The sequence below is a fragment of the Carassius carassius genome, chromosome 25 (assembly GCF_963082965.1).
Source record: "Carassius carassius chromosome 25, fCarCar2.1, whole genome shotgun sequence".
In the NCBI taxonomy this organism is placed as follows: domain Eukaryota; kingdom Metazoa; phylum Chordata; class Actinopteri; order Cypriniformes; family Cyprinidae; genus Carassius; species Carassius carassius.
Window position 1 is genome coordinate 26,373,925 of NC_081779.1, and position 112,952 is coordinate 26,486,876.

The 112,952-nt window shown below is 38.4% G+C and overlaps 6 protein-coding genes and 3 long non-coding RNA genes across 11 annotated transcripts; 4 read left to right on the plus strand and 5 right to left on the minus strand.

Moving 5' to 3' along the window:
• Window positions 1–9,700: 9,700 nt before the first annotated feature.
• Window positions 9,701–11,207, minus strand: LOC132104780 (uncharacterized). Its single transcript, XR_009423599.1, has 4 exons — window positions 11,115–11,207; window positions 10,887–10,971; window positions 10,188–10,315; window positions 9,701–10,069 (listed from the first exon to the last, which is right to left on the minus strand). It is a non-coding gene; the product is annotated as an uncharacterized LOC132104780 (long non-coding RNA).
• A 6,857-nt stretch (window positions 11,208–18,064) lies between these two features.
• LOC132104781 (uncharacterized) lies at window positions 18,065–18,738 on the minus strand. The gene is made up of 3 exons (XR_009423600.1): window positions 18,554–18,738; window positions 18,414–18,482; window positions 18,065–18,110 (listed from the first exon to the last, which is right to left on the minus strand). It is a non-coding gene; the product is annotated as an uncharacterized LOC132104781 (long non-coding RNA).
• A 13,303-nt stretch (window positions 18,739–32,041) lies between these two features.
• stx12 (syntaxin 12) lies at window positions 32,042–42,641 on the minus strand. 2 transcript variants are annotated; one of them, XM_059510048.1, is made up of 10 exons: window positions 42,533–42,641; window positions 41,199–41,385; window positions 39,637–39,706; window positions 39,445–39,544; window positions 39,153–39,290; window positions 37,855–37,898; window positions 37,669–37,774; window positions 36,694–36,766; window positions 33,187–33,269; window positions 32,042–33,066 (listed from the first exon to the last, which is right to left on the minus strand). In XM_059510048.1, the coding sequence occupies exons 2-10, from the start codon at window positions 41,293–41,295 to the stop codon at window positions 32,974–32,976; spliced, it is 804 nt and encodes a 267-aa protein (XP_059366031.1). In that variant the 5' UTR covers window positions 41,296–41,385; window positions 42,533–42,641; the 3' UTR covers window positions 32,042–32,973. The 2 variants fall into 2 exon arrangements, with proteins under 2 accessions (XP_059366031.1, XP_059366032.1); XM_059510049.1 differs by lacking the exon at window positions 42,533–42,641 and adding an exon at window positions 42,419–42,527.
• A 3,429-nt stretch (window positions 42,642–46,070) lies between these two features.
• LOC132104508 (SH3 domain-binding glutamic acid-rich-like protein 3) lies at window positions 46,071–49,923 on the minus strand. Its single transcript, XM_059510032.1, has 3 exons — window positions 49,765–49,923; window positions 48,218–48,385; window positions 46,071–46,954 (listed from the first exon to the last, which is right to left on the minus strand). The coding sequence occupies exons 1-3, from the start codon at window positions 49,807–49,809 to the stop codon at window positions 46,889–46,891; spliced, it is 279 nt and encodes a 92-aa protein (XP_059366015.1). The 5' UTR covers window positions 49,810–49,923; the 3' UTR covers window positions 46,071–46,888.
• A 1,662-nt stretch (window positions 49,924–51,585) lies between these two features.
• paqr7a (progestin and adipoQ receptor family member VII, a) lies at window positions 51,586–55,381 on the minus strand. Its single transcript, XM_059510036.1, has 2 exons — window positions 55,243–55,381; window positions 51,586–54,042 (listed from the first exon to the last, which is right to left on the minus strand). Exon 2 carries the CDS (start codon window positions 53,979–53,981, stop codon window positions 52,908–52,910), a length of 1,074 nt encoding a protein of 357 aa, XP_059366019.1. The 5' UTR covers window positions 53,982–54,042; window positions 55,243–55,381; the 3' UTR covers window positions 51,586–52,907.
• LOC132104509 (protein NLRC3-like) lies at window positions 55,354–76,307 on the plus strand. 2 transcript variants are annotated; one of them, XM_059510033.1, is made up of 11 exons: window positions 55,354–55,448; window positions 55,805–55,894; window positions 55,982–57,739; window positions 57,941–58,108; window positions 64,343–64,516; window positions 65,050–65,226; window positions 68,115–68,303; window positions 74,409–74,564; window positions 75,104–75,277; window positions 75,374–75,420; window positions 75,495–76,307. In XM_059510033.1, the coding sequence occupies exons 2-11, from the start codon at window positions 55,824–55,826 to the stop codon at window positions 76,115–76,117; spliced, it is 3,537 nt and encodes a 1,178-aa protein (XP_059366016.1). In that variant the 5' UTR covers window positions 55,354–55,448; window positions 55,805–55,823; the 3' UTR covers window positions 76,118–76,307. The 2 variants fall into 2 exon arrangements, with proteins under 2 accessions (XP_059366016.1, XP_059366018.1); XM_059510035.1 differs by having other exon boundaries at window positions 55,399–55,470; window positions 55,818–55,894.
• A 7,857-nt stretch (window positions 76,308–84,164) lies between these two features.
• On the plus strand, window positions 84,165–87,066 carry LOC132104783 (uncharacterized). The gene is made up of 3 exons (XR_009423601.1): window positions 84,165–84,249; window positions 86,264–86,348; window positions 87,035–87,066. It is a non-coding gene; the product is annotated as an uncharacterized LOC132104783 (long non-coding RNA).
• Window positions 87,067–89,420: 2,354 nt separating this feature from the next.
• LOC132104782 (transmembrane protein 222-like) lies at window positions 89,421–93,860 on the plus strand. The gene is made up of 3 exons (XM_059510323.1): window positions 89,421–89,520; window positions 90,494–90,615; window positions 93,572–93,860. Exons 1-3 carry the CDS (start codon window positions 89,422–89,424, stop codon window positions 93,588–93,590), a joined length of 240 nt encoding a protein of 79 aa, XP_059366306.1. The 5' UTR covers window position 89,421; the 3' UTR covers window positions 93,591–93,860.
• Window positions 93,861–99,594: 5,734 nt separating this feature from the next.
• LOC132104511 (trophoblast glycoprotein-like) lies at window positions 99,595–102,035 on the plus strand. The gene is made up of 2 exons (XM_059510037.1): window positions 99,595–100,193; window positions 100,936–102,035. Exons 1-2 carry the CDS (start codon window positions 99,928–99,930, stop codon window positions 101,783–101,785), a joined length of 1,116 nt encoding a protein of 371 aa, XP_059366020.1. The 5' UTR covers window positions 99,595–99,927; the 3' UTR covers window positions 101,786–102,035.
• The last annotated feature ends 10,917 nt before the right edge of the window (window positions 102,036–112,952 follow it).

Here is a 112,952-nt window from a genome sequence, read left to right on the forward strand (position 1 = left end):
CTCGATGCAGGGTTGGAGGGTAACGCCTGAAGACAATTGCGGCTTCCTCCAATCAGGGTGTATATGGAGGACATGACGACCATGACAACGACTAACGTATGCACCAAATGCCAGGAAAACATCAGATGGGCACGAATGGAGATTAAGCCCAGCAGATCCCGCAGTATCTCCATTGTCAAGGGCCAGATCGTAAATGAGAGGTTCCACATCAATGATGAGCCGATACCAACTATCCTGGAGAAGCCAATTAAAAGCCTTGGTCCGTGGTACAACAGTCGGTTGGAGCGACTGTTGAATGTACAGGTGAGAAAATGGCTTGGACTACCCAGATTCCTCAGCAGTATAGGCCTGAATGGCAAAGGAGCCCTTTCTCTGCCAATCTCAAGCCTGGTGGAGGAATACAAATGCGCTAAAGTAAGGCTCGAAATGACCCTCAAAGAATCCTGGGATCCCTTTGTCAGAGGGGCTGCTCCTGCCTTAGCCACAGGGAGGAAGTGGAGACCAGGGGTAGCAGTGGCACAGGCAAAATCTGCTCTGAGTCACCGGGACATAGTGGGCTAAGTCCAACAAGGCAGAGGGGGCCGAGGGTTGGGAGCAACAACACCCACATGGCAGATGGCTATTCCAACTGAACAGCGTTGCCTGGTGGTTGAGGAGGTGCTTCACCAAGTGGAATCAGATCGGTATGTCAGAGCGGTGTCCCAAGCCAAGCAAGGCCGCTGGATGAGGTGGGAAGGTGTGGAGAGGAGGAAGATCACTTGGAGCGAGCTGTGGAACATGGAGCCCAATATGCTGAGTTTTACCATCAGAGCCACATATGATGTCCTGCCCTCACCAACCAACCTACACCTCTGGTTTGGAGAGGATTCAACCTGCCTCCAGTGTCCTTCCCCAGCAACCCTGAAACACATCCTGGTGGGCTGCAAAACCAGCCTTACATGCAGACACATGGCACTACAACCAAGTGCTGAAGTGCCTGGCAGATTCACTGGAGAATCAGAGGATAACTGTCAATGCTTTGCCCCTGGAAGCATTATATAAAATCCTTCGTCAGGGAAGGGGAGAAACGGTTGACCAAAAACTGGAAACTGGAATTAGAAGACAGACTCAGCGGAAGACCATCAAAGACCTTGCAACAGCTGACGAAAGAAGTAGTCACTGGCTGTGGCTGAAGCAAAAGGAGACTCTATGGGCTGCCAAATGACCTTACAGAGCCTCCGGTGCGACACACACCCAGGTCTGATCAGCCTGTGGTGGGCCAGCCTCGGGTGAGGGTGTATTGTGGTAAAAGGCCAAAACACCCAATGAGGCCGGGGTGCACAACTGATTATGTGTCGTAGTGGAGGCACCAGGCGATTATCCCCCCAATTCAACCCCACCCAAGAGGACATCTCCAACAACAGTGCCTGCTGATTACCAAGGGATTTTAACATCTAGTCCTAGGAAGCAGACTTTAGCTTAGGTTAATCAAATAAATTTTACTTGGTTGGAAAAGCAGCTACACTAATTATGTCTCTTTTTACTAGAAAATGTTGCTATAAGTTTGATTGCATCATAATAATTGCTGCTAATAGTGTTAGTCGTATGTTTGATTACATCTTTAATTGATTTTTCCATACATTTCTGCCATATGTACATTAACTGAGTCACCACCGATAAGTTACTACTAAATAATATAGAAACATAAATTTTCTGTAAAGTTGCTTGCGATTATCATAAAAAGCACTCTACAAATAAAAAAGCTCCTTCAGGGCTTTCAAGTCCAAATACATACACATATGCCACAAAAGAAAAAAAAATATTTAGAAAGAATGAGTATTTATATGTATGTATGCATGTATGTAATGTAAGGATGTTTGAGCGCTGTCTCCCATCTCACTTTACTAGGGGTGGCCAATCCTGCTCCTGGAGGGCCACTGTCCTGTAGAGTTTAGCGCCAACCCCAACTAAACACACCTGAACCAGCTAATCAAGGTCTTACTAGCATACTAGTAACCTCCAGGCAGGTGTGCTGAGCATACTAACATAATCTATAGTCATTAGATGAGGAGCCTGAGATCAAAATTATGAAGTTATTGTTTAAGACAGGATACTTTGTGTACTGTTCAATTTTGAGATGTTGCTTCCATGTCTTATTTTGCTCTTATTGAAAGGAAATTTCCAAAATACACATCAATGTGCTTTTTTAAGCCTACTAACCTCATCTGCTTGCTTCTGTAGATTTCTTCTAAATTAACCAAAACAAGCTATATGCATTTTTAAACTTGATAACTGGGTACGTTCATTTTAAAATAAAAGGGCAGGTGCTCAAGCCCCCTTTTATGTCTGTGTGCACGTCTGGTGTCCATTCACTCCCTATTATGTCATGGCCTCTCGTTAGATATAGTCTTACCTTAATTAAGTGTGTCCAGATCTATGAGGACTAAATAATGTATTCTTGAATAAATAAGCAGAGTATGACCATCTAGAATATTAGTCAATCACCTCTGTTTTATAATGAGCAAGTGTGTGATCTGTATATAAGATCTGTGTATGAGACTTGAAGTGTTATAGGAATCAGTATGAAAGAGTACAATAATATTAATGAGTTAAATAGAATAATCAGGTGTCTAGATAGATTATTCTATGAATGATTAATAATAATTGGCATTCTAATCTAAATTCTTGGTCATAATAAAATTTAAATTAAATTACTTTGCTCACCAAAAAGATCAATCACGCAGGAAACATTCAGCAACCTGGTTGGACCTTACATGGTAAATTATATGACTCCCAATAAACAGTTCCTGAATTATTCTTGTGTTCAGTTTACTGACTCGATCGAGAGTCACTGGATGAGAAGGTTCTGAGTAAAGAATGATTTAGGTTTTGGTCTGTGTACTTTACATAAAGGACCCAAAGGCATCTTGAGTTTTCATTAGCTTGGCCCTTAGAGGGCCTAATTCATTGAAAATGTTGTTGAAAGTTACCTTGCATTGTAGAAAGCGTAATCTTGACACTCGCTGATTTCAAATGGTCTATTCTGTATGGCCTGCTGGCTGTACTGTTACGTATACCTCTAAATTTATAGGGTGTTGGTGTGCAACCTGGTCTCACAGAATTCCGTGAAATGTCTACGGGCCCTTAACACAAAATCCGTGAAACCATCACGGAATTGCCCCAAATTCCGTGATGCGGCCACGGATATATCTCCAACACAAGTCAATGACACTGACCTTCCGTGGTCCACACACGGATACCCGTTTCAATGACGGAGTACAGAACTCGCTCAACGGACGTGCTTTCTCATTTGGAAACGCAACATTTGAAGTATTTGTTTCTTTTCCAATGCCATAATGACGTTAACCAGACAGTTATTGTAGTTATTGCATTGTCCTGCCATCATAAAAATTCACTTTGATTCTGTTAGCCTAACTAAAATCTGTGATACGAGCACGGAGTGAGTCTGTGCTGAGATCACGGATAACTCTAACGCAAGTCAATGGCACTCATCTTCCGTGGTCCACACACGGATACCCAGTCTCACGGCAGTTCGTGATTTGGTCACGTAATTTAATCTATTTATTTGTGGCATGGACACGTTTATTTCGTTATTTTCGTGATTGCAGCACGTTTTTTTTTAAATAAAGTTTAAATAAAAAGAATCAATCAATAAATAAATAAACTAGCAGAGATCTTTTTTTTTTTTTTTTTAGTTTGGACTCTAAAGTTAAAAGTTTTTATTAAGGTTATTGTAAAGGCTGCTTAAAAATGCTGTCGCTGATGAGCCGCTGATCGCTGTCAGATTCTGTGATATGAATGTCCGCATTGGATTGTGGCTAATGGGCTTAGAATGAGCCCCGCTCGGCCCGTGTTCTGGCTTACTGTAATATTTCACCGGTAATAAGACCGAAATAATATAATTAAAATAAAGAAATGAATGAATACAATGATAACATCTAAATAAATGTTGATAAGGCGCCTTATAGTTTTAAAAATATTAATAAACAGCAAATCAACACGGCTTCGAAATAATAACCGAAAAAGACCTAAATAATAATAATACATAATTAATATACAGCGCCGCCACTCCCACCACGCGCATCACGCGCTGTGCGTCAACCCATTCTCACTCCCAAAAAATGAAGCGTGGTCAAGCGCCTCTAGCGTCACTGACATGAAATGTTTATCGCTTTGAAATCACGTTCAAGAAGTCTCATTCAGCACACATCGCGATACTTGCCACCAGTTTACAAGAGCCGCAGGTGGGGTGAGTAGTAGTAAATATGCTCTTTTAATGCCTGTTATAAAATGTATTCTGTCTTCTTTATTAATCAGCTGAGCGCCTTATGTTAACTCTCTGTATTATATCGGTCATCCGAGGCTGTCTTTGAGTTTCATTGTGTTTAACTAAATGAACAGAGCTGCTAAATGGGGTGATTAAACTCTGTCACGTGACGTGCCATAGACCTGGGATCCGTTTTATATTCATTTCAGGTTCAAAGATGGAAGTTGTATTTGTAGTAAAATCATGGTAACCATGACACCTACAATAGTAGGTAAAACCCAGTAAACAAGACATTTACCATGTTTTTACCACAGTAACTGTACAGTCGTGGCCAAAAGTTTTGAGAATTACATAAATAATAGTTTTCAAAAAGTTTGCTGCTAAACTGCTTTTAGATCTTTGTTTCAGTCGTTTCTGTGATGTGCTGAAATATAATTACAAACACTTCATACGTTTCAAAGGCTTTTATCGACAATTACATGACATTTATGCAAAGAGTCAGTATTTGCAGTGTTGGCCCTTCTTTTTCAGGACCTCTGCAATTCGACTGGGCATGCTCTCAATCAACCTCTGGGCCAAATCCTGACTGATAGCAACCCATTCTTTCATAATCACTTCTTGGAGTTTGTCAGAATTAGTGGGTTTTTGTTTGTCCACCCGCCTCTTGAGGATTGACCACAAGTTCTCAATGGGATTAAGATCTGGGGAGTTTCCAGGCCATGGACCCAAAATTTCAACATTCTGGTCCCCGAGCCACTTAGTTATCACTTTTGCCTTATGGCACGGTGCTCCATCGTGCTGGAAAATGCATTGTTCTTCACCAAACTGTTGTTGGATTGTTGGAAGAAGTTGCTGTTGGAGGGGTGTTTTGGTACCATTCTTTATTCATGGCTGTGTTTTTGAGCAGAATTGTGAGTAAGCCCACTCCCTTGGATGAGAAGCAACCCCACACATGAATGGTGTCAGGATGCTTTACTGTTGGCATGACACAGGACTGATGGTAGCGCTCACCTTTTCTTCTCCGGACAAGCCTTTTTCCAGATGCCCCAAACAATCGGAAAGGGGCTTCATCGAGGAATATGACTTTGCCCCAGTCCTCAGCAGTCCATTCACTATACTTTCTGCAGAAGATCAATCTGTCCCTGATGTTTTTTTTGGAGAGAAGTGGCTTCTTTGCTGCCCTTCTTGACACCAGGCCATCTTCCAAAAGTCTTGACCTCACTGTGCGTGCAGATGCGCTCACACCTGCCTGCTGCCATTCCTGAGCAAGCTCTGCCCTGGTGGCACTCCGACCCTGCAGCTGAATCCTCTTTAGGAGACGATCCTGGCACTTGCTGGACTTTCTTGGATACCCTGAAGCCTTCTTTACAAGAATTGAACCTCTTTCCTTGAAGTTCTTGATAATCCTATAAATTGTTGATTTAGGTGCAATCTTAGTAGCCACAATATCCTTGCCTGTGAAGCCATTTTTATGCAACGCAATGATGGCTGCACGCGTTTCTTTGCAGGTCACAATGGAAGAACAATGATTTAAAGCATCACCCCCCTTTTAACATGTCAAGTCTGCCATTCTAACCCAATCAGCCTGACATAATGATCTCCAGCCTTGTGCTCGTCAACATTCTCACCTGAGTTAACAAGACGATTACTGAAATGATCTCAGCAGGTCCTTTAATAACAGCTATGAAATGCAGTGGAAAGGTTTTTTGGGGATTAAGTTAATTTTCATGGCAAAGAAGGACTATGCAATTCATCTGATCACTCTTCATAACATTCTGGAGTATATGCAAATTGCTATTATAAAAACTTAAGCAGCAACTTTTCCAATTTCCAATATTTATGTAATTCTCAAAACTTTTGGCCACGACTGTAGTTTTACTATGGTTTCGTGATAGCACAATAATCACCAGAATAACTATAGTTGTACCACTGTAATGATAGTGTTTTAATGTGCTTTTATATGACATATTTCACAGTAATCACATTTACTGTACCATGCTTGTAATACCTTTTTAATGTAAATAAAAAAAAAACAAAAAAAAAAACATTTTTCCCATCTTGCAGTTCATTCAAATTAGTTTATATCTTAAATATTTTGCTCACAGATCACTATTAACATTCTGTATATAATTCTGTTTTATTTTCTCTCCCCTTGTATTTATTTTTTAGCTGAAAAGACGTAAAGGAAGCAGTCGTCCCAGTCGTGTTTGTGGAGAGGTATTCCTTCAGAAATGGAGAAGACAGAAAGCTGCAGAGGGAGGTTGGTCTGTGACTGTGATAGTTTGTCCCTTTTATCAAACATTCCTGCTGTTATCATTTGCACAGCATTTGTTGTTTCTTAAACTGTTGTACGGTCCAAATACCCACACTTGCCATCTTTGCACATTTCCTTTATTTGGCCCAAGTGAGCATGAAGATCACAAGTGTGTGTCGATCTTAACATGACAAAGTTCGTTTCAACTTTGCATTTTAAAATAAACTTCTAAAAGTTCTCTTCAATAGTCCCTATTAAAGATGACAATTTAATTTGTGGTGCTTCTAATTAAGTGATAAAAAGAAGTTACAAATGATGTACAAAATAAATATACTTTTCTGTGCACCAAGAAAACGTGCAACACTTTGTTTTACTTCTAAATTATTCTCAATATCTAATTATTATTATTAATATTTCACATACATTGGAAAGGTTTGCGTGACCTCCTGTGAGATCTCTGCAAAAAGTCTCACGAATAATTCCAAAACATGATGCATGATGGGATACACTAAGCGTTGTAAAGCGCTCCGGAGCAGTATTGGAGAGGTTTAGTGTGTGTTAAGGACGCTGCGCTTTGGCATTATTAAGACCGGGGACAGTCTTGTGCATGCACTGTCACGTACACACACTCTCAAGTGACTAAGACCAAAAAATAGTATTTATCATATTGATAAAGCATTGTTTTCTCTTTTTCAAGCTTCATACAGTGAACTTTACTTCTGGTGCTTTTATCATAAAAAAAAGCATCAGTTCTCATCAGGAGTTTTAGTAAAGGACATATTCATGCACAGCCATCCCCAGTTCCAGTCATAAAGTGAATGATGTTATTGTTAAAGTTATATTTCTGCATTTTTATGTAGCAGGTGTTTGTTTTCCTGAACACTTTATCTTTCTTCCATTGTTCGGACAATCAGTGTTTATTTGATGCTGTGCTGATTGAGTTTTATAGATGATATTGCACACTTGACATGCATGACTTCATGATGTTATTTTGTGAGTTTGAAACATTTACATTGTGTTGTATCACTTTTTGGTCAATAGAATTTTTAAAGAGAATTTATCTTTTTCCGGTGTTCTCTGAAAGACATATACCGTATTTATACTGTTTTGTTTTTTAATAAAAGTATTTGCATACTGAAAATTGTTAACGTTTACAACATAACTGCCTTTTTATTCTTCATAATTTTATTCTTCAAAAACGAGCTTGGTGACAGTGCAGTAATATGCGCAATTTGTCTTTAAATGAGTTTGACATATCAATAAATACTGGAAAATTCTTACAAAATTATGTATGTTCATTATGCTTTATTTCAGTTTTTATTCCTAGAGATCAATTGGTAAAGCAAGGCAAATCACAGAAACAAATGTGAATAATTTAATAACTTAATAATTTCACTCTTTACTTTTATTAGTAAATGCACTTGTCTTTGGTCAGGAAAAAAAATGTATCTTTTAAATTGAATGAAATGAATCTATTGGTTAGATAAGATACAACTGTGACTGTGCAGTTCACATCACATGTGTAGTTGTACATACGCATGTGCACATCAATATTGCCTAATTTTTGTCAAGCTGAATAACAATAATTTCTGTATTTGCATTATTGTTGGAAGAAGGTGTAGACGTTACTAAAACACTATCTAATAGGTGGCAAATTTAATTTATTGTTAACCAATCTATCCCTTTAGCCGAAAAACGGAAGACAGCGCTCATGAATGACCATAAATGGTTAAGGAAGTGTGATGACGCTACTCAGCTTTGATGTCATTGGCTGTGAATGTCCCTTTTCACAGCAGGACTGTCTGTGGTTAGACTATCTTTTAACCCATATTAAACAGCGCATCATGTTACAAAAGTATGTTTTGCTGCTATTATCACATTAGTAATATATTAAGTCAACAATGAAGTGTTTCTATGTTGAGAAAAATCAACTTTTTAGTAAGATCCTAACCCTAACCATAAGAATAACTTCAATGAATTACAAAAAACAGCGGCTAGTTTTCCCTTTCCATAGATAGAACGACGGAGGCTTATGGGTAATGTAGTTTAAAACGTTTTATTAACGAAATGAAAAAATAATATATTTAATGGTAAACTGGACATATAAATATGTTCACTGTGTAAACATCTATGATATATTTGAGAGGCATGATGAAATGTTGTATTTTAGAGTGAGCAATATTTAAAATGCCTTTATGCCACCTTTCCATTTATTTCTGAAAACTGTGCCCAACATTATTTTATCAGCATAGCATAAGTAGTAATCCTGCTGATTTTCAATTTGATACGTTAATTGGACTCTGATTAACAGCCATTTGAAATTTACAGTTTTGGGCCCCTGGGGGTAGAAGGGCAGTAAAACCTACATATATGTATTCTCCTCATCATGGACAACAAACTGAGCTGAGTCACATTTATATCTGACAGTTTTCACAGACTAACATTTTCTATTTTTATAACATGACAAGGAAAGCTTTTGAAAGGGCATGGTGAGGCCATCTGATGAAACATGGAAAAATTATAAAGAAATGATTTAATAATAAAAATAATAGATTATTTATTTGATTTTTGAAGTAAACAGCAATAAATATAATGGATGAACCTGCAACAACATGTCGTTATCTATTCCCCACTGTTAAGCAGTAATCAAGGACAATGCATACACATTGTGATACTTCACTTTTACACAAGGACAAATTCATTCATATATATATATATATATATATAACTAATTAGCAAAAATCAGTGTAAAAATGTCCTCCTCACCCCCGTATCTTGCTCCTCACGTGCTGGACATCAGTAATGTGCGTGCTATAGGTTTGAATACAGTACAAAGATCCACGTTGATCATTCCTGCTACATTCTCAGTTATCCCTCAAGTGTTTGTAACAATAAAGCCCATGGCACCATCTTGTAATGCAAAATAATTAATCTCGTAACTCCCTTTCTCTCACAAAACAATTGGCATTTGTTACTAAATATAAACAATAATAACATTCTGGTGTATTGATGTCCCAGATGTCATTAATCTGATCAAATATTTTTATGTCTTAAGTAAAAAATAATCCCGATAATTAGTAATATGTCATTTTTCCAAGTCTAAATTAAACACATATAAGCCTACCTAGTAAAATGATGTGTTTACCAAGAATCTTCAGAACACAAGATTCACCATTTTCATTTTATTGAAGCATAGACTATAAAGATGATAAAGTAGCATCAAGACAAATAAGATTCAAGGAAAATATTTATCATCAAAAATACATTAACCTCATACATTAATCAGTTCACACAGATGAGTGATGAAATGTCCTTAAAAGTCACACAGTCCCATCCAGTCAACTGTGATACAGATCATGTGATACATATAAGACATGTGATACTGTTCCAGAAAATAATGATTCCTTATCATCACATCTAAACTGGTTTCATCTCCCCATCGTGATCTTCTTCTCTTGTGTCTGGAAACAGTTTGTGGTTGATATCCAGCACCGATGTGGTGTAGCATGTTCTCAGCCAGAGGATCTCTCAGTCCTAAGATCCCAGACCTGGTCAAAGTGAAAAACAATCCAGATGAAGTTGTTTAATGGACAGAGAGCTCAGCTTATGTTCTGTGTGATTTTAGCAGGGTGAGCAACTATGACCCTTGTAGTATTGTACACTTACCAATCTTCAAGCTGCTTTAAGACCTTTTGAGAAGCTTTTTCTCTGAAGACGATTTACCACATCCTCTTCTTTCACTCCTTTCAAGAGCATCACTTGGTCAAAACCCCTCATTTGGCTGATGAGATCATCTGTGCAAAGTGAAATTGTTAAAATACTGCAATAAACAATTTCATTCTGCAAGAATTAAGAAAAAATTACAGAGGCAAAGGACTTGCTCATGAGACTGACTTAGCATGTGTAGTTCTCAGAGACTCTAGAATTGATCTAATGTTGCAGTAAATGTGTTTTCTTCCTCTAGAATCTTTCTCCAAAGTTCCTGACTTCTCTCACAAATGTGTTTTAGTCTGTGCAGTGTAAGGCCTGGCTTCAAACCAATCAAATATCAATCCACAATTTATTACACAACATTTACAAAACAATGAGATAATGTCAATTGGTGTTTATATCAACTAAACCACTTTTAATGACACTTGTATGCTTTTAATAAAAACAGGTGGTGTTTTTAAAAAACTTAAGATTAAAAATGTTATAGTCACACTTTGCTAACATGCTATAATTATAATAGCTGTATCAAATAAAATAAATAAATAAATATAAAAACATTGGAAAGAATAATCACGGCTGACATGACCAGTCCTGTGAGAGATCATCATAAAGTGCTGTAACACATAACACAGCATTGCTTCAACACACACATACCAGAGGACTTGTGTTTGTTTGAGCACAAGATGGCCTTCTTCATTCCTCATCCTGAGCAAATCATTTCCTTGGTCTTCCTTCTCTTCTGTGAAACAAGATAATCTCTACTTACTCTGTGTGTAATTAATATTGCTCATTAAACATATAATTAAGTTAATTTAAAGTAAGATTCAGACCAGAGCATTTGATGAGTAAATGTTCATTCAAAAATATTTTAAACAGATGTACCTGGGAAGAGCTGATCATGGCAAGATTCGCTGAGACTCAGTAATAGCTCTTTTAGTTTTTAGGAAGTTTTGTGAGGGTTGGCTCACCAAAAACATTGCATTATCTGCAAACAATCCTGTAAGACAGAAATATTATTTCATTACATGCAACTTATACATTACTATATACTTTAACTTATACATTACTTTTTAGACCATGAAAGCATCCTCTGCAAAGATGCTGTATAATTAATTGCTGTATAAGTCATTAATAGCAAGCTATATTCATATGAGTTGGTTTAAAAATTAATACATGCTAATAGGGCTGTTATCAGTAGTGTAATTGATCTGGTTCTGACAAATTAATCAAAGATTTAATATATATCACGTGACACATTAAACTAGCATTTCTAGTCATGGAGATCACGTATAGTGGGAACATGAACTGATGGGGCTTATTTGAAGTAATTTAATGAGAAGCCAATGAACAATATAAACTTTCTGACTGTGTGATTTTCCAATATTGTGACAGTGTCAGATGAGATTGTCCAGGGGCTTGTACAATATCATACAAGTGTTAAATTGAATTAGTGAATTATTAAGACTTTGATGTGCGACTGTATTTAGGGATCATTTTAAAGACTTTTCCCCTTTCCAAATACCCACACTTGAGGTCTTAGTCACTTGAGAGTGTGTGTACGTGACAGTGCATGCACAAGACTGTCCCCGGTCTTAATAATGCCAAAGCGCAGCGTCCTTAACACACACTAAACCTCTCCAATACTGCTCCGGAGCGCTTTACAACGCTTAGTGTATCCCATCATGCATCATGTTTTGGAATTATTCGTGAGACTTTTTGCAGAGATCTCACAGGAGGTCACGCAAACCTTTCCAATGTATGTGAAATATTAATAATAATAATTAGATATTGAGAATAATTTAGTAGTAAAACAAAGTGTTGCAAAGATGGCAAGTGTGGGTATTTGGACCGTACAACAGTTTAAGAAACAACAAATGCTGTGCAAATGATAACAGCAGGAATGTTTGATAAAAGGGACAAACTATCAGAGTCACAGACCAACCTCCCTCTGCAGCTTTCTGTCTTCTCCATTTCTGAAGGAATACCTCTCCACAAACACGACTGGGACGACTGCTTCCTTTACGTCTTTTCAGCTAAAAAATAAATACAAGGGGAGAGAAAATAAAACAGAATTATATACAGAATGTTAATAGTGATCTGTGAGCAAAATATTTAAGATATAAACTAATATGAATGAACTGCAAGATGGGAAAAATGTTTTTTTTTTTGTTTTTTTTTTATTTACATTAAAAAGGTATTACAAGCATGGTACAGTAAATGTGATTACTGTGAAATATGTCATATAAAAGCACATTAAAACACTATCATTACAGTTGTACAACTATAGTTATTCTGGTGATTATTGTGCTATCACGAAACCATAGTAAAACTACAGTTACTGTGGTAAAAAACATGGTAAATGTCTTGTTTACTGGGTTTTACCTACTATTGTAGGTGTCATGGTTACCATGATTTTACTACAAATACAACTTCCATCTTTGAACCTGAAATGAATATAAAACGGATCCCAGGTCTATGGCACGTCACGTGACAGAGTTTAATCACCCCATTTAGCAGCTCTGTTCATTTAGTTAAACACAATGAAACTCAAAGACAGCCTCGGATGACCGATATAATACAGAGAGTTAACATAAGGCGCTCAGCTGATTAATAAAGAAGACAGAATACATTTTATAACAGGCATTAAAAGAGCATATTTACTACTACTCACCCCACCTGCGGCTCTTGTAAACTGGTGGCAAGTATCGCGATGTGTGCTGAATGAGACTTCTTGAACGTGATTTCAAAGCGATAAACATTTCATGTCAGTGACGCTAGAGGCGCTTGACCACGCTTCATTTTTTGGGAGTGAGAATGGGTTGACGCACAGCGCGTGATGCGCGTGGTGGGAGTGGCGGCGCTGTATATTAATTATGTATTATTATTATTTAGGTCTTTTTCGGTTATTATTTCGAAGCCGTGTTGATTTGCTGTTTATTAATATTTTTAAAACTATAACGCTACATCTATCAACATTTATTTAGATGTTATCATTGTATTCATTCATTTATTTTAATTATATTATTTCGGTCTTACTACCGGTGAAATATTACAGTAAGCCAGAACACGGGCCGAGCGGGGCTCATTCTAAGCCCATTAGCCACAATCCAATGCGGACATTCATATCACAGAATCTGACAGCGATCAGCGGCTCATCAGCGACAGCATTTTTAAGCAGCCTTTACAATAACCTTAATAAAAACTTTTAACTTTAGAGTCCAACCAAAAAAAAAAAAAAAAGATCACTGCTAGTTTATTTATTTATTTTTGGTTCTTTTTATTCAAACTATATTGTTTCGAAATGTGAAAATGTGTTACAGTTATGTGTCAAGGACTTGATATTGAATTCTGTAATTTAAAAAAAAATCTAGGCCTATCAAAAAAATAAAAATCAATAAAAAAAAAGTAAAAAAAGAACCATTGCGCATTTTACAGCAAAAAAAGTTTTAATATGTGTTTTTGTCACCAGCAATACAGTACAGATTTAAAAAAAAAAAAGTTTCAGTGAGTTTCTTGTCTTATGGGGAAAAAAATAATAATAATAAATCAAAAAGTATCGTGCTGATGCACAAAGATTGAAATGCATTAGTTTAAAAAAACGTGCTGCAATCACAAAAATAACGAAATAAACGTGTCCATGCCACGAATAAATAGATTAAATTACGTGACCAAATCAGAACTGCCGTGAGACTGGCAATCCGTGTGTGGACCACGGAAGATGAGTGCCATTGACTTGCGTTAGAGTTATCCGTGATCTCAGCACAGACTCACTCCGTGCTCGTATCACAGATTTTAGTTAGGCTAACAGAATCAAAGTGAATTTTTATGATGGCAGGACAATGCAATAACTACAATAACTGTCTGGTTAACGTCATTATGGCATTGGAAAAGAAACAAATACTTCAAATGTTGCGTTTCCAAATGAGAAAGCACGTCCGTTGAGCGAGTTCTGTACTCCGTCATTGAAACGGGTATCCGTGTGTGGACCACGGAAGGTCAGTGTCATTGACTTGTGTTGGAGATATATCCGTGGCCGCGTCACGGAATTTGGGGCAATTCCGTGATGGTTTCACGGATTTTGAGTTAAGGGCCCATGGACATTTCACGGAATTCTGTGAGACCAGGTTGTGGTGTGTGACTCTGGTTGTAGCCTAATGATCAAGTGAATGCTGGATAACTCTGCTGAAGTAAATGCTCTTAACCTTTCCTGATAAGTTTCTCCCAAGACGTCCTTTGCATCAACGGCCAAAATATCAGACACCCATTCCACCTGGCCCTCGATCAATCAAAATGACTGCCAGATCACATTTAATGCTTTTCAGAAACATCCTGAAGATTAATGGGCTTGTGCTCCATGTCAGTAGCCCAGCTCTCTGAGAGCTTTCCGAAGGAACTGGGTTGCTGTGGTATTTTCTGGGTGAGGTCTACAGAGGAGTTGACATAAACAGTGAGGAGCTGGGGTGGTGCTGTACAACTGCCAGAATACTGACACAGACCTTAAACTGAAAGTTAACACTGATGTAGGAGCCATTTATGTTTATTGTTTGCATAATATTTTATTTTGTTTGGATATATTTACAGTAGTATTTTGGACACTGAGTGACAGTGATTAGATGCACATGGTTGTATATAAGGGTGCATAGGTGACAGGAAGTGGTAGCCACAGGTAGGGGTAGCACAAACCGTTCTCACCAGACCACAGAGCCACACACAAAGCTACAGAGCATGGATTACAGATCAAACAGCGTAGGACTACACGCAAACAACTGAAAACAAGATAAGAAATCAACAGGTATGTTCATCTGTTTGTACAATTTATTACAATAAACCACAAACCTCAACTGCAATAATCTCTGGAAAATCTTTGTGTGTCTGCGTATCAAACTTCACCCTTACCTGTGTGCATGATGGCAAAGCTATGGTAAAACAGGATAAGGATTGCCAAAACAACTAACGTTTTTTTGAAAAACGTGAGGGCTGGGCGTTGGTGCCTAGAAACGAGGTCATGAAGGCACACCATGTTCAATTCTGAAACCGAGATACCTTGACCAAACAACAGAGAGGAGGTTGGCTGGTCTTAGTAGATTTAAACAGCCCAGTCAAGCAGGTAGTCAGCTAGTCTCCGACCAAGATAAGTACATCAACCCAAACAAGTCTGACCAGTAAGAACAAGCTTGGTGGTCAACTACGTCTAACAAACCACCAGCACGAATGACTTGCATTGAGTCTCACACAGTGTGCATGATGCAAATAATTTCATTATGCAGGAATTATGCCTGGAATTACCTGAACTAAATGTTTGGTCCACCAGGTGGTCACAGTTAAGCAGTAGCATTTAACAATATCTTAAAGAAGGTGATTCAAACAAGGGGGGTGAATATGTGAACAACTAAACTGGACATGCAAGGAGGTCAGGACGGACCAGCATTGACACAATTCTGTATATCAAGTGATGTATCACAAAGCCGTCATGGTGGCTACAGGGCTGGACCATGAGTAAGATGTAAAGGCTGATGAAAAACAGCTGTTCACTACATTTGTAAGCAGCAGACAGGAAGGCAGCACACTAAGTTTTGGAAATGAGCAAGTGTGATATAAGGTAAGAACTTAAAAGTAGAAATTATCATGAGATAGATCTTCTATCAGTAGCTACTGTATAAGTAACCTTGTGTATCCTTCAACCCCAATCAAACACACCTTTACTTGTCAATCATGGTGTTCTGGATGTCTTGAAAACATCAAGCAGGTGTGTTGGAGTGAGAAGAAACTGAAGTCTGCGGGGAGGAGCAGGGTTGGCTACCCCTGTTCTACAGCCATATCTAAAATCCTCAATAATTTGATTTCCAAATGACTGTGAGGTACTGGCTACCAGTGTTCATGCATTAGCTCTGACCTGTATATGCTCTGTTGTGCACCATTATTCACAGTAATATGAACAAAGGGAGCTTTTAAGAAGATGAAGGGCTCCAACATATTTCACCTTTGAGGAAAGCCCCCTGTCATCATTTTAAAGTTTGCCTGTGCCCTTTGACCCCTTTATTTTCAAAGGGTAAGGTTTTTTTTTTAGGGGTTCTTGGCTGGTTTAAGATGATTTTTTGCAAAGGTAAAGTGGCCTTTGGCTGCACTTTCAAGATGCATTAATGACATTTAGATAAAGAACTTCATTGCTGGAGGGAAACCTTGAAGAGACAAAAAGAATCAAGGGAATTTAAGATGAGAAGAGGGAATGTTAAACACATCCACTTGTGATCAGATCAGAATTGTGCAACATACCAAGATGTAAATAAGGGCCTTTTGATTATTTTTATTTGAGCAGTACTTATGATTAATTATCTTTCCATTAAACATAAAAATATTCTTGGAACATTAAATACAGAACACTGAAAGTGATCAGGGCAACGGACGATTTGTGCTGGCAGTCTGAATGTAATGGCCTTTTGAATAACATGACTACGTACTAAGTGTTGAACATAGCACCAGCATTTTACATAAAGCACTTATGCCCCCCTCAAGAGACTATACTGCATGAAGATTCGTGATCACTGATATGTGATGTTTTCAGAAGAACACAAGGCTTAAAGGTCAAATAAGGATTGCAAAAAGGATTTAAATTCTCTTCGTTTACTTCCTTGAATATGCATTCACAATTATTCATGTGTTTGTACTAGAACTCATATCGTACTGTGTTTTATTGCATTCATATCTATCCATAATAGATTAAAGGCTAACGCAGAGTATAGTATAGTTATAGTTCCTGAACTGATGACTTATGGCAAACATTAGCTATTATATTTGTATAATGGTTCGATTTCAAACTAGCTTTAAAAATATGAAAGCACATACAGTAAAAGCAAAGGGAATGTGTTGCTAGATAAGAACACAGGCGTTTTCACACAATGTCCACCAAACCTTGATTAGACATGGTTGACTTAAACTATCAGGTTTTGTAACCTTAAATTTCTAAATTATTAAAACTTCACATCTCTTTTTTTCTTACCTAAAAGTTTGTTCAACTTAACATATTATGCCGATTAAACATGCCCACAAGTTTGTTCAACTAATTAACCTTTAAGTTGAGAAAACTCAAAAATGTCCTGAAGCTGGCTGCCTTAAAATTGTAAGTTTTCTCAACTTCTGATTTTTGTACAGTGTAACAAGTAAACTAGTGCATGTACAAGGCTAACTGTCACCTGCTGATGGAAACATTAGACCAGAGATGGGAAGTAACGAAGTACAATTATTTTGTTAGATTAGAAGTAGATTTTTGACTTTATTTTTCTGACAACTTTTTATTTTCACTCCTTACATTTTTACACAAATATCTGTACTTTCTACTTCTTACATTTTCAAACCAGATTCATTAATTTAGTTTTAATCTGTAGTTTCGCCATTATAAATCTCTAATACATCGCGATTTCTATAGTCATTCAGTGGTTTCGAAATATATAGAAATTAAATTTCTACAAGCACAAATTAATGTAGACCTTGAACAGTGTTCGTGAATCGTGCCTCACATCTCTCCTTCAAGCGCTCCCCTATTTACCGCCTGTGACTGTCACAGGATTGCGCTCGCGCTCGTCTCTGACGCAGCCGATGTGTGATCTCTCCTTAGGACTCGTGGCCAGTTTTACTAAAGTGAAGTATCTGCAGTGCATCTTACTGACGGCGTTACCTGAGCAGTCCAAAGCTGCGTATTTATTGCTTGGATGGAGCAGAAATATGTGGCAGAGAGGGGGACACTTAGGACCTGGGGAAGAATTGTGTGAGGCATGACTGGTAAGGGTGCTAGAACTAATGGTCACACAAACAAGACCAGGTGAAACAACTTATTTAAAGTAAACACCACACGTGCGCCCACTGTCCCTCGAGTGCAACCGCCTGGGAAAACCTAAAACCAACAAAAACACCTTTAACAAACAACTCAGCAATTCCTCACTCTCATGAGCACCATGCTAGGTCATTACTCCCCGCAAATATTAACAATGAGGGACTCACTCGTCATTCGTTTGTCACACTTCAAACACTTTCACTTGAGTTCAAGAACTCATTAAAACCTCATATAAAATAAGTAGTAAGAAACAAACTCTAAATTAAACCGATAACAATCGGTGCCAGTCCTACAATAAAAATGCACACGTTAGTACGCTTCTAAAACAGAAACAATTGAATAACTATTAATACCTCGTTTTAGTAGCTTGTGCATTCCAATAATACATTAGTAATCAGCCCCTCTCATGATGAATCAAAATGCTGCAAACAAACAAGGATCATAACATTATACTTAAAAAAATACTAACCAAAACCATAAAAGCAGTTACTACCTTGTTTTAGCAGTTTGCATTATGCACTGAATCAGCTCGCCCCCTGAACAAACAAAGAGCCCAGCTTCCCGTTCACCTTCTCATCTTCTGATCGTTTGGCTTACTTTAAATAAGTTGTTTCACCTGGTCTTGTTTGTGTGACAATTAGTTCTAGCACCCTTACCAGTCATGCCTCACACAGTTCTTCCCCAGGTCCTAAGTGTCCCCCTCTCTGCCACAAATATAAGCATCTATGGTTGCCAACCACGTTCCTGGAGGCCCTCCAACACTGCATGTTTTCTATGTCAGCTTAATCAAACACACCTGATTCAGATCATCAGCTCAGTAGTAGATACTCCAAGACCTGAATTGGGCGTGTCAGACAAAGGAGAGATGCAAAATGTGCAGTGTCGGGGGGCCTCCAGGAACGAGGTTGGGAACCACTGGTCTAAAGCATACGCACAGTTCCATTGAATGATAAGTTAATGTGTTTTATCAGTGTTCTTGAACTGAACGAAGGAAACCACAGCATTAACTACAAATGAAATAAGAGGTTCATCTGCTAACCAGATGCATGAAAGTAGCGTTTATTGCTATAAAAACATACATCAGCGCATTTTCTTTCAAGATCATCATTCGCAGATGGAGAGGAAAAGTTAAATTCTATAGATTTTATTCCATGAAAATGTGATGAAGACATTTTTGCACTGAAAAAGAAGTGATCTCGTGCTCAACATGCCAGTCTATATCTGCAGCTAATGAACTAAAATAATAACCACAATAAATACATTTATTAATGATGCAGTTATTGACATATAATTGATTACAGAAACGATAAAGTTTATTTTCTACCTTATTCTGTGCAGAAAATTGAAATAGTATATAAAACAATCATAAAATTGCCATTATGGATTACAAATGATTGATTATTTTCCAGCAGTGTATTTAATTTTCAAGCTGTTTGGTGCCATTCAGTGGGTGTTACACTCCATTGGTAAAAAGCTCATCCATTAAAAAATGTGTTTTTGTAAGAAAAAAATCCATATTCAAAATGTAATAATCACTAGAATCTAAATTGCGCTCACAGTTGTAAACAAAACAGTTCTGGGGGAATGATGTATGAGGTCAGCTTTGCGCATGCGCCACTCAGAAGTGACGCATGCAGAAATGCAGCAGAGAGACCAAAACAGAACAACAGACTCTAATTAAAAGTACAAAACGAGGATTTGTAAAGAAGAATGTCAGAAGAATTCCATATAAGCCAAGAGGAGACTGTTTTCTTCTATGCTAAAGAAATTGAACTTAGCGCAAGCTAGATTAAAGTGATTATTTTGTTTTTAATATGGATATTTTTCTTACAAAAATGCATCGATTCACTACAGAAGGCTTTTGTTCACCCTCTGGAACTGTGTGAGACACTTTTTTTTATGGACCGATGGAGTGCAACACCCGCTGAGTGGCACCAAACAGCTTGAAAAATCAAAGACAATTTTTAAATTAACTGACGGGATTTGTATGAAAGAAGAAAGTCATATACACCTAGGATGACTTCAAGGTGAGTAATTTATGCACCGTAAAAAACGTCGGGTTGTTTTTTTAACCTAACTGTTGGGTTACACATATTGTGTTGGGTTATCTTAAAATTTGTTGGGTCATTTTTTTTTCCTCGTTGGGTTATTTTTAGTTATAACCCAACTGTTGGGTTAAATATGTTTCCCGCTTCACTCCGTTCAAATTTTAACAGCCAGCGACTCAGCGCGGACATCAGTGGCAGCCTGCATGATTATGAAAGGTAAGTAACTGTTAATATAATCGTATTATGTATATAACTGTTTGTTATTATTTTTTTATACGTTAAAAAAGTTTTCATTCCCTTTAGTCCATTTGTTTCCCCCAGAGAATCAGATCGATTGTAAATGAATGCTATTCCTGTTTGTTCGCGAGCATTAACCCATTAAAAGATTAGCTGCAAAACTTTTCAGACAAGTATTACTTAAAGTTAATAAAAATGTCTGGTGAAATGTGAAAGTTTGACGAAATCATTAGAATTAAGCTAGAAAAGCCGCACAGACCATTTATTGGATCGGACCAGTGAAAGAAGCTGCTCGAGCGACTCGCGATCTGAGCTCACACACATCAGTCATGCAACAGACAACAGACTCCGTGAGAATCGTTTGAATGAACCTGCAATTTTCTGTTATAAAAGTTAAAAGCCCAGACGAAAGAAAAGCGCGCAGTCGTGAGGCAATCCGCTCCTTCAGCGAAAATGTATACCAGTGCCCCAAATTTACATAACAATACTCCTACAACCAACCTTTAAGAGGGGAGCGTAAAACAGAAGCCATATTCGTCTTAGCACTAATTAATTGTACAGTAAAAGTGTTTTTATGGTTTATTCATATTGAATATTGTTATGCATCTATTAGAATACCCTATAATTACAGCAATTTCTCTTATGAAGCTAGATTGATTGACATGTTTTTTAAATGTGTTGTACTAATCTTGTTTATACTTATGTTTTAGACAATGGACTTTTTCGTGAAGGAAAAATTGCCACAATAGAATTTCTGCCTGTTAACTGAAACATTTCAAGGTAAGTAACCTATTTAAATTAATGATACATAAGTTTTCAATTTTACTTAGACCTACGACTTCAAAAAATTATGAAAAAAGACAAATGAGGTGAAATAAGTGTATTGCCACATTCCGTCCAACAAAGCTTCCTTTCATTTACAGTGTACTTTTGTTCCTCCCTACAAGTCCAAATCAGTTAAAGGGTAAAGGGTGGTAAAATTTTAAACGAGGAGGCGATGGCCTCCTCGTCGATCTGTGTTTCAAACTTTTCTTTGTATATGACATCCAGTGTTGGGAGTAACAGCGTTTAAGTATAACGGCGTTACTAACGGAGTTAAATTTTCAGTAACGGAGAAATCGAATTAATTACTTTTCCCATCATTGCAACGTCGTTATCTTTACTGAGAATGTAAAGTGACGCGTTACTACAATTTGGTTGAATAAAGCGCGAGGTGTCATGCTTTGGCTAGTGGCTACACATCAGCGGCCTGACACCGTTGCAAATCCGATGATGATTGGCTGGGTGGGCGGTGCCCTGCTCACACTGTCTCACTGCACGCTCTGATAACCACTAAACACAAGACGGCGTCAGCGATAATGGCGTTCTCGAACTGGAAGTTGTTTTAAACTGAAGTATGCAGTTTATTTATAAAGAGAGCGTCTATTTAAGAATGAGTTTCGCTGATTTTCGGAGGTTGTCTATTCGCGTCTTTGAATTGACTTAAAAAATCACTCGCGCCAGACACTCTATTCGGATCTGGTGTGAACGCACCATAAGAGTTGGATAGTGTTCTGTTTATTGTGCAGTAACTTTAGGCCTAATATACAGTTACAGAGATTTGCACTAATGGCCAGGTTTCCCTTTGTTTCCTTTTACCCAAGTTTAAATTTGTTTGTCTTAATTTTGCACTTGAATTTTATTTTCAATATTTATTTTTTATATGTTTTATTTCTATGCATATCATATGGCAGGCTGCAATCTATTGAGTTCAAATAAATGCAACATTTTCTAAAATACTTATAGTGTTTTTATTCTTCAATCAGTTAATATAAACATCTTATATATTAAAGATGTTATAGGACTTAATTGCATTATAGAACATAAAAAATAACGTCACAGTTGCTGAGTAACTAATTACTTTTACAATGTGGTAACTGAGTTACTAACTCAGTTACATTTTAGGAGAAGTAATTTGTAACTGTAACTAATTACTTTTTTAAAGTTAAGTAAGAAGTCGTAACATTTGCCAAGTATGGTAACCCATATTCAGAATTGGTGCTCTGCATTTGACCCATCCAAGTGCACACACACAGCAGTGAGAGGTGAACACACACCCGGAGCAGTGGGCAGCCATATCCAGCACCCAGGGATCAACTGGGGGTTCAGTGCCTTGCTCAAGGGCACTTCAGCCATGAGTATTGAGAGTGGAAGAGAGTGCTGTTCATTCTCTTCCTCCCACCTTCAACTCCTGCCAGCACCGAGACTCAAATCTGCGACTTTCGGGTTACAGGTCCAACTCTCTAACCATTAGGCCACAGCTGTGAACTGTATTTGCACATTTGTGTGTTTTGATATGAATATGAATTGACACATTTGTACATCTTGAAAATGTCAGTTGTATTTTTACACATTCTTGTACATTTAAATAAAATATTTAAAAATATATTTGTAAATGTGTTATTTACAAATAAGAGTAATCATTTCGAGAGACTCAAGAATAAAGGATGAGAGATGCGAAATCAGTGATCTGTTCGGGACTTTAAGTGCAGGTCAGTTTCATCTGTAAAAAGGTTTAATAAAATCTTGACACATGATAATGCAATAACATGTTCAATATTGGGATTCCTTTGTGTGTGTGTGTGTGTGTGTTTATTGTTGTACTTATGTTAACATTTAGGCAATTTAGAAAATATGGTTATTTTGCACAGCCTAATTATTTTAGCCTTTTTATTATGTAATGGCCACACAAAAAAATAGTGTTGTTCATGGTTTCAGAATTTGTTGTGGGTGTATGGGACAACCTGGATGAGTGAAATTTTGTCCCAGTCCGGCCCTGTTCTGCATGTTCTACATACATTCATTAACTAACAAAATTTGAAATGTAAATTCTTTTGGATTAAGGTATTTATAAGACCTATAGGTCCCGTTACCAGAAAAACACTAAAACAGGTAGTAGTAATGGCTACTGTTTACTAAAGTACATGTCAGAGCCCATACTTCTTTACTTTAACTTGAGTAAAAAAAAAAGTGTAGTATTTTTAAACATGCGTATCTGTGTACTTTTGTCATCTCTGCATTAGACATGTGTTGTCATATATCCCATTTCCCTATATGATGCACTAAGATAATTTTTTTTTTACACAAATAAAGAGATATATGATTCAGCTGCCTGTGTATGCATATGAGCATGATAGTTCGGTTTCCATCTTCTCTGCCACAACGAGATTAAAAATATTCCATGACAGCTCAAATCTCAGCTTCCATGGGGGAATCCACATTGAAGTGGCATGGAATGGGAGACAGAAAGGAGCTACTGGGATAGACAGAATGGGGTCATAGCAAAAAATACCCAATGTAAAAAGGGCATCACCCTGTGAAGATCAGCCTTCAGTACAGCTGATTTCCCCTTACTAAAGATTGGAAACAGTGATGATGATTTCTAACTTCACTTACTCTCTTGGAGACAGCAAAGGGTGCGCTAATAACAGATCAGAGCTAAAGGCCTTATTGTCTCTGTACCTTGATTTATTTTTAATGGAGGGATCAGAGACATGGCATTTTTCCTAAGGGCAGCATGCCCAAGCGCATTCCAGTAGCTCACTATTATTACATTCTTCGGAAAAACACTTTATCAATGTAATTTAATTGCCAGTATATGCTGTTATGCCTATCTTTGCACTACTTTTTGGACATTTGAAGTATCTTGGAATATATACCATACAAGAATATGGCAATGCTCCTGTACCATGACATGTATGAAAGTAACATAAGGTCACCATCTGATACCATAACTGTGGTGCACAACACAGCACGAGTAATTCCAACAGTTCCTGCAACAGTGGGCTAAACTCGACACAAAGCACTAAACACTGTGACAGCTGATGAGGCAATGGATTCAGAGATTTTAACTGAATTAACTCACACTGTCAATCTTCTTACCGCCCAGCAATCAATCAAGTTGCTCTTTGGCATTTGTTCACGAAAGACACACAGGAGTGGCTGATGACCATTTCACAACTAACTTTGTCCTGAAAAATCTGTTGATTTAAGTAAGCTCTTGGAACGGGTATCATTTTGTGGTTCTAGTACTTCTTAAATAGTCAGCAAAATTTGAACTACAACAGTCCTAAATAGGAAAACAGACCCAGGATATAGCTTTACTGCTTTCTTAAACTTTATTAAAGATAGTTTACATCTAAAAAAACCATTATAATTAATATCTTTATGCCTGTGAGTTATGCTCAGGGCATTTACTGCTATAAGAGGGCTTTTTACTATTTATAACTAGCAACGTTGTCACATGAACACCCAATTTAAAACTGTTTTTTATAAAATGGATACTTCCGGCTCTGAAATCTGTTCTGATGAGCCACATTCAAAGAAGAATGCCTTAACTTGTAAGGTTTGTTGAGACTTATAAAGACCCAAAGGTTCAAACATGCCAAGACAGACACAAATATCCTTCGGCCAAAATGAAGATCAAATCCACAGGCTACCCTATATATATTGGGTGTGAAGAGGCTTATTGAAAAAACACTGGAGAAATTATTCCATATGGTATTTTGAGGTAATGAGCAGCTCTCTGTGTTTGGGTGGTTGAGTTGTGTGTAACATATTAGTGTTATATTAAACCATGTTATATGTTGTCATATTGGGGTATGGTGTATGGAGTGGACGGGAGGAGTTGAAGGACATGTCAGAAGTGTAGAGCTTGGTGGAGCTGAGTGACAAAACCAGAAGGGCACCCAGGGGCCCATAGGATAAAGGTGTAACCAACATCTGCAACCCATTGCGCCCCCAATTATCCTCGGGTGAACCTAATGGAAAATACGACACAGCCAGCTGGAATGTAAACACAACCCAACGGCGACTCCCATTTATTTTCTCTCTCTTTCTTGCAGCAAACTCTATTTTTCCTTTCTTCATTTTGCTGTTGGCTGTTCTTGTTTTATTGTAGAAAGACGGCACAGGTCCCTTTCATTAGGATGTATCCCATTGCAGTTATCCATGTTTAGAATCATTCCATTGTTCGGCAGGTGGTACCTGATTCACTCTGTTTTCCCAGGAAGTGCCAGTTACTGCAACAGTTGAAATGATGCAGTCTTTTCATGAGTCGTTGGTGTTTTAATTCAGGGTACATTGACTCTAAATTATAGAAACTCGCCACAACAGTGAACACATGTTTTTGTACACACTCAAGTCACACCACAGGTCTGCGGCCCAGCTGTCTCCGACGAGGGTCTAGGCTTTAAAAACCTACCAATCTCACAGGCACTAGCAGATTTATCCCAGAAATCCAAATAAACCCCAAATACCATCTTGTGCAAATCCCAACGATTCCAAATGCTGAAACAATTATGGTATATTGACAGGGTGTGAGAAACCTTTGCAACCAGTGCAGTTTGACTAGACTTTGTTGTGTAACTGATAAACAAACCAATTAACATTCCAAAAAAAGAGAGAAAAAATGTGTGTTGTGTTATCCGTATTGTTTGATTAACAGTGTGTTAAGATTAACAGAGTTTTTGAAGGTAAAATAGTGGAATATTCTGCAATGGCCAAGTCAGTGTCCTGATCTCAACCCTACTGAGCATGCATTTCACTTGGTAAAGACAAAACTAAAGGCAGAAAGACCCACATACAAAACAACAACTGATGTCAGCTGCAGTAAAAACCTGGCAAAGCCACAAAGTAGGAAACCCAGTCTTTGATAAAGTCCATGAGTTCCAGACTTAACGCAGTTATTGCCTGCAGAGGATTCTCTGTTTTTCTTTCATTGTAAGTCACTTCTTTATAAGCTGTGCAAACTAAGTGTATCTATTCATATTTCATATATGTGCATGTAAGACTTTAGTTCCAGATTTTTCAGTGATGAAGTAGTTAGGGAGTGTGCAGCTGGGATTCAAGTCAAGATTTCTCAGAGCTGTGGTACAAGACACATCCCATGTGCTACACCTTCAAGGAGTCCTGATGGTCCTTCTCTGCTCACAACCATCAACTACAAAAAAGCTTTAAGGACAACAGAGAGTTTTGAAAGAAGAAATATGGAGTCCCATTGCAGTCTTTAATCTTTCCTCTCACACAGCCCTCCAGTGGGAACCATGATTATAAACTGTCAGAGCTGCAAAAATGCATGCAGTTAGCCAGTGTGTATGTCAGCAAAAAGCAAAGAAATAAATGAGACACAAGTGTTATAAGGAAAAGGTCGGAACAACAAACCAAACATCTCACAGTCACTTGTGGCTTGATTATGTAACAAGGAAGTATGTGCAGCTGGAGTGTTAGTCTCTGCACTAGCTTCAATTAAAGAGAGACAGAACACCAAGTCTAAAACCAAGAACGCACTGCTGGCCAAGATACAGACGGCAGAAAATGTGCAATGTCAGAATATTGCAGCAGACTTTGAGGAACAGGCAAAAAAGTGTGGAGTCATCAAGTTTAATGAGATTTACAAAATTATAAATTTAATTAAATTTAATACAGAAATCCAATGATGATTTTCAAGTTTCAAACACTGATATTGGTCAAAAGATTGAGTTTCATTTTGGAAAGCTAATCATAGTTAGTCAATTGTGACTAGTGCAATTAATGTGGAGATTTTTTCAAAGGTGGCATATATCATGTATCATTACTTAACACTGCAAAAGAAGCCTCCAAAATATTAAAGTGTACCTATTATGCACAATTCACTTTCACATGTTGCTTGGACATAAATGTGTGTTGGCAGTGTGTGTACACAACCACCCTATAATGATAAAAATCCACCCACTACTTTTTTTTTGAAATCCCTATATGTTAAAAGCAGTCTCCCAACTACCTGTTTTTTAGCATTGCTTCTAATGTGACATCACATTAGCCACAGGCCCCGCACACGAAAGTTGACAGACACTGCCGTTTATACATAGAACTGCCCTGAGCAAGTTCACAGCGAGTTCAACACAGTCCACCATTGCTGTACTGACCGAGAATGTCTCCCAAGTGCTTTAGGTGTTCTGTAGCTGGATGTATGAATCCACATACAACTCTCCATTTACTCCTGAAATCTGAGCCACTGAAGATGAGGTGGATTTATTTTGTTTTTTAAGAAGATGCTCCCACAACTCTGTATAAAGCAGTTTTTGCACAAAAGTTGCTCCTGAATGATGGAGCACTGCCAGCTGTTTGTGATCCAGCTACACCTCCAGAAGAAGTATTACGCGTTGGTTTTCCAAATTGCCTTTCTGAAAGAACTTCTTGGCACACTGTAAGGCGAATGTTGCTAAAACTACTATCGTGAATAGGAAAGTGGGAGTTAAAATTGCATATGAAAGCAATGTGAAGTTGACCGCTGGAATTAGTCAAGCTCATAATCACAAGTGAGACTTAAAAAGTTTGTAATAGCATGTGATGGCACCATGAGTTCTTTTTTTTTTTATTGCGCAGTACTCCCATCTGTACGTAAAGTGCATTTTTTATGCACAGTACAATCAGATGACTGACTTTTAAACAGAGTGTGTTTTCTGTAACATACTGATAACAGGCTTGTACTAATAGTGGAGGGTTTATTTGCAAAGGCTAGCATGCCAGAGCTTGAGCTCTTGAAGCTCCACCCTCTTCCCTGGAGCACCAGCTCATTTGCATTTAAAGGGGAAGACACAAAAATTATGCTTTTGGCTCATACCCTAAAAGTGGCAATTGTAACAAGCTATAAAAAAAAAAGATCTGTAAAGTATTTTAAGTTGAAAATACACACTCTGAGGACATCAGATACTTATTTTACATCTTGTGAAAGGGGGCATAATAGGTCCCCTTTAAAGGGGTCATATGATGCGATTAAAATTTTTCCTTTCTCTTTGGAGTGTTACAAGCTCTTGGAGTATAGGGAAGATCTGTAAAGTTGCAGACTAAAGTCTCAAATCCAAAGAGATATTCTTTATAAAAAATAAGACTCTGCCACGCCCCCCTAAAATGGCTCATTCAAACACACCCACACATGTCTACGTCACTGTGTGGAAATATTTGCATAATGGCGCTCAAATGTTCACACAAAGAAAGAAGGCGTGGTTTCAGTAACTGCATTTAGTGTTGAAGCAGCCATGTCAGGGAGATGCTGTGTGTATCTAGGCTAAAGCAAAAGCACTTTATTTGGCCTTTAGAAGTAGATGCATTCAGGAATCTTTAAGATTACTTACAACAGAGCAGCAACACATTTTATGGACGACCGTTTCATGAACCTAGGAGAGGAGGTCATTCTTGCAGTGAATGGCCAATCACAATGAACTGGGTCAGCTGGCCAATCAGAGCAGACTGTGCTTGTCGGAAGGAAGGACTTTATAGAAAACAATGCATTTGAAAGAGGCGGGGCATAGAGCACATACAATAATGTTCTGTATTAAACAAATATATATATATATATATATATTTTTTTTTTTACATTAAAGCATGTCAACATATTTTGTTACACCAAATACACAAAATAATGATCTTTAAAAACACATCATATTACCCCTTCAAGAATAGTAAGCGATGTCATGCTGCAGTGCTAAAGGCCTGTGAAATGTACTCCCTTGTTCAACAAAATATAATTTTCTTTTTGGTAGTAACTAATTGAATATTTAATAATTAGAATACGGATTCCTCACTAGAACTAACATCAAAAGTGCAAAAACGTTGAAAAATACATATACACACAAACTGCTAAACAACTAAACACAACTTTCAGACGCCATCTTTATTTTTTTCACTCAACCATCACGGAATGGAACGCACAGGATTGTGGGATATGAAAGGCATCGAAGGATTCATCTATGCTGTCTTCAAAGATCGATCAGATGAAGGTATCTCATGAGACAGAAAGTGAAGCTAGCTTTGGATTCGGACGTGCCTTGACTCCTTTCTACCTTGGAACTCCCTCGAAGGTAACATTTTATAGCTTTCGGACACAGCCTATGTCTCCCTTATATAACACAATGAGTTTAGTTCATGGAGTTCTTTTCTAACGAGCTGATGATCTGAACCAGGTGTGTTAAATACGGGAGACATGCAAAATTTGCAGAGCAGGGGTCCCCTGTCCCCAGCACCAGGATTAAGAACCACTGCATTAGGATGAACATAAGAGTTAACACTCCAGGGTCCAGTCCTAAATGCTGCCCTCAGCCTACCATGACCACAAGAACACATTTTGGTCACGTAATACTGCATAGACCAAGGGTGTTGGAGAGTTGGAGCTAAGCTCTGCAGGGATGTGGCCCTATGGAGTCTGCAGCAATGAGGACGCATATCAACCAGACACAAGGCTCTTGTTAACACCTTCAGAGTCACCCTGCAAATGAGACACTCTTCAGCAGGGTTCTTTGAATCTGACCCTGGAGGGCCTCTCCCCTTAAAGTTTTAGATCAAACCCTGGTTACACTCATCTATCTGTAATATTCTAGTAACTAGGATGTAAATTAGCTTATTCATGCATCTTTGATTAGGTTTGGAACTTAACTCTGCAGGGTAGTGGCCCTCTTTAGAGATTGCACTTTTCTCCCCCTCTGTAGATATATATTTCTAGGGGCACCTCGATAGGACCGAAAAGCCACTTTAGCATTGGCAGTTAAAGAGGCAAGGGCTCAAGCCCCTCCAGCCTTCGCCTGTGCACACCACAGTCCTACAGTCTGGCTGATTTCATGAATGTGCATGAAGGCAACGAGACTTATCAGATTCAACATTTCAGAGAGAATCCAGAGCCCGAGATGACCTTGGCCTTTTTTTATATAAACATATAGATGGTAATCAGGCAAACAACAGGAATGCTGAAGTACCTTTTTTGTTTTGTCACTTTTTGGAAAGAAGTATACCTCTTTTCTACTGGAACGGGTGCTTGAGCTGATGAGCTCATGACTTGGTCTTTTGTGAGAGCTCTGTCCATCAATTTCATGGGTTGTCTTGATCAAGACCAGCAAGGTTTTGAGGTTGGTTTGATATCAGGATTTGGGCACCGGTCCAAACCAAGTCCAGAGCTAAAGAGAATGTCTTTAGAGTACATAGGATTTGGATAAGTTTGGTACCAGAATTGGACTGGCCTAAATCGAGGAAGAGAAAACAGCCTTTGTCCGTTTACTACCTTACAGTAGATAAACAAGTCCCGAAAACTCTGTTCTGAATTTCCAGAAAAGACAAGCCTGATGTTCTTAGTGCACTCACTGAAGTGGATCCAACAAGTGATCACACTGGGTTCACGGTGACAGATCAGCTGGAGGTTTGGAGCCAGATTAAGCAATAGATGCACATGAGGAGAGCCGAACATCAAAGTCTTGAATGGTACCCATACCCATTAACCAGCCAAATGAATCCCACGCCATTTCCAGGATTCGTTTGAGGATGCAAGCCCAGCTATGGGGAGCATGGAATGTGGGACATAAGCTTTGAGCAGCACTGATCGGAAATCCCAGACATGGTTGATTAAGTTCTTCCCTGCAGCAAAGCACTATGTAACCAATCCAGGAATTCCCCTGGCTGTGTCATCATTTCACGGACATGTGTTCTGCTTCAGTTGAATTGTACCATGTTCATACCTGCTAACCTGACCAATACTAAAAACAGGGCCAATCATTTAGACAAGTGAAGATGCTCTTTAATCTGTAATCACATCCATCCAATTTGATCACATTGGACATATATAGACTAATAGTTTGCAGAGTAATGACTTTTTTTTTGTGAATATCATTATTCACTGAAAACAAACTAAAGGCAAAATAACACAGAGAATTTACATAAAACTGTGAGTGTTTTCATAACCATCAGATCAGTCATTTGATTGCAAAGGGCAAGCTGCTCCATGGCATTAACCACTGACTGCTTCACCACAGCAATGTGAGCAACACATCCATCATGATCTCTGGAATCATGCAGAGGCTCAATCAGACTAACATCGAGTCAGATCATGAGAAGAATTAAAGGTTAGTTATTTTGTTAAGTGGCAGCAAGTCATTTGGGTTAAAGCATATGTTTTTAATTCTAAGAGTTAAGCTGGCATTAATATGTCAGATCCAAAGGAAAGCTGAACTTTGGTAAAAGGAACTCTAAAAGGATCAAACTGGTAGCAGTTTGCTTTGTAATATACTACATAACTTTAGTATGAAAGTAACAGTTTTAAATATAAGAAATCACAAGACAAATTAAAACATACATGATAGCAATACTTGGCCAGTACTGAGGGTTATATCCTCAGTAGAGGCAACTTGTTTTACACTGACATCTGCTGTTGAATCTATACTATTTCTATTATGAGCATGCATACCTGAATGTATATAGCAACTACATTTGCCGTGAAATCAGGGCATTGCTATGAGTTTGGCTGAATGGTTTTAAGGACTCTTTATGCAGCTGCTAAAAAGTGTCACTTGTTTCTGGGTAACTTATTATTATTGTCCATTAGATCCCATTTCTCGATTAAGTCTTATCCATGTATTGAACAAGCCACAGAATTTGTGGTTGCATTCATGTCCAAAGCAAAAACAGTTGCACTAGTTGCCTGGCTATTTTTAATGGTAAGCCTAGAGGGTAATAAAAGGCCTGAACTTTAATTAGCACACACTAAAGCCAATCAACAGATTGCAGATAATACTGGGCTGATATAGTGTACTTTCTGAAATATATAGCATATCCTGACTGCTTACATTAACAGTGCTCATTTCAGCACTGCTAAATGTGGCTTCAACATTTCTAAAAGAGAATCAGAAAGGCAGACATGATTAAGACATTTTTCTTTACTCGTGTACTCATAGAATTCATAAAAATCATTTTTTAAAAAGAAAAAGACAATCATTTTTGCATGTTCTAAAAGTATGGGTGCATTTCTTCTTTTTTTTTTTTTTTTACATCATTTTAATGTTCTGTGCAGACTTTTAATGTAATATACAAATGAGTTTCAGCCATAATATCGATTACGAGTTCTTATACAACACATTTACAGCTATTTGACCACCATATAATAGACCTGTATAATAAAAGTTTTAGTTAACACCAGTAACGGTATTGAATCTGAAGTCCAGAGATTTTTGAGCTTTAGGTATCACTGCTGCTTCATACCTGCAGTTCTACTAGTCTACTGATTTATGATTACAACATGGTGTCAAATATACAATTAATTTTTTGCAGCTCATTTAAGCAGTTTGTTGTTAAACTTTGGAGCGACTTGACAAGTTTAAAAGAGTTGAAATGTACATTGTACAAGACATCTAAAGCCAAAATTATTTTACAGTAAGATGTAAAAAACAAATTCAGTCATCAAAATGTCTCATCTCATTCCAATGAACTTCTCAAAATGAAATAACCTGGATTTATTAAGAAATGTAAAGTAGTGTTAGTGCTAGGAATATATCAAGAATCAAAATGAAATTTTATACCACTTGTATTATTTTTTCCCCACCCCATCCATGAGCTCTTCTTCCTTCATTATGACTAAAGGTCTGGAGGGGAGAAGCTAGGGAATGTTACATTCGCTTATGCCACTTCATACTGTATCTAACCCTGCAAAACTACAGAGATGGACCTGCAGGTGCTGCTCAGAGCCTTTCACCTCCCTCCCTCCCTCCCTCCCATGTGGATGGCACTGGGTTTGCGAGTAAGAAAATAAATTAAATGAAATGAGAGAAAAAGGGGAAGGGTAGAGGATGGATCTTCACTTTGTCGATGCCCAGATGATAACAGCGATAATACCGACCGCTAAGGCAAGGACCACTGCCAGGATACACATCTTCTTACGAGACTTTTGCTACAGTGAAAAAGAGAAAATATTTTCATTATCATTAAACAGCATGCACACTACATGCATGGTTTTGGATTCAAACAGCTGTGTGTGTGTGTGTGTGTGCTGCTGAAGCTCTTGCTGTACCTGATATTGAGCAGCTCTCTGGAGTTGCTCAGCTCCTCTCTCCACATGCACTTCAGCACTCTCCACATTAGCTTCTATGCTATCTGTAATCACACATATTTACTTGCATTTAGATTAGAGATTTAAAGCTGTTTTAGGCAATATCACAACCTTATGTTGAATATACTCCGTTTATACTCTTTACATATTTAATTAAAAGGGTTAGTTTTGCCAAAAATGAAAATTATGTCATTAATGACTCACCCTCCTGTTGTTCCAAACCCGTGAGACCTCCGTTTATCTTCAGAACACAGTTTAAGATATTTTAGATTTAGTCCGAGAGCTCTCAGTCCCTCCATTGAAGCTGTGTGTACGGTCTACTGTCCATGTCCAGAAAGGTAAGAAAAACATCATCAAAGTAGTCCATGTGACATCAGAGGATCATTTAGAATATTATGAAGCATCGAAAATACATTTTGGTCCAAAAATAGCAAAAACTACGACTTTATTCAGCATTGTCTTCTCTTCCGGGTCTGTTGTGAGAGAGAGTTCACGATGCTGCTGACGTGTTTTCTGGTGCGCCCAATAACAAAGAAAACACGTCAACAGGACTACTTTGAAGATGTTTTTCTTACCTTTCTGGACATGGACAGTAGACCGTACACACAGCTTCAATGGAGGGACTGAGAGCTCTCGGACTAAATCTAAAATATCTTAAACTGTGTTACAAAGTAGAGCTGTAATCTGGCCATAAAAGTTAGGCCTGACAGGACCCGAGCCCGACAAGTACATTTTGATTGACAGCTTTGTAAAAGCCCTAACCCGTGTACAGCCCGACATTATTCAAATGTGCGCACACACACAGCTCTTTTGCCTTGTGTCAAGAATGAGTCATTTATACATGTTTTAAAATTATTTATTCATAACTAACGGAGACTAGTCCACTTGGAAGTTGGAATAAAGAAATAAAATAAGTCCTCTGTGACATCTCAGCACTCTAAATATACATAGGCTCATTTAGCCTATAAATAGACCAATACACCAATAAAGTATTTTTAGAGTCTTTAGATAGAGTCTTTTTTAACAAATTAAATTAAGATACATTTTAAATTAAGATGGGTATTTGGCAATAACGAAATGAAGATAAAGGCTTCGCCTGATTTGCCTCGCAGCTGACATTTAATAAAAGAATAATGCCAACATTAGCGTATGTACTCTGTCCACATTATGCATTTAAGAATCAATGAATATTTAGTTATTATTTGAAAAACCTTTACTCACAGAGATTAGGCTAAGCCTACATGTTTCTGTGGAGGAAAATGATTGAATCCACTGTAGATGTCTTCAGCGTGTTCCTGCGCTCACTGATGGTGCGTCATTATTCACTTATTATTCTCATTATAAACATGGTCAAAACCTTTCACACCTCAAACTTTGCTTTAGTTGCTGGTGCAACCAAAACGTAATCACCAGAGGCAAGCCTCCGTTACACCTACTCAGCATCCATTTTCGCATCTTTCTCACGCAAATCAAAACACATCACATGACCGCTTGTTTACCTCACAAACTGGAGCGCAAGCCTGAGCCCGCGTAAGATGATATAAATTAAACCCGAACCCGTCAAGTTCCATCGGGTCCCGTCGGGTTGGGGCAAAGATGAACGGAGGTCTCACGGGTTTGGAACAACATGAGAGTGAGTTATAAATGACATAATTTTAAAAGCCATTTAAACCTGTAATGCCTAAAATATGAAATAGTCAGAATGTAATGGAACGGTTTATTATTCCATTTAGACAAAATATATATTTTTTATACGTTTATGGATGAGAATATGGAGCTCATACTCAAGGAAGGGAAAAAATACCAATTTGAGAGGCCGAATTTATTTCAGTCCAACTGTTCATCTTGAAATATAACAAAATAAAAGTTATTTTTACTTCATAAAACAACAGTAAAGTTTTCACAGCACAGAGACATGTGTACCATGACCTGAAGGTAGGGCTGGGATAAACTATTATTTTTTAAACGATTAATCTAGCGATTATTTTTTCGATGCATCGATTAATCTAACGATTAATTTTTTCCAGACCGATTTGATTTTGATTATCTCCCCATTAATTGACTACTAACAATTTATACATGTTGATTTACATATCTGAATGAAAAAAACATGAATTCCTTAACATTGCAATATATGGTTATTGCTCTTAAAATTACAAAATAAAAGACTGACTAAGAATGCATTACTTTGCACTTGTATAGAGATAGCATTCAATAAAACCTTGAAACCTTGAAAACACATAGCTTACTGAAACAAGCTTACTGAACACATAGGACCTAGCTTACTGAAAAAAGAAGTTCTTTCAGATGAAAATAACAACAACTTGATGTCTAGCATTCAATAAAAAAAAGTTCACCCAAAATACTTGTTTAGAGCAATTGAAAGAATATAGTAACCAATGTAAACTTGAGGGCTTTAAGCTAATACAGAGAGTGCTTTTCCAAAAAATAAAAATTAACAGTGGGAGCCAGCAGCCTGTCATGGAGAAAAAAAAATCTCCGAATGCTCCACATGAAACTTTGGCGTTCCGCCCTTTTTCTATCGTGTCTAATGATTTTGGTTAATATGCACGAGGGAGAGGGAGAGAGAGAGAGAGCAAGACAGCGCTCGTGTAGTTTGAAGACTGTGAATGCGCGAGCGCGCGTGAAACTTGGGTGTTTCGCCCTTTTTCTATCGTGTTTAATGATTTTGATTAATATGCACGAGGGAGAGAGAGAGCAAGAAGCGCTCGTGTTGTTTGAAGACAGCCGGGGCTCTCTCTCGTACGCGTCCTGTCAGGCGCAGCAGTCATTCTATTCTACATCACTCACCGATCAAATAAGGCTTTGACAGCCGCCAAAAAAAAAGATCAATGCAGAAAAACCCCTGGATTGGTTATATTACGTTGGACAGAATGTTGATCCGGCCATCGCGTATATTCAGCGCACATAAGGTAAACGTTTTGTAAACGTTTTTTAGAGAAATAAAAACAGGTCGACGAATCGATGCGCATATTTTGCGTCGACGTATTTTTTGCGCCGACGTCATCGATGACCTCGACGCATTGTCCCAGCCCTACCTGAAGGTTTTTTTTTTTTTTCTCCATGTAGACAATTTACAGGTCTTAGAAATGTCCATATTTAATTGTGTGGGGGAAAACATCCATTATATTCTTTTTTAAAAATTGCCTTTTGTGCTCCAGAGAAGAAAGTCATACAGGTTGTGTGAATAATGCACAAATAAATGACAGAATTTTCATTTTCAGCAGAGTTATCCTCATATAAACAGCAGCGATGTGGATCAGAGATTTCCAGCCCTGCTCCTGGAGAGTTACCCTCCTGCAGACTTTGGTTTCAAACCTGCCAGTCATCATCAAGTATCTCTGAACACCTTGATTAACTGTGTTAGACTGGGGTTTGGAGCTGAAATCTCCAGGAACAGGGCTTGACACCCCTGGTATAGATTAGAGACGGACTGGACTCACTCACCGATCATTTCACCCTGATCATGGATCATCACTGCAAGATCCTTGAAAATCTGATTCACATCCAAAATATCCGACTGCAATCACAGCAAAGGTACAGAATTACAGAATTACAGACAACAGCACAAATGTGTAATTCATAAATACAGAAATGCACTATATGTTAACAGTAGATGTAAACAGGGTCAGTTTGGGGTAAGAAGGTTTTTTTTGTTATTTTGTTTTTTTTATCAAAGCTTTGTCTTCCATGTCAGTCATTTCAAATAAATGCTGTTCTTTTAAACTTTGTTCATCACATAATACTATAAAATCCTAGACTGTCACTGTTTTTACAAAAATATTAAGCAACAAAAACAAGTTTTCCACATTAATAAGAAGAGACATTATTAATAATTGAGCATTAATAATAATTGATTATAATTAAGCAGCAAATCAGCATTTCATGATTTCTGAAGGATCTTGTGACAGTGAAGACTGGAGTAATGATGCTGAAAATTCAGCTTTACAATTAATGGATTACATTTATTTTATGTATATATATACACAATAAATAATAAATAATCACACTTTAAATAACAAAATAACAAACTTTATTCAATTCTATGCAAAAGAATCAGATAGAACAGTTTTTGGTTTGTTTGTTTAATTATCCAAACAATATATAGTTCTACAAAGCTTCTGACTAAATGTATTATTAAATATTATTATTATTGTAGCTTTTCACAATCTTATTGTTTTTACAGTATTTTACATAGGATAAACCTTGCCTTGGTGAGCACTGAAAGAGACTTGTTTCAAAACATTTTTAAAAAATATTAATTTATTTCAAACTTTTGACTGGTAGTTTAAGTTCTGTAGCACTTTCTGTTTCAAACACAGATACTCTGAGAAATTGATGATGCAGCAAAAAAAAAGGGAAGAATGGGATTAGTGTGAATGTGTGTGGCAGGCAGTTTGGACCGGAAAAGAGGAAGCTAACCTCAAGCTGTTGAATGGCAGTTTCTCTTTCTTTAATGAGCTCCAGGTCCTCCTCTGTTATGGCCACGTCTTCTGTCTGAGTGGTGGTCATACCCCAATCATCATTACTGCGCACACACACAGAATATCTTCATCTTTAATGCTTCTACTCAGTGCTGGGAGCTCATAAACAGGGACTGAGACTTACTTTTCAAAGGAGACCAGCTGATCTTCATGACCTCCATCTTCAGCCTGCAGTAAATCACAAAACAAAACAAATCCCCACTTCTCTCAACAAACCATACTGAAGAGTGCTGTATGAATATCTGAAACATTAAAAACATAAAACAGAATCAGCATCCTATTTTACTAAGTGACGCTTCGAGGGAATCAAAATAGTCAGGTAAAATGTAGTAAAAATAGGGCAGAATTAAGTTTATCTACTGGGTTTCACTTGAATGGTGTGAAGTAGACGTTCCAGAATGGACAGAAGTTTAATTTCAGGTATTATATTATATTAAGTAAAAAACTAAAACTTTATGATAAAGGTCTTTTTGATTCAGTGGAAATAAGGGTGTGCAATATGACATTAGATTGTGAATGATGGTTACACATTCAATTGACAATGAAGTTCTTCATCAACAAAAACATTTATCATTTGCATGTGTTTTAAAGCCTTGCCAGTCAACACGCAAAATTGTCAAAAACACAGTGTTCACATAAACACAGTCCGTTGTGTTTTAGGTGAACAAACAGTTGGGAAAGACACATTTATATCAGTATGTTGGATTTCTGTGCATTAGGTCTTAAAGTGACAGCAGCCTGATATTCATTCTGCTTGACTCACTGCTCGACTGAATAACATTTATAGTTTCAATTCAGAATCAGTGTCTCTTTAAGACTGAAACTATGAAGCGTTTTATTTTTACATTTGATTATTCAATTTCTTATATGAATGTTAATAAGCAGTTAATTTCATTTTTATCTTAATTATATTGTACTTGTCCTATTGCTTGTAATTTGTCTATTTCTTTGTATTTTAGTAACAACGATAAAATAATTAAATAACACGAAATAAAAAGTGAAATAAGATTTTGGTCGTACCGCACACTTCTTCCTTGACCTAATTGTTCTGTGATTATTTTATTCTTTTATGCTTTTTTTAACCGTACATGGCTATATATTTTTCAAATACTGAAATTTCGTTTTCCTGTACCGCTCGGTAACTTGAATGAACATGAAAAAGAATTGATAAAGATTGTGGATCGTCATCCTCTGAATTATTTTTTTAAAGGATATATTGTATTATGATTTTGTTTTGTCATATCACCTACCCCTAGATGGAAATGATCCATTTTATCAGATATTTGTGTGTAAGGTATTTTGGGGTTTTTGAGTTGTAAGCTCATCATCATTTCACTTTTAAGGATGCTGCCTATGTAGACGGTTCCCTACGGTCTGGATCAGAGCTAACGTGGAAAACATTATTTCTGGAGTGTATCATACTGAGAGTCCAGACCCTGCTCGGGCTCGGGCCACGGACTCCTTCTCCTTCTCTGCGGCTCGACGCTGCACTGCCTGGAAGTTGTTGAGAGCTGCGGAGAAATCATTCATCAGCCGGTCCTTCTGGATTTTCTGCTGTCTCTGTTTAAAGAAGAAATTCAATAAGTTAGACTTGATATTCAGAGAAAACATTATAAGAACTTCACCTGCAGCTTTAAATGACCCTCCCATTTTTATTTGCATGTCCTTATGCTTCATGTAAACACATTTCTGTGGAGGTTAAACGCGAGTGCACCTGTTCTGACAGAGAGACGGGTAGAGAGAGTGAGCCGAGGTCTTTCAGGTGTTTGTTGGTCTCCTTGGCCAGCTGGTTCGTGTAGTGCTGCACCTGCTGACTGCAAACAAATCACACATACTGAGAATACAAGAGCACAAGAGGAACAGGAAATGCGCGGCCATGAATAAATCAAGAACTAAACACACTCACAGTTTCTCCCGCAGGTCACTGGTGTCTTGTTTTGTTCCCAGCTGGTTTACCAAGCTCTTGATTTGTGCCGCTGATGTGGAAAACACAAATTTACACTAAAATCAGACTCTGTAAAGGCAGTCCAGTTCTTTTCACAGCAGATATATGAGGACAATACTGTGAAGAAATCATAAGTGACATCAAAACAGAAATACAAAACAAATAATATTTTGTTTAAAAGAAAATAAATCAGTAATGAGAATAGAGAGCAACAGTCTGAAAAAAAAAAAATTGTATTGCTACAAATATACCACAGAGACTTAAGACTATATATATATATATATATATATATATATATATATATATATATATATATATATATATATATATATACACAATTAATCAGAAACAAAATCCCATTAATCACATTAATACTATTTAAGAGTTTTAATTTTTCATCCATGACTTGTGCTGGTGTTCAAAAAGATTTTTTTAATTTCCTTTTGAAAAAATGTAATACTTCTATTCAGCGAGGTTGTATTAAATTGATCAAAAGCGACAGTTAAGATATTAATAAGGCTAAAAAAGATTTTTAAGACTAGAGTAATGATCCCTTTGCATCACAGGAATAAATTACATTTAATAAATTACAAGTCTGAATTAAGTTTTTTCAATGTTTTTTGAAAGAAGTCAGTTTCTTATTATCATCAAGGTTGCAATTTCACTTATAAAAATACTATAAAAACAGTAATATTGCGAAATATTATTGCAATTTAGAAGAATGTTTTTCTATGTGAATATATTGTAAAATATAATTTATTTCTTTGATCTAAGCTGAATTTTCAGCATCATTACTCCAGTCTTCAGTGTCACATGATCCTTCAGAAATCAGTATAATATGATGATTAGGTGTTAACTTAATATTAATTATTATTGGTGCTCAATTATGAATAACAGCTTATATTATTATCGATGCTGTGTAATATTTTGTGTGGAGTCCACAACATTTGTTTTCAGAATTCTTTGATGGATAGAAAGATAATTTCACTTTAAAAGTCTTTACTGTCACTTTAACTCAACTGAATGCATCCTTGCTGAAATGAAAGTATTAATTTCTCTTTTTTCTATCATACTTAGCCAAAACTTTTAAATGGTAGCGTATCATGGTTGAATAATATTTCACAATATTACTATTTTACTGTATTTTGGATCAAACAAATGCAGCACTGGTGAACATAAGAGACTTTCAAACATCTTTACCATCTTGCCAACACTAAACCTCTGAACAGCGGTGCATGTCTCGACAAGTCAGAGATTATTATGAGCCACACACGATAATCTCAGAGCTGGCGGACTTGTTTTATGGATCAGAATTCCTTGACTGGGAAAATGGGAACGAATGCTACTGAAAAAAGTTACTGTCGATGCCAAAAACCCTTATGGTCCTACACACAGCCAAATATGCAGAGCTAAATCACCATGACTTGTCAAGCTGATCCGATGTACTCTCCTGGTAGTATAGTATCTTTACTGCTACTAACTCACAGTTTTACAGTGATGAAGAGCTCAGATCAGACACTCACTGTTCTGTGTGATCTTCTGGATGTTGGAGCTGCATGTCTGGATGAGGCTGCTGAAGTCCTTCGGCGGGGCGCGCTGCTCTGTCCGTCCGTACGACATGACTGCGGGAGATTCAGCTGGATCTGATGGACCTCTCGGGACAAAGGCTGGAGGAAACTACAGCAGGAAGCCAATCAGTGCCTAAAAATGCTGAGGACAGAGAAAGGTTTTGTCAGAACATACACAATAATATTACACAAGCCTTAAGCATTGCACTACACATTATAAAGCCTTTTTCATGACAGCTGCCAGACTCGATGGATGAGGCACATCCACTCATATGCCTGGCAATGATTAGATAACCAGACTAACACATCATGATGGTAAACAGTGCCGATCAGAGCACTAATCGAGGCATGAGTGTGCACTTTAAAGCCCGTGCACTGACTTTCACTTACTGTGATGGTGAGCTAGAGGGTGATGATTTATACAGGAAAGTACTAAACAACATAAACATGACTCTGACATGACACAGACACAATATAGTGTCAGACTGATCTCTCGTATTACAGTCAATACACAGACCTCACCAGCATCAGTTTACTTCAACCTGCAGTAACTGTGAGCACTAGTATGGTTATTTATGTAAGATTAAGCCATTAAATAAGATCATGGTATATGTCAATAGTAAAACATTATTATATGTTTACATTTAGTAATTTAGCAGACGCTTTTATCCAAATAAGGACAAATAAAAGCAATCAACCCAGCAAAAAAGTGCTATGACAAGTCTAATACAGTACACATAACACGGGTTTATATATATATATATATGTATATACATATACATATATATATATATATATATATATATATATATATATATATATATAAAAGAAAACCAAGTAGATAAAATATTAAAAGAATAGGAAAGGCTGGTGTTAGAGGCTCTATCTCCAGTGAACAGAGGACAATAATAAAGACAAACGGTGTCATGTCAGTCATAACTGACCTCAGATCAGTGAATGCTAGGCTAGCGAGCTCACCGACTAAACACTCGGACTACAGATAAACACGGCTGGCAACTGTTGTTACATCATTAAATAATCACGTTTTGATTATTTACACTCAACAAACTGGTTAACTCTTAAATATCACAGAAAAATACCACACAGACACAACCCCGTGACAGCACAAAACATCCCTCATAAACTAAACCGACAGAAAACATCATCCACCAGACCGTTTAGCCTCGTCTGACATCTAGAGACGCGTTCAGAGTCGTTAGCGATATATATCAAGGCAGACTCGTTACATAGTTTTTCCTAATTCTGATGCGGAAACATAACGATCTTACTCAAGCTAAGGGCCGCTCCTCACTCGGGACTTCCGGTCTGATACACTTTGTACTTCCGCTAAGGGGCAGAGCCTACAAGAGCACGTGACGGCACACAAAAAACCCTAAAATCCCACAGTTCTCCACCTTACTGAATTTATATAAATAACTGTCTGATTGTAATATTATTTACCAATATTATTAACCCGTGTATTTATTACAAAAGCTCTATCGAACAAACAAATAGTGAGCAAGTGATCTGCACAAAACGTGCAAATGGTCTATATTACAATTATATTACAATAAGAGATTTGAGATATTAAAATAGATTTTATTAAATGATACCAGTGTTTTATGTAAGAAATTAGTCACACACACACACACGCACGCACGCACGCACGCACACACACAGACACACACACACACACACACACACACACACATATATATATATATATATATATATATATATATATATATATATATATATATATATATATATATATATATATGATATCTGTTTCAATCCTGTTATCATGTATTTTTATTTATTTTTTCTTAGTTTTATTGACTATTCATGTTCATTTTTATATTTTAAAAAAATATGAATAAATCTATGTGGCTAAAAATATACACTTTGTTTTATTTTGATGTTTATTTTATTCAGATTTGTTGGATGTATAAAGCTGCATGATTACAAATATTTATTACTTTAAATATGTATTTATTTTTATGGAAAGTGTTTTTATTTTATAACTTATATTTTATTTTGTGGCTTATCATACTTGGATTTGTTACGTTCATAAAGCTGCATGGATAATGTGTAATGCTTGAAAATGTTTTATTGGGGGAATAAGACATTGCTGTTTAAACCAGAACTGTTGAGCATACACTTATCTCAGTTATATATTTTACTAAACTTGTGGTGTACTGTAAACTTCCCATCAAACAAACCTGAATTCATTTAATTTACAGATAAAAAGAAAAAATCAATTGTTCGGGCTGTGCCAGATAATTCAGATGTGATGTTTCCAACAGATTTCATGACTGTGTAACCAGAATTCAGGCTTGGATTTCCCTATTACTTGTTCTCTGTTTTTTGACTAATTTAAACTTTTCTCACTTGCCATTATATGATTATTTCATTCAAGTGGATGGTGGAAAGTGTTGATGTTTCTCTCACAGCCACGTGAGGGCGCAAGACAACGTTTCAGAAAAAACAAAACAAACCAAAAAAAAAACACGAAGGTTTAAGCTGGTTATTTGGACCTAAACACCCTGGAAATCTTCTTGGATTTAATTTTTCTCATGTTAAAAATAAAAATAAATAATCTGTAAAATTGGACTTTTACTCAATTTTAGGCGGTAAAGCACAGGAATGCATTTTTTTCTTCTTCAGTAAGCAACACAGCAGTGAAAAGCGACTCAGTTTTGGCTACAATAAACTGAAAGTACATGTGCTGTTTAACTAGACACTTGCATTTTTATACTGATAGATAAAGGAACTGTAAATAAGGAATGACTAATAATGAAAAAATTACATGGAAGACAAACTTCTGTTGAACATATACAGAAAACCAAGCAATAGCTTGCTTAATTTGAGACATATTTTCATTTTTTCTTACAAATTTTACATCAAACTTATGTTTCATCGGCACAAGCACATTTATGTGTAATTAACAGGCGAGTGAATCTAATCTAATTCTTATGGCCTGTTTCAGGCTACTTAATGTTGTTCAGTGAGAGTGCAGAGTGGATAGTGTGGATGAATAATTAACTACAGCTCCCTGATCGGGTGTCACAATCCACCCTTCAGGTTTAGGTCCAAGGACTACATGCAGATTAAGAGCAAATCATGCAGCTATAACACCAGTTAAACCCCTGAGCACTGCTGGTGTCTTCAATTCAGTCTCCAGCATTAGTTTACAACGATTCAAAGAGCATCCTGAGCTTCAGTGGATGTCAGTTTCCCTGATCAATGCTCAAAAATGTTCTCGTTTTATTAGTGGCCTTGAATTGTTGGTAATATATGCCCCACAGTGCACCTTAATCATGCAGTCATCTGCATCTGCAGAATGGCTGTAACCACATTTATAATACTTATGTATTCATTTTTACACACATCAAAATAAATGACAACCAGTGTCAGATGTGGCAAGAAATCTGGAAATAATAAAAAGCATTTTAACTTTAGTTACATTTTTTTTTCTGAAAAGATATAATGCATTAAAAGATATTATAATAAACAAAGGCTTCAAGTAGTGATGAGATTGTTTTTTTTTTTTTGTTTTTTTTTTTGTTTTTTTACAAATGTTTCAAACTGTAAAACTCTTAAAATTTCTTGTTTTTTAAGTTTGGTTGCTGTTTCATACTTAAGGTCTCCTATTTGTTCCCACTTTAATCATGAAAACCTGTGTTGGGCTGGTTAAAAATTAAACAAATTTGATTACCATAAATATATTGCTAATTATGAAAAATGCTTGGTTTTCCTGATTTTTGGATAAAAGGTATCTACCAAACAAACAAATGTAAACATGCCAGAAATATATATTGAAATTATATTAAAAAAGTGCTCTTTTTATTTGACCCATACACCACAATTGCACCATCTTCTTGGAAGACAACAGCATTTATTTACCTAATTATCATTATTTTATTTTGGCCAAAAAGGGCGTTGGTCCAAAAGCAAAGCAGTACAGCACAAAGAGACCACAAGAAATCATTACAAACAATAACGACAGAGGAAGATTCACAATCATTTCATGAGCCAGCTGTCTGTGCGTGCTCTTGAGCGTAGAGAACAACAGTGGACTACACTGCAAACAAGACCAACTGAGAGCAGCAGACATTACCGATGGCAATTAGATGTAGGACCACAACTCACAACAAGTCTGCAAGACTGTGCCAAGTATACAGTATAAATTAAGTACCAATATGATCAACATGCTAGAGGAGAACCTGCTGGAAATGTCAATGCTACAACCTCCAGTGAGCTCAGTTTGACACTTGATGGAACAGCATGCACATGTGAACTATGCCTTATGGAGTGATACGGCTACTAGATGATGAATTTCGTGGTTGCAGCTGAAGTTCTGAGCTAATTACGAGCTCAGGGAAGGTTTGCACTGCTGATCACAGAAACACTAACACTTAGTGCATTACCAGAACGAAATGAGATGAAGTTCTGCGGTAGAACAGGAATGTGTTGGAGTATATTGCCTAGTCACTGGGTTAAGCGGCTGAGCTGATCGCTCTCATTATTCTGCTATTAAATGAGTGGTTGAACCCATCAAGAATGTGTCCGGATCATACTTCATTCGAAAATTCAAAGGAAACAAATTGTATTTTGCAAAATGATGCCTTTGTCGCATTTTGAAATGACCTTCATGACAATTTTGCAGAATTATATAATATAGCAAAAATGTTAAGCATTTATATGTAATAGTTGTATATATATATATATATATATATATATATAAAAGGTTGTTTAAATGACATGAAACAAATATCAGATATACTAAAATATGATTCTTATTTTAGTAAAACATGACCAAATCACTGTGGGATTCATTCTTATACTGGATTTTCAGACTTTGGATTAAGGTTTGTACCCAGATGACAGAGGAAAATGCTTGTATGGAAAACCCATTCGTACAGACATTTATTGGCACAGTTTAATGCAGTGGAACGTTTTTCAATCCCTGAATTTGGGAATGTTAAATGGAAACCGGTCTCGGAGAGCAAACCTGTGGCTTCAGCTCTGCCAAAGCATCCAATACAAAGAAGTGTGTTTAATAGAGAATCCAGTGCAGCTGGTTCACATCATGCTGGAAATCAGGGCCTGTGTGTTTAAGGTACCAACACATAGATTTCAGACCATTTCTAAATGATTTAAAGGCGGGAATATATGAAGGCCATCTACACAAATTGGCAATGTGATTCAACTACAGGACACAAACTGATTCTCCTATTTCTTGGACTGTGGATTAGTTCGGTCTGGAATAAACACAGCGTTGCTTCCCAGATTGACCTGGTGACCTAATTACTACACATCCAAGCGCTCTGATCCAAACAAGATTAAGACAATTTAGTGGTGTTTAAGCGTCGGAACCAAAGAGGACACAAGAGAGGAAATAAACATGATCATCGAAACAAAGGAATGAATGAGTGACCGGGTCTCCGTTTGAGGGTAAATATAGTGGTACAAGAGCAAGTGTGTGCTTTTCTGTTGATTGTTTTTGGCATGTGGCATGGCATTGAGACACCGAAGGCAGGCCTCGCCGGCGGAGCAGAGGAGGACAGGCAGGCCTTCCTTTGGGAACGTGGACATGGAGCAGGGAAGGGAAGAGGATGATGGTTGCTACCAGGTTTGGCTCCTCATGCAATCTTCAGAAACTGTTCCACTGTGTCTGCCTCCACCGCCTCAGAAAACATCTCGTAGTTCTGAAAGAAAGGAAAACACACACATTATGAGTTTCAGATCATCTATGCAGACCTAAAAACTAAATTCATCTGATAAAAAAAGGTAAAAAAAAAATTAAAGTTAATTATTTATCAAGAATGTTGCTAACCAAACAGTATTTTTTCACCATACTTTGGAAATCAATTGGAACCAGAACTGTCTGGTTTACCAACATTCTTCAAAATATCTTCATTAAAGTGCCACAGAAGAAAGAAACACATACAGGTTTGGAACGACACAAGGGTGAGCAAATGATTACAGAATGTCCATTTTTAGCCGAACTTTCCTGTTAACAAAAGCACGAAATTCTAAATGCTCATGAAGTTCCAAACCTGTTTGAGTTTTTCTTCTGTGGAACAAAAAATAAAAATTGCAATTTTTATTCCAAGTCAATGGGAACGGAACTATTCGGACATCAACATTCTTCAAAATATCTTCTTTTGTGCTCAGCATAATGGTGAAGAAACAATACACAGAACATGAGTACTTAAGTCTGTCTGAATACTCGATTCTGATTGGCTGGGAGGTGTTGATTAAACTCGTTTAACTGCACAGGTAGTTCCAGGTCAGTTTAATCACGTTCTATATTAATGCACTTCCTATAAACACTGGTAACCATCGTAACATCTAACAAATTGTAACTGATGTAAATAACCACCATTTTTATCACTCCGGTCAAATATTGCAGCGCAAATATTATTAACATCTTTAATATGTGAATGCTGGCAAATGACCATGGCATGAGCGGGATAATCAACGGCTAGCTGTGCATTAAACGATTTGAATGCACAACATTGATTATCCCTTACTTAACTGGTGACGGAAATTTGAAAATGACATTTTTGCATGGACTACCCCTAACATTAAAGAAAGTTTATCTAAAAATTAAAATTCAATATTCTGACATTATTCACTGGAAACGTAATGCTCCATTGTTGTTGCGAAGTTCAATTCATGTTTGTGTTCACCTTAAGAAAAGAATTCCAGTCAATAATGAATTACATTTTAGTCTGTTAGTCCCACAAACCATCATATGTTTCAGAAGTTACTATGACCTAATTTTGTGGTATTTTCATGTTGTTTGTTTTGGGACAGTTCCCATTTACTTTTATAACATGGGACAAAACTGAAAAGGATATTGTTCTAAAAATGCACTTCAGTTCCACAGAAGGAAGGAAGTCATGAGGGAGAATTTTCACTTTTTAGGGATCTATTGCTTAAAAACTGCTGTCAGTCCTCCTTACCCCACAGTACTGGTCCTCGTTGAATATCTGCGGTGGGATTGCTGCGGGGTTGCCAGATTTACTCCTCATCTCATCCCGAACATCACTGCCCACCGAGATGTCAATCAGCTCATACTTGATGCTCTTACTTTCCAGAATACGTATGACCTCGGCCTGCTGAGACTTGACCTGGGAAACATGGAAAACTAAGTAACTGTGCTCTTCTTTCCTGGCACACGTCTCTTTTGTTAAATAACTGAGCTGAGCTGTTGTCTCATTTGCATTTTTCAACTCAGCTGGAACATTATTCAGATTTAGAGAGAGAGAGAGAACTAGAAACTTGGAAAAAGATACACAAGATACGGTCTAATTAAATGAAGTGTTTTTCAATCAAATGATTTACAGGTCAAGCACAATCAAAACATGAATGCATCTTTACACTACTTCCTGAAAGTCACGTGATTGTGTGAGAACATTAGGGAGGAAGTTTATTTAATTGTAATCCATGCATTAGAGACAGTAGTCAAAGCAATCTTTCCATCTTTCTTTTTACCAACCAAATCAAACCATGCACTGCACGAAAATTACAGAAAAGTGTACTTTGCTTTTAACAGGCAGTGTTTTCAACAACAACATTTTGAGTTGATGATTAATAATGAAACTCTATGACAAAGCTATGTTCAGGAAGTTGGAAACCACACCCTGAGCAAAGCACCAGTTAAAAATTAATCAATAACCTACATTAAAATGGTAAAAGATGATAAGGGCTTTATAGTGGATTTCAATGCAAAAAATCAAACACATTAAACATGTTTCCATCAATCCTTTCAGCACATGCACTGCGTGACCCATGATTTTTTTTTACTATTATAAGTAGTAATTTGAATGTAAATTTTAACATGCAAGTAAAACTCCATGACTTGGCTGGTCATGTGATCTCAACATGGTGGCACACATCATCTAGAATCATTTATTTTATTTTCATTAGGCTACGTCTAAAAATTTTAAAACAAATCACCAGTGCACACTTTGGATATTTTCTGCTCTTCACATTATTTATATGCCCGCGATTATAGAACAAAATCAGTCGTAAATCAACAGATGTGCCCAAACTGTTTTTATACAGTCTATGGCACAAACTCAAAGCTGCAATGCAACTGTCTCGCGCAACATCGATTTGCCACGGTGACGTGTACAGGATTTACAGAGGACGCTTTTATTTACGCGCAAAACAGATAGTTTATAAAGGTCACACTCATTCAACAGTAGTGCGAGAATTAAGTACATTAAACACAGACAACATTACTTCCGCCCTCGATCCAATGCACATCATCCTTTCAGCACAGCTAATCTACAAACCACTGCGCTTTGCAATCGCTTAAAACGGTCGAGTGTCACAATAATGTCTGATGCATGTCTACGCGCCCTGTCGCAATCGCGTTTAATGTGAATAGATGTGTGTTGACGGAGCAGTTGGGTGTGTCTGCAAGCATAATCCTCCATTTCAAATGTGTTTAACTCTGCATTCTTCACTTTCTGAGTCCACAGGGCCACAGGTTTATTCTCACCTCTCTCGACGCAGTGACGGTGGTGTAATACAGTTTGATGCCCATAGCGATGGATCTTAATGTCCCTTTGTGTTTCTGGAGGCGATCAGTTCCCGTTCTGTTGCTCTACAGTCGCTGTTTCAACACCAACACCTCCCAGCCACTCATTTAAAGAGACAGCGCCTTATTGCTGCATAAGGAAATACCGTAAATGAATAAATGAAGATGAAAACGGCGGCCCTTTCTTACACTCATGAACTTTAACAGTTACTATCAATAACAATAGACGATCATTTTTTATTTATTTGGCAAATTTATTTTTATTTTTGTCTTTGTTCACTATGTGGAATGGATGAATAATAATAATAATAAAATGAAATGTCCAACATTCCACACCGTGTTTTTTTCCGGTTAAGTGCATCACCCGGGTGTTTAAAGTGCACTTTTTATTTTTGGAATTTTCAGAGTGAACGCACTATTTACACAAAATGTCATAGAATAGTGCATTAGTGCGCGATTTGGAACACACCTTATTGTGTATACAGTACTCGGTTATATTTGAATGTACATACAGTTTTATGTAAATACTTTAAAGGGATAGTTCACCCAAAAAACAAAATGTTGTACCCACAGGTTTGTAACAACTTGAAGGTGAATAAACAATGACAGAATTTAAATTTTCGGGTTAACTATCCCTTTAAAAAAATGCATCCACCCAGTTACCATAGTGCCCCTTCCCTATCATGATGAACAAGTCCATAATCAAAACCACTCTGCCGTCATGACATCATCATCCTTTGGGATGAATATCATCATTTAGGATGTGAACTCTTCAACTCCTCTTTTATTTTTATTTTTTATGGGCCAATTTGAAATAGTCTACCCATTTTCCCCATGATCTCATACATTAAACAACAGACTATGAAAACTATTGAACCACTGCATATTCTCCTTTCCTAACAAAACCTAATTTAGAACAGTCATAATGGGATATTATGTGAATATGCTTTCTTTTTTTATTCCCCTCTACATTCATTGGCAGACGTTCCCCTGAGATGACTTCTCGGGTTTGGTGTCAGGAGTTACTCAACTGATATTCTTACACACAATTCTTTCACATATTTAAACAAGGAAACCGGAAAATAAGTGAAAAGACATGCACATGTGTACACAGACTCAAATGCCCATAGTAACAGTTCTGAAAGAGGAAGTACCTCCCTCAAATAAAGTTTATCAGTGTGTTGGCAGTGGAGAGTTTGCTCTATGCATCAAACAGTTTCCAGGAAGCTGTCAATGGTTTCCTGTCGCTCAGTCCACATGGGACGTTTCAGATCTGCCTGTTTTCTGACCTTTTCATTTCTGTGCTAACAAAATTGTCTCCAAATATAAAACTGACCACAGAAAACACAAGAGGGCAGTACAGCTTCACTTTGAGTGTTTACTCTAACCACATGACCATCTCCAAACAAGGTGGCCTTTCTTTCACAGAATGTTCTAGTCAGGCCCAGATTGGCAAGACACAGGGATGGAAGCACCTACAAAACAATTAAGTGACAGAAATGTGTCAGGAATATGCAGCATGTAGTATAAAGCATACTACTATTTTAATTAAAATGTGTATTAACTGTAATTAAGTTGCTGGTAGGTTTTTGCCAGGACATTTTCTAAGTTTACAGATGTTTTCATTTAACCCTAAACCACAACATGATAGACTAAAATATGTAAAACACCCATAAAAATAAATATTCAATATGGAGTATTCCTTCGTCTTTGTTTTTTTTTTTTTTTTTTTTGCCATTACACATAATTTGGATGCATGCAATTATGGCAAGAATGTAGCAGTTGGTTTTACATATTTATTTTTAATCATTGCATTGTTATTCATATACTGATAAAACAGTAGAAGGCATTATACACTGTGGAACATGATTTAGTGATTTAATTAAGGATCCTTATCAGAACAGGCAATTGCTGTGTGCCTTTCACATAAACAGTAAGAATAGAGTAACACTAGAAAGAAGGATACTTGGAAAAAGACAACGACAGTTACAAATGTTGACCTGGTGAAAGCATAAATGTATTTCTGCATTGCGTTTTCCTCTAACATCCACACAAATGAGCCCGGTTTGTACTGTAAGTAGGCACTGCTTTGTTTGGTTAAGTGCAATAACACTAGAAAGAAAATCAGTACACTGGTCATTCAAAGCAAATACACTGATCTCAGTAACTTAGTACTACTGTTTGTTATCAGTTACACAAGATGTGTGTGATATGAAATACTGAGGTTCATCTAAAATACTCATTAAGGCACAGCAGTGATCATGACTGCATTGGTAATGCTGTCCATCTTTAGCAGACAGACAGAACAAACATCTCAGAATCATTGATATAGAAATTAAGACTGATTGTCATTTTTTACTTCTTCAAAGCTAATCTGATGACTGACAGTATAACAGTGCGTCCTTTAGTTTATATAAAAAAGACAGTATTCTTAACACAATCTACAATTTAGAATTTACACACTCTAAGTCAAATCAGACATCTAAACACCTAAATATTTCTATCTTTTTCCATATTCTCAATACTGCACGCTGGTTTCTTTAGTGTTTACTTGCTGGCTGGTGTGTAACTGAAGTATGACACATTGAAGGGATAGTTCGCCCAAAACGATGGAATGGAAATCTTGTCATCATTTACTCTCTTGTGCAAAATGTATTTTGTGGAAACAAAAGTCAATGGCCAGAACTGTTTGGTTACCAACATTCTTCAAAGTACCTGCTTTTTGTTCTTCTCTAGAAGAAAGAGAGTGAATGAGGACAGAATTAGATTTTTTTTGTGTACTATCACTTTAACAGAAGCTTTTTCATTAAAAACACATTCAAAAATACTAACACAGATGATGATCTGTTTGAACATTAAGCATTTGCTCAAAGTTCAGACCTTGAACAGCACACACAAATACAGACCCCAAACCTAACACTGTAAAATCTAAGTTTGATGATAGGAATGTTGTTAGAGGACCAACAAGAATATTGATCAGGAAACATCGTTAGCTAAAGCCTATGTGGACTTGAATAAACCTTTTCATCAGCCCATAACTCTAATACTCATTGAGAGCATGCTGACATCCACTATTATAGTGCACGAGAAACTATTCCTATTCTTTACTTAGTTTTTCCCTGTAATCTTTTTACTTTTGTGAGCATATACAAGGCTATCAGAGCAGAGGTGATGAGTGTTAAAATGAAGAGCGCGACGAAGAACAACGCCTCGCCATCAGAATGGAGTTTCACATAGAGGTCTCTGCGGTTGAAGTAGTCCAGATATGAAGCGTGGATCTGGCAGACTGTACACAGAACCATCAGCACGTGGAACAATTGATGACCCTGACCTAAGAAGTCACAGTGCCCTGGGAACCAGCGCTCGGGAACAGGCTGGGTGAAAAAAAAAGCACTGGAAAGAAAAAACGCCACTTGGCCGAAGTGAAAAAGCAGAGCAGGAATGTCCATGAAGTCGTCCCTCATCCAAGACAGAAACCAGACGATAAAGCGATGAAACACAGGACTGGTGTCCCAACCGTAAGCAGCGGCTGAAGGCACCACCTGGCCAACTTTGCGAACCCAGGGAGGAAGGCTGTAGTTGCGATATTTCCCGTAGCAGCAGCCGAAGCAAGACAGGCAGCACAGGAAGCTAGCAATAGGCATGAAGAAACCTCGTACATATGCATGCCAGCTTTCCTCTATGGCGTAGTAGTAGTGCACCACTGCACTGCCATACTGATACAGCGCCACTCCCACGTAATCCAGGTAGAAGAAGCCGTAATGACACAGCTCAGATTTGGCCGCCAGCAGGTGGGCCACGGTGCTGAAGGTCAAGTAGCTCGCTGAGGACAAGAGCAGGATTAAAAGAGGCCAAGAATGAGGGTCGTTCATGAAATCGATGGTTTCGGTAAATCGCGCAGTTCTCGCAAGGACCACTAGCGTGCCGATCAGGTGCGTCCAAACGTTTATGGTCTCGTTGTGCCGCTGTAAGAGTGAAAGGAAGTAGTAGCGCCAATTCTGGTGCAGCGGCCGGTAGCCTGAGTGAATGTAGCGTTCACGGAAAAACCAGGGCACCTCCGTGTCTCGCAGGGTGTCGGCGGTGGAGGGCAAGGCCTCGGTGAGCATCTGGGGGACTCGCCCCACCTGCTGCAGGTTAATGAAGAGCCGGCCGATCCGCTCCATGACGATTGTAGCCATGATGATCTCTGGAGCACAGACAGTAGTAGTCCAGGCCAGAGCTGAGCACACACCGGAGTATCTGGGAAATCAAAGGAAGAATACACGTGAAGGCAATATTTTGCCCATTCTCACATATAATAAGTATAACATGTAGCTGACAAATAACACCATGATTCTAGATTAAAAAGTATACATATATATATATATATTTTTTTTTTAACAGTTAATTTTAATACTCTTTAAAGGATTTTTTTTTTTATATTTTTAAAAGTACAAATATTCATCTATAGCAGTCTCAATTAAAATCATCTTATAAAAAATGGATTTTGATCATTTCCAGAAGAATTAGAAATTTAATTCAATAAAAACCAATGTCACACCTGTAGATAAATATAACTCTATAAGGATAAAGTTTTATAAATCGTTCTAATTCTAGAGAATAGTGAAGCACACACAGCACTGATGATACAGAGGAACAATATAATATAGCCTAGTTGGAATTACTTTCAGACCTTTATTTTTTCCAGCGCATGAATGATAAAAACATTGACAGCAAACACGAATCCATCCAACTTTAAAGAGTTGGGATCATTCTTGGTGTGAACGGCTCTTAAGACTGTTTCTGCTTGATGTTTCATGAGCACTACGCAGGCTTTAGACTTTCTTCATATGAGGATGTTTTGATAAAGAAACAGGAAGTATCATCTATGAAATATGTAGATTTCAAACTATCATTAAAAGTCCTCTTTCATGTTCCATTTAAGAAATAAATACACACAGGCACTTAGCTCTTGCTGCTGAAAAACCTCATAAGAGGAGATCCAACTTTGAGTTTGCAATAACTATATGTACCTATATGCTATCTTACTATAAAAAAAATAATAAAAAAAATATGAGCGTAAGTAAATGATGACACAATTTTCATTAACTAAACAATTAGATAACATATTTTCCATTTTCTATACATATAGCAACAGGTGGTCAACAAAGTAACACTGTTCCTTCTTATTGATGGGATTCATATTCCGTTCTACATGAAATCATGGGTTCTTGTGGTGAGAGACATGTGGATGCCAGAACGAAATAATCCAGGATTTCATTCACGCGTGAACAAGAGCCTAATTTACAATCAGAGGCAAACGGCCTTTCTGTGTCCTAACTCACAATCGGATGAAATGCAATGCAACATTACAACAGAAGCACGCGATATGCGCCACAAAGTCCAAAATCAAAACGAGCACAGAATGGAAAAACACTACAAGAGACGAGGCTTGTTTACCGTGTTTGGTGTCTTCCGCAATCTGAAACCGCAATTAATCTCGCAGTGAAAACTGTCTGGATTTTATCCACCCGCCCGAGCTGTTTTTCTTCCTCATACTGCGTGTTTCTCGGTAGTCACGCCTCTTGTGCAGCGAGACATCGAAGCGGTGAGAGACTGAGACTGGGCTTGCTGTCAAAAACATCAATTTATCATCGCATTTCTGCGTTAATCCAGGTTTACACGGTTGTTTTGATATCACGGGTAAAGTTTACAGAGAATGTGTAAAAAGTAAAAAGCGAAAGTAAGAGAGCGTAATCACGGCTAAATTTTAGACTGCTATTTATTAGCTATACAGCATTTATACTTTTTTTGTGCTCTTGTTGTTTTAATGCAAAATTTCACTTGTCTGTCTCAGAATAATGGCCTAACACATCTAGTCTAGATTCATGTTGTTTTGTGGCACAGGTGTGTTTTCTCTGGAGCTGATATCGGCGATACCTGTCAGATAAGGACATTTTATGTATAGTATTTTAGCCACTTTAAAGAGCCAGTGTATAGAGTGTGTATTTTGTATTTTCAGTAGCCAATGTCAGTAGACAATGGCATCAACCCTAAAAGAAAATGTCCTTCAAGACCAAACAAAAATGATTAATCAGTCCACAGAGTCATGGTAAATCTTCTCGTGCTCACTTCTATCTTGTCTTTTCATATGGTACTCTATTCAATCACACTGAACACATTTCTGAAACACTTCCAGCTCTTCACTCAGTGTTGAAGAAACCAAGGAGATCCAAACTTTGAAGGCTTTACTGCAAGAAAGCTTAAGAAAGCGATATGAAGACACTCTAAAGGCTCCAGATGGCATTCCTCTGAAGATGTATGAGTCAAACCGGACACATTTGGATGGCCAGATTGTCCATGAGATGCGTGAGCTGGAAAGACCCTACAATGAAGACGTTAAAGATGAAAATGTCATTAATTATGATGATCTCCTGAAGCCTCGTTCTCCTACAGACGGTCGTATCCGCAGCATTATGATGAGAGGAATATCTGGATCTGGCAAGTCAACAGCTGTGACGAAGTTTGTTTTAGACTGGGCACATGGCAGAACACACCAGCACATTGATTTTGTGTTTCCTCTTCACCTGTGTGAGCTGAACATACTACATGACAAAAAACTCAGCCTGATAGAGCTCTTAGATCTGATTTTTTCAAAGTTACCGAAGCCAGAGACCATCGAACGGTCTCAGATCCTCTTTATATGGGATGGACTTGGTGAATTTAGATTTCTTCTTAATTTTAAGCGCACCAAGACATGCACTGACCCAGTGTCACCAGTCTCTGTAATTTGCCTGCTGGTGAATCTTCTCAAAGGGAACCTTCTTCCCTCTGCCCAGATCCTGGTCACTTCAAGGCTAAAAGATGCAGGTCTAATTCCTCCAGAATATATTCAGAGGGTGGTTGAACTTCATGGGCTTGATGACTTGCAGTGGGAAGAACAGCTCAGAAGTGAAGTGCATGACCAAAACGTTGCTGCAAGAGCGACTGTTCACGTGAAATCATCCAGATCCCTGTACATCATGCGCTCCTTGCCATTCTTCTGTCAGATGGCTTCCACTGTTTTAGAAGAGATTTTTAGTAACTGTTGCAACATAGATCCTCCTCTCACCCTAACAGAGATGGTCACACATTTCCTCCTGATTCAAATGAAGAAACATGTGGAAAAGTCCTCTAAATCAGGCACTGAGGAGATCCTGAAGTTGGGTAAGCTGGCTTGGCACATGCTGGAAAGGGACACGTTGACCTTTATAGAGAAGGACCAGAGAGAAACCAATATTGATCCTCTTCTTCCTGTCAAACTCTCTGAAGATTGGCCCATGTTTTTCAGAAAACAGAACATGATGGGTTTAGGGAAGATGTACCGCTTCACGCATCCCAGTGTCCAAGAGTTCCTGGCAGCATTGTATGTTGCTGTGCATTATGAACCCAGCAAGGGAAATGTAATGTCTTTTACACTTGCAGAAAAAGCTAAAAAGTTGCTCAGTCCTACAGACGTACCACCTGATATGCACAGAAGAGCATTAGACAGAGCTTTAAGGAGCAAAACTGGCCAACTAGACATCTTTCTCCTCTTTCTCTTGGGCATCTCTGCAGGTCCAAGCCACAGGCTCCTGTCCCGCTTTTTCCAAAATACATCAATTCATATAAGCACAGAGGATGTAGTCAAAAATATTTTACAGAAAATCAAGGCAAAGCCATTATTTGAGATCTCAGTTAATCTCTCTCGCTGTTTGGAGGAGCTTGACTTAGCCCTGCCTGTGGTTCAGAATCGAGGCCAGGTTGAATTTCAGACAAATGGCGATGTCCACGTCACTCCTTCAGAGTGGTCACATATAGCCACTACTCTGCTGACCTCTGAGGATCCCTCACTGACATGTGATGTCAGCGAATACACTAATGCAGATGAAGCCATTATGAGACTGCTGCCTGTCATCAAGATCTCCAGAGTCCTCAGGTGAGCACAGCGAGAATATGTGTGTGTGTTTGTGTGTGTGTGGCCCCATTAAATGCAAAGAAATTAATTGTATGTTCTTGCTTTAACATAAATTAAAATTCAGGATGTTCGGCGTGTAAAAACAGATGCTTAAACAACATGAAACATCATTTATTTCAGCATTTTTACATCATTTAACCTATAATTCTTTTTCTACCTAAGACTGGATGAGGCCACAGATCTGAGCTGGGCATTGATCGCCTCAACTCTGAGATCGCCAGCCAATCGTATCAGAGAGATCTACATCGAGAAGAATGCCTTCTGTTATTTAAACTTGAGCCTATTATCTGATGGTATGAGAAGCCCTAATTGCAAAGTGGAGACACTCTGGTGAGTCCATACAATGGCAAAAAGTGTGGAGTAACACTTTAGATTAGGAAACACATACATGTACAATTAACCAAGAGTTTTCCCTCACTACACTCCTGATTTGCTGCTTATTGATAGTAAGGTAGTTGTTAGGTTTAGGGGTTTGTTTAAGGGATCTAGAACCAATAATGGCCAATATGTTAGTAATATGCATGTTAATGAGCAACTAGTTAACAGTGAATCTAATCTAACATGTAACTGAATGCTCTCTGTTGTGCCCTTTGCAATCCTGAGAATGAATCATTATGAATTGTAGTCAGAATGCATTTTGTACTGAGTTGTACTGACTTTAACTGAGTTGGCATTAGTTGCTAAGCTAATCATTGGTTTAATATGTAATTTGAGCTCTAAATAAATAATGTACACTGAAACATGGGGTAAAATTACACATTTTAATTACCTCCGTTGAATACCAACTTTTTGTAACAGCCTTAAAATATTGTCTAGGTTGTGTGTTTATCTCTTACTAAAAACTGAAAATCAGATCTTCACGCCAAGGCAGTCTTAAAGGGTTAGTTCGCCCAATTTGCAAAATTATGTAATTAATAACTCACCCTCATGTCGTTCCAAACCCGTAAGACCTCAGTTCATCTTCGGAACACAGTTTAAGATATTTTAGATTTAGTCCGAGAGCTCTCAGTCCCTCCATTGAAGCTGTGTGAACGGTCTACTGTCCATGTCCAGAAAGATAAGAAAAACATCATCAAAGTAGTCCATGTGACATCAGAGGGTCAGTTAGAATATTTTGAAGCATCGAAAATACATTTTGGTCCAAAAATAGCAAAAACTAGAAATTAGCAACAGCAAAGGAGACAGCCTCCCGGTAGATGTGGTTTCTGACAGGGGGTCTCAATTTAGTGTCAGCTACGGGCCTTTCTCCGTTTCATTGCAGTTTATGTTACCAGCCACCAGTCTTTCCCAGTCTGGAATCGGAAGTCGCGGTCCCCTCCGCTCACGCATTTGTCCAGAGGTGCCACCGCACCTGGACCAAAGCCCGCGAGACTCTGCTCCGGATGAGGGAGCGCACTAGGGCCAAGGCCGATCGCCACCGGTCAAAGCCTCCCATTTACGTCGTGGGTCAAAAAGTGTGGCTTTCTACCAGTAACATTCCTCTGCGTTCCGTATCTAATAAATTAGCTCCCAAATTTATCGTCCCATTTACTATCACCAAGATCATTAGTCCGGTGACAGTCCGCCTCAAACTACCTCCAGCGTACAGGAGGATACACCCCGCCTTTCATGTGTCCAAAATTAAACCCGTGTTTTATGCACGTATTAATCCGCCTACTCCGGTTCCCCCGCCGCCGCGTCTCGTAGATGGGGAACCGACTTCGGATAATCGTATTCTGGACTCGAGACGGAGGGGACGAGGATTCCAGTACCTGGTGGACTGGGAAGGTTACGGTCCAGAGGAGAGGAGTTGGGTACCTGCTAGGGACATATTGGATCACTACCTTATTGATGATTACAATCAGCAGGTAGGCCCTTCTGGAAACTCCAAGAGGAGTTCTTAGAGGGGGGGGTACTGTCACGGTTGGTAAACCGTGATCGCTGGGTTTTTCACTTTGAGGTAAAGTCTGTGTGTTTCGCGTCTGCACTGATTAGTTTGTGGGCGTCTCCCTTAATTGTCATCAGCAGCAGCTGTCACTCATTACACACTCCCTATATATTGGCTTGTCTCACGTCTTGTGTTTGTGAGAACGTTGTTTAATGTCAGTACTCTGTCTATTGCTTCTGTGTCGTTTGCAATAGACAGAGGTACTGACATTAAACCTCATCCACTTTCCGCACTATCACTCAGCATCTAGACTTACCTCCGGCTCTATTCCCCGCAGTTCCTGTGCCATCCTCTCCTGCTGCCTTCTCACCGTCACCATCCAGATTCCTCACCGCATCACCGCCATCTTGGATTATCGTCTTCCCTGCATTGTTTTTGTATTCTTGTTTGTTTGTTTATTTACCATTAAATTGTTAACTCGCACCTGTTTCCAACCCCTCCGTCACCCAGTCGTCACAGTGATTCAGCGTGAAGCAGACTGACACACAGAGCGTCTGAACCGAACTGATTCTTTTGGTGATTGATTCTGAACTGATTCTGTGCTAATGTTATGAGCCCACTCAGCCCAGGTAAACCTAAGGCTTGCAGTCATCACCAATGACGCCAATTACGTCGAGCGCAAAAGAACCGGTGAACCGTTTTCTTCAACCGGTTTATTGAATCGAACTGTCAGAAAGAACTAACGTTACTGGTGATCCGAAAACCAATGCTTCAAAATATTCTAACTGACCCTCTGATGTCACATGGACTACTTTGATGATATTTTTCTTACCTTTCTGGACATGGACAGTAGACCGTTCAGACAGCTTCAATGGAGGGACTGAGAGCTCTCGGACTAAATCTAAAATATCTTAAACTGTGTTCCCAAGATGAACGGAGGTCTCACGGGTTTGGAACGACATGAGGGTGAGTCATTAATGACATAATTTTGCAAATTGGGCGAACTAACACTTTAAAATCCATTATCCAAGATGGCCGCGCGCATGGCAGTACGCACGATTGTTTGTTTGATGTGATTATTGAATGTTTGGAGAGGAAGTTTTAGCTGTTATTGATTTTTTGTTTTGATTTTCGTATTTGAGTAGATGCAAAATAGATTATTTTGCGCAGCGCTCTTTTGATTTCAGTGAGTAGTGGAATAATTTATATTTAAAAAGGGGCTGTGGAATTCCCTCACTGATAACGGGAGAAGGATTATCTGTCTGGCTTTGTCTGGGCCCACTCTGGATCTGCGGGGAACAAACTCTGCTTTGTTGTGTCATACATTGCATTCCTGGATGTGGTTTTTCCCTTCCTCGTGAAGTCAATTGTTACATCATTAGCTACTTCGGAGGGTGCGGAGTAGTGCAAAATGGCGTTTGTAACAGCAGCCTTTTTTCTGCTGATTGTAATGGATTACACGGGGAATAAAAAGGCACTGGTGGTTCATTCTCAAAAGGTATGGACAAACTTTTACATCTCATCTGAAGGAACGTTCTCGGACATTGGTCTTATTATGGAACTGCATCACTCATCATCACTAAGGGCTATTGACTCTGTTCGCTTGGATTATAAGGTCTACTTTGTTGTCATGAATCGCATCTTGATTCCTAGTGCCTACAATGATTCAGGATGTACACCTAGGAAAAGGAAGTGCTTGGTTCTTATTTTATTGTTAATCTCAGGAAATGTACATCCTAATCCTGGCCCTATCATTAATAGTCTTAGTAGTCCTGAAGATTTAAAATCTAGGACGGGGCTTGGTTTTATTCATTTAAATGTTTGTAGTTTGTTACCAAAAATGGACTTGGTTAGGGCATGGGCTATTCAAACAGATGCAGATGTCCTATTAATTTCTGAAACCTGGCTTAAAAAAACTATCTTAGATAAGGACATTGTGATTAATGGCTATAGAGTTTTCCGTTGTGATCGTTTAAAGAAGGGAGGTGGTGTTGCAATTTATGTTAAGACTAAATTTAACACCAGGATTTTAGCTTCACAGTCTACTGTTAAACAATTTGAGATGTAGGTGTGTTTGCTAATGATTTGAGTGATCACTGTGTTATTGCAGCAGTACGAAATACAAAACTCTCTAAGACTAAACCTAGAATAATTTTTAAAAGAAATTTGAAGCACTTCTGTGAGCAAGCGTTTTTGCATGATTTGTCTTGCTTTGAATGGGATAGAATTGCACTGATTGATAATGCGGAGCTTGCTTGGAAATATTTTTATGATGGTTTTAGTAGAATTGTGGATAAGCATGCTCCCTTCCGGAGGTTAAGAGTAAAGGGATGGGATAACCCATGGTTTACTCCGGAGTTGGCTAATCTTCTTCGGCAGAGAAACCAAGCCTGGGCTAAAGCAAGGCAATCTGGGACAGATTCAGACTGACTGGCATAGTTTTAGACATCTGCGCAACCGCTGCACATTTTGTATCAAAAAAGCAAAATCAGATTTTTATTTAGCAGCTACAACAGAGAACCTAAACAATCCCCGTAAATTCTGGAAAGCATTGAAATCGGTATGCTCCATGAATGCTTACAATGAGTTACCTCCGTATATTATCAATGATAAAGCCGTTATATCAGATAAGCCTGCAATGTTGGATTGTTTTAATAAGCACTTTGTGGAAGCTGGTTCCTTGTTTGAGCGGCAGCTCCTTGTAGGAAATTCAAACGTGACAAACTGTTTTAATTCATCAGTACCACCGACGAAATCTGTGGCAAGTAAAGAGGTATTTTGTCTAAAGCCTTTCACTGTCGCAGATGTGCAATCAGCTCTTGTTGCTTTGGAGCCTAGTAAATCCCCGGGCCCTGACAGGCTAGAGCCTTATTTTTTGCGAATAGCTGCTAATTTTATTGCTAAACCAATTTCAATTATTTTTAATCTCACTTTAGTCTGCAATGAGATTCCATTAATCTGGAAATCGGCCTATGTACTCCCTCTTTTGAAGGGTGGTCATTTTGCCCATTTGGATAATTATAGACCGATCTCTAAGTTACCAATTTTAGCTAAAGTTTTAGAAACTCTGGTTGGTGATCAGTTAAAGGATTATTTGGTTTCCAACCACATTTTGTCTGACTTACAGTCTGGGTTTCGAAGGCAGCATAGTACTACTACAGCAACAATGAAGGTCATTAATGACTTTATTGAAGCAGTGGACTGTAAGAACACCTGTGTAGCTCTTTTTATAGATTTATCTAAAGCATTTGATACAGTGGATCATTGCATTTTATTGGAAAAGCTACATAATCTTGGTTTTTCTGACCATACTATATATTTGGCAGATAGAACTCAGTGTGTTTATTCGGACAATCTCAAATCAGCAACACTGACTGTATTTAGTGGTGTACCGCAAGGATCAGTTTTGGGTCCAATTTTATTTACTATTTATATTAATAACTTGGGTCAAGACATCCCACAAGCTCATTTTCATTTTTATGCGGATGATACCGTTATTTATTGTAAGGCTGCAACTTTACACCAAGCTTTTTCACATTTACAAACCGCTTTCAATCTTGTTCAGGCACAACTGTATCATCTTAAACTAGTTTTAAATGTTGAGAAAACTAAGACTATGCTCTTTTCAAAATCTAAGAAGTCCCTTGGAAGTCTCCCAAATATTTTTACTATACATGGAGAGCAGATTGAACAAGTCAAATTGTATAAGTACTTGGGTATATTAATTGATGATCAGCTCTCTTTTAAGTTGCACATTGAAAAATTGGTACAGAAGCTCAAATTAAAAATAGGATTTTATTTTAGAAACAAAGCCTGTTTTTCTAGGAAAACCAGGAAGAGATTGGTTGCTGCTACATTTCTCACTGCACTTGATTATGGTGATCTGCTCTATAGAAATGCGCCTGACAAATGTTTATCTTTATTGGATACTGTCTTTCATAGTGCACTAAGATTTGTGACTGGATGTAAAGCATCAACACATCATTGTACTTTGTATAAAATGACAAATTGGCCTTCATTATCAATGAGGAGGCACATTCATTGGCTTATGTTTATTTATAAGTCTATGTTGGATATGCTCCCTTCTTATCTTTGCACTTATATGTCTCACAGCAACTGTTCCTACAATTTGCGCTCTGGTAATTTGTATTTGTTGTCTGTACCTACGGTCCGTACAGAGCTTGGTAAGAAGGCCTTTAGTTATGCAGCCCCTTCCACATGGAACACATTGCAGATTGATTTGAAGTTGCAAAATCTGATTTCTTTTGGTCAATTTAAACACTACATGAAATCTTTGGAAATAGATGCTATAAATCGTTGTCACTGCTTTTAATATGTATTTTTAAGTAGTCCAATGTTGTCTAATTTTTAAGTAGTGTAATGCACACTGTTTATTTTTATGTATGTGTGTTGGTTGTTCATATTTGTTACTGTGCGCTGTCAATACACTGTCATCTTGGCCAGGTCTCTCTTGGAAAAGAGGATTTAAATCTCAATGAGATCCCCTGGTTAAATAAAGGTTAAATTAAAAAAATATGACATTACATGAAAAAAAAAAAAATTCTGATCATTTCTGTTAAAAACATACCCAGTTGGTACTTGGCATACATTCATCTCTGATTTAAAAAAATTCTTAAACTCTTAAAAACTTAAATCCAAGAACTTGAATCATCTTTCTTTTAAAATATTTTCTTTAGGACACCATATTTTGGTCATCAAAAGGATGGTGACCATCTGCTCTCGGGGATTTTATTGAACCCAACACATTTGAGAGAGCTGAAGCTGCTGAATTCATTCAGAATGAGTGACAGGACAGTGGAGAGCATCTCTCAAATCTTAATGGACCCCGATTGTTGCGTGGAAAATCTCACGTTAGTAAAAATGTTACTTTATTGTTATTAGTGGTCATTTATTGTAAGAAACCTATGGAGGTAAATCAGTAGCTAAACTTGAGAGGTTGAAGATCTGAATGTGAGAACTTGTCATATTAATATTTGTATTTGTAAGTTAAAATTTACACTCACAGCTCTGATGTGAAAGCTGAAGCTTTCAATTTGCACACACAGACAATGATCAAAACACCCGTGTTTTGAATTGGAACTATAACTATTAATCTACAACTTCCAATTCAAAACACGGGTGTTTTGATCATTGTCTGTGTGTGCAAATTGAAAGCTTCAACTTTTCACATCAGAGCTGTGAGTGTAAATTTTAACTAACAAATACAAATATTAATATGAAAAGTTCTCACAATTAGATCTTCAACCTCTCGAGTTTTGCTACTGATTTACCTTTATAGAAACCACTTAATCTAATATTACACTTCTGCTTCATTTGTGTTAGAAAAAAAGAATAAAAAGCACTTCCTTTTTTATTCATCAGTATTGTGTTTTGTGCTCCCCAGTTTACAAGGAATAAAAACCTTAGAGAGTTGTAAGATCTTGGCCGCAGCTCTCTGTAGCAGTTCTTGTTGTCTGCAAGAGCTGGACTTGATCAGATGCTGTCAGGGATCTGAAGATCAGGCTTTACAGCTTCTGTCGGAGGCATTCAGACATCCGAACTTCAAAATAACAGCTCTGAGGTAAACAAAGCAGTAACTAGCAACACAGATTGATTCCCTTAAAGCTGAAGTGTGTCATTTCTGAAGGTTGAGGTACTCAAACAGTTTTTTGATAAGAGTTGAGAATCAACTATTTGTGTTTACCGCTGTCCCTGCATAATAATAATAGATAATAATAAAGTAGATAATATCTAAAGAATTGTTTAGCTAGTCATAAAATACAAGGAATATTAATATTTTGAGATCATAGATGACCCAGTTTTTTATTTTATTATAATTTGTTTTTACAAATTCCACCACTAAGAAACTAATGTCACGTAAGAATTTAAACACATTTTCCTGCATTTTTTCCTGAAAATATTTAGTACACTAATCTACACACCACATCAGTTAGATAATATGGTTGCCATAGTTAAAATGGTCACGAATTACATTTTTTCATTATTTTATAATATTCTCTGAGGTCCACCTATTATGTTAGCAAATGTTATGTTATGTTAGTGATCCTCTTTACAGAGAGGATTAATTTAAGAATCAGAAGTAAAGGCCCACATCTATAACTAATGGATGCTTTCTCACTGCATCGTATGGCTTGGCATGGCACGGCTCGGCTCTGTTTGCGTTTCCACTGCAGTTTAGTAGCGCTTTAGAGTGTGCGGGATTATAGACATGTCGTTAGTTGAAAAAAATATTTTTAATTCTGCGTCATCTCTCGGCTCTCGCTGGATCCAATCCTTGGTGATCAACTAGAGGAACGTCTGTAAATCCTCAACAGATCACGAAACAGCCAGTATTTTATTGTTTAAAAAAAGGTTCGCTCATCTGAAACTGTTGCGTTCGTTTTAAAAAAAGTTGCGTTTGACCCTCGCTGGCTGTGATGATTTACTCTAGTGGGTCTAGCAGGGCCGGTCCTGACCAATTTGCTGCCCTAGGCAAGATTTTACCTAGCTATATATATATACACACACACACACAAACACACACATTACAGCAGAACTGTTTCCAACACTCATAATAAATAATCATATTAGAATGATTTCTAAAGGATCATGTGATAGACCGGATGTCACATGTGACACTGAAGAATGGAGTAATGATGCTGAAAATTCAGCTTTGCATCACAGAAATAAATGATAATTTAAAGTATAATAAATTGAAAACAAATTATTTTTAAATTGTAATAATATATCACAATATTAAATTTTTTCTGTATTTTTGATCAAATAAATGCAGGCTTGATGAGCAGAAGAAACTTCTTTCAAAAACATTAAAAATAGTAATGTTTCCAAACTTTTGGCCTGTACTGTATCCCCCCCCAAACTGCACAACTGTAGAGTAAAACATTAATAAAAAAGTGATAATTAAAAATGCGTCTTAAAACTGACATGATTGTACAAAATCACAGTCTGGGGACTCAGAACAACTGCCATGAAATTATAGTATCTTACTCCTATGCAATAAATTGTTCATTCACTACATCTCTTTACCTCTGTCTTTATCCTCTTCTCTTCTTTTTGGCACTGTATCTATCGCAGACTATGCTCATTTATAATGTGTCATGTAAATTCGGCCTTCCGTCACAATCAGGAAACTTTCACCGTGTCTAGAACTGGCGCGAGCTGCCAGGCCCGTTTCTACGAGCTGTGTGTTAACAAAAGCAGTGCTGTCTACATTGGATGCGGCGTCGGGCACGCTACACAACAAATTACCAACAACTGATCGCGCGCGCTCTGTTTCTGACGCACTTCAAGAACTCGATGGGCGGGGGAAGATTGAAGAGCCGGACTTTTTTTTTTCTTTCTTTATTTGGTAGTATTTCGAATTAATAGTTTTTTTTTTAAATAGTAGGCTATTATAAAAAAAAATATGTAAAAAAAAAAAAAAAACTCGTTCACTCGTTCACTCATTATGGCGCCCCTATGGATGAGTGGCGCCCTTAGCATTTGCCTATACCGCCTAGGCCGTGGGCCGGCCCTGGGGTCTAGTGTCTCGTGTCACAAGTTCAATAACACAGGAAGTGGCCATTCTATTCGTTAAAAAAGCTATGATCAGCAGTGTTAACATGTCACATTTTGGTAATGGTACGGTTCACTTGGTACCAGGTACTGTACCCAGTGGAAAACCCCCCAAAATTGAGCCGTGCTATAACAAGCAGTGGAAAAGTTTTACAAATAAAAATATGTATAACAACATGGGTCATTGGATTTAAAAATTATAAATACTATTTCAAAGTATATTTCAAACAATCTGGAAAAGACAATGCAATTGTGTTAAAAAGACATTTACTCACACTTATGTGTTGCGATTAGGCTACTGTTGGACCAATTACAGTCAGACTCAGCACAGCAGTGTTTCAATGATACTGGATAATCTGGAGTTCTTTGCTAGTGTTACTACATGTCTGCAGCAGACGTGAGTGACGCAACATGACAAAACAGAACACATTATAATTAGTGATACCGTCCATACTGGATGTGACAGTGTTACGATCACAAGGATGCCGATCCTAAACGTTTTTCACAGTTTAAGCTACACACTGTCTTGGAATCCTCTGTAAAATCTCTGTGGTTTTGTTGAAGTAATCCTGTGTTTGCATCTCTTTAGGATCTTGTGAGTCAGTGGGTGGGGCTAAAGAGACTAAATGTAGTAGTAGTTAATTTTCCTCTGCAGAGGCAGTCTTTCAGCTTGGTTTTAATAAAATCTTTTTTTGAACTAATGAGAAAGTTTTGTGTTCTAAAACTTACAGGATGTTTTTATAGTACATTGACCTGTTACATGTCAAAAGGTCAAGGAAAATGTAATTTCTCAGTTCATGACCCCTTTAATGTGCTATGTGCTCATTTTTAAACAAGAATTATATGAAATTTACAGAGAAAAGTTTACATGAACTATCCTAACTCTTTTTGCAGGTTGGAAGTCTGTTCTATAACGCAAGAAACGGCATCAGCATTATTCTCTGCTTTTCAAGAGAACCCTTCACACCTGAGAAAACTTGAACTAAGTCTCTTTTTGTGGTCGATTCTTGAGCTTCAGCAACTTTTCTCTCTGCTGGCGGATCCTTGCTTCAAACTAGAAACATTGCGGATACTTCACCTACGGTATGATAAGTAATCCAGAACAAAACCTTACAACAAACCAGCCGAAATTCCTTGTCTTCTTTTTCCTGTTGTGTGTCTTAGAATTAGACTATTTCAGACTTTTAATCTGTGACATCCCATCTTATGGTTGCTCTTGCTTTAAACACAATCCACCAATAGCAATACTGACCAATATTTATACCTCTTAATTGAACAAAAAAATGTTTTAATCTATTAGTGGAACAATACTGAACAATATTTAAATCTCTCAATAGAATGAACATGCTAGACATCTGTAACGTGGGGAGGCATGACAACGCAGTAGTTGATCCAAGTGAAGGCTTTATTCCAAAGAGTGGTCAAACAGGCAGGGTCACACAACAGAAAAACTGGTACATTCCAGGGCGAGACAAAATAGTAATCCAATAAAAGGGCAGGTCAGGGCAGGCATCAACAATCAGAAACAGTCCAGGGTCAAAAACAAGGCAAGGCAACAAGGAACTAGAAGGCCCTTTCTCCAATCTTGCCCTGGAAGTCCAATGCGCTGCAGAGTTTAGCTCCAATCCTGATCAAAGTCACCTGCCTGTGATTTTCTAATGATCCCAAAGACATTGATTGGCATTGATTAGCATGCACAGGTGTGTTTGATTAGGGTTAGAGCTAAACTCTGCATGAAAGTGGATCTCGAGGTCAATATTTGAGGATCCCTGAACTAGGAAAAGATGGGACCCTGAGAACGCTACAGGCTACCCCAAGGATACCCAACCCTGCTCCTGGCGATTGATTGTCCTGCAAAGTTTAGCTACAATCCTAATCAAACACACCTGAAGCAACTAATTAAGGTCTTCAGGATAACTTAAAAATGAAAGGCAGGTGAGCTTGATTAGGGTTGGAGCTAAACTGGCAGACATCCTCTGTTTGTTGGGCCTGATTCATATGCGGCCCCTCCAATTTTGTCTCAAAGCCCATGTACCATTCCACTCTTGGCACCTGGGACATTTTCATCTCAAGGTAACCCACTGCTGCATCATTGGGACTGACCTCCTGATGTCACGGCAGGGATCCAATGAGGCACGGAGATAGAACCAATTGCGAGTAAGTCTTTTATTAAGGGCAATCCAAAAGGGTAAACAGTCCAGGCAGAGGTCGATACCAAACCAAACCAAACATAAACAAACAAGGACACAAGGCAAGAGCACGACAAGATGACGGACATGAATTAACAACGACTCCGTGACACATACTAAGACAGACCGGGTTATATACACACAAGGAGAGACAATTGCTAATGGGAAACTGACAGGGTGTGATGATAGGTAATTAGTGACAGCTGGGTGCAATAATTAAGCAGGGACGTGAGGAATGTGATTAATGAAGTGAAAGACACCGTGGGAAAAGAGGACATCTAGTGGACACCCAGGGATCACAACCCAGACACTGTGACAGTACCCTCCCTCTACGGAGCGGCTCCCAGACGCTCCACGACAAGACACAACACAGAGACAAGGAGGGAGGCGGACAGGTGGAGGCTCAGGAGGAGGGACGGAGGGCCAGAAAGGAAACATAGGAAACAGACACCAGAAGTGTAAACACAAAACAGGGAGACCAGGAGGGAGGAGGACCGGAGGAGGTCCAGGGGGAGGGACAGAGGGCCAGGCTAACAGAGGGGAACCGACAGAAAACACAACAGAAAACGAAAAAACATAAGTCCGTGAAGGACTTCACGTGGTGCCCACCAGGGCGGAACAGAAGACCACCACAACCGTGTGGCCAAGGCGGAAACCCTCCAGGGCGGAGCAGAAGACCACCACAACCGTGTGGTCAAGGCGGAAGCCCCCCAGGGCGGAGCAGAAGACCACCACACCCCTGTGGTCAAGGCAGAAGCCCCCCAGGGCGGAGCAGAAGACCACCACCACCATGTGGTCAGGGCGGAAGGCCCCCAGGACAGAGCAGAAGACCACCACCCCCCTGTGGTCAAAGCGGAAGCCCTCCAGGGCGGAGCAGAAGACCACCACATCCCTGTGGTCGATGCACAAAGCCCCCAGGGTGGATCAGAAGCCCACCACTTCCGTGCGGCCGGATCAACGGGAGGACGAGACTCTGGTAATTCCATGGTGTCTCTACTGGACTCCAGAAGATCGGTGCTGGCCCGACACTGCTCATGAAGATCATTGGTGACTTGCATTTGCTCATGAAGATCAATGGTGACTTGCCTTTGTTCATGAAGATCAGAGGTGACTTGACTCAGTCCTTGAAGATCACCGGTGACTTGACTCAGTCCTTGAAGATCACCGGTGACTTGACTTGACTCTGAAAGGTCAACGGTGACTTGACTTGACTCTGAAAGGTCAACGGTGACTTGACTTGACTCTGAAAGGTCAACGGTGACTAGCCCTGACTCTGGAGGATCAGCGGTGACTAGCCCTGACTCTGGAGGATCAGCGGTGACTAGCCCTGACTCTGAAGGGTCAGCGGTGACTAGCCCTGACTCTGCAGGATCAGCGGTGACTAGACTTGACTCTGGAGGGTCATCTGGAACCCGACTCGACTCTGGAGGGTCATCAATGACTAGCCCTGACTCTGGAGGGTCATCGGTGACTAGCCCTGACTCTGGAGGGTCATCGGTGACTAGCCCTAACTCTGGAGGGTCATCGGTGACTAGCCCTGACTCTGGAGGGTCATCGGTGACTAGCCCTGACTCTGGATGGTCATCGGTGACTAGCCCTGACTCTGGATGGTCATCGGTGATTAGAACTCTGGAGAGTTCCCTGGCACCTGACTCGACTCTGGAGAGTTCCCTGGCACCTGACTCGACTCTGGAGAGTTCCCTGGCACCTGACACGACTCTGGAGAGTTCCCTGGCACCTGACTCGACTCTGGAGAGTTCCCTGGCACCTGACTCGACTCTGGAGAGTTCCCTGGCACCTGACTCGACTCTGGAGAGTTCACTGGCACCTGACTCGACTCTGGGGAGTTCACAGGCACCTGACTTGACTCTGGGGAGTTCACAGGCACCTGACTCGACTCTGGGGAGTTCACAGGCACCTGACTCGACTCTGGGGAGTTCACAGGCACCTGACTCGACTCTGGAGGGTCAACTGGCACCTGAATCGACTCGGGAGGGTCAGCTGAGACTCTCATCCTGTGCAGCGGCGCTGGGCAAGCAGCCGTCTTGGGCCATGACTCTGGACAGGCGGCCATCTTGTACTGTGGTGCTGGGCTGGCGGCCATCTTGTGCTGTGGTGCTGGACCGGTGGCCAATTTGGGCTGTGGCGCTGAACCGGTGGCCAATTTGGGCATTGGCGCTGGGCTGGCAGCCATCTTGGGCTGTGGCGCTGGAACAGTGGCCAATTTGGGCATTGGCGCTGGGTTAGCGGCCATCCTGTGCTGTGGCGCTTGGCTGTTAGCCATCCTGGGCAGTGGTGCTGGACTGGCGGCCATCTTGGGTTGTGGCGCTTGGCTGGTTGCCATCCTGGGCAGTGGTGCTGGGCTGACGACCACCCCGCCGGAAGAGACCGAAGTGGCTGGGGCATCCCACCGAAGCCGATGCTGCAGGTAGCGCACGAATTCCCAGAATTCCAGTGTCTCTAACTGCGCCATCTCCTCATGAGACACTGGATCATCCAGCCCGCCATTGAAATAGTCCTTGAGGGCCGCATCGTTGTAGCCCATGCCCTCGGCCAGGGACCAGAACACCTGAGCCAGGGCACCCACTTCATTGCCCTCTTGGCGGAGGGCGATCAACCGAAGGTACTTGGTTCGCCGCTCCGCCATCTTGGCTGGGGAACGGAAAAATGACATACCGCTGGTTCCTAGTGTGACGGAGTCAAGACACCGTGGGAAAAGAGGACATCTAGTGGACACCCAGGGAACACAACCCAGACACTGTGACACCAGAAGGATGGTAGTCACGACATAGGCCTCCAACTTGGGTTGAGAAACACTGTATGGTTTTTCTAGCCCTGGAAACCTTCTTGCCAGACTTAAGAGGACATCATATCTTTGTCTGCTTGGACAAAATGACGGTGGTAGCCTTTATAAATCACCAAGGCTGTGTAAGGTCACACTCCCTTTACAGGATGGCGAGACGCATTTTCCAATGGGCACACTGCCCAGGGGTAATGTAGCTCCAGGAGAATGCCTCAAAAGACAACTCTCACTGCTTCTCAAAAGGAGCGAGATGCCCTGCCCCGCAAACGGCCTGGCCAGTCAGTCGGAAAAACAACCTTGTTGATAAATTCTTGAGGGAAGCTCGAGGATTAAATCCACCTCATCCTCATACTATGGTGACTTGGGACTTATCCATAGTATCCATTATCCCTACGAGGGCCTCCCTTTGAGCCACTCCAGTCAGCCGACTTTCAGCCCTTGTCACTAAAGACCACCCTCCTTTTGGCTTTAATGTTGGTCAAGCAAGTGGGTAACATACAAGCACTGTTAGAAAGTGATGCATTCCTCGAGCCTAAAGTGTTCTCCACTTCATTAAAAGCACAAGTTATCACCCTTCTAGCTCTTCCCAGAGGATGAGCAGGGTCCTAGTTCACTATGCCCAGTTTCGGTTTTTAAGAGTGTATTTAAAGTGGTCTAACCACTTCTGGCATTCAGAGCAGCTCTTTGTTTCGGAGACCGGTCTAAAGGACTGCCAGTCACAAAGCAGGGACTCTCTGAATAGTTGACACTATAACCCTGGCTTACACCTCAGCGGGCGTATAATGTTTTATCAGAGTGGGGCCCATTCCACCATAGGAATAGCCTTCTCCTGGGCTTTGTCTAGCTGAGTTTCTGCTAGTGATATCTGTGCGGCTGGTGGCTGGTCTATGCGAAGGCCAGCCAGCAAGCTTAGCCAGGTTTTTTAACTTGAATGTCCCTGCCCTTAAAGGGATAGTTCACCCAAAAATGAAAATTCGGTAATTAATTTCTCACCATAATGTTGTTTCAAAACCGTAAGATCTTAGTTAATCTTCGAAATCCAAATTAAGATATTTTTTGATGAAATCGGAGAGCTCTCCTAGACTCCATAGACTGCAACACAACTGTAATGTTCCCTGGTCCAGAAACATAGTAAGGAGATCAGTAAAACAATCCATGTGACATCAGCGACTCAACTTAAGTTTTGCGAAGCTACGAGAATACTTTTTGTGCTCAAAGAAAACAAAAATAACATCATTTCTTCAACAATTCTTCTCCACCGAGTTTCATCTTCTGCCATTTTGGAGAGTAACCAAGAATGTTTTAGACATAATCATCATTGTTTAAGTTCGTGGGGAAAGTGCACGCACAAACATCTGCGTAATCAGCATTGTTGAAGCTTAAGAGGAAAGCATGCATATGCGTTGTGATACGGAAGACGGTAACATGGGAGAATTGTTGAATAAAGTCTTTTTTTTTCTTTGCGCACAAAAAGTGTTCTTGTAGATTTGCAAAACTGAAGTTAAGCCTTCTTAGCTCATTTCTAGAGGGTGAGTAATTAATAACAGAATTTTAATTTTGGGGTGAACTTACCCTTTAAAGGGGGTCATCGGATTCAAATTTCACTTTTCTTGTTGTTTGAACATAAATGTGTGTTGGAAATGTGTGTACACATCCATGCTGTAATGATATAAATCTGGTTGTTCTGAGATTCCTGTCAGAATGACGTAGTTCTATACAGGCCCCTCCCACGATAGTTGATTGACAGTTGCGTTTCAGCACAAACTGTACTGGTGTCTTACATTAGACCTGCCATGATTGAGCTGATTGTGTCCACCATTGTGTCGATTCTGGTGCAAGAATGCCTAAATGCATCTATGTTCAAACGAATCATTTGCGATTTAGCTTCATCTACAGAAGTGAGTAAAACGTTTTTTTTATGAATCTTTGCAAATCACCTTTCATAATAACATGCTAGTTAGCAAGTTCCGTGGTTAAAGTAAACAGTATCATGAGATTGCCTGTGCTGTTAGTAGATTACACACAGCTGATTATAATAATCTCTCCTATAACCCTTCACTCATTTGTGTTGCTCTTGGTAGATTGTGTTGGTCATAATGGAAGTGTGTCGGCTGTCCCTTAGTGTGAGTGTCCGAGGAATCACCATGTTGTAATGTCATCACATGTAAATGTAATGTTTTTTGGTTTTTGTCTCAGTCAATTACAGGTTGATTCTCTTGAAACTCTGGCTTCAGTTCTTGGATCTTGCAGCCTCAGATCTCTGGATCTCAGCATGTGTGGTCTGACAGATTCTTCTGTTGAGCTGCTCTCTGCTGGACTGAGTAGCCCTGGCTGTAAACTGGAGATACTCAGGTGTGTCTAAACATGAAAAGATGAAAATAGACTAGAATAACAACTAACTGTTTTCATTAAAACGGTTTTACTTATCTTAAATATTTCACATTTACAAGATTGACAAGATAGATCATGACCTATGAACGACACAAGGGAGAGAAAACTCTTGTTTATCAAAGTGGATACAGATATCAGTGAATGCTAGTATTCTCAATATTATTGAAATGTTAATGGCAAATTGACTAATTGACATCTTATAACTAATACATATAACATATTTAAAACAGATAACAGAATTTATAACACATCAGTTTTGACTATAAAAGATAATTATTGTGTTACATGAGAAGGGCATTGAATAGACATTACAAAAAGTAGCTTTAAAATTTTTTTTTTTGAATTGCATGAATGATAATAAATTGGTACATTTAAAAACAAAGATATTAAAGCAAATTTATTAAAAAACAAATAAATCTTACTATCCTCAAACTTGTGAACGGTAGTGTGTTTCAGCACTGTAGGATGTAGAAATCAGTATGAGCTCCTTTTCCCTGAAGGATGACACACTGCAGCATCACAGAAGCAGGAGCTGCTTGTTTGGCGAGGGCTCTCTCTTCCAACCCATCACACATGCGGGAAATAGACTTGAGCATCAATCCTGTTAAAGGTCCAGGATTTGACCAGCTCAGATTCGTTTTGGAAGATGCAGCAACCCGATTAGAGAAATTAATGTGAGTCTAGCAACTATTTCTTTGTTTTTTTGTACCTGTTCATATTATATAAAGGACCTGAACATGAACAGTTGTACATTTAACATTTACCTACAGTGTGGATGGCCTAGAGGAGCAGCGTGACATGGAAACTCTACAGCAATGTTAGTCAGCTGTTTTCTTCTTAAAATTGATATTATGAAATCATATGGTGCGATCATAACACTTAAATTTTCAGATACGTGCAAGCTGACTTGGGATCCAAACACCGCTTCTTCAGGGGTGCAGGTGTCAGAGGAAGATGAGGCACTTGTGGAACATCGCAGAAACCCAGAACCAGATTCACATCATCCAGAAAGTTTCAAAAATCAAGACCAAATCATGAGTCGGGAAGGTCTGAGCAGCCGTCATTTCTTCCAGGTGGAGTGGTTTGGCAGGTGGGCCACTATTGGAATGGCCTATAATGATATAAGCAGGAAGGGAAGTTCTGCAGCCTGTAGCATTGGACTTAATAATAAATCCTGGGGCATTTTGGTGAGTACCCCCTCTTCTCTCTGTAGTGCTCTTCATGGAGGAGTAGAGATGTGTCTTCCTGACTGCTCACCCTGGAGAGTTGGAGTCTATCTGGACTGGGCGGCAGGAACTCTGTCCTTTTACAACACCACACATGACAAGGCTGAACTCATCCACACCTTCCATGCTAAGTTCACTCAGCCTCTCTTTCTGCTGGTCAGTATTAGTGCTGGAGTGAAGATCTTACCGGACGTGTCTCCTCCTGTCTGTGTCCATGACCACGATCCTTGGGATATGTTCAGGGGCTACAAGGAATGTAAGGGATGTAACGGATCAAAGGCTTGCTAGATAAACCAATCTGCTCTCCTTTTGTGAAATATCTGATGGTAGAGTTTTTATCCATGATCATTTGGATTTCAAGGACATATTAGGAAAGGATTCATTAAATGTACTTTGACAGAGAGAGAGAGAGAGAGAGAGAGAGAGAGAGCAGTTGATCCACAAGAGGGAGACATTCTCTCATAAAACCTGATCTTGAAGAAAATGATCATTCTGCCCAGTGGCGGACTGGGACAGTAAATCAGGCCGGGAATCTGACTCCACCCCAGGCCACCTCTGCTGCTGCAGTCACTGCACTTTCAATAATCTATATTAATTATGCAGCCATCAATTGTATGTCCCAATGATCACAGTCCTACTACTGATGACCTTATAAATCATAAAAGCACATAGAGTATAGCCAGCATGTTTAGTTTTGCTAATAGCTTAAACTTTACCTGAAGGTTCATGCTCTGACTCAAAAGCTGATCTGTCTTGTTCAACAGCAGGAGCACTAACAGCACTACTGCTACTGTTGCTTCCTTCGTCACCTTCAACATAAATAAATAAGCATTGTACACTAGGCTACATAAATGGAAAATCAATTTCTGGTCAATTTTGGCACTAAAAAAATACTGTATCCCCATATGTAAAACAGTGTGCTAGTTTGTCATTAAGATGCTCTTTTAAAACATCTATCATTATATACATTTGTAATATTATTCTTTTTTGAATCGATTTTATCTATTGTAAGTCGCTTTGAATGAAAGCATCCGTCTGCCAAATGATTATGTAAATATTAGGGTGGAACAGTTCAACTTTTTCACAGTTTGGTATGTTTTACTGTTTTAGTCACGGTTTCAGTACCATTGTATGTGCTATGTTTATGGAATAACTATACTTTATATATTTAGTATAGTATAGTTTTTAGGTACAGAAATTGAATAAAGTAATCATATGTTAAACTGCATAGCAGTTTGTACTATTAAATATTATTCTTCTTTAAAGTCACAAAAGCTTTTCAATCAAGAGCAGTGAGTGATTTCTTGGTTGTTGCTGTTCGATTAATATAAAGACTGTCACTTTAAGAGAATGCACTGATCCAGTGTTCGTACAAGAGTCAATGATTTGTCCAGGTTTTTTTTATATCAAACCATATTACAGATGCTTTGTCAGATTTAAGTTGAACAGCAGTCCAAGCACGTGCCGAACCGTGTGTGGTGAACTGAACAGTTCGGTTTTTTCAGTGAACCGTCCCATCCCTAGTAAATATAAATGTAATTCTGACCGACCTGCTCCCTTACTGGCGAACATGGCTGGGATTTTGCACCAACTTGCTGCGTCTGTGGCCAGGGCTTTTCTCCTTTTTATATGTTCCCTCTCTGCTCCAGCCTGTCTCTGGATATAGCTAATTAGGCAGTGCTTCGCTGATGTTTGGTCATGTAGTGGTGTCATTTTCACTCCGGGATCGCCTGATTTGTAGATTCATAAGTCCGTCAATTAATTGGCAGTTGCATAACAGCCTATTGCACGTCAGCCTGATCGACTGCACAGCGGCACCCGGCAGGCCCGAATGACCCGGAAATGTCCCGGTGTTCCCGATGGCCAGTCCGCCCCTGATTCTGCCATCATTTACTCCTCCTCGTGTCATTCCAGACCTGTATGACTGGCTTTTTTCTGTGGAACACAAAAGAAGAAATTTTTGGTTCCCACTGACTTCCACTTTATGGACAAAAAACACATTGAAAGTCAAAGGGAACCAGAACTGTTTGGTTCCCGACATTCTTCAAAATGTCGTCTTCTGTGTTTCACAGGAAAAAGTAAGACATAGAGGTTTAAAACGACGTGAGGATGAGTAAATTATGACTGAATTATCATTTTTGGGGGAACTATCCCTTTAAGATCAAAATTATTCAAAATATATTTTGCACATATAGTCAGTTAAACAGGTTTGCAATATCATAAGAAAATTATGACAGACTTTTCATTTTCATTCATTAACTGTCTCTTTCAGTACAGTGAGGTGGTTTTTACCAAAGTGATCTAAAATTAATATTTTAATTTTTTACAAGATAGGTTACATTGATAACTCCAACCAACAACATATTTGCTGAATGAAATCCAATGCTACTTTCTAACATTTTTCTGTATGTGAATGATTCTGAAAATATTATGTTATGCCTAATCCTGTTTCCACGTTTCCACTACTTTGTAGATTGTAAGGTAAATTACACATTTTGAATGCTTCATTTTGAAACTTGTCCCTTGATTATTTCATTATTTTGACTTGAAGATTTAAGCACACCGACAGTGACTATATATATAAATATATACAAATTAAAAAAAGTGTTTCATTATTGTATAAGTATTATACATGAACTGTAGCTGTTGTATAGAGAACTGCTCAACTACAGTGAAGCCTGCTTAATTTAATTTCATGAAGCCTCATTTCACTGAGGATGTGTTGCCTGTTCTTAAAGATGTGTCCTTCCACTTCTCTAGAGATATCATTCATGCTTATGGTTGTTTCTCACTGAAGGAAGGTAATTATAATAGATCACTGGGCTCATTACAGACACCAGTGTGACCTTGTGAAACAGCACAGATCCACTGCCAGCAGGGAAACTAAATATGAACCTCAGTTACATGTGCTCAAGATGTCATCTAAGATACTTTGGAGATGAAGCCTGTTATTTTAAGCCATAGAAATATGGATGCTCCCCTTGAGATGTCTGTGTGTTGCCCACCTAGGAGGAAATGTTAGACGACACTCAAAGCAAAGGCCAGCAGCATCTACAGGGGCTCGTTCTGACAAACAGGTGATCACATGAAACTGAATGATTATATTTATAATTATTCTCAATATTAAAGGGCAACTAAAGTACATGTACACAAAGTACACTAAAAAGACTATATATATATATATTAAATTAAAGAGAATTTGGCAATGCCGTGCAGTGTTTTGTGCACTTCTCAGGGAACCAGGGTTACATTTGTAACCAGAATGTTCCCTTTCTATTGGGAACTTTTGCTGCGTCTCATAAAAAGCCCACTGCACCATGCCAAGGGGACTGACTGCCAGATCAGCTGTGACAAGCTCTCGAATAAAGACTCAATGGACAAAGTCAAAAAGTACCCAATTTAGATTTGAACCAGCAGAATTGTCAGTGACAATATTCCCTTCTACAGCCACTACCCAAGCTTCATGCCCTATGCGAGGAAATTCCCAGACTTAAAACCTTGCACCCTTTTTTACCATGCCAGGAAAATTCAGTGCCAATTCCAAGGCAGCTTCAATGCCGTCAGTGAGCTTCCTACTTAGGGGACCCCAATATCTGGGGAAGGCAACCTTGACCTTGTTTTTATTAGGGAGCTGTCTACCTAGGGGAACCCAATCTCTAGGGGAGACAGCTCACCTGAACACAACACCGCTGGTGCAATATAACTTGACACCAGTAAAAAGAAATGAGAAGGGAAACATCCTCACACATGTGCTTATAACACTCGCAGTAAAGTCATTCGCTAGGCATTTCAGAAGGCAGAATATGTTTTTAGCAAAATGTATTTCACCCTTAACATAATAGGTCCAACCCCAGGGCCTGATATATATGTGATGTTTTCAAACATCGTCCTCTAAATCACATCATTGCTTTTCTGTGTCTTACTCCTAAAAGGAGGAAGAGCGTAAGATGCAACGATCACCTCCTGGCCCCTGGCCCAGTCCTCAGCCCTAGACGAACCAGGCCCTACTTTTCCTTTTCTTCCCAATGTCAGCCTGGTTCATCCACAATGTCTCTCAATGGCCACCGTCGCTGCCATCAATGTCTGTCTGTTTAGTGGCCCAGAGAGGGAGATCTGTGGTGTGGCGGAGCTCAGCCACAACCACAGGGGACAGACCCTGACCCTGATCCAGTTTTTTTAGCAGATCAGCCTGGTATGCCTGTAACAGAGCCATCTTGTGTAAGGCGCCACTGGCCTGACAAACTGCAGCATATGTCCTGCCATTCAAACAGGATGATATCCGTGCTCACATATTCCTTAGTACATTCACATAATTTGTGTGAGGAAACAAATGAATGGGGCCCAAATATGGTTCATAATCTCTCCACCCCAGACTCATGGTAACAGGGTTGTTATGTCCAGACAGAAAGACCAGACCAGAGTGCCAGAGACCAGAGTGCTGTCTGCTGGATCGGAGGATGTCAAAGAAAGAAACAAGGCTAATGACATGTACTTCAGGCGCGCTTTTAAACTGACGGTCACAGCATGGACTGATGCTGACCAATGACACTTGATTTAAACACATACTTCAGACACCCGTCACACTGATGGTGTTACCCATAGCGTCTTGTCAGTCGTAGTGCAAGTTCCCATTCTAAAGGGAGTTCCCATTCAAATTGTATTTCAATTACCGTTTATTACATCAATGTGCTTTAAAAAATTTATTTTGTTTACAGTAATAATAGTTTATTGAGAACAGTGGGAATGACTAAAAAGACTATATATATATATATATATTTAAATTAAATTAAATTAAAGAGAATTTGGGATGAAATGGGCATGAAGTCACACTGTAAATAATAATAGGTCCTTAAATTTCCATATACACTGCATATTTTGACTATTTATTAATTTATAGGGATGAAATGTGACCTGAACATGTCTTTGCAATATTTAACTACTCCAAGATCAAGATAAAAAGGTGGATTTTTCTAGCAAAACTATATTTTGAGACCATTTTAAATGCATGCATACAAATTTCCCGGGAAAGGAATAATCTAGATGGAGAAAAGAGATCAAACATCTTGAAAGTGGACTTTGGGATGATGATGTGTGTTTAAATAGACACTACATTGTGTGCACTAATTGGGTTGGATACTGTGGGCAGAAATCGAAGTGGTATTTTGCAGGCAAACTCCCCAAGCTCGGCCACGATGAGCCCACAGTATCTGTGTCACCATGCCTTCGTTTATCAACGTCCGCCGGCTTTTGCTGAGTAGTTTGTTTTTGCTGTGTGCACCATATATCACCTGTCAGGTCTAATGGGGGGCAGTGAGGAGGACATATGGATGCACAGCATTCCCTCGAGCCTCTCCTTTCCTCCTCCAACCAGAGTACAGATGAATCCTCTTACAGTGAAAACCATACAGCACTGAGGGAAAACCTGAGGTTAATTGATCTCTATGTGGGTTACTAACATTGAATTGTATTGTTTAAATATTCACAGTTAAACACATCCAAAGAAACAGAATGAAGCAAGGACTTAATTGTGCAGATAAGATGGCTATTTATTAGCAAAAATAAAACATGTGGGGGATAAAACGCTACCAGCATGGGAACAGGCAAGGTACACAATGACAAACAAAAGACAATAAACTGGCACAGGACTGCAAACACAAGGAGAATAAATAGGAAGCAAAAAAGGCAGGTACCAAGGGAGGACAGGTGGGGCCAATGAACCAATAATCAAATAACAAAAAGGGTGGGGTCAAGACAATAGACATGAGAGCACCTGGCACACAGAAACAAACAAAACAAAAGCCATGTGTCCGACACAAAACCAAAACACAAGCACATGGCCAGCAAGACAATCACAAGCCATGTGCTTGAACAAAACAAGATGGGAACATGCAGCTAATGAGAGCACTCGTAAGCCGTAACAAGAAAGCACTCAGCCAGTGAAAAACACAAGCTGCATGCTACACAGCACAAGACAAAATATAATATGAAAGCCATTAAAGTCCGCGTTAACCGGAAGTTGCAAATGACCTTCCTCCAGTGTTGTGACGTATTTCCGAGAGAAACGGAATACTAAATGAGGACAAATAGTGGGCGTGGCTTTATTTTCCAACTAGCACCTTGTTGGATCTAGAAAAGTAGGTATTTCATTCAGAAATGGAGGCTCATCAGTGACCTTTCTGTTATCCCTCCTTCCTCGAAATGTAAAAATTCGAGCCATCTGGACCATAACAAGGGAATTTTAGGAAATGTGAAAAGTGTTTCGTGAGTGCCATAACCAAAAAGCACCTCCTCGCCATCTCTTTCATCCACTTGTCAGTTGGAGGGGCGTCGGTACAGTCGCTAAGAAAACACCCAAACCGTCAAACCTACGTCATCAGGGAAGGTCCTCCAATGCAGAGGGAGGGGCATTTTCAGATTTTCATTAAAGATTACGAAGCCAAAAAATGTTTTTGTGTGGATTGATTTGCATGGATGAATTGTTCACCACAAAACGATCAATTTAGGCAAACAAAGTAAATATCATCAATATTGATTTCAGTTGGACTTTAAAAACATGAACATGGAGTGGGGAAGAGGTTAGGATTATGCAATCAGGTAGCAACTTCAAAGAAGGGGGTAATAATTTGGCAGGGGGTCAAAATTCAGCACAACATAAAGTCAGATCAGCTGGCTAGCCAAGTAAATTTCAGTTTAGTTTGCACCAATCCTTGGTTTTAGGTACCATGAAAGTAGCTTGGCTTTAAGCTGCGTTCATTGCCGATGGCGAGTGGCGGTCAGGCTAGTTTGTTTGGTGTCTTCCACTCGTTGGTGGCAGTCTGCCTCAGGACTGTTGGCGCAAGTTAGAGCTCTGATTGGATGTTCAATTAAGTGAAAGAGTCAGTGCCCGAGAATTAAAGCGAAAGTGATGAAAACAAGCAAATGAAGGCGGTACAGACAGGAGGCTGTTTAAATGTTACGTGGTCTTTCCCAATCATTCAAATACGCAAATGTTTTCAAAACAACATGAGCCACATAAATGATTAAAGTTATCAACATTACTGATATACAAAATGGTAAGCAAGTGCAGCTTTATGTTTCGTATATCTGCGTTTGTCTCGTATATCTTTGTTTCAGTTTCTCCTTTTGAATGACGAATATATACTTTGGATAGCTGCTAATACAGACTAATTCCTTTCATGCATGTGCAGAACGCACATGTTAGTTTGCCGGCTTTCATCGCCGCTAGTTCTTTGAAGTCAGCTTGGTGTGTCCTGGACTTAAACTGAAATTGGACCAATCAGATGTGAGCAAAGTTTTTATTTGGAATGAATGTTAATATATACAGATCATATGTTACATAAATAAGCTGTAGAATCAATAGATAGTGCTTCAAAAATGACTACATGACCTTACAAGTCTCTATCGCTGTATATAACGAGTTTCACTTGTGACTGCTCTGATAAAGCAAACATTTTTATTTTTTTTGCCCTTTCATGAAAAATGCATTTAAATGCATATTCTTCAATCTCTTGACCTTTCCCAAAACCTTTAACTAAGGCTCGTGATTGGCTGTTCACCAGTGATGTCACACATTCATGTGCACATGCTCCACAAACTTTGATGAAAGCCTGAGTTGACAAAGAAAGTTAATGATCAGCATCATGGTACCAACAAAGCTGGACTGGAGTTTGGTTTAGTCAACTCGAAATTCTGAATTTGTTCATCTACCATCATGGTACAGGCCCCAGGCCTCTGTCACAAATAAAGTAGAGCGAAGTGACAGAACCCTGACACCGTTAAATTGTGTTGAGGGATATTATGTGAATAGAATTGCTATTCACATAATATCTCAACCTCTGGCAGAAATCTTTTGGGATTTTATATTCATTAAAGGAATAGTTCTCACCAAAATTTGCTAATCAAATCTTTTTTGGCCCCAGTCCATCCAAGATATAGATGAGTTTGTTTGTAAAAATTTGAATTTCATCATTTGCTCAACAACAGATCCTCAGCAGTAAATGGGTCCAAAGAGCTGATAAAACATCCCAATAATCCACAAGTAATCCACACCACTCCAGCCCATCACTTAACATTTTATAAAGTGAAAAGCTCTGTGTTTGTAAGAAACAAATCCATCATTGAGGTATTTTAACTCCAACCTATTGCTTCTCTCGCTTCTTACAGTGAAAACATCCATGCTCTCTAACATCTAGAACCATTATATTTGTTTGAAACTGTTTTGGACCATTTTCACTGGTAAATAGTGATTGATTGTGCATATTTCTCTCCTGATTCAGAATAGATGACGTGGTGTTGATTATCATCATGATGTTTTTATCAGCTGTTTGGACTGACGGCACTATCGTGAGTGATTCTCGCCTCCGCTGAGGCTTTGGCTTCATGTTGATGTTTTGAAATTGATTCAGTCCCGTAAGAAAGAGGTCTGTGTTTATGAAGGATGCATAACACCACACATTACTATGGGGTCTAGCGATGCGATGGGTCGCGTCATCGAGCGATTGCGGTTGCAGCGACCAGGTATGTTGCGTCGCCTTGCGTTGCGTTAACAGCAGAGTAAAAAGGTTCATTAAAGATTAACTGATTTCCTGATAAGAAAAACCTGGTCGCTGTGTTAAAACGGTAGTTCCCAGAAGGAAATAAAATTCTGATATTATTTACTCATTTTCATGTTGTTCCAAACCTGTATGACGTCATTCCTTGGAACACAAATTCAAATATTAGAACACCGAAGACACGCTCTTAGAATTATTAAAGGCTTTGTAATATTACATTAAAATAAAGTGGGAGAAAACGGGTCAAACAAGGATGGAATACAATTAACTCGGTTTCAATATGATTATCATTGATAATAAAAAAACCTGCTGTAACAAATCGTGACACCAAATATTTGAATGTACCAGGGTTACATTGTCATGGAAAACCTGAAAATATGAGCACATTTTTACTTAACATTTCCAAGCATGTAAAAGTCATGAAAATTAATAAAATCCTAAACATTTCTGAAGTAAATTTCATGATATATTAGCTAAAAATTGCTCTTTGTGCATGTACATTTTATCCGTCCCTATCCTTAATCCTGATCCAGTAAACATGAGAAGAAATCTTTTAAGACACCAAGAATTATGAAGATGACAATAACGATAACTATTGTTAATTGAAAGTGATTCCAGCGATACCTCTGTGTCATTATATTGTTAATATAGATGTGGTTAAAGTGATTACAATGTTTTCTCTTCTCTTTAGTGTGGAATTACAGTGGTGCTTTTATTAAGATAGCTGTAGATGCATGGTGCTGAATGATTACCCTATTAATACTGTGGTTTTTACGCCTGGGTATTTCAAAGAATACCATAGTAATACTTTGATAATTGTAGTACCATGGTACCTTTTAATATGCTACTTTAAAGTAAAACCATTGTGACCAGTCTGACATTTTGTAATGCATATCAGTAGTTCTATAATTCTATAATTCTATAATTTATGACCATTAGTTGCAAACAGGGCCCCTTTGGTTGAATCTTTGATGCATTTGTCCTGGGATGGAGCTTGAGTTCACTAATATCACCCATATGATCTGGTCTCAGGATCCAAACTCTTTCTGATAATCACATATGCTGGGATGAATCTCCTGGTGTCTTCCACTGCAGATTATCTCAGTGTGAGAGTTCCTCACCCCATGTTGTCTTCTCCTGTATTTGGGTCGTCGGCTTGCTCTGTTGGACACTTGGTGATAAATATGCACACAGGAGCATATCTGGGGTGCCGGCGTATGCCCTACTCCACTTCACACACTCCACTGGGGCTGTTTTATCCAGGAGATTCATACTGTTATTCATACTGCACCCCTGAGAGCTCAGCTGCTAATCATTTTTTAATCATTTTGGCAGGAATTTTGGTCTAATCCGCTTCCTTATCTGGTTGTCCTTTGGAATGCCGGTTTCAAAGCCAAAATAACATGAATATGAATCAGCAGGGGAAGCTGGATTTTGGCCAGGTGTATGATATTGAAAAGGGCATTCTCCAGCACCAGGCCTTGTGTATTTCCCTACTTGTGAACAATTTCAAATCACATACAGTTTTTTGGGGTTTATATATTTATTTTTAGCAATTTCCTCTGGCCTTTTTACTGCGAATACAGTAAGTGAGGGATAATGTTCTGTCTGTTATCATAAGTGCATCTTCATGCAAAGTGTTTTGCTTGACTGTGCTCAAAAAAAAAATTCGGCTTAAATTTAAGATTTATGTATTTGAATTGCGTATAGAATTCCCATTCATTTGGATTACACAAGTTTCCACATGAATAAACGAATAAACCTAATGTTTTTATTTGTCAATCGGGTAAGATTTCTGTAATAGTGCTAATAAACTGAATGTGTTATCCATACAAAATAACCATGCTTATGCTAATAGCTATTATTTGTTTATTTCTTTCAGATGGCTGTTTCCATTCATTGGCCACATGGGCATCTGCACCTCCTCTGGAGTGATCCGGGATTTTGCAGGTCCATACTTTGTCTCAGTTTAAGTACAGTACATGCATTATTGTAACCAAGCAAAATAGGCGTATTCGAGCTACAGTCACGATTGGTTATTTAAAGGATTATGTGCACATTGCACGTCATGTCTGTCTTTCAGAGAAAGAACACACTACCATTGAGAAGGTTTTCCCTCTGATGTAAGATTTCCCTATTAAACCTTTATTTAAGCATTGTTGAATATCGTAAACATCGTTTACAGCAGCTTTTCACAGTGGAGAGAGAACTCATGCTCAATGTTGCCAGATTGCATAAATTGAGTAACACTGGGAATGTTTCCAAACCGTGCAGGTTTAAATCTGTCTTAAATATTTTTGAGAGGATTGAGAGGACTGAAACAGAGGCGCTTGTGTGTGCTCTTGTATTGCTGTCAGGCAATTAGTGCTGTCATCATGAGCGCTACAGTCATTAGTCACATGACCTAGCAGCAGAACTGAGCCACCATGAGCTAAGATGGACTATATCCATGCACATATTTGAGATGAGTGACAGCTCATGGATAGCTGCAGGTAACATAGACCACCCAGAGTTATTGGCTCCCACAGAGAGAGAGGTGTGCGTTCACAATGATATCTGTCAGGAAAGAGGGATATGTTATGAATGAATTGTTTAAAAAAAAATCACATCGTACACATACAGAGTGTATGTGTCTGTTTCTCTGTTCTTGCAGGAGGACAGCATGGCGTTTGGAAGACTGACAAACAGTCTGTAAATGTCTGGGGACTGAGGAGACAAGTTGCTCAAGTTTAGGAACAGGAATGTTGTCCCATTCTTGTCTAATACAGGCTTCTAGTTGCTCAACTGTCTTATGTCTTCTTTGTTGCATCTTCCTCTTTATGATGCACCAAATGTTTTCTATGGGTGAAAGATCTGGACTGCAGGCTGCCATTTCAGTACCCGGATCCTTCTTCTACGCAGCCATGATGTTGTAATTGATGCAGTATGTGGTCTGGCATTGTCATGTTGGAAAATGCAAGGTCTTCCCTGAGAGAGACGACGTCTGGATGGAGCATATGTTGTTCTAGAACTTGGATATACCTATATATACCTTTCAGCATTGATGGTGCCTTTCCAGATGTGTAAGCTGCCCATGCCACACGCACTCATGCAACCCCATACCATCAGAGATGCAGGCTTCTGAACTGAGCGCTGATAACAACTTGTGTTGTCCTTGTCCTCTTTAGTCCGGATGACATGGTGTTCCAGTTTTCCAAAAAGAACTTCAAATTTTGATTCGTCTGACCACAGAACAGTTTTCCACTTTGCCACAGTCCATTTTAAATGAGCCTTGGCCCAGAGAAAACGCCTGCGCTTCTGGATCATGTTTAGATATGGCTTCTTTTTTGACCTATAGAGTTTTAGCCGGCAACGGCGAATGGCACGGTGGATTGTGTTCACCGACAATGTTTTCTGGAAGTATTCCTGAGCCCATGTTGTGATTTCCATTACAGTATCATTCCTGTATGTGATGCAGAGCTGTCTAAGGAATCAAAGATCAAAGGCATCCAGTATGGCTTTACGGCCTTGACCCTTACGCACAGAGATTGTTCCAGATTCTCTGAATCTTTGGATGATATTATGCACTGTAGATGATGATATCATCAAACTCTTTTAAATTTTTCCCTGAGAAACTTTTTTCTGATATTGCTCCACTATTTTTCGCCGCAGCATTGGGGGAATTGTTGATCCTCTGCCCATCTTGACTTCTGAGAGACTCTGAGAGGCTCTTTTTATACCCAGTCATGTTGCCAGTTGACCTAATAAGTTGCAAATTGGTCCTCCAGCTGTTCCTTATATGTACATTTAACTTTTCCGGCCTCTTATTGCTTCCTGTCCCAACTTTTTTGGAATGTGTAGCTCTCATGAAATCTAAAATGAGCCAATATTTGGCATGACATTTCAAAATGTCTCACTTTAAACATCTGATTTATTATCTATATTCTATTGTGAATAAAATATAAGTTTATGAGATTTGTAAATGATTCCATTCCTTTTTTACTCACAATTTGTACAGTGTCCCAACTTTTTTGGAATCGGGTTTGTATATTCACATGTCAGGTTTTAAAGGTGACATTTGTAATGTCAAGTTTGGACACGTGTTTTATGTTTCGTATCATATTTGATAAATCAGGCTTTTATGGCTCATATAGTGTGATATAGTGAGAATATGGAGCTCATACACAAGGAGGAAAAAAACACCTTGATTTTATTCAGAAGCCCAAACTGAGAAAAAATACGAGATTTGGTGCAGTTGCTGATGTTTATATGGCCAGAAATGATGAAATTCTGATTCTGTTTGTAATGTAAATCAATGAGATCTCTTTAACAGTATAACAGACATAAAATGCATATAGTAAATATCAGTTGTCACTCTATATCTCCCAATAATATGTGTTAGTAAGATGAGACTTAAATGCTTAGTTTTATGATTAAACCTCTGTAGTTCGTATTTTGGGGGCAAAATAAATAATGCAATGCAATACAATGTTGATTGAGAGAAATATAAATAAATGTTCCTCTTTGCCTGATCATATTTCAAATAAAAGACTGTATCATATTTAATACTCAATTTTGTTTTATTATTCACGAATGGATAATCGTTTAAACCTAAGTTGCTATGTTCCAGTAGGTGTTCATCTTGAAATATTACTAACAATATAAAAGTTATTCTTACGTCTACTTTATAAAAAGTAAAGATTTCACTGCAAAAGTACATGTGAACCAAGACCTGAAAGTGGATGTTTGCACAGTTATACTAAAATGCCTCAATCTAAAATTCCTAAAACTATCAATCAGATGACAGAAGGCATGTAGTAGATTGTGTTAAATGGGTTTTTCAGATCAGGTCTTACTTGTGTTAATTATTTTTATGCTGTAGAATTTGCATATCAAATATTATACAGCAGACTTTATATGGTTAATGTCCTCCAACAGTGGTTATAAAAGAAATCACTTGGCTTGTTGAACTGCGTTGTGTGCTTTTCATGATGCACGCCCTTCACACTCATTGCATATTTGCTAGCAGTGATATGTATCTGCTTTATTCCCAGGTACTGGATGTTAGATGTCAGTAAAGTGTATGCCAGTGGATCTAACACGTGGGACACTGCAGTTCACAACGCATCAGAAGAGTACAAACAGAGAATGGTAACACGTGTTTCTTCCCTATTTAGAAAATCAAAACAGTAAATCTTTTTTCTCTTAATAATATAAAATATGTATATTTCTATGAGCATGCATACAGGTGAACAAAATATATTCAAGACATGTCACTCGTGTTGTTTTGAATGGGGGAAAATGTGACACTGATAACCTCACACAATTGTCTTTTTACACTTCCGGTAGATTATCCTAATAATCATAATAAGCACGCACCATAGACTGTATACTGTATGTGAGTCCGCGCATCTACGGCAAATGCATCCATCGCATTTATATGCGCTGAATACTGCCAAAGATTATGTATTTATAAACTAAAATTAACGACGTTCAATCAAAGCTCCCTATCTGACTCGTTTCAGAGTTGTTAATGAGTTCTGAAGTCAGCAAAAAGCAGCGTCACAGACAGGCTAATCATGAACGATCGTGTCTACATTAACAGTCATCTTCAGAAAACTCGTGCACATCCCTACTCCTCCTATGTATTATATATAGCTGTTGTCGTAGTGCTTAAATATAACAATTAATTTGAAATAACCCAATAAATTTATTAAATAATTATTATTGTTTGCGATTTAAGACAAGTCTGGGGCTGTCCCTAAATTTAAGAAGTAATTTACGATGATTTTTAATAAGATTATTTCCACGAATTTGAATTCTTCTTTGGTTTTGTCTTCAGAACAAACTTATGAAAACAGATACAAATATTCTTAAGATTAATTTTGGGGAATTCAAAATATTCCTAACTTTTTTCTAAAGTAAAAAAAATAAGAAGAAAACGGCAGTTAAGAAGAAATTTCTTCTAAAGAATGTTTCGGGAATCCAGCCCCAGTTTTGGAGAATTTTATGTTTTAAAGAGACAGGAGCTGCACTTGCATGCCCGAGAGGCGTTTCAAAGATGGCCACCGAGTGACATTGTCTTAAAGAGACTTTGGTATATTCTGACAAATTATCTCCATTTTCTCTTCAGCACAACCTTTGCTGTCCCTCGCATGTGGCCATGGCCCTGAACCTGATGTGCTATGACAACAGCTCCTCGTGGAACATGGTGAACCTGTGCCTGCTGTCACTCATTCATGGCAAACACGTCAGGTGAGACCGTGTCCATACACTCTTACATGTGTTCGTCTACATGTCAGGTATGCATCTTTGAGAATTTGATTTCTTGTATTGATTTGATTTGACTGTGTAATTGGCAGAATACATTTTACCTGACTTATAACAAATTGTCACATTTGATATTATTCTGATTTAATTATTTTCTCAAGTAGATTAAGTGAAGGCGTATGTTTCTGGAAATCTGCATCCCGGATTAGTGTTTGCTAGATCTCAGGTTAGATGGAGCATGGGACACATCAGGTGAGATACTAGATTTCTGACTAAGTGCTTGACTTTAGATAAGATGTTATGCAGTTGCATTAACTATGGGGGGCTAGACAGAATACTACTGGGGTACTAGTAAGCATGGTTCGGCATGCTTCATAGTACTAGCCATAACCTCTGGTGATTGTCTCAGCTTTATTTAAGTGGTTATATAATTAGGTTAACTATAAAGGGGCTAGATAAGAATACACTCTCTCGTGAACATGCATACAAAAGTTAGCAGAAGAAAGAAGAAATTTTGGTTTATAAAGTTTTAAATATTGATATTTTTCGTACACCAATTCATTGATCTGCTTCAGAAGACCTTTATTAACCCCCCAGAGCCATGTGGAGCACTTTTTATTATGAACGGATGCACTTTTTTGGCCTTTAAAACTCAACACCCATTCACTGCCAGTATAAAGCTTAGAAGAGCCAGGACATTTTTTTTATATAACTCTGATAGTATACGTCTGAAAGAAGAAAGCCATGTACACCTGGGATGGCTTGAGTGCGAGTAAATCATGGGGTAATTTTCTAATAGTCATGTGTATTCATACACTGACAATTACATTCCTAAACTTACATTACAAAAATTCTTATTTCCATATTAGCATTAGATTGGATGAACGCAACATGCAAGCCTATTTACATAAAGGCTTATACATGCACATCAACATATAATGTATTACAGACTGTACTATCGAGTTTTTACTAAATTGACTTTTTGAAATAAAAAGGTAAGAATAAAACAGTCTCTAATTGATGCATTTTCACCTCAAACACTGAAACAACTGTTTATACAAGGCGTCACATTTCTGTTACTGTCAAAAGCAGGTGAAAATAAGGCACTTGACTGGGTGTCTGTTGCTAAACATTTAGTCATAGCATTCAACGCTTTTTATGATTTCATATGAATTTGTACGATAAGTAAGCATGTGGGTCCGTCCCTAAACATAACCAACTCTGGACTGTCAGCAGATCGTATGAAAACCTATGAATGAGATATATATTCATCCGAATTAGCAAGTTTTATTTGATGAAATCTGAGCAGTGCAGCACATCCTGGATGTAACTTCAAAACTTTGTGATGAAAGGCCACATTTGGATAAATGTGTGTTTTTTTAACTATTATCTTGTGTATTCTGAAAAAAAATAAAATAAGTGTTTGCAGTCATTTTATATACTAAATTAGATTTGAAGTGCTCTCTACTGCAGGATTGCGTAATTATAGGACTGATAAATTGGACCCAGTGCTGTGTTTTGGGTGTCAGCTAAAAATGCTACTACATGACACCTGAAGTAATAAGGGATTGCTCCAGACACAACCTTTTTTTCAGAGACCTGGTTACTGTCTGAGAGCACAATGCATGTGCATTGGCCCCAGGAGGCTTGAGAAGGACTCGCACAGGGATTGGCTGTCATGGTGTCTCTCAGTGGCACCCAGGTGTAATTGAAAGCATTGCATTATGTGCATGTTTCTCCTGGCCCAATATGTTCAGAATGCATCCATCACTGTTTAATGTGAGAATTCTACTGTCAGTCAGTCACTAAAAAAGGAACTGCAGGTATGAAGTGATGATGCAGCTCTTTTGTCCTCCAGCTTGTGGAAGCAGATTGTTGAGGTTGCATCAGAATGTAGAGTAATTGGACGTCACACAGAGAAAGAATTTTGACTATCAGCATGAAATCTGGTCCACAACACATTCTTATCTGATATTGTAAAGTAAAAAAAGAAAAAAACCTTTTTCTGTTGAGGGAAAATTGATGTGATTTCACAATAATAATTTGTCTTCTGTGATTAATAGTCTTTGCATAGGTAAACACCACCTTTGTGAAAAGAAGTTTGCTTAACCATTTTAAATGTGCACTTATCTTAAAACTATTTAAGCTATAGCTAAAAATACACTGTTTGGGTCAAAATGATCAATTTTACTTTTATGCCAAAAATCTTTGGCATACCACCTACAACACCTTTAAAATCACATAGCAACTACATAGCACACCAACGGCACAAAAAACATTCCATACACAGCGTAGAAACCACCCAGGAAACCTTTACATCATAGCAGCACCACTCGCACAGGAGAATCTAGATCCATCTTCACTGTGAGGGCTCATCTGATGCTACATGCACTTTTACAGGGTGTTTGAACTCAAATGTGTGTTGGCAGTGTGTGTACACAACCAGCCTATAATGATAAAAATCCACCCAGTGTTTTTTTTTATTTTTTTTAATCCACTAAAATCTTTACCCCTTTCTCAAATCGAGCTGATCTCAGATGCCTGTCTTTGTGACGTCACACAGACAGGCCCCTCCCACGATAGTTTGATTGACAGTACCGTTTCAGCACCTACAGAAGAAAAGTGAAAGTTTTTTTTAATGAATCTTTGCAAATCACCTTACCTAAAAATGTGCTAATTAGCAAGTTTCACGATGAATGCGGCTAAAGTAAACAGTCACTGAGAGAGGGGCGGGGCCAGCAGAGCTCATTAACATTTAAAGCAAAATGCTACAGAACGGCTTGCTCTGAAAAGAGCTATTTTTGACAGGGTAAAAAGGTACCATTGAGAAATTTAAACAAACTATATTACAGATTTCCCAGTGACACCCTTAAGAATCATATCAACTTGTAAAAAAGGGGCATCCAATGACCCCCAACTGTATCTCTTCTCATTTCTACAGTTGCGTAGGCTTCCTGTAGATCTGGCTGCCTTTCTGTATCTTGACCAGTGTCCTCCTGGCTGTGACTCTAAACCTGCGATGACCCAGCGGGGTCACATAGAGGTGAACAGTGCCCATAGGAGACCCATCGCTCCAGCTCCAGCGGGACTCCAGTGAAGGTCAACTTGACGTCCAGCTCTTCAAAGTGTAGAGGACCTCAACATCAAAAATCAAACGCTAGACCTCTTCGTCGTAGGGTAGAGACAGCAAATACACCATGGCTTCAATGTCTCGTGGTGATGTACAAAACGCTATTCTCAAATATAGTTATCCAAAGGCACGACTTTGGTGTCTATCTTGAGGGTTATGGCTCTCTTTAACGTTTGGTTAGATTTTGATCTCCAAACTATAACTGCTGTTAAAAAAATTGTTAGCATTATGTATTTGAAAGCATTATTTGCATTGCCTGGCCAGCTATATTGCATAAATTATAGTATGAATACATTTTTTATTATATGGCACAAACCATTATGAAATCGCATTCACAAGTTAAAGTCGAATGTGACCCATTCAAAAGTGACAGGATTTGATTTTATCCATTGGGAACTGATTGAGTCTGGAAAAAAGCATGCATTCCATAGCAGAACAGACCAGACATGAAGGAAGTTTAAGTGGCTTTGGTTAATTTGAGGAACGGTTATGAAGACAGACATTTGGTTACAAATGTTAACATGCACTAATAAATCCTACACAGTAAGACAAGGAATGAAGGAGAGTAAATGAGTTGATAATGTTGCCTTTAATAAATCTTTGTTTTCCTGAGAATCACATTGCAGGGGTTTCAGGTGGTCTGTTTGAAGGTTTTACTCTTTCAATCATGAACTATTAAATGATATATTTAATGCTTCCAATGTCTGTTGTCATAAGAAATATCAAAGGTATTTTGTTATATTGACTATTGACTTAGTATAATGGCACATTATGCACAGTCTAACAATCATATCACAAAAAAAAATAACATGATTTATGTTCCATGTAAGGTCCAGGAGTTGTATAATGCTTATTAAACAAATGAAGCCAGAACACTGAAATCTGTCAATCACACGTCCAGGTTATTATTTCAACCCAAAATCAAAAAGAAAAAAAGGACAGTATTGTTTTTTTTTTTGTTTTGTTTTTTAAATTAAGCCTGTTTTATATAATATTTTACATGTGAATTATTATTTTTATGGCAATTATTCACAAAATATTTATGAATTAATTATATTAATATTATTATATTTTATTTAAACACAGTAAAAAAAAAAATCCTTAAAATTTACAGTAAAAAATGGCAGCTGTGGTTGCCAGAATTTTACCGTAACAAATACAGTAGTAACATTTAACAGTTAAATACTTTAATTTCTGCAAATGATATAATGTTAATATACCAACTTATTGAAGTACTGAACTCTGTTTTGCACCATTGTAATACACTAAGAATCACCAAATTCAGGTGGTGATGAGAAAGGCACATGATGAACCAAAGACCATCACAAGCAGCTTTTAAATAATAACATTAATAGAAGGTGCACAGTGTCATTCACACAGACACTAAACACCATCATGGTAAAACATATGACACTGAAATAACACAATAAACATTCATAACAAGTTAGGTGTAACATACAACCCTTATATACAAAACTGATAAGAAAAAACTATGAAGACACGTAGTTATTTCAACAAAGAAGCATCAAATTTGAAATCTAATGCAGGGAATTCTGGGAATGTTAACTTACGGTTGTTCACTGTAAATTATATGGTCTTTTTCACTTCCAAAAACGGTATACTACCGTAAAATTACATGTAATATCCAATACAGTTTTTCATCGTATATAGTAGGGGAAATTAACGTTAACCATTTAGCAGGTTTTTACTGTAGCATTTTTACAGTCTTTTACCGTTAAAGTAATTTTTTACAGTGTACATCACAGCAGTATTTGTAGTACTGCTTTAATTTTTTTTTATTTTTTCCAACAACAGTAAAAACTATGTTAAAGTAAGAAACTTTTGGAGACAAATGTTTAAACTGTCACGGAAATCTTAACGGACTTTGTTTTCTTGATGCAAACTATATTTTTATTTCCTTCTGAAATGAGGTGTAAATATGGTCTGTATTTTGAATTGATTAATCGGTGTATAATTAGGAAGAAAATTTGCTCTCAAAAGATATTACTTTTATTGTAATAAAAGTTAAACCTGTATTAAACGAATTAAAATCAAAAATGGATGTTTCCATTATCATACAAATTTTAATTACCATAATAACAGGCTTTATTTTCTTTATGCAAAATCTAGTTTTGTTTGCCTCTGATTTCACTTGGATCTGATTGGTGTATAATCAGGAAGAAAAGCAATCCCAAAGTCAAACTGGGTGAAATCAAACCTTCATTACTGTAATCCAGAGCACAGAAATCCTTTCTGTACATCTGTTTTCATTTCTGAGCGTTTAGTTTCAAACACTGATCGAATCCTGCCGTAATCCTGGACACCAAACCTGTTTCCATGGTGCCTGTGTGATCAAATCCCCTCTTTGTTTCATGTCAAAGAGAAAAATCACTCAACTCCCCTCTTACCTATTGCCCTCTTCTCACATTCTTTTCTTTTCTCTTCTCACACTCCCTCTGTCTTCCGAAGTATTGCCAAGAGCAGCAGGTAGCCGAGCCGAGTGTGTTTTGTGTCGGTTGTGTGTCTTCAGATGGGCCTGTGTGTGTGTGTGTGTGTGAGGAGTCTGGCCCCTGCTGGTCCTGGTTAGAGCTGATCACATTAGAGTCTGTGTGAAGTGTGACGTTATTACTGACGGCTTTCCTGTCTTCAGAGATGTGAACCAGTGGATCAGAAGCACATTCGATTCTTTAGGTCTTCACAGCAGCCCAGCGGTTCCCATTTCCTGTCTGTAATCTCTAAATGCTCATGGCATTCCTCAGCTTTATACTCTTATCAAACATTCATCCATTCAAACACTTTCCAAAAACATGGAAAATGGGCTACAAAACAGGGCCTGAAAATATTTCATTTAATTTTAAATTCAATCACGTTACCAGAATTTGGTCCAGGTCTGATTGTTCACAAGCTTTGATTTGTGATATTTATTTATTTATTTATTTTAATTTTTTTTCCAATCATTAAATGAAATCATGAAACAACGAAATTAAATGATAACATTATAATTTGCGAATTTGGCTATTCATTTCTCATTATATAGAAAAGGGCTACATTTCATTAGTTATTATTAAATTCTGAGTATGGGTCACCATACTTGGCTGAATGTCACTTCACTTCACTTTCACTTTATTGTACTTTTCTAAATTGGGGAAAATATTTATTTGATCCCCTGCTGATTTTGTAAGTTTGCTCTCTTAGAAAGAAATGAAGCAACTGTAATTTTTATGGTAGGTTTATTTTAACGTATAAAGACAAAATATCAACCAGAAAAAAAAATGATTTGCATTTCAGTGAGTTGAAATTGAGTTGCACTGTAACTCCATCGGCTACCCTACTCATGAAAAGTGCCAGTTAATATTTTCATTTATTTCCGGCATTTACATGTACACATTTCTGCTTCTGCCTGTTAGCTAACTCCAAACTAGCCTGTGCGTAAAAAAATGAGTGCAATCATTTTGCTCTCATGCACTGCTAAGCTTGTCATTACGTTAACTTTGCACAACTACAAACAGACTTTTAATATTTAGAAAAGTGTCAATTCATACCTTTTGCAGCTGTATTAGTGTGTTTGAATCAGTGTGTGTATGTTTGCTTATTTGCATGTTGTGCATGTGTCTGATACAGAGAAAGTCTAAAGTGATTTTGATGGTTGGTATTCAAATAATCGAATGCTAATAATCAAGTGCATATTTTAAGATGGAAGTTTTTAAATGCTATATTGTGCCTTCTAGAGAACTGGCCGTGTGTGTGTGTGTGTGTGTGTGTACTGTATGTGTGTGGTAATGCCTGCTTGACTAGATGCATTGTTTACAATGGCTGCTGAGTGTAAATATGAGTATAACAGAATGCTTTTGGTTTAGATATTTTAGAATAACGTCAAGCATTCAGTAGAGCACCTGGAACAACAGGGTGAAAACACCTAAGGCCTTTCTTACTCCATGAGTGACCGTGTAGTTTTATATTCACAAGGCAATACGCTTCTGTGCTAATCTGTAATACAGTAATGTGAAGATAGATGACTGTGCTTCATCTAATTTATTTTTAGAAATTGGTATTGGTCTTCCATTGTCTTTTCCTTTCTTTTTGTCTCTCCCAAGAACCCAATAACGGTCATTTGAAATTGAGTTATTGAGTTTGCACAATATATTTCCTCATAGCCTGCGTCCATAGTGAGAAATACAGGCAAACGCCAATATCCTGTCATCAAAAACCAGTGAAAACATAGAATAATCTTCATAATTATTTAACAGTCCCCAATGTTGCGTAACTATCAAACTTCAAACCAATTCTGCCAACAATATAAGTTATGATGGATAATGTTCATGCATTATTGATATCAATAAAAGATGTGTACTATTACAATACACTATGGGTGTAATTTGTGTGTGTTTGTGTATTTAATAAAGCAGCTTTTGTCTGTATATATAAAACAGAATGATGAAAGACAGTTCTTCTCTCAGTCAATGCAATTCATTATCCTTATGCAGTTTCTAAACAACACATTAATACTGAATTCATCAGAATCAGCTGATTAAAAAGATCTCATACAATGGCTTCTGAATCAGTAAATATGTAGCATTTGATAAGTTTTTGATATTTTTTTTTTTTTTTGAGAATTTGTTTTCTAAAAAAAAAGTGGACAGGGCAGTTTGGACTCTAGATGCAAAATACATGCATTTTTTATAATGTTATTTTTTGTGTGTTTCTTTGGACGGTTGCCCTGGAAATGTTTAATTGTGCGCTAGAGAACAAATAAGTGACTGGGCATGCAAAAGCCATAGTGTATTGTCCCTCTTCAGTTCAGCAGACCCCCGCTGAGATCAAAGCATCAGGAGTCCTGTGGAGTGAGGGATCAGATCAATGTTCCCAACATACAAAAACACTGATTATCCATACATAAAGAACTAGATTCATCTTCAGAAGACCTATTAAGAACTCAATAACACTGATCTGAAGAATATCCTCTATGGCGCACTGATTTTATCCTTAAGGCCCCTATAAGATATGATTTTATTTCATCCTCTATTTTAATAACAGAAACAAAGGCTGTCATATATCAATATTTTTAAATAATAAATCCGAATTAATTTAAAGAAATCAAAAAGTTTTTTTTTTTTTTCTGGTCTTGCAAACGCCAAATTGTTATACCTTTGTTAAGTTTAAAACTGCTTTCTCAGCTAGCCTTTTTTCCTCCCTGCGCATCCAGAGCAGCGATAACCCCTTATAACCAGAACAGAACCAACATAAATGTATTGCGGATATCATTAATGTTCAATAATTGAATGTACACATTTTAGAAATTGGTCTGATAAAAAAGGGAATCAGAAGGTCGGATGCTGACTGGACGAGAGGAGGATCTGGGGATGGAGGAGGGTAATCAAGCTGCTGATAATACTGAAGGACCTTATAAATGGATGTTGTGATAGGCTTCATATCTCTACAGGTAGACGTGGATCAGCAGAGAGTCAGCAAAATGCAACTGAATTTGAAACATAAACAAAAACTCTCAAAGATACTAAAAAAAAAAAAAAGCTGCCATCTTTGAAAGTTTAATGAGGCCCTCTAGTGGGCCCCACCCCTATCTAAGAGCCACTGCTCTAGCTTCATCGATCTCCAAAAAAGAATCATGTCACACAGGGAAAAAAACAACCTAAAAGCAACTGTAGAACAACCGTTTTTGGAAGTCAGTTTAGCAAACTACTGTACTAGAGTAACACAAGATCTTGGATTATGGTAATCTTTTGACGATGAGCTCTAATGACTATCAAGCCAATAAATCGCGGTGATGGGTGTGAGATGTGAGAGATCTGGACTGGTGTGGGTGTGTTTGGTGAAGCAGAGGGGAGAGGTGCGAGCCCGAAGCTCCTCCCTGCTGATTGTTGAGCGCGTGAGTGATTCAGTCGCATTGTTTGAGAGGAGCGGATCAAAAGCCCCACACCGAGAACCTCCTCTTCTCATGGAAATAAAGTGTCTGCCTCTCATTCACACCCGTTTCTGGAATGCAAATAAGTCGAGCACGAGAGAAGTTACTGAGAAAAGTTACGAGTGAGGAGCACGCGGGACCGGGGTACTGGAGAGACCCTTTGGAGACGCGGACCCCCGGACGCGCACACCCGCTGAATGAGGGCGTTTATTTAGACGGGTCGATGCGGTATTGCTGAGAGTTGACCATGCTCGCCTCTGCACGGTGCGCGGTTGTGTTCGGGCTGCTGTGCGCGGCGCTCTGCGCGGGCGCGTCGCCGTGTCCCGCCGGATGCGAGTGCTCGGAAGCCGCGCTCACGGTCAAATGCGTCTCCAAAGATCTGCGGGACATACCGAGCGGCATCCCGAGCTACACCAGAAACCTCTTCATCACCGGAAACCGCATCAGCCAGATCGGACCCGAGTCTTTCCAGGGACTGGACAACGTGACCAATTTATCACTGTTTAACAACAGGTAAAGCAATGATGTAAATCTGAAGCCAATTCATCTGACCCTTAAAATACTGACTACAACTGTTAATATTTATGCAATCTCCTTCAAACGGTGCAGAAATATTTATGCCATTTTGATCAAAGTGTCTAAAGTCAATGTAAAACGTATAATATTTAGATAGAAACTGTTTTTTATTTAATTTTTTTTTTTTAAAGGGGAAGCTCTCGAAGATGTGTTAAATGTGTTTTATTCTCACATCCTGGACTAATAGGATTCTACTTCATTTCTTTATAAACCTAGGTCACTTGTTATTAAAAACAATGTATGGCTCTTTTAAACATAAAACTGAACCGTATAAACATAACCAGATTTGAAAACTGAATCAGTCATAATACAGTTTTAATGTTTTCCTTCTGAATGTAAACCGTTTTATTCAAAACGTTTCCTTAACAGGAAGATGTTTTATGTTAGATTTCCTTGTCTTACCCCATTCTCGTCACAAAACCGGTCTAAGATGCTGACATGGTATAAAACGACCAAATAAAAATACACCCCTCGATATCTGTTGTAGTTTTGACCCTGCAGCTACACTCATATCAATTTGTTGGGATCTGTAGTTCAACGAAGAACCTTTAACATCATGCAACAACATTCTATTCTGTAAAAGGTTGAATTTCAAAAACGATTCTACTATGGCATCGCTTCAAAAACCCACCTTTATTTTTAAGGGTGTAGTGAAAAATGTTCTTTTTCTCCTCTCCAGGATCTCAGAAGTGAAGTCTCACACGTTTTCTAGCCTGCAGAGCCTCAGATTGCTGGACCTCAGCAACAACCAGCTGGCCATCATCCATCCTGAGGCGTTCACCGTCCAGAGCCGCATGCTGAGGGAGCTCAACCTCAGTCGGACTCTCTACAATCACTCGTCCGTCATTGATTTAGCCACCTCTCTTCGCTGGAGCAGCCTGGAAGACCTGCTGGGACTGGATCTGTCCAGTAATGGCCTTGTTTACTTGCCCCCGGGCATCTTTTGCCATCTTGCTGGCCTGCGGCGCCTTCAGCTTGGCAACAACTCTATAGTGTCCATCCATAACGGGACGTTCACAGGACTGGATCACCTCCAGGAACTCGACCTCACCCAAAACGCCCTCAGGACCCTGCGTGAAGAGGCTCTAAAAGAGCTGGAGCAGATGCGTTCGGTGAGGCTCCACCTGGCGGATAATCCTTACACCTGCACATGCGACATCGAGCCTTTCGCCGCCTGGCTGAACAGCTCACGAGCGCGAGTGGTGGACGTCGAGCGCCTGACTTGCGTGTTCCCAGATGCCTTGCAGAACACATCACTACTGACGGTGGGCCAACTGGAGTTGGGTTGCCATAAGGCGGGGGAAAGTGACAATCTCGCACTGCAGACCTCTTACGTGTTCCTGGGTCTCGTGCTGGGATTTGTTGGGCTCATGTTTCTCTTTGTGCTCTACCTGAACCGCAGAGGTATTAAGAAGCGCATCTACGACATGCGCGACGCATGCCGGGAAGTCTGGGAAGGGTACCACTACCGATACGAGATCGACTCCGATCCCAGACTGTCGCAATTCTCCTCAACAGCTGATGTGTGAGCTCTTCCCAAACTGAGCTTCTTATATAAACTAGTTTTCTATTGCATTTATACTTGGAAAATCTCCATTTGTGGCGAACAGTGTTACATTACAAGTAACGCGAGTTACGTAATCAGATTACTTTTTTTTCAAGTAACTAGTAAAGTAATCCATTACTTTTAAATGTACGATGAAATGTCCGAGTTACTTTACCGGTGTGCAGAGGCACTTCCTTCAGCCTGAGGCTTATCCATTTCATTTTTGGTGTGAAAGGGCCAAAAAACAAAAAACAAATAAGCAAGCCCAGCCCAGGGGACAAAAAGTAACGCAAAAGTAAAGTAATGCATTACTTTCCATAAAAAGCAACGAAGTAATGCAATTAGTTACTTTTCATGGAGCATTGCAATATTGTAATGTATTGCTTTTAAAAGTAACTTTTCCCAACACCATGGTGGTGAACATGTAGACATATTTAAATCTTGTAAAAAGCATGTGCTGCCTGTCTCGTCGAACCCTTTATAACAAGATCACATCCCCCTCAAGTCTGCACAGAATTGGCCCTGAGGTGCATTTGCTTCTCAGTCATCATGGGATGTTTGAGGATTAGCCCAATAAATGGGCAGAAGCCATAAAGTACCTCTGACCACCACCAACAAACCCCCCACTAGTCTCCATTGTCCTGTGCTGGAACATTGCCCACCTTTCTGGTGCTCAAGTGCCTTGTTCATTGGTGTTAACAGACTGACCAGCTATTAAGAGGATAACCATTATATATATACATGTGTAATATGCAGTTGTGAAGTTTTGAGAACTGTTTTATTGCATGCTCCTGCAACCTTGTTTTTATGGAAGTGAATGCATTTTTTCGCGTCGGACCCCGCGCAACCAAATTAGCAGCTTTCTGTGGTCCTTTCTGTCCCTCTATCCACAGGGAGTCTGCGAAGAATGTGCCAGATTTTCGCTCCAAAAGCATTCCAGCAGGAGGATAACCTCCTCTGAGCTCTAGAAAAAGGATCTTTTGAAGAAAGAGACCCAGTTTGCAGAAATCTCCAGCTGCTTTTTTTTTACTTTAAAAGAGATGTTTTGCTTTGTTTTTATTCCACTCATTTTTATTGTCAGAATGATGAGAACCAGCCCTTACGAGGGCCGCTGCGCGAGACCCCTCCTCCGTCAAGCCTGTACGCTCTTTGAAGGCTCAGTCTGGCTCAGTTCCTCATATGTTCCCCAGCTTTTTCTGTTTAAGGGACTTTACGGTGATAAGATACAGATGAAGCTGGGGCCGTTGTGCTGAACAGTCCCCTGCTCTGTTTCTGAGTACTGTTTCCACATGTGCAAGACTGAAAAGAAATATGCTTGATGTGTTGTGCCAATGTGCTGGACTTCACTTCACTGTCTGGATAATACGGTTTTATGCAACATATGTTTTTTAAAAGATATAGACTATTTAGGCATTGAGTGAATCTCACAAAGACGGTCAGGAATTTTCTTTTGTTTAAATTAATGTGCATTTCACCTTATCAAAAAGGAAAAAAAAATAACAATTCTGCATAAACATTAAAAAAAAATTACTATTTGCATTGTGACATTTTAAGGACAACATATTACAGTAATATATATTACAGTAATTAGACTTGTAATATATATATATTATAATGACAATATTACAATATTATATATTTATTATATATAAATTATTTTAATTATCTTGAGTGAAACGGAATATTTCTTTGTGAGATTCATTCATTTGTCAATGTTTTGGAAAACAATGTTGTGGAAAAGCATCATATCTTTGCTTGTAATGATAGCATCTTGGTGCCTGATGAACTATTCAAAACGATGATATTTGGAACATGAAACTTCGCAGACATTTGGGCCGTCTTCCATTGTGTTTTTCTAGCTTTATACTCATGTGTTATTCATTATATTCAAATGAACCTTTCTCTAAAGAGGTAGGGAAAACCTTTTAAGTGGGATGCCAAAAGCAAAATGTTTACTCATGAATTTATCAGGTATCCAGTGCAAAACAAAACCTTTGTGGATGTGTCATGCATGGCATGGACAAATAAATGGTCTTTCTTCAGGGCAGAGTTTAGTTTGCATGCTGAAAAATAAAGGTTTTTCTATTTGAAATTTAAATGAGTCTCTTTGTTTCTTGCTGGTCAGAAAGATATTTGTGGTTTCTTGTAGGAGGATTCCTTCAGCTAGAACAGAACAGAAGAGCTCACGGATAGTTCTCCTTTGGTTTATTCACCACAAACTCTCCTCACCCTTTCTTATACACATTTACGTAGTTTCCCCCTCTTTTTTAGTTTCTTATTGTATTATCCTTCAGATCAATAAAAATTAAAATGACAAATTAGCATGAACTCAAAATGTTAATGCTGATGTTGTGATGTTATTATTCCTCATAACAAAAAGCCTTTAGCAAAAGCTTGAAGGGCATCATATAAGCAGGCTTAGTTGCTGCAAATCTCCACATGCAACACATTATTGGAAACACATGAGTTCAGCATATGTATAACAATCGGCTACAGCATAAAGCTGAATGCAGTGCTGCATTGAAAATCATCTCTGGTTCAGAGCAAGGCTCGGTGTCTAATTTAAAATATTTTAATTTTTTATTTTTTTATTATTTAAAAGGTTTTTGATTAAGTCGTCTTTCTATAATGAAGTAATTCAGAATAGTTAGTCAAAACAATTAAGGGCTGTTCAAAATAGCAGCGATTCAGTAAAGTTCAAGTTTATGCAAACACTAAGCATCGACCAATGAAAGTGTAGAAAAGGCTCATGTGATCGACTGCAAGTTAAGCAAACAACATGCAGCAATTTAGCCTCTATGTGTGAAGGCCTCTATATATATCGAAGCATTTATATTGCTGTTGCTTAATGGCTTTGTCCCTGGCAATGACATGATCTTAGTATTGCAGAATGAGAGCCGAACTGAAGGCTTTACAAAGTACCTCCAACAGCTCCCTGTGCAGAAACCATTGTGGGCTTATTAAAAACGAAAATGCAGTTTAGCCAATTAGTTACGAATTTATGGCCGTCCTAAGGCTCAGATCCACAAAAATGGATATTTACCTGGCATCATCTGTTCGGACACCGCTGTGCCAGAGAACAGTACTGAAGATTAATGTCATCTTCTCTCGGCCTCATGGAAAGCCTGCAGGAAAGACTAAATGTCACACAGCTCTAAATTTCATCTGGTTTGCCTCTGACTTTCAAGCAAACTAGCCATTTAAGAAGAAGAACAAAGACGTCCAAGTTCATGTGACCGCTGGGCTGTTCATGAGACCCACTTGTTTTATTTTCATAGTTATTTTCGATGGCTCTACACTGTGGTTTTGCTATTAAACAGAAAAGCGCTCTTGGGATGTTACAGAGAAAAGCTGCTCTTTTTCAATTAGTCATGTCTTTTGTCATTAGTCCTGGCACCACTGAGGGACGTTTAATGGTTTGATACATGAAATGAATCTCACATCTATGGGGACTGAATACATTAAAGGCAAACCCACAACAGTCATCAACATGACAACAGCAATCTAGTGACAGCTGACTTTATGGAGAGGCATTTTTCTCCTCGACTCTCTTTCTGTTTTAACCTCAGCTCCTGCCTCCAGCTTGTGCTTTCATTTTCAATTCTTTAGCAAACATCTCTTTGTTCCATGTCTTATATCTTTATTAAAAAACATATGACCTGCTTTTATCACCCTAAGATATATGTTTAGTGGTGCTGGCTAAAATAAGCACCCTTGTTCTACTGCTCAGTGAGGGACTGAACCAAACCCTAAACCTATTAAACATCACTTCATAGCTCATCCTGCTGGACGATTTTTGCTTAATGGATGGTAAAACAAAGAAACAACTCATAGATTTCTACCGAAGAAACGTATTGAGTCATATATAAAATCAGAAAAATAAATAAATGAATACATTTCTGTCACGACCGCTCTCTGAGAGTACCATGGTAATATAGATGACAATGTTAATGTGTTTGGTCTTAGCAGAATAGATCTGCTTACAATGCTGCTGCGGCAGAGCAATACCGGGATTTGACGCTGCCAGTATCCACAGACATGCTGCTGTGAGCGAGCAAGAAATATCTACTATACGTGAAATCCCCCTTTAGCAGATCTATACAGGTGGAGCTGGGGAAGGGGGAGGGTTTCTGAAGTGCGCTGCAACGGCTACAACAAGCACTAGGTGAGAATTTGAATGTTGAGCACCAAGCTCATTGGTTGCTGATGCAAAAAGAAACCAATCAATTAGAACCTATTGGTTTGAGTCATTAAGAGCTTCATGACAGAACTTCGTAGGGTGGACCCTGTTAAGCACCATTTTGCAAAATAAGTACACTTCAGCATACTTTAAATAGAGAATTTATTAAGAAAATAGTACACTTTAAATGAATATACTGATGTAATGTTTCCGGATACTGAAGTGCAAATATAAGTAGGACTTTTTAAATGTAATTCCAAAATAACTTCAGCTGTCTTTGAATTATGGTTAAAGTGAACTGCTGAATGTACTGTCAAGCATTTATGATAAATTTAAATATACTTTAATAAATAATTTCCTTTGAAACCGGCATGCCATGCATTTAAATGACAATTTTTAATAATCAAATTATAGTATAGTACATTTGAGATGTAACCTCTTAATTTTAACTGAATAACACAGTTAAAATGATTGTACTTTAGTGCGCAGGTCAATGCAATTATTTTCTTGACAAGCTTGACAAAAGATTATTCAAACATAATGATTTAAAAGATACTTTCAAACTTTTTGACATTATAAAGTTCACTTTTTGAAAGTGTACTTAAGTGGACTCTCCTTTAGTAGATTTAAATGGCCTTTTATTTAATTAATAATTAAATTATATTACCTCCAAGTAAAGTTTTTTTTTAAATACACTTTTAAGATTTGAAGTACACTGCAAATGCGCTTCTTACTTGTCACAAGTGCAATTATATAGCACTCACAACACCTTAGCAACAGCATATGCTAAAAACAATGAGACAGTTAGAACACAACCACATAGCAATACACTGGCAACCAACTTCTGCACAGGGAAACACATTTTCTGCACAGGGAAAAAAAACATTTTCTGCACAGGGAATCACATTTTCTACACATTTTCTGCACAGGGAAAACACATTTTCTGCACAGGGAAAAAAAACATTTTCTGCACAGGGAATCACATTTTCTACACATTTTCTGCACAGGGAAAACACATTTTCTGCACAGGGAAAAAAAAGCATTTTCTGCACAGGGAAAAAAACATTTTCTGCACAAGCAAACACATTTTCTGCACAGGGAAAACACATTTTCTGCACAGGGAAAACACATTTTCTGCACAGGGAAAAACACATTTTCTGCACAGGGAAAACACATTTTCTGCACAGGGAAAAACACATTTTCTGCACAGGGAAAAACACATTTTCTGCACAGGGAAAACACATTTTATGCACAGGGAAAACACATTTTATGCACAGGGAAAACACATTTTCTGCACAGGGAAAACACATTTTCTGCACAGGGAAAACACATTTTTTGCACAGGGAAAAAAACATTTTCTACACAGGGAAAACATTTTCTGCACAGGGAAAAAACATTTTCTGCACAGGGAAAACACATTTTCTGCACAGGGAAAACACATTTTCTGCACAGGGAAAACACATTTTCTGCACAGGGAAAACACATTTTCTGCACAGGGAAAAAAACATTTTCTACACAGGGAAAACACATTTTCTGCACAGGGAAAAAACATTTTCTGCACAGGGAAAACACATTTTCTGCACAGGGAAAAAACATTTTCTGCACAGGGAAACACATTTTCTGCACAGGCAAACACATTTTCTGCACAGGCAAACACATTTTCTGCACAGGGAAAACACATTTTCTGCACAGGGAAAACACATTTTCTGCACAGGGAAACACATTTTCTGCACAGGCAAACACATTTTCTGCACAGGGAAAACACATTTTCTGCACAGGGAAACACATTTTCTGCACAGGGAAATACATTTTCTGCACAGGGAAAACACATTTTCTGCACAGGGAAAACACATTTTCATTCAAATCTAAATTGTTTCTTCAGTCAGTCATTGCATGCATGATTTCATTGTGGTTTCAGCAAGGCTGTATGATGTTCTTTTCCCTTTTTTAGAAGAATATTTATGTACATACTAAATCAGTTGAAAAGATAATAGATTTTACCTTTTGCCTCACACAGGTAAACAAAGACACACATAAAGCATCTAATTTTCTCCAAAGCACTGATTAGAAACTCATACTGTTTATTGAGGTTTATCTATATGTTTAGTCCAGTTGTCCTACCAACCCAATGACTATAAACAGCTATGAAGATCCTACTTCCAGCGGCGGTGGTCCATTGTCCAACTGTTGGATGAGCTTTGGCGAACGATTGTATTTTGAGAAAAGATGTTGTTCTAACTGGAGGTACAGCCAATGCTGTGTCGGCTCCATTTATCACTTTATATTAGGGGTAACAATGAACTCACACACACACACACACACACACACACACACACACACACACACATATGCACCTGCTTACACAAACACACACTTCCAACCGAGCACATACACAATGATGGATGCACTGCTAAATGCTGCATACCAAAAGAACTTTTCCTCATGTGGCCTTTTCATGTATAATCATGTAATATGAGCAAATAAAGTCGATGACATTATTGCAGCACTATATATTGTGTAATGTGCTGAAAGGCAGAGGTTTTAATAAAAGTCAATAAATCATGATTATTGCTCACTAGCATGAAGTGAGAGCCGTGTCAGGCTTTCAAAACTCTCTGTGACACAGAGACAGTTTAACTCCCATTACAGCCTCATGAAGAAATGTTCAGGTCATGATTCACGCCAACATTAAAGGAAAACATATGAATATATGGCATCAGCGAATATGTAATGTGTCATTTTTGTAATTCCCTGTGTTGTCATGGATAATTCTCATTACTGTAATCCTGTAATCGTTGATGGTATTGCAATAAAAAATAGTGCAGACTACAATGATTTTTTTTATTTATGTATTTTTTGCACAAATTTAAAGCAGTAAACAACTAAGACTATATGGCAGTACTTTACAATTTTAATGTCATTGTTTCACATTAAAATAATGAGAATTTATAGAAATTAGTTTTTTATTTCTTTAATTTTTTGCATTGTATTCCAGAACAGGAAGCTTTGGTGAGTTTACATAAACCATTATTATTTATTAGGGCTGTCACAATATCAGATTTTTCACTGGATGATTATCGTGGCCAAAAGAAATCAACATAACGATATATCACAATATCTATAGAAATATTGAATAAATACTGCTATCGTTCAAAATCATTATTTTGTTTATTTAGGGTTTTTTTCTATTTGAACTGACGTGAGTTCTTATTACAGATCGAGGCAGAAATTAAATGGAAATTATATGTTGATTATCATTGCATTATAAATGTACATTATCCTTTGAAAAATACCCAAAATGGCTTGAAGAACTTAGAAAAAGCTTATACTTTTGCAATTGTATGTTGATTCTTTACACGTTTCATCTGTGAAAACCTGCAATTTTAACGTCTACAGTGATAGCTGAATGAATTTGCCCATATAAGGAATTTCCTGGAAACTCATTTGTTTTATTCTAGCGGCAACCTTCAAAGAGACATTTCCATGATGTATGTGTGCTATCAGGGCTGTGATTAGCTGTAGGCAGAAACCGTAGACTGTATAAAACAGTAGCATATGGCATTAGCTTCTTAGACTGAGCTAACTTGATCACGTCAAGAGGGCGCCCTCTTGCATCAAGTATGAATAAAACTAATTACATGTGAGAGTTTAACACAGTGTAGTCTAATGGTTTATGGACACCATTGATATATTGCAACACTCCCAATTAACACATTAATGATATTTATTTATTTTTTTAATAGTATGATTATCATCAATATCCTAAACACTCTGAATATTATGGACTCGTATTTTAGCTGAAAGCAATGGTTATAAGTTAAGAAGTCTTACTGATGAATGTCTTACAAACATGCAGTTTTTTGCTTTACAAGATGTTAAGAGATGGGTTGGAGTGGTGTGGATTACTTGTGGATTATCGTGATGTTACTATCAACTGTTTGGACTCTCATTCTGACGGCACCCATTCACTGCAGAGGACCATGAATATGTCACATGATTATGTTTGCTACTTGCTAATCAGTTGCAGGTGGCGTTAGCAGAAGGGTCATTCTTTCTCTAGAGAATTTGATTAAACAAAACTATGTTTAGCACGCTGTGTTGTGCAGAAAGAGTCATGAATAGTTCTGGCTTCCCAGAAAGAGAAAACTATACATTAAATGTATATAAAGTGAATTTGTTCAAAATTTATTAGGACACTAGCATATAAATTATCTCAAAGCTAACAGACAACAACTAAGAGTCACAAAACTATGCTACTGGCTTCATGGGGTCTTTAAATGCTTGGCAATAAACGTAATACACAATGTATTTATTTAACACAATTACCTCTTTTTACATTTTCCTTTCATTGGTGCATAAACACCTGCACACACAAATACAATCTACTGTCTAATTTGTGTATTGTGTTAAAGATTATTATGTATATTGCTATTTCCTCTTTATCCTATTTTTTATTACCTGTCTTGTCTTCTGTCACCTAAACAAATTCCTCGTATGAGTTAACATACCTGCAAATAGAGCTTTTTCTGATTCTGATTTTATGCTAAATATAGTTGGTTTTATCATGATTTATTAATGAAACTGAAAGACAGTAAGTCAATAAATCGTGATTATTGCATGCAAGCATGAATAAGGAATCGTGACAGGTTTGCAAAACCCTCTCCGCCACAAAAACCTGACTTCTTCATGACCCCTCACACAAACAGAGAGGCAGGATGAAGGACTGGGTTTCAAATGAAAAACAAATGCATGTGGAACCCAGTGACCCCGCGTCCAACAATAGGATAACGTCTCTGACATCCCCAACAACAAAACAGCCATCAAAGCACTTTGATCTCCGACTGCATCCATGCTGCGTTCCCTTGATTCAGTACAGTCTTCCCTCTGGGTTTTCCCTGCCCTCTGCCCAGCTGTGGGTGCTCTTATGTGGGTTTGTTTCTTGTGTTGCCTCCCTGTCTGCTGGTGTGTCCGACCAGAAGATCTTGGAACAACTTCTCATTGTTTAGCTCTAGCCATCGTCTCAGGGGGAAGGATGCCATTGGTGGGGTTATGACAAATTGCGTGGGTAATACAGCATTATATGTGAGTAACAGTTGATGATAAATACTTTCTTCACCCTGTCACGATATGAAGCAGTGTATCTTTGTCTACAGTTTTACACAATGGTATCTTTCAACAGTTGAGTCAAAAGCCACGTGACATCTACTAGCAGGGGCCAAAGCTAGCCCTCAAAACCGGATCAAATGAATGGCTCAAGCTTGCAGAATCAATATAACCTAGTTTAATTGGCTCTCTCTTGACCACTTAAGAAAATGCAGGAACAATCCTCCAAGACCATGTTATTGAACATCTCCTGGATCAACATTATCCCGCTGTACAGGGAGTGCTAGTCAAACGGAAAACAATTGTTATTAAGATTTTTTTTGTTGTTGGTGGAAATGCATGATGAGAGGTGGGCGTGTCTTTCTCTATAGGTAATCTGACCTTTAGTTCCCGCTGAGCATTAAGCCCATCATGACTCAAGTTATTGTTATTACGTACATTTTTCAAGATGACCAGATGCCTGAGCAGGAGGGGGTTGTAAGTGCCAGGCCAGGGATAGCTGTGAGTGATTGGCTGGGATGTGGAGAACGTTCTAGAGGTCAGAGGGCAGATACTTCCAAAGGGAAGACGCCATCTGGACCACTGCTGACTCATGACGAACTCTCATTGTGATCTAATAGTGTTCCTTCCTGTCAATGAGAAACATTACAGCTTGACTAAAATCAATAAATAGTCACATACCAGCACCATCACACACCTATTAGAAGACTAAAGTATGATCAAAAGGTACTTTTAAAAGTAATGCATTACAATATGTGTTACTGCCTAAAGTAACTCATTGCAGTACTTAGTTATTTTCTATAGAAAGTAATATGTTACATTATTCTCACCTGGGACGGGCTTTTGTTAACAAAACATAAAGTGAGTTGAGTAAATGCATGTTCACATTTAGTCTAGAACTACGGTAAGCATCATGTTTACCCAGCGCTCACAACTCCTCTGCACTCACTCCTGATTTCTCTCAATATGGACACAAGAGAGGCCTCAATCAATAAATGAAAAAACAAAGAAACTTGTGTTACTTATTTGAAAAAATTATCTCCGATATTTCGATATTTATAAAATAAATGTGGTACTTTACTAATTACTTGAAAAAAGTAATCTGATTACGTAACTCATGATACTTGTGATGCATTGATTACTAGATACTGATTACTAGATACTGAGAAGGAAAGCATCATTAATAATATTGGATATAATTAGAGTTAACAAACCACTGACCATTAGTATTAAACTTGATTATTACTTGTAAACTAGTTTGCAATAGTTGACATGAATCATGTTGCTTGCTGAGGACAGGTGTGTGTAGATAGCTGCTGTCATCTTGCACTGACAACATCATTTAAAGAGTTTGCAAAGAATTCACAGTCTGCGAAGTAATGAATCATTTGAAGAATGAGTTTGCACAGTACTGATTCATTTGGAGCCCGAGTCTGCAAATTAATGATTCATTTGGAGCCCGATAGTAAAGTAATGATTCATTTGGAGATGGAGTTTACACAGTAGTGGTTCATTTGGAGCCTGAGTCTGCAAAGTAATGATTCATTTGGAGATGGACTCTGCAAAGTAGTGATTCCTTTGGGGATGGAGTCTGAACTACAGTGATTCCTCTGGAGCCTGAGTCTGCAAAATAATGAATCATTTGGAGCCTGAGTCTGCACAGTAAAGATTCATTTGGAGATGGAGTCTGCACAGTAGTAGTTCAATTGGAGCCTGAGTCTGCAAAGTGCACAAGAAGGATACTAGCTAATCAACTATAAATAACGAAAGATGGCAGATAAAAAGATTAAAATTTCAAAGGAACAAAACATTAAAAAGAAGGGTCACAATCAGGCAAGAGATAGAACGCATGTAATTACCAGCGGTG

Bases quoted from the DNA above. Each gene is read 5' to 3' on its own strand.
- LOC132104511 (XM_059510037.1), top strand. From the start codon at position 99,928: ATGCTCGCCTCTGCACGGTGCGCGGTTGTGTTCGGGCTGCTGTGCGCG. The intron at 100,194-100,935 runs GTAAAGCAATGA...TCTCCTCTCCAG, and splicing joins TTATCACTGTTTAACAACAG to GATCTCAGAAGTGAAGTCTC.
- stx12 (XM_059510048.1), bottom strand. From the start codon at position 41,295: ATGTCGTACGGACGGACAGAGCAGCGCGCCCCGCCGAAGGACTTCAGC. The intron at 39,291-39,444 runs GTGCACTCGCGT...TTCTTTAAACAG, and splicing joins CCGTCTCTCTGTCAGAACAG to AGACAGCAGAAAATCCAGAA. The intron at 33,270-36,693 runs GTGAGTGAGTCC...GTGTGATTACAG, and splicing joins TGATCAGGGTGAAATGATCG to ATAGCATAGAAGCTAATGTG.
- LOC132104509 (XM_059510033.1), top strand. From the start codon at position 55,824: ATGGCATCAACCCTAAAAGAAAATGTCCTTCAAGACCAAACAAAAATG. The intron at 74,565-75,103 runs GTGTGTCTAAAC...TTTTCCCTGAAG, and splicing joins TGTAAACTGGAGATACTCAG to GATGACACACTGCAGCATCA. The intron at 75,421-75,494 runs GTTAGTCAGCTG...TTAAATTTTCAG, and splicing joins CATGGAAACTCTACAGCAAT to ATACGTGCAAGCTGACTTGG.
- LOC132104508 (XM_059510032.1), bottom strand. From the start codon at position 49,809: ATGGGCATCAAACTGTATTACACCACCGTCACTGCGTCGAGAGAG. The intron at 48,386-49,764 runs GTGAGAATAAAC...CATGTTTCCCAG, and splicing joins CCGTCACTGCGTCGAGAGAG to GTCAAGTCTCAGCAGGCCGA. The intron at 46,955-48,217 runs GTAAGGAGGACT...CCTTTCTTTCAG, and splicing joins ACGAGGACCAGTACTGTGGG to AACTACGAGATGTTTTCTGA.
- paqr7a (XM_059510036.1), bottom strand. From the start codon at position 53,981: ATGGCTACAATCGTCATGGAGCGGATCGGCCGGCTCTTCATTAACCTG.
- LOC132104782 (XM_059510323.1), top strand. From the start codon at position 89,422: ATGTTAGATGTCAGTAAAGTGTATGCCAGTGGATCTAACACGTGGGAC. The intron at 89,521-90,493 runs GTTTCTTCCCTA...TTTTCTCTTCAG, and splicing joins AACAGAGAATGGTAACACGT to CACAACCTTTGCTGTCCCTC.